The sequence below is a fragment of the Talpa europaea genome, assembly GCF_964194135.1.
Source record: "Talpa europaea genome assembly, chromosome: 7".
Lineage (NCBI taxonomy): Eukaryota > Metazoa > Chordata > Mammalia > Eulipotyphla > Talpidae > Talpa > Talpa europaea.
Window position 1 is genome coordinate 40,340,987 of NC_140074.1, and position 144,179 is coordinate 40,485,165.

Here is a 144,179-nt window from a genome sequence, read left to right on the forward strand (position 1 = left end):
TCTTCCTTATACTGTTATGAAGATAAATAGGCTCTATAAAACCATATACCATAAATATAAGCTTCTAACACAATATTGATTATTTCAACTATTTCTAAAGAGCTGTAGGAATTCTATAAAAAGAAAAATGAAACTCTGGTAGATGCATAGAGAAGTCAAACAATTGCATCGATTTTAAGGCAGCAATTTCCCACAAACATGTCAGAACAGTATAAATATCTGGGGAAGAAAAAACTGTTCAGCTTCAATAGTAGTCAAAGAAATGCAAATTAGCATGATAAACATTTTCACCCATCAAACTAGCATTCTTTTCTTAGGCTTAGTAGTGAAGGTTGGTGTGTGTGTAAGGAATTAGACATCGTCATGCTCTGATGGTGGGATTGTAACTTGCTGTTTCTTTTCTGGTTGTCATTTTAACAATGTATGACAGCATTGTGTATTCCCTGTTTTCACTGGTCTCTAGGGTCATTGGGTGCAGAGACTGTATTTACAGACCCAGGTTTCCTAGTATCTATTTTTTTTTATTTAGTTTATTTATTTATGCGTACAAGAGCTGGGTTTTAGGCCAGAGGTGTGGGGAGTGAGGATTCACCAGAGACAGAGTGAGGAGCAGAACAGGTGGACTGACTGAAATACACGGCTGAGGGGAGCAGCAGGTGAGACAGGAGAGGTCTGCTGCACGATGTGGGTAGCTTCCTGACTGGGGATCTAACTCATGCTAGAGTGGCTGCTGATAGCTTCATAGTGCTGAGATTTAACCCCTTGCACCACCTGGTACCTAAAGCACTGACTACGTATGTGTTGAATTAATAAACAGATGTTTATAGTCTTTAACCTGGCATTAAAGTCTCTAGGAATATATATGAAACAAATAAGAGTTATATACCAAGAGTTAATCTATAAAGGTGCTAATATACAAATAATGTGAACTGTTATTCTGTTAGGAAAGGAATATGGCTGATTCTTTTTTATTGTAATGAATAGCCTCAATAAGAAAAAAGTGATGTTTATAGGGGATTAATAGGGGATTAATATAATAAATGTTAGTACATTCAAATAATAACAGTTAATAAAAACTTGCAGATTATTTAATAACATTTGAAAGTGTTTATAAAAGTATATTATCAAATCAAGAAAGATTTCAAAATAGCATGATCTCTTTTATTAAAAACATGGATATGTGTAAGTGCTTAGAAAAATGTATACAAAATATAATGGAGATATGTGGGAAATATACAAATAATGTGAACTGTTATTCTGTTAGGAAAGGAATATGGCTGATTCTTTTTTATGATTTTTATATTTAACATGTATTGCTTTAATAATTATGGAGAAAACAAATGTTCTTTTGTTCAAGTGAATGATCTGAGGAAAAAATCTTTTTCCTCCTTACTACTCCTAATCAGATGTCATTATTTTCTTTTTCTAAAGATGACTTGATAAAGATAATATACTTTATCAACCAAACTAAGCATAAAGAACTAATTAGTGGTGTTTTTGTGACAGATTGTGGGATGTTTTCCCACTGTGATCTCTGCAGCAAAGACAGGCTTTTAAGTGATATTTTGAAGATCAAAAAGAGTCACAGCTTTCTGTGTATACTGTGGAACTACATATTTTAGATTTGACCCTCAAAATTCAATCTCTTGAATTTGAAATTAAGCTCGCTTCAATCTTGTATATCGCATAAACAAGAACATCAACTTCATGTTTTAAAAAGCTGCTTGTGCACTTCTGTCTCTCTCTGCCAGTGCTATTTAAAGAGTGGTGTGAGCACACTTATCAATAGGATGTGTGAGTCATATCAATAATTATGAGCAACAGCAATACTTTACTCAAAGATGTAGAGCATTTTAAAAAATTCTAAGCAAAATACCGTCTTTGCAGCTGAATGCAACTGAAAGATAAGGGCTATGCAAAGCAATGGGGTTCTTTGTTGTTTTTGATCAATTGATATTTTTGTAGGTGAAAAACAAGTGATCCAGTGAACATAAAACATGGCATTTTTTAACATCCACTTGATATATCTATATTTGCATGTAAACCCACTGCCCCGAAGACATGATTCACAATCTCCTGCATGTTTTATGAGGCCCTCCATGTTTATCATCAGCCTCCAGGTAGCTCCCTGGGTTTTCCATGGTGGATATTCATTCTTTTCCTCTTTTATTAAGTCTATGTTTCTGTCTCCTGCCCCTTTACACTTGGCCTCAACACTAGCATTATTCAGAAAATAGAAGGCACCAGGCAGAAAATGACTCTTCTTTGCTCCCCTGAATGTCAACCTTAGCTAGCTTAGCAATCTATGCTCCTTTCTGTGGTTAACTCCTTTCTTTGCTTTGCTCTCATCTTCCTCTGCCTCTGAAAAACTATTCTCCACAAATTAACCCCATCTCCTCTACTTTCAACCATAGGCATCTCAAAATCCTCTTGAGTAAATTATAAATAACATTAAAAAATGGAAATTCACATTTATTAAGCATTTAGTTTATCCCTGCATGGGACTAAAGGCTTTGAAATATATTAACGTATTTCTTTCAATCTCTTTTTAAGGTTGATGTTGTTTCCCATATTATGCAGATTAGGAAACTGAAGCTCAGAAAGGTAAGTACCATCTTAGATTATGCAATATGTATGTGGCAAAACAGGGATTTAAACAAAACTCTGTCTGATTGCAAGAGTCTATCTTAACCATTTTGCTATTCTGCCCTTGTTTGTCTCTGAAAAGCCCCTTCTTGGACCCAATCTGTTTCTCTCTGACTCACAATAGACACATTTCCTGAAACATTTGTATTCACTTACTCTCCACTTCTCACACCTCAGTCCTCTGCAGCTTGGCATAAGCCCCACCAGTGATCACTGAAATCACTTGGAGCAACAGCACCAGTTGCCCTATTTGATTTGTCTCTATTGACAGTTTTCTCTTTGGAGTGTTCTTTTCCACGCACTTTCATAAAATGCCCGTTTTGCAAGTTTTCTCGTCTACCTAATCAGTCTTTGGGTCATGATGGCTTATTTTTCTCTGTCTATCCCTTAGGTGTTCAGATTCCTCAGATCTTTCTTAGGCCATCTCTTTTTGTTACAAATACTGTGCTGGCAGCTTCATCCATCCCCATAGGTTTACTCTTGTTTGCTAATAAATCCACATTTCTATCTAGAGCCCAGGTCTCTATTCTGACTTTGAGACCTGCTGTCTCCTGCCTCTTTGATATCTGACTTTACACGCCCCACAGATGCCAAGGACTGGGAATATATTTTCTAGAGCAGAACACTTGGCTGGAATCCCAGTGTGACCACCTAGAACCATGTATTTCTGGGTATGTATCTCCCTCTATTTCTCATCTCACTTGTATATGTGTGCACACACACACATGCACACATACATATATACACTCACACACATTTTTTTCTCTTTTTAAGGAAAAACATCTTTTACAAATAAAGATACTACTATATAATTGCAGGTTACATTTTCATAATCATTATGCTGGTCACCTGCTATTCCTGCATTAAGTGAGCAAATGTTCTGCTCTATTTATTATAGATCCCTATTTATTATGGGTCAGAAGCCAAAAAGGAAAGGGAGACTGGAGGGAAGAAGAGTGGGAAGTAGAAATGACTGAAATTTTTAAAAAAGAAAAGAAAACCTGAGTTTTTACATAATTTTACACAAATTGCTTTCCATTAATGACATCATTCAAGGTAATCAGTGAACATTATTAACTAAGAGGGACTGGTTGCATCCAGAGATTAATACTCAGTGAACAATTATGAAGTCATATTTTCAAATCTGATGATCATCAGGGTCATTGTAAAAAAATTTTCAATGCATGTATGTGAATTCTACCCAGACTTGCTGAATCGGTACCTCAGGGCATGGGAGCCAGAAGAAATTCATATTTTAAAGCTCTCAGTTGATTCTGATAATCAGTCTTACTTGTAAACTATGGACAAACAGGCTTTTACACCTGCAATATAACAAAATTGCCATTACCTCCTTTGAACAAATGAAAACTATTTTTAGTGTGATCTGCTATTTGTTTTTAAAACTGGGATAATTTGAGAGGACTCCCAAGACTCTTCTTCGATACCTGTGACTTAAAGACTGCATTTATCAGTCTTTCTGATGACATGTGACTGTGTGGCTAAGTTCTGTCAATTGCATGGGAGTGGAAATAGCATTTACCAATTAGGGTTTTGCCTGTTAAGTGGTGATTTCTTGTATATGGTGGTGATTTCTCATATATAAGTGATTTCTTGTATATTCTTAATAGTTTCATACCCTTTTGCCATCCATAAGAAGCCTAAGGACTTCTTTTTAAAATAATATTTTTATGTGCATAAAGGAAGCTACTTTTAATGACAAAGGAGACCAATCATATGACACAGTGTTATCAAAATATTAAAAGAATAAGTTTGTGATACAGTGATGTAGATGTTTATCAGTACATCCAACAAGATTTAATATCAGTGGCAGAATTACGAACATGAAGGCAGCTTGAAGTGAAGGTAGGTGAGATATTTTAGAGTGGGGTAATGTTATAAATTCAGAGCACTTTGGTTTCTGTGGCTTCTTTGATTGAATTGACTCTATTTTTATGTTTCCAAAACCCTAATAACTTCTAGCTTTGTCCTCATCCTGCCCAAAGTCCTGATCTTCAACGGTTACTTTGAGGAAAAGTATAAATAAGTTGTTTCCATAGCTTGGCTATTACAAAAGTGCTACAATATATCTCTTCAAATTACTGTTTTGCATTGTTTGGAAAAATACCAAGGAGTAAAATTGTTGGATCACAGGATAGATTTATTTTTAATATTATGATGAATTTTCATATTGTTTACCATAGGGGCTGGATTACCCACCAACAATGTAGGAGTGTTCTTTTTTTTCTACACCTTTGTCAATATATGCTGTATGTGGTTGTTTTGATATAAGCCATTTTCACTGGAGTGAGATGGCATCTCATTGTGGTTTTGATTTGCATTTCCCTGATGATAAGTGATGTTGAACTTTTTTTTATATGTCTGGCGGCCATCTGTATGTCTTCTTGAAAAATTGTCTATTTAGCTTTTCCGCAGTTTTTGATTGGGTTCTTTGTTTTCTTTTTGTTGAGTTGTGTGAGTTCTTTGTAGATCTTGGATATTAGTATCTTGTCGAATGAATGATATGCAGATATTTTCTCCCATTTGGTAGGATGTGTTTTCATTTTAATGATAGGTTCTTTTGCTGTGCAGAGATTTTTCTAGTTTGATGTAATCTCATTTGTTTATTTTTACTTTTGTTTCCTTGCCATTGGAGTCAAGTCTTCAAATACATCACTGAAGCTAATGTCATGGAGTGTTTTGTGTGTGTTTTCTTCTAAGTATTTTATGGCTTCAGGTCTCACTTCCAAGTCTTCAATCTATTTTGAATTCATTGTTATATGTGGTGTGAGAAACTAGCCTGATCTGTATAAAACTACTTTACACTTTTTTATATTTAATGTGCTGTTTAACTTGGAGGAGAAATTATATCCATTTTTTAAAAAAATTAGCATGTGAACCTGGTTGAGTCAAAACCAATTTTTAAATTTATTTCACTTGTGAGAAAATAAATACCTTCTGAAATGAAGAACAAAAAAAGATATGGATGTATATCTTCCCTGGGAGAATCTACAGTATGTCTGTAGGTTTAGTGGTTCTTTTCCTTTAGGTTAATCCTTGAACATTCTCTCAGGTTATCTTCTTACATCATCATTTTAAGGATCGGATGAAATAATATATGAAACTGGATCATGTAAGCTCTGTTGTTCCTATTCTATGCAAAAATAAGGTGTTTTCACTGTCAATGGATGGCTTGGGAAGTCACTTCTCCATGAGACTATAATCCATTCATTAGGGAGGACTTTGAATTCTATCTCAATCCTATCAACTATTTTGTTGGGTGGTTTTCACTTGAGTCAAAGACTTCCACATCTTTTTTTTTTTTTTTTGTTAAGTAAATGGTTTACTGGATTCCGTTACTAGTTACCAACATCCTTACAAGAAGGAGTTTGTGATAAATGGAAAATAATTTCAACTCAGAAGAAGATATTGAAGATGTTTAAATGCAAGTAAAGAAATAATTAGAATTACATGGCTGCTACTTTACCTGCCTGTTACCACCTTATAGTCCTTGAGGTATTAATAAAGCAATGTCTATAACTGAGCGGCAAATGTGTGCATTCATCATTCTGTGATCTCTAAAGTAAGAGGTTAAAATACTGAGTGGTAGGAAGTGGTAGGGTGGGAGGATGTTGGATGGCTTTCTTACCATTCTGAAAAATTTGCTTTACATTGACAGCCTCTTTGTTAATTGTATTAGCAATAATAATAAATTTAAAATAATGATTATCATTTTGTAACATTTATGTGCTACACATATTAAAAAAACTAGCAACAACAAATGTTGGTGAGGGTGTGGAGAAAAAGGAACTCTTCTGCACTGTTGGTGGGAGTGCAAACTGGTCCAACCACTGTGGAAAGCTGTATGGAGATTTCTGGACCTACTAAACATAGAGCTTCCATATGATCCAGCAATTCCACTCCTAGGTATTTACCCAAAGGACACAGAAACATCAATTCCAAAGAACACCTGCACCCCTATGTTTATAGCAGCACTGTTTACAATAGCTAAGCTTTGGAAACAACCCAAATGCCCAAAAATAGATGACTGGATCAAGAAGATGTGGTACATATATACCATGGAATATTACTCAGCATTCAAAAAAGATAAACACATGCAATTTGCAGCAACATGGATGGCGCTGGAAGGGATCATGCTCAGTGAAATAAGCCAAAAAGAAAAAGAAAAATACCGGATGGTCTCACTCATAGCAGGAATCTAGAAAACTTAAATAAGGGACCAGGAAAATGAATAACTATAAGAAAGTGAAAATCAAAATCAACAAAAAACTATGAACCAGAGACACTTTTAGGGGGGCGGGGGCGGGAGGGGAGGAATTGGGGTCAGAATGGGGGGGCTGCAATTGTATGGGGAATATAATAATAAAATTTATTATCTAAAAAAAAACATTTATGTGCTACATATTTTTGTATCTATTACCTTCATTATAAGAATAGAAGATAGATGTTATTATTCACTTTCCAATGCTGATGTGTGTGTATGTGTCATATAATAAGAATATAATGTTAACATAATGAGAGTGGATTAATTATTTGCATTAGGATTTTGGCAACTCCTTGTAGGAGTTTTTTTTTTTAACCAAATTTCAAGCCAGCTCTAAATCCCCATAGGAGTCCTGTGAGACCAGCTGACAGCCAGCATCTTTATATAGGCAGTGCTTCAGCCTCAAGCAGCCTAGCACCTAGATTATTTTTAGCAAGTAATACATGCTAATAAAAATAAAATAGTGAACAACAGTACAATCAAAAAATACAAATACACCTCTCGGATAATATATTTTCTTTTTGGAGTTCCTTGTAAGGTGTCTAAATATATGCTCGCCTGGCAATGAGGAATGAAATGAAATTACTCCAATGTTTGCTTTCTTTTGATTAAAAAATTATTAAAGGTTTCAACAGACTAGGCCAGCAGCCTCTTTGTGAGTAAACCAGGGAGTAAGCAAGGCACAACTGGAGTCTCCACGGACTGCTCTGCTCCTGCTGGCCTGCTGGCCATGCCACTGGGCTGTTCTCCTGCTCTACCTCCAGAATCTTGGGCCTCTTCCCTACCCCTGTGCTTCCAGACCAGATTGGATGTTGGCGTATTGGATGAAGTCAGGGAGTCACTGAAGGAAGATGACTAGTTGGGACCACTCAGGACTCATGGCATAACTGAATGCATTTTTCACATCCCATACTCTAGTCTTCAGTCTTATAGCTCCACAGATATGAATTTTCTAGAGTCTGAGAGTTTCCCAGATGGGGGACAAATTCATGCTTACCTAATTCCTAACAGACTCCATGTAAAAACCAAAATGGTAAAATATTTGACATAAGAAATTCTAACTGCCAGAAAGAATCTGTGCTAGTAAATTTTATATGAGAAATTAAATGGTAATCAGAAGTTTGCTTTGGTAAACATGAGAGTAGAGTAGAGAAGGGATTAGTAGAATACATTGAAGAGTTAAAGGCCCATCTTCTATCAGCCTGGTTCTAGGAATCTGGTTACCAACAAGATGGAAAAGGCAAATTATTGAGCCAGAGTATTTCCTTTCCTGAAAATGCCCTTCCCTGGAAATGACTTGTGCCTGCTGGACATTGTTAGATGACACTGGAAATATTTCTTCTGACCCATGGGGGCTCCCACAGTACACTGCATTGAGCAGCACTAAGAGAAATATAAACAACAAATCCCCAAATACATAGACATAGAACACCCTTATGCTAATACTACATTCACATTAGGAAATGGTTATCTTTCTGACATAATATCCTAAGAAGTTTACTTTTATTTATTATTGAGAGAATAAAGGTGGTGGTGTTAAAATAAACCCAAAAAGGAGTGAACAATGTGTGTGTGTGTGTGTGTTTGGGAGAGGTCTTGAGGGGTACAAATCCCATATAGATATCAATTCAATGCCATTTATTATTTATGTAGATAAGAACTATTTTTAAAAAACAAATACTCGGCCTCCCTGGTGGCACAGTGGTTGAGCACTGGGTTGAGAAGCTGCCCCCAGCCTCCGCATCGCGGGTTCGATCCCCAGCCACCTGGTGAGGGTCCCACATGGCGCGCAGACCTCTCCTGCCGCCTGCTGTTCCCCTTAGCAGTGTACTTCGTCAGTCTGCCTGTTCTGCTCCCTGCTCTGGCTCTGGTGAATTCTCTTACCCTCCCACACTTCTGACTGTACCCAGTGCTTGTATAAATAAATAAAATAAATCTAAAAAAAAAAAAGCAACAAATACTCCCAGGAGGTTGAAACATATCGAATATTTATAACCTAGTGCACTTATAAATTTCTAGTAAGGTCTAATTGTTGACTTATAGAAAATGAATATTAAGAACTTTTTTTTTTAATTAAATAATAAATTTTATTTTTATATTCCCCCATACAACTGCACATGCCCCATTCTGACCCCAATCCCTCCCCTCCCGGCCCCCACCCCCCAAAAAGTGTCTCTGGTTCATAGTTTTTGTTGGTTTTGATTTTCACTTAATTATAGTTATTCTTTTTCCTGATCCCTTATTTAAGTTTTCTAGATTCCTGCTATGAGTGAGACCATCCGGTATTTTTCTTTTTCTTTTTGGCTTATTTCGCTGAGCATGATCCCTTCCAGCGCCATCCATGTTGCTGCAAATTGCATGTGTTTATCTTTTTTGAATGCTGAGTAATATTCCATGGTATATATGTACCACATCTTCTTGATCCAGTCATCTATTTTTGGGCATTAGGGAGAACTTTTATATAAAAAGAAGCTGAGACCTACAGAGCTGGTTAAAGGCAGAGTGAAAATTTGTATTTTCTTTTACTAACTCTCAGTCTATAATTTTTGCACAATTAAGTGCACCTTATTTTTCTCCTTCCACCCAGTTGATATGAACCAGATGAGGAAAGGGAATTTTGAGTTGGGGTTGGGTGGGGAAGGGATGCTTTTTTGAGAAAGAGACACTGGTAGGGCGAAATGGATCCAAGTAGAGCCCTGAAGGGAGGCTGTAGGGTACAGAGATGACCATGATGGGCCTCTCCATTTCTGCAATTTTCCTAGAACTGGTTGGTGACTCTTGTGCCAGCTTTTTTCAGTAGATTTTTATTCTGCCACTTCAACTATATTGGCTTTGTAAAACACAAAACAGTCATCATCAGGTACGTGAGGGAAAAACAGCTGTGGGGAGAGGCTGACACTAAGACCTGGAGATGCTGGTGAGCGGATAATTTAGGAGAAAGTAGCAATCTACTTTCATTTCAATCTACTTTTTCATTCTACATTTCTTGAGCACCTGTGAGACAGGCACTGGGTGTAATCCACAGGGCACAGAGATGAATCGCACGTGTTCCTTGCCCTAAAGAACCCACAGTACAATAGAAGCGGCCTCCACTTAAGCAACTCGTGTGCTGCATAATATACCCAATGATCCAAGGGTGTGTAAGGCATGGTGATAATATCGAGATAGAATTCTGTTGGGAGGGGCAAGAAGAGATTTTCAGGGCCTCCCGGTGGCGCAGCGGTTGAGTGCTGGGCTGCGAAGCTGCCCACAGCCTCCGCAGCACCAGTTCGATCCCCAGCCACTGTGGGAGGGTCCCACATGGTGCGCAGATCTCTCCTGCTGTGCCAGCTGCTCCCCTCAGCAGTGTACTTCGTCAGTCTGCCTGTTCTACTCCCCGTTCTGGCTCTGGTGAATTCTCTCACCCTCCTGCGCTTCTGACTGTACCCAGTGCTTGTATAAATAAATAAATCTAAATTTAAAAAAAATGAAAGGCTTTAAAAAAAAAAAAGAAGAAGGGATTTTTCAGAGGTGACTTATGACCTAAATTGTGAGTAATGAATGGGACAGTATAATTTATTTTAAACACTGAGTCTTCCAAACCTACTACCATATAACACAGGCTATTGCTGATAACAGTGTTTCTTAAATTGTGTCTATATGTTGAGTCTAAATTCTTGAGTTTCCATTCATTCTCTAATATAGTATCTTTACTTACATATCTACGATGTGACTATGTGCTTCTTGATAGAGATAAAAGGCAAGTTAGAGAGGATATTTGCCCTGGGGAAACTGTTTAGTGTGGTGATTCTCAACTCTAGCTATAGTTTAGAATCAGTGGGAGAACTTAATATATGAGTACCTGAGTGCTGCTTTCAACTTCTAGCTGAAGTTGAAAACCACTGATATGATGAGACAGACATAAATGTGAGCAGATGACTAGATTTAGTTTTATAGGATGAAGTTTCCTGGAGAGTGATGGGAATAGCATGGCAGGTGCCCCATCCAGCCTGAGCCTGAGGAGAGAATCGGTCTATGCTTTGCTGTGAACGTGGTTCCTGTTTGTACTGAGTTATGAAGGGCAAGCAGGTCTTAATTAGGCAAATGGTATGGGGGAAATGTTCCAGATGGATAAAAATACCTGAGCAAACACTCAAATTTCCAGTTTTTTTAGCTGTCAACCTTCCCACCTCCCATCCCCACTGATAACTGTGGTCTTAAGCTGCATCCTGCATCCCTCTGCACTCCTGGCTTTGTAAAACTACCTACTTGCTGGGTTTTTTTTTTTTTTTTTTAGACACTGGAACATTCTATCCCCCTTCCTTTGTTTCTCCAATTACATTTACTGAGGTAAAGTTGATTTATATCATTGTATGGCATCATTGTATTTGCTTTAGGGGTTATAGGTTCAAATCCCTACAAATGTATGTTTTTACACCATGCCCATCACCCAAGCCCCAATAATCCTCCTTGATGCTCCATTGGGTCCCTCGCTCCCCTTGCCGTGCATTTTCTCTTTATAGCAATGCCCTTCCTCTGTTACTCATCCTTCAAGGCCTACCCCTAGTGGCATCCTCTAAGCTAGAAATAAAAAAACTATGGCCTATGAGTTAGAACCAGCCCACCACCACTTTTCGTAAATGAAGTTTTATTGGCCCACAGCCACCCTCATTCATTTAAGTATCATCTGTGGCTGCTTTTGTGTTAAAACAGAGAATTAAGTCGTCATTTCAGAGACGTATGACTTTCTAAGCTGTGTGTCCTTGAGATGACTGTTACTTAACACTTCTGGGCTTCACTTTCCTTATGAGTAACGAGGCAATAATAAAAGCTGCAGCATGTTTTTATTAAGATTAAATAAGAATCCCTGCATATGGTGGATTCTGTGATATGCCACCCTGCTCCCCCTTCAGAATGAAGGTTGATTTCCCCAATTGTCAAAACATAGCACTTAGCTGTCAGCCTTCTGCTGAGTTGGAAGAAAACTTCCCTTCAGGTCAAGACTCTTCTGGGGAAGGCCTCATCTAATGATTTATTCTGTGGGTGGTATGAAGACCTGGTCCCTTGGCCCCAGCTCATATCTGCTGAGAAACCGTCTCAGCACCAGCACTGCCCATGGATCATGGGAATTCAACCTTCTCTATGTGTGTGCCCAGTCCTGCTTCCTTCCCTATTCTGCCATAGGTGTTGGTCCCAATAGTACACCCCAAGCTCCTTCTCAGGGTCTGAGATCTGGGTCCAGTGATTTCAACCTACGATAGTAGGAATTACGATTGGTCTGAGAATGCACAGTTGGATGGGATTTTGGTCTGAGCACTATCTGCAGGCTGCCTGTGAGGATGCTGTTGTTGGTAGGTAGAAAATACATAACGAAGGCTGCCATACCATTGTTAATACTTTCACCTATCAAGACCTGAGTGTGCAGCAGTGGAAAGGGATTGTCGAGCCAGTACCAAGTATCAGGCGTTTGAGAAATAAGAGGTAAATAGTGACCATGAGGACAGTGAATTGCCTGGCTGTTCTTAAACCTTTCTCTCAGGGAGAAGGTAACAAAAAGCTGAGATTTATCAATAGTAATCAATAGTAATTAAATGCTAAATGTGAAGACCAGAGGGCCTCCTCTCTAGAAACATACAAAAGAAACTCTTATCTCTTAAACTGGGAGGGGAGAGATTTGAATATCTGAGCCAAAACCCAGAGTAGCTGAGGCAGGTCTGCTGTGTCAAGATTAGGAAAAGTGGGTACCTCTGTGTTTTGTGTTTCCCCCCCACCTTGAATATTGAATCTCCATATTAGTCTGAACCCACCAAACCTGCACAACTGGCCCAATCCTCCTCTCTGTTAAGGGCTTGAAACATGCACACCCTTCCTTCCTTACTCAAATCTAAGGCACTGGCCTCATTTCTGCACTCTCTTCAGGATCTCCCCATCTCTCCTCACAAACTGTCATCCACTTTTAACACTCGCCAACTGGGAGGATGTACATTGATTTGGATTCTGAGGGTGCCGACCAAGATGGGTGGAAGATAAATTTGGATATAGAAGAGTTTACCAATATGAAAGGCATCTCCTACAATGCAAGATATAATACCCTAGTAAGGACCTGAGAGACAGTGTGAACATATAATAGGACAGCTACTAGAAGCATGGAAAAAGCAATGAGCCCCTAGTAAGTGAGGTGGAAATGAAGAATTGCTGTCATAGACAGTGTTACACTGTCTAAGGGGAAAGAACATGTTTGGTACCTCTTCTTCTTTGCCCACCTTGACAGTAGATGATGTATGCAATAATCTTGGCATATTTTTATTATTGGTATATCACTCTGAAGATCTCCAAATCAATCAAGAGGATACAGATTGGTATCATGACTAGTACTCCAAAAATGTCCCATAAGATCCAGTGGTCAACATACCAAGTGACTCCCTTGCCATTGAAAGTTCTTCTGAACCCACTAGTTACAGTTCCTGAAGTTTCTTCACCTCTCATCACCCTATCCACAATCAGATCAATATCCCTGTTCCTGAACTAGTTGCCCAGCTTTGTGATTCTGGCTTACCAGGCAGCTCTGCACCTGACTATGAGATGGGTCCAAACTTTTTTTTTTTAAAGATTCGTTTTTAATTTATTTATGCATACAAGTGCTGGGGTATAGGCCAGAAGTGTGGAGGGTGAGAGGATTCACCAGAGCCAGAGTGGGGAGGAAAACAAGAAGATCTATTGAAATACACTGCTGAGGGGGCAGTGGGTGAGACAGGAGAGGTCTGTTGTGCCATGTGGGTAAGCTCCCTGGCCAGGGATTGAACTTATGCTACAGGGGCTGTACAGTGCTGAGACTTTAACCCCTGCACCACCACGAAGGCCTGGTGCAGGGGGGCTTAATTTTCAAAAACAAATTATAACAGAGGAAGAAAACCAGGCCCTAAATACCCCTTATGCAATCATCAATTTCAGGAGAACTATTCTTTTCTGAAAACAAGAAACAATTTTTGCTTAGGATGTGTCTCTGAGCTTTTGCTTTTCTGGCCTCAATCTATGCTATCTATTAATTTGCAGATTCCAGCATATCAGCTATTTCACCCAAATTCTTTTCTGTTTTAAAAATTAGCAAGATGTTGGGCCTCCCCTGGTGGCGCAGGCAGTAGAGCACCATGCTGTGAAGCTGTCCGCTGCCTCTGCAGCTCCGGTTCTATCCTGGCCAGCCGGGTGAGGGTCCCACATGGCGCTGCAGACCTCTCCTGTCACGCATGCTGCTCCCCTCAGCAGTGTATTTTTTTTTTATAAATTTTATTGTTATATTCCCCATACAATTGCAGCCCCCCCCATTCTGACCCCAATCCCTCCCCTCCCGCCCCCGCCCCCCTAAAAGTGTCTCTGGTTCATAGTTTTTTGTTGATTTTGATTTTCACTTTCTTATAGTTATTCATTTTCCTGGTCCCTTATTTAAGTTTTCTAGATTCCTGCTATGAGTGAGACCATCCGGTATTTTTCTTTTTCTTTTTGGCTTATTTCACTGAGCATGATCCCTTCCAGCGCCATCCATGTTGCTGCAAATTGCATGTGTTTATCTTTTTTGAATGCTGAGTAATATTCCATGGTATATATGTACCACATCTTCTTGATCCAGTCATCTATTTTTGGGTATTTGGGTTGTTTCCAAAGCTTAGCTATTGTAAACAGTGCTGCTATAAACATAGGGGTGCAGGTGTTCTTTGGAATTGATGTTTCTGTGTCCTTTGGGTAAATACCTAGGAGTGGAATTGCTGGATCATATGGAAGCTCTATGTTTAGTAGGTCCAGAAATCTCCACACAGCTCTCCACAGTGGTTGGACCAGTTTGCACTCCCACCAACAGTGCAGAAGAGTTCCTTTTTCTCCACACCCTCGCCAGCATTTGTTGTTGCTAGTTTTTTTAATATGTGCCATTCTCACTGGTGTAAGATGGTATCTCATGGTAGTTTTGATTTGCATTTCCCTGATGGCAAGTGATGTTGAACATTTTTTCATATGCCTGTTGGCCATTTGCATTTCCTCTTCAGAGAAGTTTCTTTTTAGCTCTTCTGCCCATTTTTTGACTGGATTATTTTCTTTGTTGTTGTTGAGACTCATCAGCTCTTTGCAGATTTTTGTGATCAGTCCTTTATCATTAGTGTTGGGTGCAAAAATGTTCTCCCAGTTGGTGGGGTTTCTCTTTGTTTTTGTTATTGTCTCTTTTGCTGTGCAAAAGCTCTTTAATTTGATATAGTCCCAGCTGTTTATCTTTGCCTTCACTATCACTGCTTTGGGTGATGTGTCTGTAAAGATGTCTTTGATGTGCAAATCACGTAGTGTTTCGCCTATATTTCCTTCTATATATTTTATGGTTTCAGGTCTTATGTCTAGTTCTTTAATCCATTTTGAGTTGATTTTTGTGTATGGTGTGAGGTAGTGGTCAAGCTTCATTCTTTTGCATGTAGCGACCCAGTTTTCCCAGCACCATTTATTGAACAAACTTTCTTTGCTCCAATGCATAGTCTTTGCTCCTTTGTCAAAGATTAGTTGACCATAAATCTGTGGGTTTATTTCTGGATTTTCTATTTGATTCCATTGGTCTGTATGTCTGTTCTTGTTCCAATACCATGCAGTTTTGATGATTATGGCTTTGTAGTATAGTTTGAAGTCTGGGAGTGTAATGCCTCCATTCCCTTCTTTTTTTTTCAGGAGAGCTTTGGCTATTCGGGGTTTTTTGTGATTCCATATGAATTTCATCAATAATTGTTCTATTTCTTTGAAGAATGACATTGAAATTTTGATTGGAATAGCATTGAATCTGTATATTGCTTTTGGAAGGATGGCCATTTTAATAATGTTTATTCTTCCAATCCACGAGCAGGGGATGTCTCTCCATTTCTTTGTGTCTTCTTCTATTTCTTTTAACAGTGTTTTATAGTTTTCTTTGTATAGGTCCTTTACCTCTTTTGTTAGATTTATTCCCAAATATTTGATTTTTTTTGTTTCAATAACAAAAGGGATGGTTTTTTTGATTTCTTCTTCTTCAGATTTATTGTTTGTGTATAGGAAGGCTACTGACTTTTGCGTGTTGATTTTGTATCCTGCCACTTTACTGAACTGATTGATGAGTTGAATTAGCTTTTCTGTGGAGTTTTTGGGGTTCTCTATGTATAATATCATATCGTCTGCAAATAGTGATAGTTTGACTTCTTCTTTTCCTATTTGGATTCCTTGGATGTCTTTCTCTTGTCTTATTGCCCTGGCTAGGACTTCCAGTATTATATTGAAAAGCAGTGGTGAGAGTGGACATCCTTGTCTTGTTCCAGATCTTAATGGAATTGCTTTCAGCTTTTCACCATTGAGAATGATACTGGCTGTTGGCTTGTCATAGATGGCCTTTATGATGTTGAGGTATGTTACTTGTATCCCAAGAATTTCAAGGGCTTTTATCATGAATGGGTGTTGCACTTTGTCGAAAGCTTTCTCAGCATCTATTGATATTATCATATGGTTTTTATATTTCTTTTTGTTGATGTGTTGGATAACGTTGATTGATTTTCGGATGTTAAACCATCCTTGTGCCCCTGGAATGAATCCTACTTGGTCGTGGTGAATTATCTTATGGATACATTGTTGGATTCTGATGGCTAAAATTTTATTGAGGATTTTTGCATCAGTGTTCATTAGGGAGATTGGCCTGTAGTTTTCCTTTTTTGTGTTGTCCTTGTTCGGTTTTGGTATTAGTGTAATGTTGGCTTCATAGAACGTGTTTGGTTTTGTCCCTTCCTTCTCAATTTTTTGGAAGAGTTTGTGAAGGATAGGCACTAATTCATCTCTGAATGTTTGGTAGAATTCATTTGTAAATCCATCAGGTCCTGGGCTTTTGTTTTTGGGGAGGTTTTTGATTACCATTTCAATTTCGCTAATTGTAATTGGTCTGTTTAGATGTTCTATTTCTTCTTTATCTAGCTTTGGGTGATTGTAGAGTTGTAGGAATTTGTCCATCTCCTCTAGATTATTAAACTTGTTTCCATATAACTGTTCATAGTAGTTACTGATTATTCTTTTGATTTCTGCTGTGTCCGTTGTGATTTCTCCTCTTTCATTGATGATCCTGTTTATTTGTGCTTTCTCCATTTTTTCCTTTGTGAGCCTGGCTAGGGGTTTGTCTATTTTATTGATTTTTTCAAAGAACCAGCTCTTGGTTTCATTGATCTTTTGGATTGTTTTTTTAGTTTCAATTTCATTTATTTCTGCTTTGGTTTTTATTATTTCTTTTCTTCTACTGGTTTTGGGGTTTTTTGGTTGTTCTTTTTCTAGATCTTTGAGCTTCGAGATTAGGTTGTTTCTTTGAGTTCTTTCTTGTTTCTTGATGTGAGCTTCTATTGCTATATATTTTCCTCTTATTACTCTCAGCAGTGTATTTTGTCAGTCTGTCTGTTCTGTTCTACACTCTGTCTCTGGTAAATCCTCTCACCCTCCCGCACATCTGGACTGTACCCCGGTTCTTGTATAAATAAATAAATCTTTAAAAAAATTAGCAAGATGTATACTTTGGATGCTACTTGGATATTCCTTCTGTGCATGAACATTGCTCTTTGGGAATGCCAAATTGAGAACGCTTGTATGCTTTTAGATTAGCCAGGTGATCCTAGCCTATATGGAAATTATGCCCTGCATATTTGTTTTTAAACACCATGGACTTTCATCATCTTGATTTTCCATAGTTAAAATTTAAGGAAAATTAGGAAAGCACCTTTGTTTCTTCTTATACTGACTAGCTTTCTAAAAATATTCTCCCAAAATAGTGCTAAAAAGTCCATTATAATAAAACACTGCCCTCACTCTATGAATGGGTCCAAAATAGTCAGTCTGTATATATGCAAAGTTCAAGCTATAAATACAAAGTTCAAGCTATAAATGCAAAGTAAATACTTTCATGCAAAGTATTTACAAATGCATACATTTCATGCAAAGTTCAAGCTATAAACCTTGGGGGCTGGCCATGAGGTCTGAACTCAATCCCCAAACCCATTATACTGGAATCTGAGCAAACACAGAAATGCATTGTCATCAAATTTCACTCAATGTTTAATAATCTGGTCCTTTGAGTTACATATTGAAATCTCTCTGTGTTTCTCCCTTATTATATGAAAACCTATCCAATTGTCTCTTTACTCCCTGTCTCTCTAGTGGAAACCATTAATATATGCCCAAATATGGACAGGCATGTTTTTGGCTGAAATACTTTGCTCAAATAAAAGAATAAATCAGGTGATGAAAAGAAAATTGAACTAATTGTCAAATATCTGAGATCTTACAAAAACAGTGTTGTGATATTGATTGTAGTAAATAATGTTTGCTCATCTCAAATCCTTCATCGTGAAGTGCAACGTACTATGTCTGATCTGTGAGACCCAAACTCATTATTTGGAGACATTCTGTGAAAAACACTGTGTTCTAGGAAGGCACTTGGTTGCTGTTATGGGTTTATAGGGATGCATAAATTCTGCCACAAAATCTATTGGGAAAGAAGTTTGCTACAAAAGAGTACATAGAACTGAATAAATATTTGAGATATATCAAGAAGTAGAGGAGCTTCTGCTTAACAATTCTGCCTAGTAGTAATTCTGTTGCTACTGCTACACAGTTAAGAACTCCCAGTCAATCAGACTTCTTTGCATATACTGTGGCACCAGCAAAGAAGGTAGTTATTGTATCTGCCAATGAAATGCACTTTGTTTTTCTCTGTTGATTATTTCCTTGTTGAGCAATACTTCTTGGGAAATACAAGATTCTACAGTTTATGGAAGATAATATCAGCTAAATATAGATTTCCTGCTCTATTCATTTTGTTTTTCTCCTACGTCAGTTTCCACAATAATATGGGTGTAATCAACCCATTTTAAATTCTCTTTGAGTAAATACATTCTTACCTGATGAAGAAATAAGGTGTGGTTCTGGACATCATGGACTACTTTTTTTTCTTTATGTTTTCAGTTTCAATCAATGAAAGAAATTACATGATCAAATAATTAAAATGGCAATAACATTTGTGTACTTTTTTAGATTCCAACTACCATGCTAAGAATTATATCTATATTGTTTCACTTAATTCTAATGGAGAATAATAGTGAAACTGGGGATGTGTATTTGTATTTTTATTTTTAAAAAGTGAGATTTAAGTGATGGCACGTATATGAGTGTATCGTCATAAGGAGAGTGTGTAGAAATAGGTAAATGATGTGTAATGTGGACAATTCAGAAATGATTAATGCACCCATATCAAAATGTCTCCACAAAATTGGTCAAGACCAAGCTGGAGTGAGATTTTAGGAATGTTCCATTGGGCTCTGTCTTGAGCCCTGTCCTATTTGTAGTTTTTCACTCATTGATTTGTTTGGTATATACATCTATGAATGGCATATGACTTTGAGAAATAACAGACTCATTGGATTGAAAACAAACAAGATGATCATCAGTAAAGATAATGTAGAGCCTTAAATTTAGGTTTAGGAAGTTAATTACATTTGTATAGAATTGATATTAATAGCACATTAGAAAAGATTTGCGTACACTATGCATTAATAACATGACATGGCTGCCAATGGAGCAGCTGTAAACTTAGGCTGCATAATAGATGCACCCTGTTCAAATCCAGGCAGATAAGTTTCAAAATACTCAACACTGGTTGCACTTTTAAAAAATATTGCAACAGTTCCAGGTGTCTTCCTTCAAACTTCCAGGTAATGAGAGTCAACAGAGGACCTGCTATGTAACAGATTATGTGTCAGGCATCATCCAATCTCACAACACACCTGGGAGACATTTAAAGAAAACTGCAGCAACTGAACCTCAGAGAGGCTGGTTTGTAGTGAAGTTGAGATTTGATCTCAGATTGGTGTAATTTCAAAGCTCGTATTAGCCCTACTACATCAGGTTCCTAGAGGGCGCGAAACACTGAAGGGAATGACTTGGGGGTGGAAATGAAAAGTGTTAGAATAGAAATGAATTAACATTAACTGAGCATTTAGTGTTTTCCAGCCATGCATATTATAGTATTATATACATTATGGTAATTTTAATGTTCCAGGGAAGAGAAATAGGTGAGTCTACATTTGTGTTTTAATGTAGATTATGTCACATTAATTTATCTAATATTTACTGAGCCCCTATTATCAATACATATCATTGCACAAGTAATTCTGAAAAACACACACCAAATGTATAAAAAGCACAACAAAGATTGCATCTTTTAAGTGTCTTTTCCCATTCCATAGGAGCGAGATTTTTATTACAAATATAATTAGTGGCTTTTGCATCTCCTTTGGAAAGTTCCTTTTTATTTATACAAAATAGTGATAGGTTCCTTAGTTTATACATAGTATTAAAAATTATCACTTTTAGAAAAGTGCAGAGAAGGAATTTTTTACATTCACTTATAATTTTCTAAATAAGTGTAATTTTATATATTCAAATAATACTATAAGAATTTCTCAGAATTTTTTCTTTAAAAACATATTTTGTCATTTTTTGTTTTGTTTTTTAATATATTTTTTATTTTTTTATATCATTGTTCATTATTAAACAATATTTGCTTCTCCCCACCCCCTCAGGTGTAGTCCCCATAGAGTTTCCTTCACCAGTGCACCCGTGCACCATCACCTCAGTCTCCTATATTCCTGCTATAAGTGAAACCATCGATATTTTTCTTTTTCCTTTTGGCTTATTTCACTGAGCATAATTCCTTCTAGTTCCATCCACGTTGCTGCAAATGGCATGAGTTTATCTTTTTTGATTGCTGAATAATATTCCATTGTGTATATATGCCACCTCTTCTTGATCCAGTCATCTATTTTTTTGGCATTTGGGTTTTTTCCAGGTTTTGCCTATTGTAAATGGTGCTGCAATAAACATAGTGGTACAGGTGTTCTTTTGAATCCATGTTTTTGTGTCCTTTGGGTAGATCCCTAATAGTGGAATTGCCGGGTCATATGGTAGCTCCATTTTTGTAGACTGAGGAACCTTCAGACAGCTTTCCATAATGGTTGGACCAGTTTGCACTCCCACCAGCAATGTAGGAGAGTTCCTTTTTCACCACACCCTGGCCAACATTTGTTGTTACTTGTTTTTTTGATAAGTGCCATTCTTACTGGTATAAGGTGGTATCTTATCTCAGTGTGGGTTTTTTTGTTTTGTTTTGTTTTTCAATGTGGTTTTAATTTGCATTTCCCTGAATAAAAGGGATGTTGAATATTTTTTCATATGTCCATTGGCCATTTGCATTTCCTCTTTGGAGAAATGTCTTTTAAGTTCTTCTGCCCATTTCTTGACTGGATTGCAAAAACATATTTTGTCATTTATCTTGAGTTTCAGTTAATCTTTAATATCCATAGGAATTGTACACCTCTTCAAAGGGGTACTAATTGTAATTTCTCTACTGATACTATTTACCTACTAGGATACTAAGATGAAATTATTTGCCTCTGCTAAGATAGAGCTCAAATGTGCATGGCTTCTAGGAGCATGAACTTTACATGCATGGGATTGACCTCAGCATAGAGGCTATCATGTCATCAGCTGGGCTGAGCATCTTCTCAACTTTGGAACAACTGTCAGCTCAAGCCACTTGAGCTGTGCATTGATATCCTGGAGGAAAACCAATCCTTCTCCATGATCTTAAGAATTAGCACCTAAATAGGATCCATTTCATCCTCTAGGTTTCAGTTGTTCATGTGGCACATATCTAAATTCTTCTAGTTCATGACTGAGAAATTAACAACTAGTTCCCACAAACATGTGACTTCATGTAGATTTATTGTCCTACTTCGGTTTTTATCAACCTAGAGTCCCAGAATGCTTAGGATTTTTCAACACATTCAAAATTTAAACTATTTCTAACATTTCATAAAGCCTAACAGAATTTGTCCAGCTAGAGATAGATTGCATAAAATGTTAGCTCTGCTTTTGGTTTAAATTATGTTAATTTATAATTATAGTAATTATGTTAATTCAACATTATACCGACATTTCATGTTACTCAGAAATTCTAATTGGTTATTAATTTGGTCTTTAGGGGAAAGCTGGGAAGTAATCCATTCAATAACTATTTCTATTGAATATCTATCTTGTCTTCTTGATGGATAAAATGTTTCAAAAGTTAGGACTTAGTGGGAAAAATAAGAAAATGAGTTATTGAGAGTAAAGATGGATAGAACCAGTGTTAATATGTAACCTCTCATTTTGCAGATGAAGAAACTGAAGTGAAAAGAATTGGAATGACTGCCAAACAATCACTAACTAGTGGCTGAGCAGGAATAGTGACATATAGATACTCTTTTGCTTATCACTTGATAGAAAATGCCAGATCTTTATAATACATGTCAGGGCAGACATGTAGACAAAGTAAAACCAGTCTAGAGTATTTGCTTTGAGCTTGTCATCATGGTAGGGAGTGGCATCAGCTAACCTCTGCTAAGACACCACCTGATTCTAAGGAAAACAGTATGAGTAGATGATGTAGCCAGCTACTCCCATGATACTGAAAGCTTCCTAACCAGGAAAAAAAGAAAAATGCTGCACTTTCCTGGTATAAAGCCTAACTCAAAGGAAACTCAACCCTGCTGTCTTGAAAATTTTCTTTCTTCATTAAACTTCAGAAAAAAAATCTATGACTTCCTCCCATATATCCCCAAATTTGATTGCTATTCTATAACATAGAGGTAGCTTTTCTTTAGCTTATTTTTCCCTTCTCCAAGCCTCTAGGCTATCTATTAGCTTAGTCTTTTCCATATGTTGACTTTTCTAAGAAAACCTCAAGGTGCTAGTGATAATGATATATCTGGATAATGAGATAGGTATATTTTTTAACAGTTAAATTTTTTAAACAAAACTATGTATCAATTTTGCAAAAGTAATAAAATTGCTACTTAGAAATAACAGACTTTTATAAAACAAATAATGTTAAGAAAATTGTATACATCTGCATTGTTATCAATGTGTCATTTCAAATTCAGTCTTAGTACTTTTAACTGTATTCCTAGCATTTAAAATTTGATATGTAGCATAGCGATAATACTCTGTTTGCCAGTCATGCTAAGGAATTCTTATGGTAACACTATGAAAACTGTTCATTCCTGCTACTAGAGATGATGGAAAGATGAGTAGTGTTAGTTGCATATGGGCACAGCAACAAGTTTCATAAATTGTCATAACCACTGTGTTTAGCATGGTGTCTAGCATAATATCAATTCCCAATAAATATTTGCTGAATGAATAAACAGCAAAAAATACATAGGGACTAGCCCTGTATTCTCATAAAAATCAGCAAAACAAGAATTGAGCCATATCTCTGTTGCCAGTACACGCAGAAGTGAAATACTAGCAGACATAGCTGCTGCTACACAGATAAAGTAGTGTGGGTGTGAGGGCCAACGGTGTTTCTTTGATGGGTATGCAAACCTGTGTTCTCACTTAAAAACTGGAAAATTGAGATCATTATGCTTTTCTGTCCATCAAGACATCCCACTCAGAAGAACACATTTTTAAAAGGAATGCATTTATCCCATCTCGGATTTTTGGTGTGCTTTTTTTTTTTTTTTTTCTTAAAGCATAACGAGCTTGTCAGAGTTTCCATGGTGAACATGGGGCACCATGGAAACTGATGGATTTAGCTACACGAAAAGAATAAATAAAATAGGCTGGCATTTATTTCACTGTGCAATGACAACTTCTCTCCTGGATAGGAGAGGAAAGTGGCTTCTCATGTAACCTGCCTGTCCTTCACGCTCTGCCTGGTGAAAACAAGAGTTGTTCTCACTGGTTCATTTTCCTGACCTATGCTGATTGGATTGTTCTCTCCCCTAGATCTGTTATTCTCACTTTGGTTTCACTTTGATAGTAGACCTGTGTGTCACTAGCAACTGTGGAAAACCATGTACAATGAGAAAATTGTAGATGACAACCCACAATGCAGTGATCAAGTGAGTCATGGCAATATTGAATGGAAAATTCTTTGAAGTTGCTGTGCTGAGATGCACATCACGGTGTGTGAGAACAACTGGATTCACCACTCAGGTCCATCTTCTACTAACTGGATAGGCAAGCCAACCCTCTGGACCTCAGGAGCCCCCTCTGTGGAATGGTTAAATACTCCTACCTTATAGGGTTGTTGTGAGACTCAAAATGAGATAATAGAAGGGAAAATCTTTTTATATATTTAAATTCTCTCTCTAGCAGGAAGGATTGACTAGTTGTAGGTGCAATCATACTAACAAGATGATGGAAATGGCAAAACTGATCATGCTATTAATGGTCCCATTCTTTGCAATGAGAGGTCCCACCTCTGTCAATGAGAGGTCCCGCCCAGTAGTTGGGGAGTTTTGAGACAATTTGACTCCATCTACAGTAGGGAGCAATGTGATCTTAAGAAATGAAACTTTTCGATTTCTCAGTGTCTTTGAAACATTTCATAGTTAAGTGTTGGAAAACAAAATAAGCAGAGTAAAGCTCTGTTTTCAGTTTTACTTCCAATGAATTGCTCACCATTAGCTCGTAGCACTCTTATTTTTATCACTGAAATACAGTCAATAGAGCCATCTCTTGAAATTTAGCATTCATATCAGGCTGTTAAGCACCTCCTATCAGGCAATCTCTGTGTGAAAGGAAGACAAGGGAAAAGGACATGATCTTTAAGAAGACCACAACCTCTTGGGTGAAATTGACTAATAAAGGAACAATTAAGCATCCCACATACTCAGAAGGAGCTCTTAAGAGAAAGAGGCTGTGTAAAGATTTCATGGATGGGAGTAGGAGTGGGCAATTAAACTGAAGGATTTAGCCAGGGGAGAGTGGATTGTAACATGAGGTAAGCAGAGTAATGACAGAAGGCACCATAGGCAGAGAGAAAATCATGCGCAAAGCAAACACACAGGATATGGGAGACTGAAGGGAAGAGAGCCAGAAGAATCCCGTGGGGCCCCGCAAGCATCTCTACTAAGGAGAATCTCTTTTCTTCTGGAGGTTACATGTGAACAGTAGGGCACTCAAAACAGTAGTGCGTACCATTGCTGGATTTCCTTTGGAGAAGTGACTTGGGAAGGATTGAAATGCACCTTTACTGAAGGGGCTTGGGGGGTAGGGGGGTGGGAGGGTGGGGGGGTAGGGCTACCAGAGAATAGCAATGAAATGCACATGGAATAATATCTCTAAGACTTTTGCAGTTCTAATATTGCATGAACTTAAACAAAGGCTATGGAAAGAGCTGAAGAATAAGAGCTGTTATTTCCTTGAGAATTTGGAGGCACATAAATACCATTTGTTGCTTACTTTACCCCAGTCAGAGTAACTATATTAATCATAAACTGCCTTGTGATGTGCTTGGGCTATGTTTCAAAGGTGAATATAAAAGCTCAGCACACCTTTCTTCCTCTAGACCTCAGTAGCCTTCAGAACATTTCCCTGGGCATACCAGGATGGGAAACAAAAGTGCAGGAGAGCCAGCAATTTAAAGGAGTCACCAAGTCTGAGGGTGGAGAATAGATGAAAACAATTGGAAATCTAGGAGTTCCTCATGGGTGACTGAAGTGAATGCATTTATGCAACTTGGCACAGCAGAACTGTGCACTGCTCCAAAGAGCTCTTACCTGGGGAGTGCTAATACCATGTCACCCGGGGGCCCATGACCCTTTCTTCTTTAAGGAGATTAGCTTTGTTTAAAGCTATCTAGTGATTACTCATGTCATAAACCACATAAACCAAATTCCCTAACAATCCCATTATGTCAGTAGAGTCATACCCCTGTTTGGTATACTTTTTCAATTCTAGCTCATAAACCTATAGACTTTTCATGATTTTAACCATAGTATAAATGCACTTTAAAAAACCTAAAATTTTATTATATGTCTCAGTGGTTACATATTTCCACATTGTTTTTAATACTTGTAAAGTATTCTACTGAGTAGATACATTCTAATTCACTAAACTAGTAGATGCATTCTAATTCTCAATTGTTGGAAATTTAGATTGCTTTCATTAAATAAATGAACACATCTTTTAGAAACACTTAATTGACTCATCTTTTTAAAAGTCAGGTATTTCCTTCATCTTTCTTTCTGAAGTTTGTGTGTATACAAGCCCAGGTCAAGAGGATGTTTTCAGTGTGCTGGCTGTTGGAACTGCAAGGAGGGATTTGATCTGCAGAATCAGGAGAAAATGAGAGGGAGAAAGTGCTAGCGTCTCCATGAGGCAGTTACAATGCTGTCAGTGTTAGGGCTTCCTATCCCAAGTCCTTGGTAAGTGGCCAACCACTTCTGTATATCTGGGACTGAAGAGCTTCCTGAGTCCTGAGATTTGCAGTGTTAAAACATGGAAAGTCCTCCATAAACTGGAATGAATTGGTCACCACAGATAACGATACAGGGAGTTGAAGAAACTGAGAAGGGAATGAATGAATCATTGATATAAAGTAGCCCTGTGCCATAAAAGCAGCAACTCAGAGAAAGCCTGCTTATGCACTGCAGTGAAACTCACATCCATTATGTAGGAACCCAAATAGATATTTTTACCAGGTTATTGTATAAATATTTCTATATCCAGAAAAACCATCAATTCATTTATTCAGTTTATATATATATAGAACAACAGGCACTTTCCTAGGCATCAGACCACTGGTCTTGTGGTATTTACATCACTGTGTGTATATGTGTGCATGTGTGTGGGGGGAGGGAAGCAGAAATAAATGGGAAGAAAATGAGGATGAATATGACAAATGCAATGGCATAATTAAGACACATTCTTGGAATAGAAGCTTTGTGTGGCTGGGGGAAAGTTACTCTGAAAAGTGTACATTTGATATCAATGAGAAGTGTGAGCCATGTGAAGGTCCACAGGAGACAGTACGGGCAGGAGGAACTGCATGACAAAGGCCCTGAATGGAAACTGAGTAAAGAACTTTGCAGGTATAGCGGAAGGAAAAAATGCTGACCTAACTTAAGTCCTAGCAGCCACCCAGTCCTAATTTCATTTTCACAGCTGAGGATGATCAGGATGTTGAGCACAGTCTCCTTATCCCTAATCCAGCATGCTTTCCAACAAGCCATGCCACACTGCCATTCCTAGGGAACTGACTTGAGGACTTAATTTTCTCCCCTATATAGTTGGAAGTAAATAGAAGAGATTTGTTTAAGTACGAGAAAAATCAAAATTGGCATTACATTGTGTATGAAGGTACACAAGGGCCAAAACATTGGCCTCAAGATGAAGAGAGGGACTTTGGCATTTAAATTAACCTCCAGGGCCTCCCCTGGTGGCGCAGTGGTTGAGCGCTGGGCTGCGAAGCTCCCCGCAGCCTCTGCAGCACGGGTTCGATCCCCAGCTGCCAGCGAGGGTCCCACATGGCGAGACAGACCTCTCCTGCCGCCCGCTGCTCCCCTCAGCAGTGTATTTCATCAGTCTGCCTGTTCTGCTCCCCGCTCTGGCTCTGGTGAATTCTCTCACCCTCCCGTGCTTCTGACTGTACCCAGTGCTTGTATAAATAAATAAATAAATCTTAAAAAAATAAATTAATTAACCTCCAACGGTGAGGCCTCCAGTAATTCTGTAATACACACCAGGTCATGACAAATTCTGCAGCCGGCAGAAATTGAAAGTGAAACTGGTAGCATCTTATCTGACCTTTCACCCATCTGTACCTTGTGCCAGTTAAGACCGTGTGGGTGCTACGGGTTGCAGAGATCCAGGGCTTGGCCACGAATAGCCCCTACGAATTTAGCAAGCGGGGAAAGCTGACAGACTCAACTCTAGGTGTGCCAGCTAAAGAAAGTTGGAGGAGGCTGGGGGACAGGAAACACGCAAATTTAGTCACCAATAAAAGGTACCAGACTCTTGAATTCTCCAGCTCTTTCCTTTCTCTCCCGCCCCCCTGGGTGGGTGACTCAGCTACCACGGGTTAAAGGAACTGCAACGTGAGCGCAGATTAGGGAAACTCAAAGAGTTAACACATCAAAAAACTAACGCAGGGGAGGAGAGAGAGACCACACCTCACTGGAGTGCGGAGCTTACTCCCAGGAGAAAAATCCTATTGGCATCGAGGAGGCAACGAGCCGGCCCCTGGGCGCGGCCTGCAGGGGGCAGGCGATTGCCCGGGGAAGCGGGGGCAGGACAAGACCAGAGCGGTGTCCGCTCGCAGCCACCGGCAGCCGCGGGAAACCCAGGCGCGTCTCTGCCCGGTGTGCCCTTCTCGGTGCGCGGACCCCACGTTGCGCTCGGCCGCTGACATGTGTGCCGCCCGGATGCCGCCCCTGGCGCACATCTTCCGAGGGACTTTCGTCCACTCCACCTGGACCTGTCCCATGGAGGTGCTGCGGGATCACCTTCTCGGCGTGAGCGACAGCGGCAAAGTAAGCGGGCCGGGGTCTGGCGCACCCCGACGGGAGGGCCGTCAGGTGGAAGGAGCCAGGCACCGTGCGTGGCGGAGCGCGCACCGTGGCTGCGGAGTTGAACTTGGGTGTTTGGCTCTTGGAAACGAGACAGCCCCGGCGCTAGGTTCGTGGGCTGGCCAGGGAGTAACGTGTTCCCAGAACCCGGAGTAGTGGAGTACTCACACCCACGGCTGGTTCGACAGCCGTCCAAGCAGCCGTGGAAGGGAGGGGGGTAGCGACAGGCGAGACACTGCTTCCCCCTCCTTTGCAATTCTTAAGAGATCGTTAATAAACCAGGACTTTTTTCATTCATCTTTATGTCTCCGGTGCTTAGCACAGAGCCTGGCACAGAAGGAGCTCCGTAAATTTGATTGAATCTATTGTGAAAGAAATAACAGAGGAGGGGATCGATGTTATTTAGTCCTTTTCGATATATCGAACAAGCAAAGAACTGATTTCATTCACCTGATTATCCAATAGAGAAAATAGACTAATGAAACAGGCGAGACAACTTGTAATACTAGTTAGGATAATCCAAGAGAAATTATTCTCCCCTAACCATTCCCTCCACACTCATAGCCATTTACATCAAAGCAAACTGTTCCATTTTAAGGTTCAAAATGTCTTCTATCAGTGTATTTTCTACACTTCCTTTTCCAGAATCAGAATTTCTACTAATAACATGGGTAGCTTGATGGCTAATATTCACTGTTCTGGTGGTAACTGCATCAACAGTGGCCTGGCTAGGTGAATAAATGAAAACCTTTCTGTTTTGAGAATGAAAAATACAGGGATGGGATATTTTTGTGCTGTTCCCCAACTACCAGTTTGGTTAGCAAAAGTATTTGTGACTTGTCAGCTTGAAGATACTATTCCTGACTAGAGAAGCTTCCGAGTCAGTGACAGTTTTGAATCGTGACTTACATTTGTGGATAACTCAGGCTTGTTTTCTTATAGTGCTTAAAAAATATTCCCTCTGTGCATATTCAGAAAACCTGCTGTTGTTTCCAAGGTGATTGGGTTCTCAGAGCTCTCCCCAATGGGGAGACTCCAGTAAACCCTGAGACTGATGAATCATGGTTCTGTGTTCCTGACCTTCAAGTCTCAGGGAATCCTTAGGCTTGGGGCAAGCCCCCAGAAGCACAGGGACACAGATTACTAAGCTGGGGAAAGATGAGAGGTGTTTGCCTAATGACAAAAAGCTGTTTGCTCTTAGGTTCTTTCTTTCTTTTTATATTTATTTCTCATTCAAACATTTTAATTAGTAGAGTAGTAGGCAAGGCAGTGAGTTCAAGGACTGACTTTAACCGGGGAAGAGGATTGGGATAAGAAAAGGAAATATTTTATCCAAAAAATTACCTTTTTTGGAGATTGTATAGAAGAAAAATAAGGGTGTCCCAAATGTGCAATTAATTAGTAGTTGACTCAGGGTGTATTCCTAGCTAAGGAACATACTAAGGGTTATAAATTTAGAAAACACACTGTTCCCCCATAAGATACAATTATCTATCTAATAATTGTTCATTGCTCCCTCCTTGGTGAGGAAGGTTGATTCCTGACTCTGAAAAAGGAGAGCATATCATAAATATATATATATGTAATTTATGTTTATGAATTTATATATATATTATTTCTTCCATTTTGAAAGTGGGATTGTATCACATTTGTGGGATAAATATTTTAAAAATTCCAAATTTCTAAAAATAAAATTACATCCCCATGGAATAAATAAATATGTTAAATCATCATGATCTTCCAATTTTTATTGAGCTCCTACAACTGTTCTCAAATCCTAGAAACCAGAAACTTCTAGGGGTCCTTATTAAGATGCTGGTTCTTGGGCATCATCCTTAGAGAATCTGAATCCTCAGACCTGAAGTGGAGTGGCCTTGGCAAGTGTAGTTCCAAAAAGGTTCCAGGAGATTGGCCCACAGGTAGATTACACTGGGCAGCCACCGTATGTAGGCTGTGCAATGGAGCCAGTTGTGTATGGTCAAGGAGTGCAGTTCTCCATCAAGCCCAAGTCTGGGGTAACATCCTCTGTCCTTTTCCTTTTCCCTTCTAGACTTTCCTCCTCATTCCATGAAATTTCATTTAGACTTGGAGAATGGTCATGACTACTTTAATTCATTATCTAAAACTCATTCAAAATTAAATTAAAGTAATTAAAATTTTTTCTAGTCTTGGGCATTTTGAATTCAGTGTTAGTTTTTCAATTCAAGTGGCATGTAGGTTTTTATTTATTTTTTATTTTTTAAAGATTTATTTATTTATGCATATAAGAGCTGGGGTGTAGGCCAGAGCTGCCAGGAGGGGGTTAGGGGGAGAGTGAGAGGATTCACCAGAGACAGAGTGGAAAGCAGAACAGGCAGATGGACTGAAATACACTGCTGAGGGGAGCAGCGGGCCAGACAGGAGAGGTCTGCTGCACCATGTGGGTCACTTCCCTGGCCAGGGATTAAACTTGTGCTGCAGTGGCTGCCAAAAGCTTCATAGTGCTGAGACTTAACCCCTTGTGCCACCAAGGAGGCCCGGCATGTAGCTTTTTAAAAGAAAGACTTCAAATAATTCATTTGCAGATATGTGATTAATCTTGAGACACTATATGCACAAACATTACTAAATTACCTAAATCTTTCTATATGCAAGAGAGTCAGGTTGACTTTCAAGATACAGAAAGATGCCTTTGATCTTTCACTGCCTGTACCCAGGAGCAAGTGCAAGGAAGAGAATCATTTTTGAGGTAGTGCCTTGGTGGGACAGGAGCAAGTCCAATGGAGAAACTGAGATCTAGTTTCAAGTTCAAGTCAGGTCTCCATTACTTACTTGTTCTGAGACCAGAGACAAGACACTCAACCTCTCTGAGCCTCTATACCCTCATTTATAGAATCAGATTTCCTTTTGCTAAGTATTAAATGAGATAATGTATAAAAACATTTGGCACATAGTGGATACTTAACACATACGTTGTTCCCTTTCTTCTCTCTGTCCCTAACAAATCCTTAACCTCTCAATCACTGCAACATCAGGGCATATTTACACATGGTGGCATCCATGCCAACCCATCAATGAAGGAAGCTATAGCCTGAGATGAACTGTGTGAAAAGGGTGGGAGGTCACTGGACATCAGCTGTCATGGCCTGCTGGGAAACAAGGATGCATCTGAAAAGAAAGATCTAAAGAGCATTTCCAGGGCCTCCCCGGTGGCGCAGCGGTTGAGCAATGGGTTGCAAAGCTGCCCGCGCCTCCGCGGCGCCGGTTCAATCCCTGGCTGCTCCCCGGCCACCAGAGGAGGGTCCCACATGGCGCGCAGACCTCTCCTGCCACCCGCTGCTCCCCTCAGCAGTGTACTTCGGTCCTTCTGCCTGCTCTGCTCCCTGCTCTGGCTCTGGTGAATTCTCTCACCCTCCCACGCTTCTGACTGTACCCAGTGCATGTATAAACAAAAACAAACAAACAAACAAATAAATAAATAAAGCATGCCTCTATTTTAAAAAAAAAATAAATAAAGAGCATTTCCAGTCAACTTCACTAGCACATCATTTTCAGAACCTCTTTTAGTCATCACCATGTCTTTATTCCCACTTACAGAAGGGGAAATTGAGTCGTGAGAAATACCAGATACAGTAGTGTAGCTGTATTTTGAATTAGCATGGATCACAGTTCATGTTCTGTTCATTAGAATAGGCCTGAGACATAGTTGTTGACCTCAGAGAACTTGCACTTTTAGCAAGGGGGCTAAGATGTGTACCTATAACAAAAGTGGACTGAATTTTGAGCCCAAAATTTGCTTATTACTAGAAATATACTAATACATTGATGAAGAAAACATTCAATTTCTGCTCTGCTCTCATGAAATTGATAATCTAGTGATACATTAACAGAATCTGCTAAGGCTTATCAGAATTTGAACTAATTAAGGGCTGGAAAGAAGGTTTTTCTGAGTATAAAATGACCTTTAAACTGTGATCCAGGAACTCCCCTGGTGGCGCAGCTGTTGAGCGCTGGGCTCTGAAGCTGCCTGCAGCCTCAGCAGCACCGGTTCGATCCCTGGCCACCGGGCGAGGGTCCCACATGGCATGCAGACCCCTCCTGCTACACCCACTGCTCTCCTCAGCAGTGTTCTTCGTCGTTCTGCCTGTTCTGTTCCCCACTCTCGCTCTGGTGAATTCTCTCACCCTCCCGTGCTTCTGACTGTACCCAGTGCTTGTATTAAAAAAACAAAACAAAACAAAACAAAACAAAACAAAACAAAACAAAACTGTGATCCTAAGGATAAGAAGTTAAGTGAAAGGGTTGGCACGGTAAAAAAAAGGAAAGCCAGTCTAAATTTCTCACAGCCAAAGGTTTATTGCGCCCCAGCGAAGTTCACTGATCCCCACAGAGGTCAGAGAAGTCGCGCCCTTCAGGGTATGAGGGTAATCTTTTATAGGCCGGGGCCTGGCCTTGATGGGAGGTGGAGTGAAGTTGCTTTTCAAAGAAGTTGTTCTCTCTTGGAGCTTATTGTTCTTTCATGACTGCTTATCAGCCAGCTCCCAGGATGCAGGTGGCCAGGATGCAGGTGGCCGCAGTTTCAAGTTCCTTCCTCTGCTTCGTCCCTGCCCTGGCCTCAACCTCACATTAAGTAGGTAAGACAGTCAGGACTGAAGGTAGAGAACATTCTCGGTAGAGGGAATAGCCTGTGCAAAGGTCCTCAGGTAGAAAAAAGTCAAGGCATTTAGAGTCCAAAGTTCTAGGAGAAGGATGACGCAAGGTAAGGCAGGAGAGGCATTGTAGTCTATCAATTAAGAGAGGAACTCTTTTTTTTAAAATTTACTTTTTAATTTTCTTATGTCATTGTTCATTTTTGTACAATATTTGATTTCTCCCCTCAGGTGTAGCCGCCATGTTTCTCCCACCACCACAGCACCTATGATCCATTGTCCCTTGTGCTCTTGCCGCGCCTTTTTTGACTTCTCTCCTTCCCCCTTCCCTGCTGTGTGCCTCAGACCTATAGTTTCCCAAGACAGGAACTCTTAAGAATGCCTCTATCACTTACCACTTGTTGTGAATTTGATCAAATTATTTAATGTTTCTAATTCCAAGTTTCCTCATGTATAAAATAATCACCAGTCTGCTTCAAAGAATTATTGAAAGGAATTAATGAATTAATAATTGTAAAGGGCATAGACTATTAAACCTTTCATGTAGCCCATGACCAATAAACATCATTAGTTTATTATCAGCAAGGAGATGGAGAGAGGTGAATGGAATTGGTAGGTCAAGTCAACTGGATTTGACGATAGGATTAGCAAGATGTTTATAAATGTATTAAATAATATGGTGGGATACTACTTGGTGACAAGGAAGCTGAAATTGAGTTGGACATTAAAGAACACACAGGACTTGAGAATGCAGAAAATTAATAGCCGTGGTGAAGGGAGTGAGTCAATGTTCAATTCCCAAGGATCAGAAGAGTTGGGAGGAGCAAAAGTTCTATTTCCCCTGAGAGTGTATCATCATCTTGCTTTGCTAGGAGTTCTCACAGTCTGAATCACAGTGGTCCTGTATCATCCCCTCCTTCTGTTCAGGAGAGTAAAGACCTATCTTCCTGCCGAGCTCTGGACCTCAGAATATGCTATCATGAAGAGGAAATTTGGCTTAAGTTATCCATTATGAGGCTGCCAAATCAGAGATTGGTTTTCATCAAAAACATGCCTTCCTGCCTAAGTATCACATTACTATTTTGTAAATCCCCATTTTCTGGAAGACAGATAGCTTTGTTCAAAGTGCTCATGAAGACAAGAGCATTGGTACCCCACTCAATAGCCAGAACCCTTTCTTCCTTATTAACATATCTTGAATTTGATCAGTCTGTAATGTACCAGGCTCACACATATCATGGGATAAAGCCAGTCATGGTGTTATAGGGCAGCCCCGATACAAAACGGGGTGCCTGACTGGGGGTCCTCACCCGCGTACTTAAAAGGACTTATCAATGCTCTACTGCAGGCACACGCGAAAGGTTAACAAAAGGTTTATTTACAAGGAAAGGGGAAATGAGGAAATGTACAACTTAGGGAGAAAAGTGGGAGACAAAGTTTTAAATGAGTCCTACCTGATCCACCGATCAGGAATCCCAAATGGCACTCTGAGAGCTGGCCGCCAGCCAGGAGCTGTGAAGCCAGGAGGGGAGCGAGAGAGCAACCCCCACAAGGCTCACGTGTCTGGTTTTTATCCCAACCTGGCTGCTTAACCCCACCCTCAGGTCCCAGCCACCTTCCCTTTGGTGGTGACTGGATTTGTCTTTCCCAATGTCCTGATGGCTTTGGTCTGGAGTGGGGGTGGGGGCCACAAAGCCTGCATGGAATTAGCTCAGGATATCCTTTCCCCCTAACAATGGTAATCATATTCCTATTTCCCAGATATGTATTTTCCAGCTGCCTGGTAGCTCATGGTGACCAGTGAGAACATTCTGGCAAGCAGGAAATCTACTCAGAGGGTTCTGGGGAATATTTTCCTCCCCAATAAATAAACATTGATCTGGGAAGAGAAATCCTCCCTTTTTTGGATACTGTCATCTGAGGAGTAGAGTTACTGCTGACACTGAGACTATGAGGAAAAAATCAAAAGGATTGCAGAGGCACAAACCCAGTTCCTCTCTAACATCACTGCACATATACATGAATAACATCACTGAATAGTTAACTGACCCTGGAACTGCTACTACCTTCAGGGCTCTTTTGTGAGACAGTGAAACATCTTTATTGACTACACCTCTGTTAATGGCAGCCAAGCGTGAGTCTATTACATGGCTTTTCCCAAAGTACCATGATTTTTCAAAGGACAGTTAGCTGCCTTCTCCTTTTCCTATTTCTACTTTATTACTGTTGACCAAAAATACCAGTGTCTTTTTAACCACCTGTATCAGAAGTCAAGCCCACCATTTTTCCTCTGAGATTTCTTTGTGCACACCCTTTCTATTGCCACTGGCCTGACTCAGCCCTCCATCGTCTCTTGCCTAAAATATTGCAGGAGCCTCTTAATTGGCTTTCCTTTACCATCCGAATATATTTTCCACATTTATGACAGTTACTTCCTTGGAGCTTGGGGTAGTATCAGGTATCTCCTCTTTTTCAATAATCTGTGGCTCTCAAGTTCCTCCGAGGTCCAACTACCCTTGCAAGACATGGTAATTACGACAGTATTTCAACCCAGCCTGTTTTCCTAATACTTCCTCTTCCTCCATCCTTCTCTTTGACAAATGGGAGGAGGATTACCATGACTGGTTCATACCAGCATGTGCCCATGCATCTATCCCTGCAGATTTCTTATTATTTTATAGCATGTCGTTTCCTTTTATGCCTCCACTTTGTGGGTGCCAGTCTCTCAGTCTGGAATCATTCTGCTTTTTTCAGACCCCTCTTTCTACTTCACTTTTGTCAAAACAAAATTGTGCTCTTCCCTCAAGATTCATTTCTGATATCTCCTTCATCCCAAAGGCTCCCCTCACCACCATTTCCAGTTGAAATAAATGACTCCTTGTCCTCCCATAAAATTTTGCAAATATATGTTCAAAGTAGTGTTTTCCTGATGAAGAACATGGCTTCTGGAGTTAGGCTATGTGAATTCAAACCCCAACTCTGTTCAAGGAAGTACTTGAACAAATTTTCTAACATATCTGAGCCTCATTTATACAATGTGGAAAATAATAGCCCCCTGAAGGAGTTCTGAGGCAGATGAGATAATGTGCCTGAAGCCCTTAACATGGAAATTTCTCAATAAATATTGGCCATTGTTAATATTTTTCTCTCCCTAAAATAATTATTTCTTTTTTGCCTTTGATTATACTTAGTCTTATAGAAAGTTCTCACTCACTGAATTCATTTGAAGTTCTATGACAAATGGGAGGTGAACTGGAGGGGAGATAGCATTTATTAAGTCATACTACATGTCAGACACTGCCAAATACATCAACAATCCTGACATGAACCAACATTGTAATTATCACCTGCATCATCATCCAGCTTTACAAATAAGGAAATGGAGGTGCAGAGAGTTATGAGTTGATGGCAGTCACACCCATGCCTTTCTAATTCCCAAGATCTATGTTCCTCTTGTCATGAAGATGACTGACACTGTTGTCCTTAAGGCCCCTCAACATTGTCCTATTATTTTAACACAAAGTAGGTTGTTAGTAAATTGTTTTGAGTGTAATCTGTAATGCCAAGACATTTATGTATGATGTGGATTCACCAGAGACAGAGTGGGGAGCAGAACAGGCAGACTGACTAAAATACATTGCTGAGGGGAGTAGTGGGTGAGACAGGAGAGGTCTGCTGTGCCATTTGAGTTAGCAACCTGGCTGGGGATCAAACTTGTGCTGCAGGGGCTGACAATAGCTTCATAGTGCTGAGATTTAGCCCCTTGCACCACCAGACAGGCCGCCAGAGAGATTTTTGAAAAGCATGGTTTGACTTATTCTTTGAGTCTCTAAGGTAACACTGCAGGGCCTGCTTGGAGTTGCCTCCTCTAGTTGTGTCAAGTTGTCTTGGGAATGAATTCTGGGAATTTCTTGGCAGTCCTGATCGGTTTGGTGCTACAACTGTGGGGCAGTGTAGGTGTGGTGTATCTGACCTTTACTGACTGCCCTGAGGTTCTGAAAGATGCAGAAATGTTGGGTGGTATCTCTTGCAAGTCAGTGGCATACCATTCACCTAACAGGCATTGATCTCATTTAGAGATAAAGACCAGGTGGAATTCCCTTACTTGCAAGAAGAGGAATCCTATCAGTCTTGTGTTTACAACTCACCCTTCTATAGAAGGTATCTAAGGCAGCTTTGGAGGGCATAGGCCAACAGTGATGCCTTTATACATTTAAGGAAAGAAGAAAGAATCAGTTGTTGACATAAAACAATGCTGAAGCTAGGAATTAAATTTAAAATGCTTCTTGAACTGACCTACACTCTTACTGGCCTCTAACATGCTTATGAGTGTGCTGAGAAAGGGATTCATGTTATCTAGTTGGAATTATCTGTACTGAAAGCAATTGCGCAAGAGGAGCACATTATTCTTGATGCTGAATCAGACCAGAATTTCTCCTAGATAGACGTTTTATCTTATAATTATGCTTAACAATTCCTGCTCGTCAGTTTGCCTTCCATGAGCACCTTTGACTTGATCAGAAGATGTGACAAAAAGGGTCAGTAAAACTATTTGATTAGGCCAAGGCTATGGAGCAGGTCATTGAGAGGTAATCCGGTACTCAGATCTTGGCCATTTGAAATGACTTGTAGATAGATTTCAGAATATAAGAATAGTGACAGGACCGCATGTCCTCCAGTTACACCTTTTAAGAGTGGGCCTTTCCAATGAGTTTTTCGTGAACACCAACAGGCAGGATTCTGAATAGTTCTTGTCAGCAAAAGCCTAGAGTGTAACTGATTTGTGGCAGCAGTAAATGGTAACTACTTGCTTTTGCTGATTATACAACTTTGTGGACATTGAAGAACCTAACAGGAGCCTTTTTGATCATTTCAAATCCATTTCAATGGTGAGAAATACTCTTCTCAGGTGTTTGGCTATTTGTTTTCCATTTTATGTTCAAGCCCACATCAAGTACCATCTCCAAAATATTTCCCCATTTTCTATCCTAGAGTGATCTCTCCAGCCTATAAATGTCTCTTTTGTTATCTATTCTTTATATAGAGTACTTATCCACATTTGCTGACCAAGTACCTTATTTGTATATATTTCATTCAAATTGGTTATAAGTTCCTATTCATATTACTTAAGAAAATAAGTAAAAATATTAGCTACTTCTTAGTAAGCCCGGATATTGCAAAGAGTATGGGGATTGGTAAATGTTAAAAGACTGAATGATCTTGAAAAATTATACTTATGTACAATTTGTTTGCCTTAGAAGATACAATGTTGCAAGTAACAATCTTGTTTCAAGAACGATTTTTATTATACAAACTATATAGTGGAGAATTGAGTATCTGGGGAATTTTTACTTTTCACATTCAAACTTTCTGTATTGTTATTTTTTTATTTTGCTTTTTTAATTTTACATAAAATTCACCATTTTAAGATATACAATTTGGTGGTGTTATTATATTCACAATGTTGTGCAATAATCACCACTATCAAGTTCTGGAATATGTTCATCACTCCAAAAGGAAACCCATTAACAAAGGACATGTTTTGGTCATGCTGTGTTGAGATTCCCTTTCGACATCCAAGTGGAGATGTCAGGTGTGTTGGCTTGCAGGTCTGGAGCTTGGAGAAAACATCGGAGCAGGAATTATAAAACACGGAATGAGGGTTGAGAAGAGAACAGAGAAGCTGACATTCCCTCTTCTTCTTTTAACCCACAACAACCACTGACTTATTCTTTTCCCTTCCTTTCTTTGCTTTTATCTTTTAATAGAGAGACAAATAGTTTATTAGATAACCAGCTGAGGATTTGAACCCAGGAAACAGCGCAATGGATTTTACTCTTAGAGAGCTGTTCCCCACTGATTTGTTCTCTATCTATATGCACTTGTCTATTCTGACATTTCATATTAATGGACACATGCAATATGTGACATTTTGTAGCTGATTTTTCCACTTAGCATATTGTTTTCATGGTTTTCTATGTTGTGATTTGTTTCAAAACTCCAATTTTGTGACTGAGTAATAATCCATTAAATCCATATACTCCATTTTGTTTACCCATTCATTTGTGGATGGGCAGTTGAATTGTTTCCACTTTTTGCCTAAGGCCAACAGTGCTGCTATGAAAATTTGTGTGCAAGTTGAAATTAATTTATTTAAAATTTTTTTTTCATGGCTTCCTATTGCTTAACAATGGAATAAATCTAGGTCTGGCCTTGCTGACCGTTGCCCAATCTTTTATATTGTTTATGCTTTTGAATATTGCTAAAACTGCTTAGCTCCTTTGTTCATAGGCAGAGTTAACCCCTGGCTCCTTCATGACATCTGTTTACAACTATTACTTAATCTTATGAGTCTCCACCTAACCTTGAAGGCAGCAATGATGACTTTACTACTTTCGTATTCACATTCCTAGCCTGTAGTGGACACTCAGATCAATACTTGTTGGGTAAATGGTACTTGAATATTTTCACTGGAAGAAAACTAGGTTGGAAAAGTTCATTTTAGAAGTCAGCAAAATGTACAGCCAACTAAAAATATCTCCTATAGCCAATTGTTTGAATAAGAACTCTGGGTGTTTCTAATCTGGATGCTTGGTACAACGAATTTGGCCACTGGGAACTGTAATTAGTTTCATGTCCTACTGAATAATTAAGAACCCTGGAAGAGTAGGTTTTAATTGGGACTCTGAGACCTCATAAAGTTCTCAAATGCCTTTAACTTGGACTATGTTAAGAATCTGGAATAATGTAGATTATATAGGCTGCTTACTCCCTTTGGTTTTATATTGTGGTTTGTTAAGTGTTCACTTCTTCACAAAATGGTAATTTATTGAAATGTTTCCTGTAAATTGCCAGTTACAATTTACAGTCCTAGAACATGGTAGACCCTCCATAAATAATGACTCTTATTATCCATCTCCTGTCACTCATAGTGTTTTACTGTGTGCTTTAGCACAAAATTGGTATTCAGTAGGTGCTTTGGAATGAAGGGATGCATAGAATGGATGTCTATCCTCTGTATGCTATTCCTTTTGTTGTACAGATAGTCCTGGAGGAGTAGACAGGACATAGTTAACCAAAATTCTCAGTTTGGTTATAACCAATATAAATGAGGGTACAGCACAGGAAGTTATGTAAACATGTGTTTATTAACTATTTGCAAATATTTGAGTAGATGCCAAAACATTGGCAAATATATATGTGCCAGAGCTTCATTGCAACCTTCTTAATAAAATTTTACTATCTTATTTCAGAAATACAATTTATAATTTCAGTATCCCTAGAAATATTGGCATTCACCAGTATTTTTGCTTTAAATTGTTGATTGTTAGTAGTGAAATTCTTTACATTTCATTAAAATAAAACAGGTTAACTTTTCATGGTGAACATAATATAGTATATACAGATGTTGATTTGTATTGTTGTATATCTGAAACCTATATAATGTTATAAACAAGTATTATTTCAATAAAAAAAGCAATAAATAACAGGTAAAGCATCATCTTTCCATAAGGTTGAGATTATTTGAAATTTAAACAAACAAATAAAACCAGGTAAGACAATAGAATTAGAAGTCTTCTCTACTTAACAATGCAATTTGGTCCTAGGAGAACATTTTTGGGCTCTGCCTCCTTTAAGGTAATTGAGAAAATGCACCCCCTCCCTCATTCCGTTCCTCCAGGGTAGATGACTATACAAGAAAGATTTAATCCAGCTAAGAAAGACAACATATAAATGACTCATATTAGGAAGGAAAACTACAACCATTATATGTATGAATGGAGGCCTGTACAATCATTCATTTTTTTTTTTGTTTCTTTCTCTGTCTAGATAATCAAGTAGGAAGGAGGAGAAAAACAAGAAGACTTTGCTAGACTTACCCCAATTGCAATTAGAATAAGGAAAACTAATTATGTAATCTAGACAGGATGGGATGCTTCAAAAATGCCAGATCATTGGGCAGATAGAGTGAGCAAATAGTAAGAGGAAAAGACATGGAGAGGAAACTGTGTGACAATTATGACTAAAAACAAACACATCAGTGTTTGGACTTCCCAGTCTTTTTGCCCACATCATGAATGCCACTCACCCTTCCCTACTACACTTTATCCATCCCCTCTTCCAAATCATCTTGATTATTCTAGTGTTCACAGTTTTCTCTGGAGTTTTCCTGTTTCCATCTATAATGCCATTTTGGCTTTTAAAAATATACCACCGCGAATTGTTCTAGTTTCTTGTATGCATATAAAGTAAATGCTCTTGAAAGGCAAGGATTATTTTTTTATACACTTGTCTGAATCCCTAGCAGTTTTATGAGTATGTGATGTACATTTAAGCAATATGTATTCCCTTGATTTATCGGTTGAAATACTGCATTATCAGACATGACAAAAAAGTAGGCCAAGAAGTACATTTGAAGCAGCTTCCTGCCAAAACATGGCACTTCTTCTCCTTTGCATGCAATGATTTGATTGACATGTACCCCATTACAGGCCCTTGATGTGCACAGGTGTGGCTTTCAAAGATGAAACAAGAAGGCATTCATAATGTTGTTGAGGTATATGTTTGATTGGAAATTGCACATTGGTGCATTGTCATTATCACTTAACTGGCCTGTGAACCTAGCTGGCCTGTCAGCATTGCAATTTCTAGTTCTTGTTGTGTTTGCACTAACTCTCACAAAGTAGTTGAAAACAACCAAAATGCATCGTTTTTTTAAAAGATTTATTTATTTATTTATTTATACAAGCACTGGGTACAGTTAGAAGAGTGGGGGAGTGAGAGAATTCACCAGAGCCAGAGCCAGGAACAGAACAGGCAGACTGACAAAATGCACTGTTGAGGGGAGCAGCGGGCGCGGCAGGAGAGTTCAGTGCTCCATGTGGGACCCTCGCCAGCGGCTAGGGATCGAACCAGCGCTGCAGAGGCTGCGGGCAGCTTCACAGCCTGGCGCTCAACCGCTGCACCACCAGGGGAGGCCCCAAAATGCAGCATTTTTATGAAATGTTACAGTGTTCTTCAGAAAGTTGAGCAAATAAAGATGTTTCACTAACAAAGCAGTTTCTTTTTACTAGCATTGCTATTGCCATGGATGATAAACTCCTTGATGACAGGAATTGTCTTGCTCATATCCTGTCCTCTGGGCACCTGTAGATCAAATGGCTCAGAGTATTTAAGGAATGGGTAAGAAAATGATTATTTTTGATAAATGTAAAAGACTGTATAGCACTTCTCATGGGCCAAGCACTGCTCTAGTCTTTTACATTTATTAACGCTTTTAATTGCAGCAACTCTGAATTCAGGACCATTTTCTCTTCATTTTGCAGCTCAGGAAGCTGAGTCACCAATGGTTTGAGTGTCTTGTTCAAGGTTATTATGTTGGCAATTGATATAGTTAGGATTTAAATCTGTATGATTTTGATTCTAAAATCTGTACTTTTAACATCTCTACTATGGAATAAAGCACATGCTGTGCTGGTATTCAAGTGTTTATTGGGTAGACATTATTGGCAACAATCTCTGTTACAAAATTTTGTTTGTTTTGACTTTTTTTCTTGTCAAGATAACTCCTAAGGCATTCTGGCAATTTGTCAGTAAGCCACATAAAGTTATTGTGTGGCCTTTCGAAGGCCGCCAATTTGCTAATTCTTTTTTTTTTTAAGATTTATTTATTAATGCATACAAGAGCTGGGGTGTAGGCCAGCGGTGCTGGGGTGAGAGGATTCACCAGAAACAGAGTAGGGAACAGAACAGACGGAATGACTGAAATACACTGCTGAGGGGAGCAGTGGGCGAGACAGGAGAGGTCTGCTGCGCCATGTGGGTTAGCTCCTTGGCAGGGGATGGAAGTCATGTTGCAGTGGCTGGCATAGCTTGATAGCCTGTGTCTTTAACCCCCTGCACCTTAATGAGATTTTTAATAACACTGTTAGATTGTTACAAATCAGAGCTTTAGAACCAGGCAGGTAGACATTGGCTATTGGGGTGGGGAAAAATAAGCTAGTATCAGTGTGTTTCCAGCATCTTCACATTGCAGAGGGATTTGCAAGGCCAGTAGCTGGACTTGTTCTGAATTTCTTTAAGTGTTAGGAGTTGAGTTTGTTGAACTAAGCAGTCAATGCAATGAAGCTCATACTATGTTGGCCATGTGTAACCTAATTTAGAGCCAGATCAAATAGAATATAGACAAACAAGAAGGAAGAGAGTATTAAGTTACATGAATATTCCTTGTTGGACTCAGGTTTTATTTTTTAGATCCACACTTCTAGAAAGGAGCCACAATTGGACCTGATTTAGCTACTCTGAATGCATGCTTTCTACAGGGTCTCTGTACATGTTCATGTTAAAAGTTGGCTGTGTAAGTCAGATCTTGGAGTCACTGTCGTGATGTGACTTCTTTAAAGAGGTCCCCAATGGTAAGTGTCAAGAATTGGGAGTTCTGTTTGGCAGAATAAAACAGGATTAAAATGTTGTCACTTAACATCCTATCTGTAGTCAATCTGATTTTAAAAAGAAAAGAAAAAAAAATCTAGTAAGCTCCATTAGAATTTTAAATTTTAAAACATTTGGTTTTCTAGGGGAAGTGAGAAATGCTTTGTAATCAATGTGACAGGAAACACTGAAACAAAGATGTTTTCAATTTCATCATATATGATAGGAAAAATTGTAATTTAAACACGCACCCTCCAGCTGTGAAAGCCTTTAAGGTCTCCAAAGTCTGAGCCTCCAGGAGGACATGCTGTGTTCCAGGGAGCTGTGTCACAGTGACCAAGTGGGAGGAAGAAAGATGAAGTGGATATTAAACAAACAGAATGAAATTAAATATTTTCCCCTTTAACGTCAGGGACATCAAATCTCATTCTCTTATAAAGTGTAAGAAAATTGGATCAGTGCTGCAAGTTTGACTAATGAATGCTGTGCTCATGAAAACACATAATTACAGCTGAGCTTTTGGAATTGACCAATTGCAGTAGCTTTGGGGGTCAGGAGGCTGATGGCATCTGTACATATTAATTTAATTTTTTAAATTTATTTTTTAAAGATTTATTTTTATTTATTTATGTGTACAAGAACTGGGGTGTAGGCCAGACGTGCAGGGGCTGAGGGGATTCGCTAGAGACAGCGTGGGGAGCAGAACAGGCAGATCTACCAAAATACACTGCTGAGGGCAGCAGCAGGCAAGAGAGAGGTCTGCTGTGTCTTGTGTGGGTTAGCTCCCTGGCCAACCAGGGATCAAACTCATGCCGCAGGGGCTGGCAATAGCTTGATAACACTGAGACTTTTACCCCTTCCCACCAGGGAGGCCCCATATTAATTTTAAAGACAATTCTGGTTGGCAAAAATGATCATCCTGGTACTATATAAAGGATACAGCAAGAAACTAGGAATGGATATAAAGACCAAGAGAAAAATCAAGTTCATGGCCATTTTCATACCAGTACAGATCTTTCTTAGAACTTAATAACGATTTTTGTGAATTGTTATTAAAGAAGATTTCATAAGTTAAATAATAAAAGAAAATATATTGGGGTGGAAGTTGGGATACGTGAGCTAGAGAAGGGATTCTATTACTCAAAGGATTGTATGTGATCATGAAGTAGTCAGTGTTCTTGATGTGTCCTCCTCGTCTGTGGATGATTTCTGTTCTTTCCTGTTGGGGAATGGGGGACATTGGGAGCCACTACGCATTTTGTCTGCACTTACTGCTCACTGTACCTCTTTCAGCCTAGAGTGTCTTTAAAACAAATCCCATGGTACTTTCCTGTGTCTTGTAAGGGCTACCAAAAAAGTTTTATGCAGCACGCAGTTATTTTGTAATTGGAGGACCTTCAAAGTATTTTGCTCACCATATTCCGGAAAGTAGAAATCGCCAATTTTATTGAATGTTTGTTTTACTCCAGGCATTCTTCTGAGCACACTTGTGTTATCTCATAACACTCACTACAACTTTGGGAGATAGTATTTTTTTTCTCACTTTATGGGTGAGAAAATTGAGGTCCAATGAGATTAAATGAGTCGCTAATATTACACAGTTGATAAATGCCAGAACTTGGATTTTAAAAACATAATAAAAAAGAAATGCATGCATGTGATTTTCGTCAAAGTGCATGAAAGATAGGAACTCCCTTTCCTGTTCCCTACTTACGGTGTTGTCCCTTCCAGTAGGCATCCATGGTACCAGTTTCTTATGCATTTTTCTAGAGATACTGACACCAGGTGTCTCAGACCCCCTTATCACCAGTGAGGGTTCCTGGACTTTTTGCAAAGGATAGAAATCAAACTTGAGCCACAGGCAAAGTGACAGCAGGAAACAACTTACCAGAGGAAAAAATTAAGCAGGACACGCCATAGAGAGAGCAGCCCAGGTTTTTGGTTTTTGTTTGTTCTTTCCTGCTCTTGCTCTTAAGCTGTTTCTCAAATAAGGGGGTGGACTATTCATGGTGTTTCTAAGAAAAGGAGGTCCCAGTGTGGAGACTTCCCAGAACCTGACTGAGGTGCCTTTTCTGTCCTAATTTGGAAGTCCTTGGAATTGTCGTGGTGCAGGTAGGTGTGTCACTTACCTTGTTAATGCATAATACTGAGCTTGCAGGTTAGGTGAGAAAGACTGAAAAGGAAGGTGAGAAGCCACCCAACCACCAGATGCTGAGGGAAAGACCTGTGGCGACAATAACGCAAGGCATCCTATTAAGACTATAGAGGCGGGTTGCTGCAGACCCTCTTGTATGGATGGCAGAGAGAGACCCTGCCAGTTTTCCTGTCAATAGTGTACAAAACATACAAGTGAATATATTTTCTCATTATTAAAATGTTTATATATTTTATCTATTTTTTCCACAAATGGTAGTACATGAAATGCAAATGCATTGTGTAATGCTTTGCTTTGAAAATTATATGTATTTTTATTTAAAAAATTAAAATTAGGGGCCTCCCCAGTGGCACAGCAGGTTGAGCGCAGCGCTGTGAAGCTGTCTGCAGCCTCTGCAGCGTGAGTTCGATTCCTGGCCGGCCAGGGAAATTCCCACATGGCATGGCAGACCTCTCCTGTTGTGCCCGCTGCTCTCCTCAGCAATGTATTTTGGTCGTCTGTTCTGCTTCCTGCTCTGTCTCTGGTGAATCCACTCACCTTCCCACGCCACTGGCCTGTACCCCAGCTCTTGTATAAAAATAAAAATATCTCTTAAAAAATAAAATTAAAAAGTAAACTTTAAAATTAAAAAAATATTTAAAAACATGTATGATTTATGTTAGCCATCCCTTCATATCAGTCCATAAAGATTTGTCTTATTTTCTCACTCTTCCGTAATTATCCCAGCTGATGAGTATGTGCATGAGTCAAACTATATTGCTGTTACAAACTGCGCAGTGCTAGGAAGTGAACTCGTGGACTCTGACTCCTGTTTGCTTCTTCTTTGCCAACTTTCTCTTTTGCTTTCTGCTGAGCAGTTTTCTGTGTATTCTGGAAGTGAAGTGTAGATAGAGACTTTTTAAAGAAGTGAGTGACATGTTACCAGTGCTCTATTGTTGCAAGATGAATTGGTTGCTGCAGGGAGGAGAGTTTAGATAGAGATGAATTTGGAAGCAAAGCCGTTCTTTTTTCAACAATTAACACTAATTCCCAGTTCCTTCTTTAGCATGGAGACAGTATGATACCATCATTCTTCCTCCTGCCCAACTCCAGCTAGCTCCATTCTCTCTCCACTGCAGCTACCAGCATGACCTCCCCTGGAACCTTCACTGCACTGACAGGGACCTGACCCTTGCCATTGTCCCGAGCCTCAGTTTCCGAGCTTCCTGTTTGCTTTGGTTTTCATAGAAAAATAGAAATCATAAAACCAGAAAGAACATGTCTTGAATCTTTACTCCATGCTTGGTACTTGTCATTCATCACGTCATTTAATCCAAAGAATAATTTATTTTACAGCCTTAGAAAAGTTAAATAACCAGTCCAAAGATTTTCAGATAGTAAAAAGCAGAGCTAGAATGCAAGTCTAGGTCTTCAGACTTCCCAAGCTGTGATCTGTGCTCTCAAATAATGCTTCCGTTGGCTTTTGGGAAGGGTCAACACCCACAACTCCCTATATTGGATTAGGGTGAGGGTTAGGCTTAGGCTGGAGTTAAGGTTCATCTTGGATCTCCCCTCTCCCCTGGTGGTATGCTCCAGTTTGTTTTGGGATTGCAGCAGGTTAGGAGGTTGGAGCATGGAGCTCGGCCCAGCCCAGGTTCTCTGCATTCTTATTACCAGTACATGTTTCCAACTGTTCTCATCTTTGTAGACTCTAAATCAGTCATAGTCCCCAGACTTTTGTCAGCAACACCCTCTATTTTGAAATTTCCTTTCTCTCTTTTTTCTGTTTACGATTCTTTTCCCATCCTTTCTGCAAACGTTTATTTGATTGCTTTTGTGTGTTTAGCACTGTTTGGTATCAGAAATACCAAGGTCCAAGAGCATCACTGTCTTCTGAGGAGGATATACTTCAGTAAGCAGAGACAGAAACCCTAGCTCCAAATTCTCATGCAGTCAATTAAGTACTTGTATTAACACACCATGACTATTATACCAAATTACCGCAACTGTGATGACTTAGAACAATACACATTGTTTCGCTTACATTTTTGGAGGTCAAAAATGAGCAAAAATCAAGGTATTGACAGAGTCCTAGTCCTTCTGGAATGTCTAAGGGAGACTCTTCTTTCTTGTTTTTTCGAGTTTCTAAGCTTCTATTCTTTGTCTACTGGTTCCTAAACCCCCCCTTCCATCTTCAAGTTCAGCAGGACAGTGTCTTGGGTCAGTAGTCACATCGCTTTCTGTTTTTGTATCAAATCTTCTGTCTCTTTCTACTAAGAACACTGTGATTGCATTTAGAGGTCACACTGGTATTCTAGAATAATCTCCCAATATCAACACCTTTAATTTACTTACATCTGCAAACTCTTGCTCCCTCACATCATTTCTCTTCCACTCCTTCAAACCACTCTCATTTGACTTCCATAGTTCTATCTTTTTTTTTTTTTAATTTTTTTTTTTTAAGATTTATTGATTGATTGATTGATTGATACATACATGCATACAAGCACTGGGTACAGTCAGAAGCACGGGAGGGTGAGCGAATTCACCAGAGCCAGAGCGGGGAGCAGAGCAGGCAGAAGGACCGAAGTACACTGCTGAGGGGAGCAGCGGGCGGCAGGAGAGGTCTGCGCGCCATGTGGGACCCTCCTCCGGTGGCCAGGGAGCAGCAGGGGATCGAACCGGCGCTGCAGAGGCTGCGGGCAGCCTCGCAACCCAGCGCTCAACCGCTGCGCCACCGGGGAGGCCCCATAGTTCTATCTTTTTATCCTCATTCTCTCATTCAAACACTTAGTATGTGTATGTATTCACACACACACACACACACACACACACACAGAGTTGTTCCTTCAGGCATGAAGGGTGGATGAGCCCAGCCCTCATTAATCTTTTAGAGCAGATTGAAATCTCTCACAATTATTTTCCCAATGATTTCATTGGGAAATCACTTGCTTTCAATGATTGGAGCTAGTTTTTATGTCTTGAGTCTATTAAAAGGAAAGTAGCAAAAATAAAGAAAAGCTCTGTAAGCACGATTCTTAAGACTGCAGTGTACCTCAGTGTTCAGATCAAAGTGGATTCCATTTGTTAGCTGTTGCCACGTAATAAGTTACCCCAAAACTTAGTGCTTAACACAGGAATTTATTATCTGTAAAGTCCCTGTGTATCCAGGATTTAGGAACAGTTTTATTGAGTGGCTCACCCACCGGATCTCTTACAAGGCTCTATAAATCAAGATGTTGGCCAACACTGTAGTCATCTGAAATCTTGATTGGAGCTGAACCACTTTCAAAGTCCAAGTCCATTCATATGACTAAGTGGGTGCTTACAGTTATTGGTAGCCATTTTTGTTTCTCGACACAGGAACTTTTCTTAGGACTGCTTGAATATCTTCATCACATGACTGGAAGCTTCCCCCAGAATTATAATCCAAGAGCAATAGAGCCAAGTGGAAGCTATCTTTTTTGTGAACTAGCCTTAGAAGGCACATAGTATTATGAACCCTTTATTCCAAGCACGTCACTAAGTTTGGCCCACCTCAATCTTGGAAGAAGGAGCTAGAATCTACCTTTCAAAGAGAGAAATATTGAAGAATTTGTGGACATGATTTACAGCCCCCACATGAATGTTTGGGATATGAGCTGTGGATGGAGTCTCTCCTCTCACCCTGTGAAGAAATTAACTTCTGCTGCAGTGTCCCTGACAGATGGTCAGCCAGCTTCTGCTTGGCTCTGCCAGGGGGTTCACTATGGCACTATGTGCACTTGGCACTATGAGGAGTTCACTTGGTGTGAGTCAGTGAATTCCATTTATATCCACTTTTAATTGTTAGACGCTTCTTCTATTCATGAAATTGAAGCGATTAGCCAAATATTCCATTACTGAAACTAGTTCTGCTGTGCTAGAATGGCATTTGTAGGTGACATCTTTCCCATTATTTCCAACAATGGTAATCATCTTGACATCTTTCTTCTTCAAAGGAAATACTGTCAATTCCATTCAGAATTCCCTCTTATGTTTTGATTTTGGAGCTTTCCCACATTTGGTCATCTTCCTATAAAAACATTTCAATTCAGTTCATCCCTCCACAGCTGAAAATCAGCTCCTAGTTCTGTACTCTAAGCCTGAAAGGGCATGTAGGCAGTCCTCACTTTGTACAATAGTCTAGGACTGACAGTTAATGACCATGAAAGCTGAAATCATGCCAAGTGATCTTAATAATCAATGCAAAATATTATGATTATTCTGAGACATTTAAAAGCTCTTATTACAAAACAGGCTGCTGAGAATCACATGTATTAAAAAGACCAGCAACAGCAAGTGCTAGAAAGGATGTGGAGAAAGAAGAGCCCTATTATATTGTTGGCGATAGGACATAAACTTGTACAGTCTCCATGGAATGCAATCTGGATTTGCTGTTAAAAAAAACCACACAACTAAAAATATGTAGTCACTCATAGTTAAATATGTAGTCACTGTAAAATATGTAGTCACTCATAGTTAATAGACCAGGGTAGCTGGTATTAGAACCAATGTGCTGGGGGACTGGCATTTTTTTAACTAAATCACAGTATCTGAAGTGTATGTGAATAAGAACCATGCAGAGCAAGGAATGCCTATATTTCTACAAATTTGAACTTAGTTAGAATGCAATTGTATGGATTCTGTGACTGTTCTCCATACTGCTTATTTTGAGCTCAAGGTCCTTGCTCTTATCAAGTCTCATACATCTTCACCTTGGGCATTTGAGTTTTTCTTACATTTTTATTAAGCTTCATCTTGCCGGTCTTAGCTTATAGCTCACTTTTAAAAACTTGTTGTGCTATCTAGGGAACAAGCTGTCCCTTGCAAATTGTTATCCTTTTCACAGCTAAGCCATTGGTAAGAACATGGGACAGATCAGTGATATGTCTGGAGCTCTCCAAACATACTTCCTTCATCCTGTCAATCAGCTGTTTCTGCAGTCGGAATCTACAACCAGATGTGAATTTCTCCAACTCTGCTGTCATCATCCTGCCTTTTCCAAGTTTGGGCAACAAAGTTAACTGTCTGGTGCCATCACATGCCCACCATCTCAGTACCTATCTGATGCAGCCCTCCTAAGATGCCCCTGTGTTTCACTGTATCACAAATTAGCACTACTGATAACACCTTAGGTTTATGGAGAACATATACAGTTCATGGAGTGTTTTACATATCTGCATTTTTAAACCTCTATAGGGTTGAAAGGAGAGGTGGTAGATAATATTACCATATTATCAAAAGCTCGGAAAATTTAAGGCATTTGCCCTTGTTCACAGGGCTAGTAAATAGCAGATTTTTTTATTCTTGTATAAGTCTTGTGTATTTTTTTACCACCCAAACTTTCAAAATGAGATGCCTATAGAAAATACCAAAAAAAAAAAAAAAAAAAAAAAAAAAAGAGGACTTCTGCATTGCTTTCTTTTGTTGATTTATTAAACTAATCTTATAGTGTTGCCTCCTTTCTGGCCTTATATTAGTTTGCTAGGACTGTTATAACAAAGCATCACAATCAAAATGGCTTAAGCAACAGACCTTAATTGTTTCCCAGTTCTGGAGTTTCGGCGTCGGAGATCCAGAACGAATCTTCAGCAGGGATGATTCTTTCTGAGGACTGTGAGGGAAGGATCTGTTCCAGGTTTCTCTCTGTGGCATGTTGATGACTGTATTCTCAGTGGCTTTTTATACAATCTTCCCATGCTGTGTCTCTCTGTCTGAATTTCCCCCTTTTATAAGGACATTGGTCATATTGGATTAGAGCCCACACTAATGACCTCTTTAACTTGATGACCTTTGTAAAGACCTTATCTCTAAATATGGTCAAATTTAGAGGTACTGGAAGTTGAGAACTTGAACATATGAATTTTTTTTAAAGATTTATTTATTTATGCATGCAAGAGCTAGGGTACTGGCCAGAGATGCAGGGGGCAGGGGGTGAGAGGATTCACCAGAGACCATGGGGAACAGAACAGGCAGATTGACTGAAGTACACTGCTGAGGGGAGTAGTGGGCGAGTCAGGAGAGGTCTGCTGCGCCATGTGGGTTGCTCCCTGGCTGGCCGTGGATCGAACTCGTGCTGCAAAGTCTCCGGTGCTTCATAGTGCAGTGCTTAAGCCATTGCACCACCAGGGAGGCCCTTGAACATATGAATTTGGGGAGACACAATTCATCCTACACTGGTCCCTAAGACAGATTTCATGTAAAAGGAAAAAAGACCAAATCAACTTGTATAGCCAGCACTATCACTCCTGACGCCTACCTGTCTCTGTCTCTTTAGAAGAAACTTTGTGGTCAGTTGATATCATCTTTCAGTTTACAAAATTCATTCTAAATTCCTTTTCCTAAATTCATTCTCAGTTGACCACTTGCAGAATTTAGTCTCTAAAAATGTCTTTAGTTAGGCAGCTGCTGAAATTATTACCCTGTTTAATGATTGCAATATTCCAATATGTCAGTTAACTTTGGCTCTGAGATTTGTAGTGAATTTGACTCAGTGCTTAGAGGTAATTATATACTCACCTAAGCAGTTTCTTTATTCCATAAAGTAGTTACGGCAAAAGGGATTCTGAACTTAGGAAACAACAATTTGTATCCCGAAGGCATTCATGAACTATCAGGAGCATGCAAGGGCTATGTATGGCTTCATTTGAGATGATCACTGGTATTGGGGTGCTATAATCTTTAGTCTGTACCCTTCTGTTTTCTCATTACCTTTACCTTATTACCAATGTAATCACTTCATATGATATGGATTTTGATGTTTTTTTAAGACAACATTTATTGAGAGCAGATAATTTGCTTTTGTTTTGCTCATTTATTTTTTCATATGAAAAAAGATTAGCTACAATGTCTGTGTAGTGTTTAATGAAGACAGAACAGAATGTTGGTTATTTCTCAAGTCCCCTGTAGCTCTTTCCCAACCCACTTCCTTCCCTTCTCACTCTGAAGGACCCATTATCCTAAATTTTATGTTTATTATGTCCTTGCTTTTCCTTATACTTTACCAAATAGCAATACTCACGAACAAGTAAACAATTTAAATGTTGTAGTTAAAAAAATGTTTTGTCTCTTGTTCATTTTTGAAAATTTTTATTTTGAAATCACTGCAAAATTATTAATAAGGTACAACATTAGCACAAATAATTTTCACATCACCTTTACTCAGGTTCCCCTTAGTTAATGTTTTACCACTTTTGCTTCATTGCTCTCCACTCTCTTTACTCTCCATGTGTAGATATGTAGATTTAAATAGGTAAATACACACACAGTTTTTTTTAACAAATTGGGAGTAAGTGATATACCTGATGTTCCAGTCTAAATACTTCAATGTGTATTTCCTAAAAAAATCAAGGATGCTGTCTTATATAATCACATCCAATATTCTAGAGCAGGAATTTAACATAGGTATGACTCTATCACCTCATCCATAAATCTAGTTAAACTCTTTCCATTGACTCAATAATATCCTTTAAAAAAAAGATTTACTTATTTATGCGTACAAGAACTGGGGCCAGAGGTGCAGGGGAGAGGGTGGGATGGTGAGAGGATTCACCAGAGACAGAGGGGGAGCAGAACAGGCAGATCTACTGAAATACACTGCTGAGGGGACCAGTGGGCGAGACCAGAGAGGTCAGCTGCGCCATGTGGGTCAGCTCCCTGGCCAGGGATTGAACTTGTGCTGCAGTGGCTGCCCATAGCTTCATAGTGCTGAGACTTAACCCCTCGCACCACCATGGAGGCCCCCTACCCAATAATATTCTTGAGAGTCTTGCCCCAACTCCGTTCAAGAGCCCCACCAGAACCCCAAGATGCATTTATGTGTCATGTTTCTTTAGCTGCTTTCCATTTGGAACAAGTCTTAGATCTTTCTTTGTCTTTCATATCCTGGATAATAACATGGGACAAATTAATAAATGAATAACTAACTATATAATATGTTTCCTCCTTCTTAATGTTTTCTCATGATTAGACTCAGATCGTGCAGTTTTTGATGCTATGTTCTGGTCAGTATATCGTATCAGGAATCACATGATTTTGGATCTTGATGTTAACCTTGATCACTTGGCTAAGAATGCACCAAGTCCTTAAATATAGTTACTATTTTTCTCTGTAAGATAAATGTTGTGAGGAGATACTTTGAAATGATATAAATAACCTGTTCCTCAACAAATTTTCACCCACTAGTTTTAACATTCACTGGTTATTTTTATATGCATCATTTATTATAATGATGGTTGCCAAATGTTCATTTTCTAATTCTATCATTCCTTCCACATATATTAGCTAGTATTCTCCTGTAAGAAAGAACTCTCTCTTATTCATTCTTTCATACATTCATTCATTTATTTCATATAGTCATCATTCATTTATTTATTCATTCATTTATTCATGGAGTCCTCTTTTATTCATTACAGTTATCATTTATTTTGATATCAAATTAGCCTATAGTTGGCTAGCAGAAACTTCTCAAGATGGTGCCTGTGTGTTTTTTTTTACCACTTCCCAACTATATTTTTAGTTGTTTCTTACATTTTGATCCAAAATTTTATTCCAGATTTATCTTGTACTTTCTTTGCTCAGGCTCTGGAGTTATTCTCCTAGTGAAGAATGATATATAGAAACCAAGATCTGAGCAATAGGACACTGATTATCTATATCTATACATAAAATGTTCTCTATATATACACACATCAGAATAAATTTGACATCAAAATAAATTATATATTCTATATAGATACATATGGACATATGTACACATTATATAATATATATATCCATATCCATGAGTTTGATATCAGTACCTCCTGTTCCTTCTAACCTTTCCCCTTTCCATATTTATAACTCCCCTCTGAGAAATCTGGCTCCCATCCACAATATATTTATGCATTTGCTTATCATGCCTATATAGAATCAGTCTCCTGGCCCTGGTGGCTGTCTGTTTGGTTATCTTACTGCCCACTCACTCTGTCTCTACCTCTCCAGTCCCAGTTACGCAGCCCTTTCAGCCTTCTCGGCCTTGACCATGTCTTTGGCCCCAGATGCCTCTGAGTTCCTGACCCCACAAGGACCATCAACCTGGACTGTATTATAGGAAAGAAAGAAAAAATATAAAGAAGAAAGGGAAGGGGTGGGATGTTTTCTTTATCTTTGTATATGAAAGGCTATTAAAAAAATGTATAGCATAACATTGAATAGCCCTCCTTCTGGAGATTGACAGTGATTCAGAACTGGATGTACCGCCTACCACCTGTGTAATTAATCTCAGGCAAGCTATTTAACATCCCTGTGCCTCAGTTTTCCCATTTGTAAAATGGGGCTCATACTTGTACCTACCTTATAAGGTTCTTTTAAGGTTTAAGTGAGTTAATACATTTGAAGAGCGGGGGACAGTGTCTGGCACATAGTAAGAACATTTAAATCTGAGTATTATTATTATTATATCCCATCATTTTGGGACATGCTGCTTTATTTTTTTAATAAAAAATCCTAAATACCACTGAGTCATTAGTGATGTCTTTTGTAGGGAACAGAAGGATTACTGAAGTTATTTTTATCTACCCATAGGCATATGTTTTCTATAGACAAATGGATCTTTGTAAGGCAGGTGGAATCTATACTTTTCTAAGAGTATTTTATCAGGCCCTGGAGTTAAAGGAAACATTGTTTAAAATTATTATCAATTAAAACCAATTAGGGACTCCCTGGTGGTGCAGGCGGTTGAGCGCAGCGCTGTGAAGCTGTCCACAGGCTCTGCAGTGCCGGTTCGATCCCAGCCGGCCGTGGAGATACCCACATGGCAAGCAGACCTCCCCTGTCTTGCCTGCTGCTTCTCTAAGCAGTGTATTTCAGTCAGTCTGCCTGTTCTGTTCCCCACTCTGCTTTGGTGAGTCCTCTTACCCTCCCACACATCTGGCCTGTACCCTGGTTCTTATATAAATAAATAAATCTTAAAAAAAAACAAACAACAATTATAAGTTGAGGTAAAGCTTCCTGGAAATGCTAGTGTAAGCCACTGGGATGATTTTTGAATCTTAATTCATGTAATTAAGATAATTCATGACATAATTTCATGACAATGAAAATTATATAAAATGCAAATTTTTATTTTAGGTAAATAAAATTTTATTGGAAAATAACTATGCCTATTTGTTTATAGATTGTTTATGACTGCTTTTACTCTACAATGTCAGGGTTGAGGAGTGCTCCAGAGACAATATGTTCTGTAAAATCTAAAATATTTTCTACATGATCCTTTATAGAGAGTTTGCTGACTCTTGGTTTGTATGATTAGAGAAGTCATAGGATTCTGGAGGAATTTCTGGGAAGAGGGATCAAGTCCAGCAGACACTCTTGTCCTGCAACCTTGGATAAGTCATCTAATCGTATCCATTTCCTCATCTATGAAATGAGAATAAAGGATGTGAAGATTTAAGTCCCTCATGCTTCCCTTTGGAGCCTCTGCAACATGAATTAAAATTCACTCAATTCTACCTTCATGGGCTGACAGTTCTTTTTTTTTTTTAAGCACTCCCATCTTTCTTATCTTTTCCATTAATCTGTTTGCTGTGAATTGTACGAATATGACAGTTTTCTTCTCTGTCCAACACACTCCACACTTTATCTAATCCATATACCTGTCCATTGGCTTATACTAGTATTTTCAAGAAGTTTCAAAATCTTTAAGCTTTCATATTTCTTTTTTGATTTATTTATTTATGCATACAAGAGCTGGTGTATAGGCCAGAGATGCAGGGGGTGAGAGGATTCACCAGAGACAGAGTGGGGAACAAAACAGGCAGACCTACCGAAACACACTGCTGATGGGAGCAGCGGGCGAGACAGGAGAGGTCTGCTGTACCATGTGGGTTTGCTCCCTGGCTGACTGGGGATTGAACTCATGCTGCAGAGGCTGTGGATTGTTTCATAGTGTGGTGCTTAACCCCTTGCGTCACCAGGGAGGCCCGACCCTTCATATTTTTACCTGGGTTTGTCTCCACTTGGTACCTAAGAGTGGATTTTGGGTAATGGGTCATGATGCATGTTACCTGGTTCTTTTGGATGGTGGAGCTATTTCACAACGGCCCAAAGAGCAGTTTACTTTGTTCCATAGCAACAAACCTCTTGCCCAAATTTGCCATCTGGTGTTTGAATCCTCTATTTTGTGGAGATTTTTTTTTCATTAGCTGACAGTCATTACTCATTTGCTTTTGGCTTTAATATTCCTGACATTTTCATTATTGCTCATCCTATATAGTCCCAGTCTCAAGTAAGAAAGCACTTGGAGTTGTTTGCTTAGCAGAAGGGATGTTATTTCATCTGGAAAATAAGGGGGTCGGATGAGAAGGTTCCTGCTAGCTGGCACCATCTCTGAATTTGTGATTTCATGAAATTGGGGCTTAATTGACTTCTGTTTGTGCTTGAAAGCCCACTGAGACTCTAGCCTGTGAAGAAGGAGGTGGTGGACTGTAACACATAGTACTCATTAGGTGGTGAATGATTGACTAAGTGAATGTCTGTGCACATAAGCTAAGGTAACCTCAGGATGGAAGAGCCGTTGCCCCACAAAGAACACATCAATGTATTTTGTAATTTCACCACTGTTGTCTCCCAAAATATTTTCAGAGATTTCCTAAAAATGAATCTCAAAGCTGAACCATGACCTGCAAAGCCCCTGGATTTATTTTTTCCAGTGCCTGAAATAGTGTTTGTCACATGGGGTAGGAAGGGGAGGTAGTAATTATTGAGTGAATACACAAATAAGAGCAAGAAAATAATCTACTGAATACTTGATTTGTGAATTAAAGTTCTCTCTAGCTCAGTATCCCAAAGTTATTTAAAGTTTACTATTTAACACATTGTGTAGCTTTTTTACTTTTTGCCTCTGCTTCTGTTATTATTTATCATTTCCATTCCTTTCCCTCCAACCCTGCAATGTACCAAATTCTATGCATTATGTCAGAATTCTGTCTTTTCTTTAAAACCTTCTCTGACTGTGCCCATTGTCTCTCCATGTGAACCACAAGGTCATCATGCCCTCCTGGTCTCATTCATTTTTTTTTTTTTAAGAAATTTTCTTTTTCTTTTCTTTTCTTTTCTTTTCTTTTCTTTTCTTTTTTTTTTATTTATACAAGCACTGGGTACAGTCAGAAGCGCTGGAGGGTGAGAGAATTCACCAGCGCCAGAGCGGAGAGCAGAGTGGGCAGACTGACGAAGTACACTGCTGAGGGGAGCAGCGGGCGGCAGGAGAGGTCTGCGCGCCATGTGGGACCCTTGCTTGGTGGCCAGGCATGTAACCGGTGCTGCAGAGGCTGCGGGCAGCTTCGCAACCCAGAGCTCAACCGCTGTGCCACCGGGGAGGCCCTGGTCTCATTCATTATTGATTTTTGTGTCTTAACTTCCCAACCATAGGCTGAGTACAGATTATATTTATATATTTTTTCTTTCCATTTTCACATGCATTTTAAATGGAATTAACTTTTCAGTTTTTGTTAAAAGAAAACATTTTAGCAAATTTGAACTGAACAAGTGAAAGAAGTGAAAAAATACCCACAAATCCACCAAGAAGAGATAATAACCATTGTCAAAAAATAGACACACCACCACTAACATAACCCCCAACACACACACACACACCCCATTTTTCTTTTTTAAAAAAGATTGTATCATACATATGGTAATCTGCATTAAAAAAATTAAGATTGTATCAAGTATAATTTCCCTTTAGTATATCTAAGTTGTCACTGACACTTAATTGCCACAGTGTTTAGTTGTGTTGACCAAATCCCTTACTGACTGATTTTGAAATTGGTTGCAATTTTTCAGTAATGCAAATGTTACATAATGTACATCTGGGGGGTAAGTCCTGTGAGCATGTTGAAAGAGGATAGGTTTAAAATCATTGTGGTGGACTGGAACGTGAGTTGACTAGGGAAATGCTCTTCACATTTTTGTACTGATGTGTCCCTACAAAAACTTCTGAAAAATTTTATTTGCTTTTAAAACTTTATAGGTGTAATTTTTATTATTTTCAAATATATCTAAATCTCAAAGTTTCTGGCAAATTGTAAGTATATCCTTATTAAAATTAAGCTTCAACATCACTGAAAATTTATCTGATGAAATCAAAACATACTGACTTGATATCCACTTAAATTTTATTCTTTAAAAATCATGAACTAGCTCCCTTAATGATCTGAAATGTTAGTCGTTTTCTTCTTGAACTGCTGATTTCATTTTACTTCACTTACATTTGTGCTAATGCAATTAAATTCATACTGTCTTTTAGGTATAAAGCATTTAAAAGTCTTTTATTGATCAACCATTCCAATAAAATTTATATAAAAATGTAAATATTTAAAATTTCCTGGGATCATAAGAAAATTAAAAAATGTATATCATACCGTTTGAGAGAAAATTTGTTTAATATAAAATAAAAGGCTTATTTTCCCTCCAGTTAGATAACATACCTATGGATACGTGTTGCTCATTGCTAGAATGAAAGTAAGGGCAACATTATTTTTTTCTTATTATCCAATTTTATAGATGTAAATGCTGAGAAAGACTTCATGTAAATCAAGTAGATGGGAATGGGAAGAGTTTTCTTATAGCAGCATTTCTCAATTCTTTGAACTATGAGTTATTTGATAAAACTGAAATAGTACTCTATTACCAAAAATATTTATAATGACCTGTCAGCAGAAAGCAATTAGGTTGTCTGTCAGCTTTATTGATAGTTACCACCACAGTACTAGAAAAATGCATTTGGGGGTCAGCCACAGGCATTAGTGAGAACACATTTGAGTTTGATAGTTATAGATATACCATCTGTCATGTTTTGAGCTTTGCTCCAATGCTACTTAACTCCTCAGGTGGAGTAGCTAGAGTGGTAAACAGGAAAAAGAGGAAATTTTAGTCAAATGTGTGATTCAGTGGTTTGGGAAGTGAAGTAGTTACAGGTCAAAAACATGTCCAAGATATGGCCATGCTGTGAAGTTGATGAACTTCGTTTGTTCATGAACAAATCACTGCAGATGAGTTTACAGAAATAGGGGGCCATCTTGCTTTTATGATGGGCATTATATTGCTATTTTTTAAATATTTTATTTTATATAATTCTTATATCATTTTTCATTTTTGCACAATGTATGCATGTTCATTTTGGTTATATTCCCCATACAATTGCACCCCCCCTTATTTTGACCCTAGTCCTTCCTCTTCCCGCCACTCCCCCCATAGTATGTCTCTGGTTTATAGTTGCTGGTTGATTTTGATTTTCACTTTGTATTAATTAGTCTTTTTCCTGGTCCCTTATTTAGGTTTTCTAAATTCCTTCTATGAGTGAGACCATCTTTTTCTTTTTCTTTTTTTTTTTATTTTATTTTTATATTCCCCATACAATTGCAACCCCCTTATTTTGACCCAATCCCTCTTTTCCACACCCCACCCCCATAGTGTGTCTCTGGTTCATAGTTGTTTGTTGATTTTGATATTTTCTTTCTTATAGTTATTCTTTTTCCTGGTCCCTTATTTAGGCTTTCTAGATTCCTGCTATGAGTGAGACCATCCGGTATTTTTCTTTTTCTTTCTGGCTTATTTCGCTGAGCATGATCCCTTCCAGCTCCATCCATGTTGCTGCAAATTGCATGTGTTTATCAACCCAAATGCCCAAAAATAGATGACTGGATCAAGAGATGAGGTACATATACACAATGGAATATTACTCAGCAGTCAACAAAGTATTTTTCTTTTTCTTTCTTATTTCGCTGAGCATGATCCTTTCTAGCTCCATCCATGTTGCTGTAAACTGATTGTTTGATGGCACATTTTTGAGCCATGAACTTCACTAAAGAGTTGCTAAGACTTTAGTTAGTCCTAGAATCATTGGCTTATTGGGTTTTCCTACTGCTCCAGAATAAATCTTGATGATTTTTATTTTCCTCAAAAAACATTTATTCCAAATACATTATCAAATGTGTGAATATAATTCTTTACATATCAGTTATTTATCTATTTGTGACTTTGATGGTAAATCAGTTTCTGAGATATATTGATAAATTGTTTTGATGTTTTTATTTAATTTTGTGTCTACTCTGAGATTTATTGATTTGAATATATTTTTAGAACCATCAAATCACTTTTCCATATATGTAGGAATTACATTTTCCTCTTCTTTTCTGATAAAAATTCCAATACTTGAAAAAAAGTATATATCAATGAATAAAACAGTCAAAATTTGTTTTATTTTCAGTTCTGTAAATTATTTTTTCCCACAGTACATTGCCTTGCTTCTAAAAATTAGATATGTTTATTTTTCTAGGTTTTCCTTTTCACTGTATCATATTCCATGTAGTATTTATTTTCATAATATTCCACTTAAAAATAAAACAGGATGTTTTATGCACGTAGATTTCATTTGCCTCATCTTTTCTTGCTTTGCAATCCATTTTTTATGAAGGAAGCAATCAAACTGCACTTAAAAAAGAATCAACAATAGATATAAAATATTTAGCATTTAACATATTCCAAGATTTGCCAATTTCTTCACCCAAATGATATTTAATCCCCCATATAGCCCTGTGAGATATGTGCTGGTGTTACCCCAGTTTGCTGATGGGGAGACTTCACTGATAGAGACTGAGAGACCTATCCCAAGTTTCCCAGCTGTTGTCCACAGGGTTCAGACCTCACAAGTCCTTGATGCAAGAAATCACACTGTTAGTGTCTTAAACACACTATTAGAAGAATAGAGAAGAAATTTTTAAAGCAGAACATCAACATAGTTAATGCTAAGATTTAATTGTTGGGCAAGTATTATGCAGTTATTTTCATTGTTAATAAAATTGCCCAAGATAGGGGCCTCCCTAGTGGTGCAAGGGGTTAAGTACCGCACTATGAAGTAATACGCAGCCTCTGCAGCACAAGTTTGATCCCCGGCTGGCCAGGGAGCAACATACATGCCTCAGCAGACCTCTTCTGACTCGCCCGCTGCTCCCCTCAGCAGTGTACTTCGGTCAATCTGCCTGTTCTGTTCCCTACTCTGTCTCTGGTGAATCCTCTCACCCGCCCCGCCCTGCATCTCTGGCCTGTACCCCAGCTCTTGTATGCATAAATAGATAAATCTTTTTTAAAAATTGCCCAAGATATTCTACTACTGTACTCTGGACTCGAGTTTTTTGTAATAGTCTAAGAAAAATCTTTTATTCATCTACAGTGAGATGTACTTTCTGTAAATAATTGTTTCCTTTAATCATTTCCAAAGTGGGGGTAAAATAGATATCGATTAGCCATTTTTCATACCCTGTATCTTCAAATTAGAAATTTGATGTCTTACTTGTAGCTATAGAATGGCAGAAAAGGAGACATTTCATAAGGTTTACTTCTTTGGGCAACCAAAGGCAAATCCCTGTCTTTTTGCCTCTAACCTCAATCCCATTTAGTAATAAATAGCTTTTAAAATGAACACAACCACAATTTTATAGTCACTTGTAAAATGATGAAGGTATTTAATAACAGCAAATGACTATGGTTCATTAATTTGTGATTCTTTTCTTTCTTTCTTTTAAAGATAGTGTTTTTAGAAGAAGCTTCTCAACAAGAAAAGCTGGCCAAAGAATGGTGCTTCAAACCATGTCAGATAAGAGAACTGAGCAACCAGTAAGTCATAACCAACTTCTCCCCTTTTGCGAGATGCCATTGACTAGCCTCAAATGCCAGAAAACCTGCCTTGAAGGACAGAAGAGATATTACATGATCAGTGTTGTTATTGTTATTATTCATTATTATTATTAATAATAAGAGGTGAGGAGGGAAGGAGAAGACAAATAAGAACAGAAAGTTGAAGGATGGAAACTTTGAGAACTAGAGCTGTCATCTTTCATTTATTTCCTTTGTTCAAGAAGTAGGATCTGGAGGTGAACCCACAAGGGCTTTCAGCCCAGGGGAACACAGGGTGTAGGTAAGTGTACAGATAACTAACCAGGACAGTGAGAGATGTGTTACCTCCGTAAAGGAGTTAAAGAGGGACCGTGATAGAGATAAACTGTAGCAGGGGAGCAAAGGGGCATTCCGGGACCGATTCCTGACAGCATGGTTAGATTGTCCTGTCTCCAAAAGTACACTTGAGCTGTGATTTAATGTTCCAACTACTTGTCATAATATTTTTAAAAAGACTTTATTTATTTATTTTTGTGTTGAAGAATGGGTGTAGACCAGAGGTGTGGGGAGTGAGAGGATTCACCAGAGACAGAGTGGGGAACAGAACAGGAAGATTTACTGAAGAACACTGCTGAGGGGAGCAGTGGGCGAGATAGGAGAGGTCTGCTGTGCTCTATGTCGGTTAGCTCCCTGGTGGGGGATCAAACTTAGGCCCTAGAGGTGATAGCACTGAGACTTACCCCTAGGCCACCAGGGAGGCCCATTATCACAATTTTTAATAATTGTACAAAGTGTGTTTGTTTCCTGCGATTGTCCACTCATCATAGTCTAGTTAACATGTCTTATAGAAATGGTAATACTTTTTTAAAAAATGAAAAAATTTATCTAGGTTCAGGCCAAGTATGTTTCCAAAGTAAAAAAAAATAATTTTAATTCTAAAAACTTTTATTACTTTTTATAACTTGTAGTAAGAATACTGAACTAGGAGTTTGAGCCCTTGCCCTGAACCCTCGCTGCAGCTTTGAGACGGTCAGGTGTAAAGCAGGCCACTTCTTTCTGTGGCTTGTCTCCTAGGCTGTAGCAGAAGGAATGTCCTGGGTGATCGTGGACGCCCCATCTCCTGCAGCAGATCTGCAAACTAGGTCACCCCTAGGCTCTTAGTCAGAAGAGCTATCCACAGTCCAGAGAGGGGATGACTGGTTATGAGGCTGCACTTGCATTTATATTCCTATCTCTTGCTTCTTGCCCTCTCCCTGCTGCTTTTTCTATAGACTTGGAAGACTGTGGGCAATGAGCACATTTATTTCTATAGATAAATCCAAAGAATATGGAGATAATTCCAGGTACTTCTGCTGTTATTGTCTGCCCTGTCTTTGTAGGTTTTCATGGGAATAGATGTTGAGAAACAGTCACCTGCTTGTGCGCCTTGATGAAGGGGGATTAGAAGGTTTGGAAGGGGGTGAGAGGAGGATGGAATGTTGGGTGGAAGCTGCTTTTGGAGTTAAATCCATCAGTCACAAGAGATTCCAAGGGACCTGTGGCACTACAAAGGGAAAGTGGTTAGCAAAAGATATAAAGGAGACTTTGGTGGAAGACTGAAGCATTTGAAGAAAAATTGTCTAAATCATATTTAGATGCAGTTGAATTTCTCTAAGTCAGAATTAAAATATCACAGAAGATGCTATTTCTGACAGTCTGTTTAACAGACTTAGTACATCTCCAGGTCTAGCTCAGCATGGTGTGAATTTTTTTGGAAAATGAAATTTACAACTGGTGCCCTCTGAGTGGTGCTTAGGTAGGAGTGGATCAGAGTGTGAGATTATGGACCACAGACAGATTGACAGGGCCAGCACGATGGGGAGGAAAAAGCACTCATACCATCATATCTTTTGCAGGGTAGTGGGATGGGGGTTGACAAGGCATGCTGACAGATTGAGCAACGCAGGCCTTTGTATTAGTCATGTGTTTTGATGGTAGAGCTTTTATTAACGTTGTCCATTTAGTTAAAAGGTGGGTGGATGTTTTAATAAGTGTACCTATGGACATACTGTTCTTCCTGAGGTGCTGTTGTAGTCTGCAGGCTTGGAATATGAAAGCGATGGCTTTTATTTAGGGAAAGTTGAGGTTTTCTAAGGCAATTATGAAAGTGAGTAAAATGAAAAGAAGAAAGCTAAAAAGCAGGAGCAAGGAGAGCTTCTTCACCTTCTTCTGCCTCTAAGCCCCATTTCTGAAGTGTCTGCAGCTTGACTTTTGATGGTTATACCTTGAGTGAGTGAGATCTTGAGTGAAGAACTCAGTTCTAATCCTGACTGGGCCACTAGTGAATTCCCTGTCTGAAAATCAGGCTGAATTTCCTGAGCTCCCTCACATTGTCAGTAAAATGAGTTGTTGGGCACACTAACCTCTAATCTATATGCAGCTTGCACAGTCTACATTCTGTAATAAATCCTGGAGTATAACCTTGATTACATGACTATTTCTGGTAATAAACATTTCACAGTGCCTCCTTTTTTTTCTTTTTTTTTAAGATTTATTCATTTATTTATACAAGCACTGGGTACAGTCAGAAGCATGGGAGGGTGAGAGTATTCACCAGAGCCAGAGCGGGGAGCAGAACAGGCAGACCGATGAAGTACACTGCTGAGGGGAGCAGAGGTCTGTGCGCCATGTGGGACCCTCCGCCGGTGGCGGATCGAACAGACGCTGCAGAGGCTACAGGCAGCTTCGCAACCCAGTGCTCAACCCCTGCGCCACCAGGGAGACCCTCACAATACCTCCTCTTGCCTAGGAAGGATGGCTAGTTTTTCTGGAGAAAAGTTGCACTTGAGATGCAATTAATCTTTGCTCCTCCGTTTCCTTTGCAAACTTTGTTCGGTCAATTATCTCCTTAACTTCTTTCACCTCTGCTACCTTAAGAACTTGTTGAGGATTCTCCATGGAAAATAAAATTGACTTTCACTTTATCTTTACATTACCATTCTAACTTTCACTACCAAAGAATGCCAAAGGGAGCTCTCTGTCTGCTCAGGGTTTTCTCTACCACCTGTCTTTCGTGTCTATGACTCCTCGGCAGCACCTAGGACAGTAACTAAATGTACTAGAGAATCTCTCAGTACTTACATAACGAAGGACTGAGTACATGTGGAATTGGGTGCCTTCCCAACTATTGCTTAAAAGTAAGAGCTCACAGGAGCCTTTGAGACCATTCATTTCAGCCTTGACCCTTAAAATTTCTGACACTGATTACTCCTGCCCTCCATTATAAAACCCTCCCTACACTGCTGTCCTCAAACCCTGAAGGCCTCCCCCCCCATGTCCCAAGCCTCCTGACAATGACACTGCCTAGACCTTCTCCAGTCTTACTCCCTGAGTAGAGGTCTTTATTCACAGAAATCTCTGGCACCCCCAACTTTTAGGGTTACCTATACAGGGAGACACTCTGATCCAAATCCTATCTTTAACTCTTGTGATATCTCACGTTTCCAGTTGCTTTTTTGAACACTTTGACTCCAGGTTTCCTGTGACATTAGCCCTCCCTCCAAAGGGACTTTTCTTCTAAATTCTCTGTGCTTATATTTACAGCCTTACATGCTCAAAAATTCACTGTGACTTGTTCCTTTCTTGTGTTCCCTAGTGTGGACTTTTAGTGAGTCCTGACCCGCGACGGTGAAGGAAATCAGACATGGGGGACTGTCATGTCCAACATGCAGCAAATCTTTATTTTTTTAGTGTTCATTATATACTATTTTAATTGCAGCAGGTGTAACATCAAAGCATACCACATAATGGCAACATGTATGAATGATTAGTTTATTTTCTTACTATTATCTATTACTTCAGACAGTAGGGTACCGGGCGGTTAGTTCTCACACACATAATCTTATCGCCTCCTAGCCTGAGCCTGGGAAGTTCGCTCATTATTTTGTTGTTGTCAATCTGTGGAGATGTACGCAGTTCACTTCCAGGCTCTCAACACCAAGTCCTGTCACCCAGAGGTTTTCCTCCGAGACACATGTGTTTTCACATGCCTTAGGGACTCAGGTCAAGGCCCTTCTGCTTACTGCGCAGGATCTCTCCATTTTGTTATTCTCAGACTGTGGAGATGTAGAAGCCCGACTCCACACAGGTCACTTTCCAGGCTCTCAACACCAAGTCCTGTCACTCAGAGGTTTTCCTCCGAGACACATGTGTTTTCACATGCCTTAGGGACTCGGGTCAAGGCCCTTCTGCTTACTACGCAGGGTGGCCGCCTCCAACACCCTAGAGCTAATAGATGATCAAATTCTTTCTCTTGTATTTATCTTTGCCCTTTCTGTCCCCATAACCAACATTTTTATTCAGAAATCTCATGGTTGGGAGGTAGAAGGAGTCTCTCAACACATGCCCTTCACCACCAGATACATCTTTCTAAACCTGATTTATATGTCATAGTTCTGCCAAAGAAAATTAAAAAAAAAAACTAATATCCTCATGATCCCCTTCCTCTTGGCTACAGAATAACGAATGCATCTAAATTGAGTAGTTGATTCTGTTAAAAACACTTTTTTGTTATTATTTTTTAGAAAACATTTTTATATAGCAAAATACACAAATCTTTGGTATATAATTTGTTAAATGTACAATCACTCACACACACACACACACACACACACACACACACACACCCCTATGGACCCAACATACAAATCAAGATATAAAACATTCTTATCAAACTAGAAAGTTCCCTCATACCACCTGTCTTTCTCTCGGCACTCCTCTTCAGGGTACTCCCTAGTCCCTCATAGGCAGTCACTGTCTGATTTCTATCACATAGGTTACTTTCACCTGTATTTGAATGTTACATAAATGGAATAATTCATATGTATATATTTTTTTTGTCTGGATTCTTCCATTCAACCCTAAGTTTTTGAGATTCATCCACACTGTTGTCTTTATCAGGAGTTTATTCTTTTTTGTTGCCAAATAGTATTTCATTTTATCAATATTCCACAGTTTAATCCTTTTGCCTTTGGTGAATATTTGGTATGTTTCTATTTGAGACTAGTATGAATAAAGCTTCAGTGACAATTGGTTACAATTTTTTTTAATGAAGTCTTTTTTTTTTTTAAAGATTTATTTATTTAATAATACAAGCGCTGGGTACAGTCAGAAGCACAGGAGGGTGAGAGAATTCACCAGAGCCAGAGCGGGGAACAGAGCAGGCAGACTGACGAAACACACTGCTGGGGGAGCAGCTGGCATGGCAGGAGAGGTCTGCGCACCATGTGGGACCCCTGCTGGCAGCCGGGGATCGAATGGGCACCGAAGAGGCAGCCTCACAGCCCAGTGCCCAACCGCTGCGCCACCAGGGGAGGCCCTACAATTCTTTTTAAAACACGTTTCATTGCACTTAGGTAAATTAACAGGAGTCAATTTGCTAGTTGAGACCTTTATTAATTTGACCAATCTACACCCTTTTCCTCAATCTCTCTCTCTCTCTCTCTCTCTCTCTCTCTCTCTCTCTATTTCTCTCTCTCTCTCTTTCTCTCTCTCTCTCTCTCTCTCTCTCACACACACACACACACACACACACACACACACACACACTCCTCACTCCTAATCTCAATTAGACAATAACCTCTGAGGATGAGAATGTTCAACTTCTCTTTGGACTTCCCACAAGGCATAGTAGAGTACCTTAAACATAATAGATACTTGAGAAATAGTACCTAATTGAACAATTGAAACTACAAATTCAATTAGGTGAAGAAGTCACACTGCCATTTCATCTTATGGTGAAGGAGATAGTAAGAGCTCCAAGAGTAAAGAGTCCTGGAAAGGCCAGTGTCTAGTACCTAAGAAGAATTTGTTTTTCATCCTTCCTCTCTGCCTGCCCTTACGTTGTTGCCTTTTCTTTAGGTTGCCTAATTTACAGGTCCTCACTGTTCTTTATTTACAGTGTGATTTAGCAGTTCTATGACAAGGAGGGTAGAGACCAAAGGTATTGAGTCTACAGTTAAACTGCCTGAGTCTGAATCCCAGCGTTGACTATTTGAATGACAGTTTTTTAAAATCTGTGAAAATTTCCTGAACCTCATTTTTCTCTTATGTAAATGAAACTAACAACACTGCTTGTTAGGCTTGTTGTGAATATTGAATCATCATAACAACTAATGTGTTTTTAGTGCTTTCCACTATCTTGGCACTGTTTTTCTACAGGCTGGCTCAATCCTCACAACAGCTTTATTGTGCTAGTATTATCTCCATTTTACATAAGGGGAAACTGAGTCATGGTAGGGTTATATAACATGTTGAATGCCCCACAGCTGGCGTTGGGTGGGGCCTGAATTCTATCAGGAAATCTGAGTTTAGAATATATCGCTATCCCCTGTTATAAACTACATCCCACAAATAAGAAGTTGCACATGGCATGCTGTGCCCAGTGCCCACCCATGCACATCTTGAGTAAACATTACCTGCTCTCAACATCATCATTATCATCATCACCACCATTCCTCATTCTCATTTTTTAAAAAAGATTTATTTTATTTATTTATGCATACAAGTACTGGGGTGTAGGTGCCGGGGTGAGAGGATTCACCAGAGACAGAGTGGGGCACAGAACAGGCAGATCTTTTTCTCTGCAGCACTGGTTCGATCCCTGGCTGCTCCCCGGCCATTGGAGGAGGGTCCCACATGGCGCGCAGACCTCTCCTGCCGCCCGCTGCTCCCCTCAGCAGTGTACTTCAGTCCTTCTGCTGTTCTGCTCCCTGCTCTGGCTCTGGTGAATTCTCTCACCCTCCTGTGCTTCTGACTGTACCCAGTGCTTGTATGAATAAATAAATAAATCTTTAAAAAAAAAAAAAGAACAGGCAGATCTACTGAAATACACTGCTGAGGGGAGCATCAGGTGAGACAGGAGAGGTCTGCTGCACCATGTGGGTCAGCTCACTGGCTGGGGTAACTCATGCCGCAGTGGCTGGTGATAGCTTGATAGCAGTGAGATTAAACCCCTGTGCCACCAGAGAGGCCACTCATTCTCATTTTTAAAAAGTAAGACATTTATAGATACTCACAGTTTCGTTTTTCCTCCATGTAAGTGGTATACATTTGAATTGGTAACACAAGGGACACTTTATTATACCAAGTTTTGAGTTCACATTCCTTATGCATATAAAAATAGACTTAATATTAACTCAGGGAGATGGAGGTAGCAGTGCATATTATCCTTTAACACATATATGTTTGGATAAGATTAAATACTAGACAGCAGTGAACTGAATTAGTTCTTTAGAATAATTTGCAAACAGCCAAGGTCCAGATGACCATTGCTTCTAAAATTGCAGCCTCTCTGTTTCTCATCTGCCATCAATAGTGACAAGTGTATAATTGTTCAGCCCACCTCTAGGAGTTTGAAGATCTCCCTTCCCATCTTTTTCCCTGTCCTCACTGGTGAGAACAATGTCAGAGGATAAAATCATGTCTTCACTCATCTCTTGTGCAAAAACCACTTTGCTTCTTCTCAGTGCTGTGCTTTCATCATCTTAGGTTAGCCTCACACTGACCATTCAAACTTAGGAGCTGTATCTTTCCAGTAGAGCTTTATTCGTGTTTGTTTCCTGATCTCTAAATAATAAAAGTTACAGTCATCTGATTGCATCAGCTCTAAACCTGTGTGGGGTGAATAATTAAATCATTGTCAAGAGAAAATGTGATTTAAAGATATGGCAAATTTAATGTTACTAAATTCTTTTCTTCTTATTTAATTTCCAGTGAGTTCTTCATGCCCGGGCTGGTTGATACTCACATCCATGCCTCTCAATATTTCTTTGCTGGGAGTAATGTGGATCTGCCGCTTTTGGAGTGGCTGAACAAGTACACGTTTCCCACAGAACACAGATTTCAAAAACTCGACTTTGCGGAAGAAGTATATACAAGAGTTGTTGTAAGTATCCGCTGTGAGTGTTGGGGCCTTATATCCTGTCATCTATAGGAACATCTACTTCTTTGGGCAGAGTTAAACTGTAAAATATAGGCAGTTAAGCTTAGGATGGACTACAGAGATTTCTTTTTTTCCCCACTTCTTTATAACCCAGTGAATTTGTGACCACCTCACCTAGCATAGTTTGTTGCTAGCGAAGGGAGAATCCATTACTCTTTATTTTACTTGTGTTTTATTTTACTGAATGTCAGTTCAATGCACATATGTATTCTCCTACTTCTGTCAATCCATATGCTGTTCTGGCGATGATATGGAGTAGCTGAAAACCATGTGGAAAGTTTCTTAATGCATGTTACCCATCTATTAAAAAAAAATCCACAGCAGATAGTATCAACTTCATAGGATCGTTATGATAATTAAGCAAATAAATATTTGTGAAGTTCTTAGAATAGTGCCTGACAGATGGTAAAATATCTCTGTGTTTTCTTGAAAAACTATCCAGGAAAATTTAAAATAAAAATTTCAAATTGCAGTCAGAAGGATATCACATTGTTTTTGGTAACTTTACAAGGAAGGACAATAGGTTGACCCATATTGCAGGGCATGTGGAACTGTGAAGAGCACGATCACCACTAGAGGGAGCTATGGAGCTAGCTCAGTGAACCCTGGCTATGGTTTGTGCCAACTATATATTACCAAGAAATACTCTGAAAATGTCTTTCCACTCTTTCAAGAAAATAAATTCTTTCTGCACTAAACCTATGCCCGATCCACTCAGCAGCCAGAAACAACTTTTTGTAGTTAAGTATTAAAGCTGAAAATACTTTATCTGACTACTTCATTTGTCACTCAACACACTTGCCTGCAGTTGGCCTTGGTGGTAGATTTTCTGCGAAGGTGTTGGCTGTGTGTAGTGGTGACAATGTAACAGGCGTCAAAGTGTGATCTAGCCATTCTGCCATTTACATTGGTCTTGCATCATTTAGCCTTAAAGAGTAAAAGCAAGTGCTAACATTTATTCACTTGCCTCAATTATAAATTCAGTGTAATTGTGGATGTTACATATTTAGCATGCATCCACATGACACCAGAAAAACTGAGGACTAAAGCTGTGTATGAAGTTGCTGGTGCATTGTGTTAATGAATTGTGTTAACTACACCAAAAACCTTTTTATTCTTAAAATTTATTTATATCTCTCATTATTCCAAAAAGAGTCTGATATTTCTTAAAATTACATAGTATACAGCAGAAGAAAATGAGTCAGGAACTCATGGCAAAGGAACAAAAGGGGGCAGGAAAAAATAAAATAAAACTGAAAGGTGAATGTTTGTATTAGTTCATGTGCTTGTTAGTTTGCTGCAAAATTGGCTTAAAGTTTCTAGCAATCGACCCAGAAATGGAAATCATTTCTGTAATTTACACTGTGTGTGTGATTAAAAAGACCCAAGACACCTTGTTAAGATAAAGCATATCTTTCCCAATACTGATTTTCTTTTAAAAAAAATCCCAACAATACTTAATATATAGATACTATATTATCAGAATATAGATTATCAAGGTGCTATAGTATCAAAAATTCCAGATATCAATATTTTATATTTAGAGAGTTAAATATCAAGAACTATATATCCTTCAAGCAGTACTCCATAAATATTATTTCTTATACCAGAGGGCTTGATTATTGACAAGTATTTGTGTGCATACATCCTTTGCATCTCTGATTATGAACATACCAAATACCTTACCAGCTGGACAAGTCAAGGATATGGTTGAGACCTCTTTAAGAAAGTTGAAAGGAATATAGACTGGTCCAGCCTCACTGGTTTCACAAAACAGTGAAAATAGATATACCATGTAATCCAGCAATCCTGCTCCTAGGTATCTAGCCAAAGAAAGCAAAAATAGTAATAAGAAAGGATACATTAACTTCTTTGTTCATTGCAGTACTATTTACAATAGCCATGTTTTAGAAACAACCTAAGTACCCAAAGTCAGATGAGTAGATAAGGAAAAGTTGGTATATATACATGGTGGGACACTACTCAGCTATTTAAAAAAAAAAGGGTTGGGGGAAGGTGAAATCCTGACATTTGCAACAACATAGATAGAACTGGAGGGCATTGTACTCTGTGAAATAAGTCAGAGGAGAAAGAGAAATAGTGAATGATCTCACTTATTTTAGAATATAAAGAAACAAAACAAAAAAACAGGTAAAACTAAACAAAAACAAACCCTAGAAATATGACTGTAGAATTGAGGCTACCAAAGAGGGAGGATGGAGAGTGGGGACTAAAGTGAGGAGAGAACCAGGGGAATGTGATGGAGGATTCTGGGTGCTTTGGGTGGTGGGTGTGGTGAGGTAACAAATACCTGAAGAGGTGTGAATCTATACCCCTAAATCTCTACTCCTGAAGTTCTCTCGATAAAAAAAAGATAAAATTTAAAAAATTAGAAAGTTGAGATTTGCTAACTACAATCTGTCCCTGAACTCAAGACATCCCATGGCAATGAAGGAGATGCTCAGGCAGCTACTTATGAGTAGAATCTATAGGATAGCATCTGAGGTTAGATTCCCAAATCCATTTATGAAATTTTTACTTTTGGAGAGCTCTTATTCTCTGATTTTTGTAACATTTTGTTCTTACTTTGTGGGTGCAATATCTTATTTCTCTGAGAATGTTAATTTTAGAATTATTTATTGTTTTATTTTTTATTAATTAATATTTTTTACTTCTTTGTAGTCCCCATAGTTTTCCCACTACCATATCACCCATAAACTATCACAATATTCCCTTGTGTTCATCCCACCCCTGTTTTACCCCTCTCTCCCTGCCTTTGCTGTATACCTCAATTCTATGGTCAGCTTGCTAATTTTGACTTTTTCTTGACCTTTTGTTTGGTTTCTCTATATTCTACAGATAAGTGAGAACACCCAGTATTTATCTTTTTTCTTCTGACTAATTTTGGCTAGCATAATCCCTTTTTTTTAAAAAAAATTTATTTATTTATACAAGCACTGGGTACAGTCAGAAGCGTGGGAGGGTGAGAGAATCCACCAAAGAGGGAGGAGCAGAGAAGGCAGACTGGCGAAGTACACTGCTGAGGGGAGCAGCGGGCAGAAGGAAAGATCTGCGCTCCATGTGGGACCCCTGCCAGGTGGCTGGGGATCAAACCGGCGCTGCAGAGGCTGCGGGCAGCTTCGCAACCCAGCGCTCAACTGCTGCGCCACCGGAGAGGCCCTAGCATAATCCCTTCTAATCCCACCCATGTTGCCACAAATGGCATGAGTTTGTCTTTTTTGATCACTGAATAATATTCCATTGTATAAATAAACCACAGCTTTTTGATGCATTCATCTATTTTGGGACATTTGGGTTATTTCCATATCTTGGCTATTGTAAATAGTGCAGCAATAACCATAGAAGTGTAAGTTTCCTTTCAAATTAGTGTTTTTGTGTCCTTCAGGTAGATTCCTAGGAGTGAAATCACTGAATAATCATAGTGTTATTTTTTTTATCAATCATGCTTAATTTTACTCTGAATACAGTATTAAACTAGAAATGCTGGATTTAACACTGAATTTAATACCAAGGTAGGAATTTTAAAGTAGATTAGTCGTAGCGTTATTTTTTTAAATCAAGCTTCCTTCAGACTCTATAGATTGCTTGTTTCCTTCAAGATTTTTTTCAGATTCTTTCTCTTGCCCTCTACTTGATAGAAGCTCTGCTCCAGAGTCTGTCAAACCTTGCACACGTACATTCATATTGATGAGCGTTGCTCTCAGATATTGACTGGAAGCTCTGGGCTGGGGTTGGACTTATTAGCTAATGAACAGTATTAAAGATGAACAGTGAGGCAGGGGACAGCCTTTTAAGTGGATCCTAAGTGTCACTGTGAGCACATCATTCTTCTAGAGCCATTCATCTTCTAGAAGCAAGTGCTTCAGTCCTGCCAGCAGTGGTGGATGTAGTATATGTGACATTCTGGGCAAGATGGCTAAGGATGCCAGGGGGCAGTCAGATTTTCTTTTTTCTTTTCAGTCTATGCCTCACTTGTCCTTTTGGTGTATACCCTCAAAATGTTATTTGATTTCTACAAAGGTTGACTCTCTTCTTCAAAGGGCAAGTTAAGGGTAGTTGGTTTATTCCAACAGGGAGGAAAAGGATACAACCACAGTTTAACCATCTATACGCAGACTTTCAACCAATTCCTTGTTAACAACCACTTGGTTCTCTTTTTTCAAGTTGATTCCAGGTTCTCATCCAAGAAGATGTTGAAATGTTTCCTCTGCTCTTGTCTCCTCTCATGTTCTTCTCGTGGGTTAATAGATTTTGTGTTCCTTTACTGTTATTTTAGTAGAAATTTTCTAAGGAAGGTGGATATATGAGACCAGTCTGCCAGGTTGAACTTTAAGCCTGGCTGACTAAATTTACCTTGTAAGAGGTAGAAAGATCTCATTTATTTTTTCCAGATGCAATAAAGTTTGGACATCCTTAAATAATTCTAAAAATAAGGATGAATTAGCATCACATTTTATGAGTTCTGTAACACAGAACTGTGTGAATCTAGGAAATCAAAAGTATCCACTTCTCCTCCAGTAAATGTTTTTGAGGATATAAATAGTTTTGCCATTTACCTTAACTGTATTTCATATCAAGATGGCATAACTTTAAATAAAAACATTTTAAAATTAAAAATGAGTTTTCTATTTTCATCTTTATTTGCCATGTGACTTTTCTGGGCACACACGATTCATGGTTTTTGTGATTTATTTTTAGAGGAGAACGCTAAAGAATGGAACAACCACAGCTTGCTACTTTGGAACAATTCACACTGACTCATCTCTGCTCCTTGCGGAAATTACAGGTGAGGAGATGAAAGCCTGATTTCTGGGCACATCAAGCAAAGAACACCAGACTGTGCCTGGCCATGACTTACACTTATGAGCAGTCCTACCTTTCATTTGCTAGAATTTGAGTGTTGCATTTCCCGCAAGTAACTAGGTGTCTGTGTATCTCAGTGGCCCTTGAATGCTTTCTGTTGAAGTGATTTGAGTCCTTACTTAAGGTTTTTGGTTTCAGAATGATGTGTGTGGGTTTGAATTTTGTAAATTAATGTAGGACTTTTGGGAGCAGCTAATTTTAGTTGTGGGAACAATTTATTATAATCAACAGACATCTTTGGTATTGACTAGACCCAGGGCACTGTGCTAGATGCTGAGAACACAATGAAACAGAACATAGTCCCTGCCCTTGAGGAGGTAGACAGAATCAACTGATTTACTAACTACATGCATTGATTAATAACTTTAGGGGCAAAAAAAAATAACTTTTTAAAAAAGATTTATGTATTTATGCATGCAAGAGCTGAGGTATAGGCCAGAGGTGTGGGGGGTGAAAGGATTAACCAGAGACAGAGTGGAGAGCAGAACAGGCAGATCTACTGAAATACACTGCTGAGGGGAGCAGCGGGCGAGACAGGAGAGGTCTGCTGCATCATGTGGGTTAGTTCCCTGGCCAGGGATTGAACTCATGCTGCAGTGGCTGGTGCTAGCTTGATAGCACTGAGACTTTACCCCTATGCCACCAGGGAGGCCCCAAAAGGGCAGTTCTTACTAGATGCCTGGCATTGTGCAAAGAGCTATACCCGGATTATCACTTGTCTGCAAACTGCCTTCAGGAGTGATTAATCATATCCTCATATTATATAGGGGTAAACTGATACTCATAGAGTCTACATAATATGGCCAAATCACACAACTAATTAACAGAGCTGGGATTATATTTAAATTGATGAGTCCAAAACTTGCACCCAGCACAGTGCCTGCAACATAGCTGGTACTCAGTAAATATATCAGCTGATGTTGGTTTGCTGGCCAAGATAAGTTATGCCAAATGTCTAAAGGATGACACTGAAAATAAATATTTCTGCTTTGAGAGGAGACAGACAGAAGCCAGAAATGGACCTATGTGAACAATTCATGGAAGGGGCCTTGTAACTGGGTTTTGAAGGGAAGATAAAATGTTGAGAAAGAAAAATGTCATTGAAATAGGAAAAATGGGGCCTCCCCGGTGGCGCAGCGGTTGAGCGCTGGGTTGCGAAGCTGCCCGCGGCCTCTGCAGCGCCGGTTCGATCCCCGGCTGCTCCCCGGCCACCGGAGGAGGGTCCCACATGGCGTGCAGACCTCTCCTGCCGCCCGCTGCTCCCCTCAGCAGTGTACTTCGGTCCTTCTGCCTGCTCTGCTCCCCGCTCTGGCTCTGGTGAATTCTCTCACCCTCTCATGCTTCTGACTGTACCCAGTGCATGTATAAACCAACCAACCAAACAAATAATAAATAAATAAATAAATAAATAAGACATGCCTCTAGAAAATTAAAAAAAAAATATTAAAAAAAAAAAAAAAAAGAAATAGGAAAAATGACATGTGCACAGCTATGAGGACAAACATATCCACAGTAGATACAAGAAGCAGAGAACATTGTAGCTGAGCTAAAAGACAGAATTCATTGCATGGTGAGGGAGGAGGCCAGACTGATGGGATCGATCAGCCTGGAGAGATCTGATGTGCATTAAAGACTGAAAGAAGGTTTTGAACTAGGTGAGTTTTGTGCCATGATGCTTTAAGGAAAAATAATTTGATGCCCAGGTGAAATACATTACAGGAGGAGGGCGGGACTTCTGAAAGACTCTTAGGGCAGAGGTGGAGATGTAAAAAAATTGCATTTCCCATGTCTTCACTTTTCTGGGCTAATTTCCTTTAGCACTGCGAGTAAAGATGAGGTTCTTTAGTGCTGAGAACTGCTATTAGGACTTAGTAAAATTCTCAATATAATACTACTGCAGTTAAGAATAACAGCAGGGCCTCTCTGGAGGCCTAGAGATTAAGTCTTGGTGCTATCACTACTGTGGCCTGAGTTCAATCCCCAGGCAGGGAGCTAACCCACATAGGGCGCAGCAGACCTCTCCTGTCTAGCCTGCTGCTCCCCTTAACATTGTCTTTCAGTAAATCCACCTGTTCTGCTCCCCACTCTATCTCTGGTGAGTCCTCTCACACCCTGCACCTCTAGCCTATGCCCCAGTTCTTCTACCCAAAAAAATAAATTAAAAAGCATATTTTAAAAAAGAATACCAGCAGTGTATTCTCTAAATCATATGAGCCAAGCACTTTTTATCATTATTGAATACATTCCTTGCAACTCTGCTCATAGCATTGGACACTGGGCACATATGAGTTTAAAGTATAAACAGGTAACACCCATTGTCCTGGGAGTAATCAGAGGAATAGGGAATCAATGGAAAAAATTTTACATTTACAGAATTTAGAGGGGTCCTGTTGGTGCTTTTGTTCTTAAAAGGTGTAATGAGCTTTTACATTCTTGTGTTTTCATTATGGCTTTATTTAAAAATGTTAAGAGGTTGCACCACAACTTGAATAGTTAGATATCAACATCATCTTCCATTTAACATTTAGCATAGCCAAGGCATAGAAAGACTGAGCAACTCCAAAGCCACAAAAAAAAAAAAAAAAAATGTAAGAGGTTAAGACACAACCTATGAAGCTATCCAGAGCCACTGTAGCACGAGTTCGATCCTTGGCCAGGGAGCTACCCACGTGGCGCAGCAGACCTCTCCTTTCTTGCCCGCTGCTCCCCTCAGCAGTGTATTTCAGTCGATCTGCCTGTTCTGTTCCCTGCTCTGTCTCTGGTGAATCCTCTTACCCTCCCGCACAGCTGGCCTATACCCCAGTTCTTGTATGCATTGATAAATAAATATTTTTTTAAAAGGCTTGAGAAAGTATAGTTTGGGTAAGAAACATGACTTCAGATGCTTTTTGTTTGTGCCTCACAGATAAGTTTGGGCAACGGGCATTTGTGGGCAAAGTCTGCATGGATTTGAATGACACTGTTCCAGAATACAAGGAAACCACTGAGGAATCAATCAAGGAGACTGAGAGGTATGTTCATTTATATTTGTCTTTTGAACATTCCTGCCACACTGAAGGGGGTGGGGGTTCGAGATGGAGACAGGAAATCTTTCTAAACAAGGTAGGATGTCACTGTGTAGTTTTGCCCAACTTTGTATGATTAGTGTGGTTCTAAAATAAACACTGTACATCAATACAATTTGTATATACCAAATTACCTTTAAAATCCTCTGGCAAGTTATTATAGGAGCCAGAGGGTACAATCTCTTGTAAAAGGAAGGATTCTTTTTTTAAAGGCAATGATTTACTCTCTACCTATTCTTTAGTAAAGATCTTGGCTTCTCCTGTAGATTGATTTGCCTTAAGTGTGTGGCCTGCCCATTAAATTATTTTTGATTATAGGTCATACGATTTCCTGAGATCATGAGCTTTTGTTATATTCTTTGTATGTAATGTTGAGATGTTCTAGTGAACAAGTATATCATTTTTCTACATTTCTTTAATGGTTTATCATGGTACCATGAGATCTGATGAGGAATTCATTCACATCTAAGAGCTATAGAAGAAAATTCTTTCGGTTTAAATATTCTCCAAGACCTAACCTATTCTGATGCAATTTTTGGAAGTCCAGCTTCTCTCCATTCTCCAGGCCTCCTTCCACCTGTGTGTTCTCTAAAAAAGGGGGGGCAGAGTTGAGGAAGCACACATGTTCCCTCTAACATGGATCACATGCTCAACTTTTTCATCAGTCTGTGTTTGTGCTCGTAGTCAAACTTACTTCTCATTTTGTTTTGAAACAAAGGAACACTATGGCTAGGCAGGAGACTATAGAAAGCAGGAAGCGATAGCTAGTTAATATTGGGTTGTTAGAAAAGTCATGACACATTTTTGCATAGAAAACATAGAAAAAGGGCCTCCCTGTTGGCGCAAGGGGTTGAGACGCAACCTGTGAAGCTATCTGCAGTCACTACAGCACAAGTTCGATCCCCAGCCAGGGAGATACCCACATGGCATAGCAGACCTCTCCTGACTCACCCGCTGCTCCCCTTAGCAGTGTATTTCAGTCAATCTGCCTGTTCTATTTTCCACTCTGTCTCTGGTGAATCCTTTTACCCTGCACACCTCTGGCCTGTACCCCAGCTCTTGTATACATAAATAAATCTTTAAAAAAAACAAAACATAGAAAAAATACATCATGACTTTTCCAACAACCCAATAGTTTCAACTGAGGCAGAAATATCCATGTCAGAGACTCTCCAGAGACCACCATCCCTGTAGATGTAATTGTGCAGATCACTGCCGTCATCACCATGCATTTCGCAACCACTTCTGGTCTGTTTCTTTTGCCTTACTCCAATATTCATGCCCTGTAGGATTCTGCCATTAGATATAATCATATTGTGTGAATGAGTAGCTTCCACTTTGGGAAATTAGGAGTAGAGGGCCCCATGGCTTCTCAATGCCTCTAGATGAGTGCACGCTCATGGCTGTAATATCCACAGAGCATGATTTATGGCATTATTTCCTCAAACAGAGCTTAAGCCAGTGCAGTGGCTTGAGTACTGTGGGAATACACGTGAACAGCGCAGCTGATGTTGCATGACAAAATTGCCTTTCCCTGTGATTTTGCACTCCATCTCTCTGGCTGCAAATGAGAAAGCAGAGTAATTACTACTTGTTAATCTTTAATTAGCAGTGGTGAAACATGTGCTGTGTTTGAGATGTTTGCAGGGAAATTAGAACATATAAGGATCATGTTTTCACCCTTTTAAAAAATTGTTTGAAAATGTCTAAATTTTCTAACTTCCCATGTGTTGCTTTATTTCAGATTTGTGTCAGAAATGCTTCAAAAGAATGTAAGTGAATGTGCGCAGCTTGGTTTTGGATTGCGTTCATTGTAGGATTGGCTACTAAATTGTTTGTAGAGATTAGTCTGTGTACATTTGACTTTTTCTAGTATGAAATATTTTCCTTGAACCTTAAATTATTTTCACAGTGGACCCATCAACTCAGTTCATTGAGGTCAGGCATTTTTTGCTTTCTCAGTGGTTTTCCCTCTCACTGCTTTGGAAGCTTTAATTTCACAGAACTAGTCTCTGGGAAGAGGGCTTTGTGGCTGTAGACAAATTGGTAGCAGCTGGAGATTGTGGCCTGGTTTGGTGTGGCCTCTGGCCCTTAGTCTGGTCTGAAACACAGGTGGTGCCCAGCCTTGATGCCCCAGCACCTGTGGCCTTGGTCCACAAATGTGTGGCACATCACATGGCCTGCAAGCACCCAGCTCAGCATCCCCTTTGCACTGCCTCAGCTCCAGGGAGCCTTTGGAAGCAGTGTTGTTTCCTGTCCCCACCCTCAGCAGGCTGGTTCATGGCTCCACTGTGCGAGCTCATAGATTGGCAAGCAAGATCTTTGCCTTGTCATCTTTTGAGTTCAGATTGGAAACCATAGGAAAGCCAGAATTTCTATCAATCCCATCTTGGGAAAACTATGTGGGACTTAATGGAGCTTGTGTATACCTTTATGAGTCTTCTTCCTCCTTGGTCCCTCACCTCAGGTGATATCAGCACCAATCCCACATCTAAGCAGCCCTCAGGGAGCCCATGACCAGCATACCTCCCAGGGTGGATAAAGGCGAATAGGCTACCATCTCACTTTTAGTCTCCCCAACTCTTTTCTTGAAAGCTACTCTTTATGACTCCCAATTTTTTTCATAAACCCATCCAGTATAGGACTAGTCTGAGCTTTCATATAGATGTAGGAGAGGCGATGTCTATCATTTGGGACAAATCGTCTGTTGAACTTACTGTTATGCAATAGACTCTTCTTTGTTTTCAGCCATGAGCCATTTCCATAAAACCCAACACTTCATCCCACTCTGAGAATGAAGCTTTGTCCCCCTAAATGAAGGCATATCATCTTGTCATATGATAGGCATTTGGGGGTATGCTACGCAATCATGATACCCATTGTCTCCTTGTCCATTTTTTTTTTAATGATTTCCAGTATTCTAGAGTGAAGCCCATCGTGACACCACGATTTAGCCTTTCCTGTTCTGAGACTTTGATGGGTGAACTTGGAAACATTGCAAAGACCCACGATTTGCATGTTCAGGTGGGTATTGTTCTCTTGTACCTCGTCCAGATCTCCAGGACTAAAATCCAGCAAGCTCTAGTCCTTCTAATAAGATCTCATCCAGGAATAGCATCAGAGGATAGGACAGACATCACCTAAACCTAATTCTTTTCTTTTTCAGGTAAGACACTGAGTTTCCTTTGAAGGTTTTCCACCCATCTTCCTTGATCAGGTTTGGTAAGATGAAGACATCATAAGTAATAAAGCAAGATCAATGACAGACTGGTTACCTATTTTCTGTAGGATACATTTAATGTGTTTCGTTCCTACTTGTCTTTGATTCGATATTTTCTCGGTGTTCTAGTCCTTCGTTTTTGGAGAAACCACCTATTATTTGAAAAGCAAGGAAAAGCAAAATGAACCTAATTTCCACCTTACAAAAATGCATTTAAAAGCCCTTTTGTTCTGAGTTTCTTAAATTAAAATCAGGAACAAAAAAGTATATTTTACTTTGTCATTAAGTTGTTGCCATTTAGGAATAAAACACTTTTTAAAGCTTCCAGCTGGGTTAAAATTGGGAGTTGGAGTGCCACTTCCCCCATTCAAGCTTCATTACACACTGCACTAAAATTTTCCCTATTGAGAGTTGACTGTCTTATAAAAGAGAACAATTTAGGAGAAAGGCAAAACATTGATTCTTTATCGTTTTGTACAGTGGGGGGTATTTGTGGTTTTTTAAGATTTTTATTCTTAGGGCTTATTAAATATTTCTATCACTGCCAATTTTATTATTGTTGGTGGTGGTGGTCTGTGATATTTGAATTTTTGACTCACTCTCACACAAATGTAGGGGAAGGACCTGTGAGTCCCTGATTGAGTCTGAAAATAAAACTGACTAAGACTAATAAGAGAAAAGCATATAAATTTAGTATAAGTTTTACATGAAGACCTAAAGAAAAAAATTGAGCACTTCTATGCAGGTTTAATAGCAAATGCTCACTTGTGGAGGAATATGATAGATTAAGGAGTATGAGGTAAATGGAGAAAGCTGGTAGAAATTTAGTAATCCACCAACAAGACACAAAGATTTCCTTTTCTCCATATCCTGGCCAACACATATCTTAGAGTACAGTTTTTTTTTAATTCATTCTTATTTAGTTTGGAATTTGAAAAGACTTGGTTGAAGAGCAAACATGTTCATGATGTGCATAGATTTTTGGTAATGCATATGTTACAGTGTATATGATATAGGTTGCAAATAAAGCATGCATATATTCTTTGTTGTCTTTCTATATGGTTCCTTAGGTAGGAAAGTGGATACCATCCACACCATTTTGTGATAGGAAGCATAATTTGTAATAGTATTTTACATTAAAATTTTGAATTTTTTTTTTCTTGTAGAGCCATATAAGTGAAAATCGTGATGAGGTTGAAGCCGTGAAAAATTTATTCCCTAGTTATAAAAACTACACAGATGTGTATGATAAAAATAATCTTCTGACAAATAAGGTAAATTGTATATCATGACATAATTTATATAAAGTAGGGTATACTGGGCCTCCCTGGTGGTGCAAGGGATTAAATCTCACCACTATCAAGTTATTGCCAGCCACTGCAGCATGAGTTCAATCCCCAGCCAAGGAACTAACCCACATGGCATAGCAGACCTCTCCTGTCTTGCCTACTGCTCCCCTCAGCAGTGTATTTCAGTCAATCCTCCTGTTCTGCTCTCCATTCTGTCTCTGGTGAATCCTCTCACCAGAGGCCTGTACCCCCATTCTTGTATGCATCAATAAATAAAATAAATTTTTAAATAAAAATTTAAGTAGGGTATACTTTATAAACAGACTTCTGTGGCATGTGGGTATTTCCAAACTAGAGTAAAGCTCAGAGTGTGGGTGTGCATGTGGGGGGGGGGGTGTTTGTGTGTGTGTGTGTGTGTAGAGTTAAAAATGAGACTGAAGTTTCATCCCAGCCCATAAATTTGAAGACTTCTTTGCTTCATTGAGGGTGGGAATGTCATTTGGTCCAAGGACATTTTGTCAGTAGCCATTAAAATAATGGATTATATGCCTTCCTTTGAGTTAGCAGATGCATTTCTAAAGATCTATTCTGAAAGGAATATGAATGGGAATGTTAATTGCATATGAAAGTTAAAAAATGTCTGTCAGCAGGGGATTGTTTAAATTATAGAACTCATATCATTAGAATTTTATTCAACAGTCACACAAAATGAAGTACACAGGCTTACAAGTAAGAATGTTTGCAAAACGTTGTTTGATGTATGTGTGTCTGTTTATGGGTATGCTGACTTAGCAAAAATTGGGAGATATACAATGAATATTAAAAGATATACATTGAATATTAAAAGTAACTTCCTGAGGGGGCATGCACAACTTTTTACTTTTAAACACTTGAGATTGCTTTGGGGAAAAAATGTGCATTACTTTTATAATTGAACAATTTTAAGTTAATGAAAGTTACTATGAGGAGGGGCCTCATTACAACCATATGCCCATTGGCCTTGACCTTCCATGAAATATACCAACTGTATGGAGAGTTTAACTACTGCAGCAAATAACTTTGTAGGGACTAGATGAATGGAGATCTGGATATAAATAATTTGAAATGCATATGCAGCATACATCTTGTAAATGCTACACTGAAATTTGTCTTCACATATATCTCCATATGATTTACAAATTAATCTTCAATTCACATGTTAATTTTATTTGCACAGGGGAGAGTATAATTTCATCTTAATGATAATATTGTGGTCACTAAATTTGCCTCCCAAAGGAAAAGGCTATTTACATACTGGTTTTGTACAGATAGACAAAGAAGTTTAAAAGAGTAAAGTCATATAGGGAAAATCCATAAATATTTCCAAGACTAAAATTAAGAGAAGTCTTACATCTCCTCAGTCTTCTTAGATCAATTTTACCTTCTATATTAGTGCTTATATAAGTTTTCATAATTTCTAATTTTTATGACGTTGTATAGGAGAGTTAAAGTTTATTTGGTTACTGGCATCAAGACCACCAGTGCCATTGTTTAACAGGAGCAGAAATACGGAATAGCTTGTTTCAGGTTGCTCCAACAGCTTCCGTGGACTAAGAAAGGAAAGCTTACTTCTAGAAAGTTCTCATTAGAATAGGAACAATTGCACCTGTTGCTCACCATGTAGAGAAGAAAGTAACTTGACAAAATTTTCTAAACTGGAGATGATAAAATCATATCTTTGAACGGATCAATTTCCTATGCTGTAGATCACCTGGACCAATCATTATTTCATAGCTCAAAAAGTTAAAAAGATAAGATTCACAAATTTGAAGAAACTTATAATCAATGTTTTTACAGGTCTCTTGTGAGGCATAACTTGTACACAGTGATTTTATACATAGAGATCATCATAAATGTACTTGTGAAGATTATTAACGCCATGTCACAGCTTCTATCTGTACTTCTGTCTGTACCTGTAATATCTGCTGGGACTGCAGACTAACTTAAGCAGTTAGAAGTGGTAAACTCCACATAAAACACTCTTCTCTCTAGACAGTGATGGCACATGGCTGCTACCTCTCAGCAGAAGAACTGAACACTTTCAGAGAACGAGGAGCATCCATCTCGCATTGTCCCAACTCTAACTTATCGTAAGTAGGCAGTAACTGGTAGATGATGGATGTGTGGGTGGCAAATCAGCAGCCAAATATTGTTTTCTTGGTCATTCCTCCATTATCTTTTTCCTGTGCTTATGTCTGGTTGGTTCAGGAACTACATAGATGGATGCTGAGCATGTTGAGGTGAGGGGAAAGTGGGCCCTTTTTTGCAGAATATCTTAAAAATTTCTGAGTTGCACAAAACAGGACATAGGAATACAACAGAAAGAGTTCAAGGCCAATAGCATTCAAAATATACAACAAAGGACTGAAAGAGCACTATGCCAGCCACTATGCTCACTATGTAGAGAGCTCACTGTTTGAGAGAGGGCACTCACCGCCCATTACTTTGTGCTGTGCAAAGTAAAGGAGATGCACGACCGCTAAGAAGGAGGTTGTGCTGCTAGAACTAAGGACCCTACACAATAGGATGCCAGATCACAGCAGACCTTGTCCTAGTTTAAGTCCCCAATATACAAAAATTTTTTTTGTTACTGGTTCTTAACCTTTTGAAAAGTCATAGTTGCATCAGGGAAATCAGAGGAAAACTATGGCTGGTATCTTCAGAAAAAAGCTAACCTATGAAAAATTGGCATCTTATTTCGAGTAATACATTGACCCCATGGTTCTCATTCATGGGTGGTGCTGGGTTAAGGATCCATGCTTCAGAATTAAGAAAGGACCTCTCATTTCTGGTGCTAATTAACCAGAACAGAAGGTCTCACCCTTAGAGGCAGGTTGGGGTAAATCATTCATAGAGTCATTCAACATATTTATGTAGTTTCTGCTAGATTTTTTTTTTTTGATGGTTACTCTATACTGTCTTATTTGGGGGTTTTGAAGAAGCAGATGGAGAGACAGGGTTTGAGGATTTGCATCCAACTAGTTTATTTAGGAGGTGATCTTAGGAAGCATCACTAAGGGTCATTTTACCCAACAGCCATCAGTCATTGGTGGAGGGCTGGTGTGTAAAAGTGAGGGGCTTTAACTCCCTTGAATGTCTGACCTTTCCCAAATAAGGGCACAGTAGCCTCTAATAGCCAAAGAGAGTCCCTGGCAAAGAGTTGGAAGTGCTGGCAGTTAGAAATCTAGGGACTTTTGGGCCTCTCCGGTGGCACAGCGGTTGAACACTGGGCTGCGAAGCTGCCTGCAGCCTCTGCAGTGCTGGTTCGATCCGTGGCTGCCTGGCGAGGGTCCCACATGGTGCATAGACCTCTCCTGCTGCCCGCTGCTCCCCTCAGCAGTGTACTTTGTCAGTCTGCCTGCTCTGCTCTCCGCTCTGGCTCTGGTGAATTCTCTCCCCCTCCCGCGCTTCTGACTGTACCCAGTGCTTGTATAAATAAATAAAAAAATCTTAAAAAAAAAAGAAATCTAGGGACTTTTTATGTCAGTGGCAGTCTGGGAAAGGCATGAGAATCACACTGGAGTGTTTTGAGAGGTTCCAGAAGCTTCTAGTTTTCAGACATAAAGTAATCACAGATGTCAGGCAATCTTGCTATGTACAGAATAGCCATAATTATAGTCTAGTGACCAGATAGGGGAAGGATTTAATATCCCTTACATTAGTTAAACTACATCTAAATTAAAATATGATCCAGCTTTGCAAATGAGATTTGAAATTAGATTTCTTTTTGGGTACATTTCTGTTTAAATGATCAGTTCTATTCATTCTCCAAAAGCTTTGAGAAATGAATCACTTGTGCTCAGGGACTTTGTAAATTATGGCTGTGTACATTTTTTAACACAACACCTTGGACTTTTGCATCTTCTCAGACTTTTAAGAATTGATTTAGTTTTCCTTTGTTTCTTCAGAAAGACTGCACATCTAGTAACTTCAAGGTCACAAGGTAGATAATTCAGCCCAGGAGCCATCTCTCTAGTTGCTGCTGTCCTCAGAGGCAGCATTTGTACTGTCAGGTCCTGACTCACCAGCATGCACCTCCTTTCCCACAAGTACTCCCTTTAGTTGATCTTACAATTCACTGTTCCTTTGAGGTAACAATCCAGACAGAGAAGAAAGGCATTGCTTTATAATACCTACCTCCTAACATAGAAGGATGGGTAAAGTAGTTATTAAAGCCTGGTAAGATGTTGGAACTAAGTGCAAGACTGAATTTCTCCATTTATTTTTCATTGCCAAAGATCCCCTCATTTCCCTTCTGGCTCTTGCTACTTTGCACCTGAGATTACCTTTGACCCAAGGATTCAAGCTCCTTATTATCATTTTATTCCAAGACTCTGAGGGTCTAACTTGACTAATATGTTTGTGTCAGCATTGGAGCTGGGAAACACAAATTTCAGTGATATCACCATCATGATTGTTAGTGGAATTTTCTTTTGTTGGAGCCATAGGGATCTCCTAATTCTGACTGTCTCCTCTCTCTCTCCAGACTGAGCAGCGGCTTTCTCAATGTGCAAGAAGTCCTGAAACACCAAGTGAAGATCGGACTGGGTACAGGTTAGTAGGTCGTCATTTAGAACTATGTACAGTGGTCCATTAAATGCATAACTTTCTATTGGAATAACATCCAGGTAACAATACTGTGTTTAAAAAAACAGCAGTTCTGTTATCTGGGTAGTAATATCCTGAGCTACTAAAATAATGAGTTTGGAAGCAGTAAGAAAAATGAATACAAAGGAAGAAGTTTTAATCACCCTAACCTCCTGGAAGCCATTGACCATGTTTTCAGATCAGAGATTGGACTATAAAAGATTAATCCTTCTAAGTTCTTTTTAAATTTTTTTCTCCCCTTTTTGATTTGTTCTTTAGTTATGTTCTAATGATTTGGATTTGTGTGTTTTTAAAAAAGTTGTCAATAACTGTCATCACAAAAACTGTCTTAAAAGAAAATTATTTGCCCTAGCCTCCGTCTATGCCAGTATTGAGAACATGAGCTATGTTAAGAACTAGTTTTGCTTTTAAGTGGTATTTAACAAAATGAGATCCCAATCCCCACAGGCAGTCTGATGTTTGCTAGAGTGGAGGCCATTCTGGGTGGCTGATGAATCAGTGGTCTCATCTCCTTTTGTTCACAGCACATTTTCTTGTTTTTCAAGAGTGCGTGCAGTGCTGCTCACTTTGAAAGGGAGAGTCAAGCCCAAATGTCTCGGCAACACTGTGAATCTTCTTTTATATTATACCGTCTGTGAATGAACCAAAATTTTGTAAGCAAAAGTGCATGTGGGCCATAAATATTTATTTTCCATTCTTGATACATTTGTCTTCCTGATATTTAAGAGCATCAGAATACTTACATGTGGACAATGATGGTTTTATTTATTTTCTGTAATAACTCAAGTATTCATTATTTTGATACTAAGCAATTAATTGGTAAAACATAAAAAAATGCGAAGAAATAAATATTTTTGAAGAGGTAGGCTAGGCTAGTTTTCCCCAATTTTGCATGAATCGAAGGAATTAAAGTTTTTTTTAAAAAAAACTAGTATCAGCCTTGAATCATTGAGATTGTGGTAATACCTGATCTAGTCACAGGTGTTAAGGCAAGAAACCAGTTATTTTGCCATCACAGAAAAGCTTTAATCGATAAGAAAAAAACAGTTTTTGTTACACACTACGGCCAATTAATGAAAACTTTAGCAGACATGCAAAAATCAGGTAGCTATTGCTTCCAAATTTTCTGTGGTTTTAGTCTCCATGATTTAAAGTCATCACATGATTTCTGGTTCTTGAGCTTGGGTTTATTTACTAATGGCCTAAAATATTCTGGTAAAGTTCTGACACTTACTAGCTGTAAGACTTTAAGCAAATCATTTTAATTTTCAAAGACCTTGTTTCCTAATTTCAAGGACCTTGTTTCCTTGTTTCCAATGGCATGCCTAGGTGGTTAGCATGTGCCTTGTACATCCCCACTTTGGGGAACTGTTAGTCAATAAAGATGAGCTTGAAAAGGAAAAAGCAATTTTGTTGTATGAACCAAATGTATGATTAAATATGATGCATTTTATGACTAACTGAGAGACCATTGTTGCATTTTACATAATCTCTGTTGCAATAGCTAAGCTATCCTCCGCTATTTCCAAAACAGTCTTTATGCATCAGCTTACCCTTTACCTGTGGACATAAGAGGATTATTTAACCTTACACCAAGGACAGGGAGCAGGTCCAAGAGTGGTTCATTTACCCTGTCACCAACAAGTGTAGGCAGGTCTGGACTTGCTCCAGTACTAGTTAGGGGAAACCCACATGAAGCTTAGCAAAAAATATTGCAAAATAAGAGAAAACGTTATCAAGAAAGAAAAAGTGAGCCTATCTATGAAAACAATCTACTTCAGAAGAAAATTGCCGACATCTTTTCCCGGGACTATAAGAAGACATGGTGCTATGAAAATGCCCCAAGTCGTGAAGGAAAAGGACATTTTTAAAATGAAAAAGAAAACTTAAAAAAAATTAGAATAAGCATATAGACTTTTCACACACTATAAGAGGGAAGGCAAATAGTACAACTCTTTTGGAGAACTGTTTGACAGTTTCTTATGAAATTAAATATTCATCTACATGCAACTCAGTAATTCCCCTTGGGACTATCTACCCATTTGGGTAGAGAAATGAACACATGTAGTTGCAGAAAGAGTAGTATAAGAATGTTTATACCAGCTTTATACATAGTAGACAAAACTGGAAATAATCCAAACGTCTGCCAACAGGAATATAGATTGCAATTTGTGGCATAGTTATATAATGGAATAATATTCAGCATCAAAAATAAAAATAAAAAAGAACAATATGCAAAACATGAATTTATCTGAAAAACAGTGTTAAGTGAAAAAGACAGCACAAAAAAAAACCATAATATATGAATAAAATCAGAAAGTGGTCATGAAGAATTGAGAGTGGGCTAGGGATAGGAATTGACTAGAAAGGGCCACAAGGGAACTTGGTATGGTGGTGGAAATGTTTACTCTCTTGTTTTATTTTATTTTATTTTTTTTGAAAATGACAATATACAATTATTAACATTCATCAAAGTAGACACCTAAGTTCTGTGCATTTTATACTATTTTAATTATACTGCAAGAAAAACAACAAGGAGTATAAGAATCTGTGAGAAATACAGCTTTTGTGCAGAAAGTTAAATCACTGCTATGGAGAACAAAGTTGACAAAAGGTCAAAGGATATGTTTGAGAATGATCTACATGGAGAGCAGAAAGCACAGCGGAAAACATGGGATCTTCCACAGGGAAGAGCCAGAATAACTGGCACAGAAGTAATAATCAGAGCTTTGAAGGGTAAACCTTTTCTGAATTTGAGAAAGAACTGTATATATTAATGAAAGAATATACCCTGTTTTAACTAAATCATAACTGAACATATTGTGACAAAATATTTGAATTATGAAGAAAAAGAGAAAAAGTTCTAAAATATTGAGGCAAGGGGTTGGGGAAGTCAGTTATCATTAAGACAAAAACCAGGCGATTTGCTGCCCCACAAAATACCAAGAGCAGGAAAAGATTTGGAGATATAGTGGTTTTACTCAAGAATGTTGTATTAGACCAAAATCTTCTTCGTGTGTGAATACAACAAAATTGTCAGACATACAAAGACCTAGAAAATAGTCTCCCCATGAGCCCATGAGCCCTTTGAATAAATTACTTGGAAATGTACACCAATCAGTGACTAATGAGGCAACATAAAGTATATCACATAGGGAAGTAATGGTATAATAGGATGACAAAGAAAGATAAAATCAGTTATAAAATAGTAATAAGATCAAAGAATTTTGAAGGAGTTGAAAAATAAAAGCAGAACTCAAAGTGTATCTCTGAAGAGAACATGTACTATGTAAAAAGTAATATCTTTTTTTTAAAAGGTCATAGAGCTTAAACTGCCACCAAAACATAAACTCTTAATAAGCAGCAACAACCAGCATATAAATATTAAAAAAATAAAAATGACAGCATAAATAAGGAAGATGTTTCCCTGTAGTTGGGAAGAAGTTCCTGGGACCTGAATATATGATACTTTTGAAAATGTTAGAGCCTTGAGTTTTAGTGTTATATATTCCTTATGTAATTTTAACATCTTCAATGTTTACCATAAATTAATACACATATATATGTTTTGCAAGAAAGGGCTTCTCAAATACTAAAGAATTATCCTACTTTATGATTTTGTTAACAAAAAACCAAGAAGTTGTAGTATTATGTATGAGATGTGGAGGAAGATGTATTTGGCAAATGGTACCAAAATTATAAGGAATCATAAAATTCCTTGCCTCAGAAAAAAAGGGAATTGCACATTGTATTTCACTTTTGACTTTGTAATAGGAAAATATTAATGGTAAATACTTGCAGAATTTTAAAAATAAGACAACTATCAAAATGTGAAAAAAGCAAAGACACAAAGAAAATGTAGAAAATAACCAAAAATCAGTAATCAGAAGGAAAAACCTAAAAGTGTGATATGTGTTTAAATAAACAAAACCTATGAATTCAACAAACAACATACATGGAGAAAGCATCTCACTTTCTAGGCTCATTTCCTTGCTTCCATTAGTCCCAAAGCGGCAGTTCTTTAATTAGCTTGTAGACTCTAATCCAGTGATTCCATGCTTTCTTAAAATCCATTATTTCCTTCCTTGTTTAACCACTTTAGATGTCAGAGTACATCACTATAATCATTCCCTTGGAAACTTCCTTGTTTCTCTTGCCTCTCTCCTTTTCTTTGCACTCACATTGCAAAAACCCAGCTCTTGATTATCTTGGTGCCTCTTCCTCTATTACTCTTAGTGCCTATACCTGAGCAGCTGGAGGTTGCTGGGAAAAATCCTTTAGAGGGGTTTCATTTAAATTTTTGCTCTCAAATCTCAAAATAGCCATAACCATTTTGATGATAGATAATGAATAATTATGTTTCTCTGATAAGCATATGTCCCCATTTTAGCATGACCAAGAGGCACCCAAACTGTTATGGGGTTTATGCTCTGAAAGGAATTTGGCCCTCTGGTTACAAAAAAGCAAAGGAAGCAGACTCTTAGTGTGAAAGATTAAAAAAAAAAAAAAAAAAGATTTATTTCTGCATGCAAGAACTGGGGTGTAGTCCAGAGGTGCAGAGGGTGAGAGGATTCACTAGAGGCAGAGTGGGGAACAGAACAGGCAGCATACACTGCTGAGGGGAGCAGGGGGTGAGACAGGAGAGGTTTGCTGCTCCATGTGGGTAGCTCCCTGGCCAGGGATCAATCTCATGCTGCAGTGGCTAGTGATAGCTTGTTAGCACTGAGACTTTAACCCCTGCCCGTTCAGGGAGGCCCATAGTGTGAAAGATTTTTAATAGACTCAGTGAGCATAGAAAAAGAAAAAAAATGGAATTCAAATAACGGTTTCCCCATAAAATTCCCATTTTTACCCATCCCCATGTGGGCAAAAACCCAAACAGGGTTTGATGTTCATAGGTATACTAAGTAACCTACCAAAGATTAACAAAGCAAAAAAAGTTCCAGCTCCACAATTTAAAACTAGATATATAAAATGTGAAAGTTAATTCTCTTTCCATCCCACCATACTACTTATTGTTCTATAATAAAGTAGAGAGTAGGGTTCTGCCTGCATTAAATGTGTTGCAGAGAGAGGAGGAAGTCACCAGGCAATTAAGGGTTAAGAAGTTACTATCACAATGGAAATCCCATTAACAATTAACTTTAAGGGGCCTCCCTAGTGGCGCAAGTTAAGACACAACCTAAGAAGCTATCTGCAACCTCTGCAGCACGAGTTTGATCCCTGGCCAGGGAGCAACTCAGATGGTGCAACAGACCTCTCCTGACTTGCCTGCTGCTCCCCTCAGCAGTGTATTTCAGTCAGTCTGCCTGTTCTGTTCCCTACTCTGTCTCTGATGAATCCTCTCACCCCCCCACACCTCTGGCCTGTACCCCAGTTCTTGTATGCATAAATAATCTAAAAAAAAAAAGAATTAACTTTAAGAAAAGCTTATCTCTTACACAAATGATTCTGAGGAAATACCATGAGCTGTGTCGTCCTGGGTTCATTCTTTGTTTCACTTAGTATTGTATTTTGTTGGACGTGCCCCATTAATATCACAACCAGAAGACTATAGGATGATTAAATCTTCTGATAAGTCAGCAACATAATGAGACAGTTCTCAAAATTTTCTCAATAAATTGCCTAACTTTTTTTTCCTAATCTATCCCTAATCTTTCTGTATGGATAGTTTTGATTGGATATGGAGAAAAAAACTAATTTTTGTCATATTTTGTAAAACCTGTTTATATAACTCCAAGTATTTAAATCTCCTATAGTGTATATTTATATATAGTATGTATTTATACTGTGATTTCATTTTTTTCATGTTTCCTTCCAGTTTATATTCACATTTTTTGAAATATAAATTTAATCTTTACGTGTTTCTATACAGTGTAGTAACAACATTTTTATTCTGCCTTTACATTTAAAGTTGTCTTTCTATAGCAATATTAAGGAAGTGGTACTCAAAATGTTTCAAAGCTTAATGTGCCTTATTCCTAAATTATATTTATTTTCTTAGTTTGACGCTATGGTAAGATAAAATTTTAATAGATGGTTACTATATGTTAAAATGGACCAATAACTTTAGTAGATGAATAAAACTTGTCAAGGAAATTGATTATTCTCTGACAATACTGTTCTGGTTAAAGAACATTTTCTAAAACAATTTTTTTCATACAATTTTATCTTAGGAAATGGAAGATAGTTGAACACAAAGTTGAATAGCAATCTAAGATTATCACTTCATAGACTATTTTGTTCTTTGCAGTCTATGTAGGTATTAGCAATTATATATACATATAAATGTATATGTGCTGTATAAATATATATGACTAGAAATGAAAGAAGGAACCCTTGAAATATAAGGTGTATTTTGTTAGCTAAAGATGTATTTTCCTCTAATAAAACATGCTATCTTATCTGACATTTCTTTATCCAAGCTTATTTAATAACCATTATCAATATTCATGCTTGTCAAAAGTAGTATTTCAATTTAATTATGATTAGGAACTTTATTTAAATGTCTTAAAACCTCATTCCTCATTTAATGATGCTAACAATATATAAAGCTGTCTATATCACCATTGCCCATTTATTACCCTAATTTTTCAGAATATATAATTCATTCTAAAAGCATTTCCTGAAAAATGATCATAAAGAAGTGGCTCTTTGACTTCTCAAAGTTCTTATGTGATTGCAGTAGATTTACAAGTTTTTAGAGCATAAAACTGTGAGCCGCTTTCAGTTTTGAAGGAGAGTGAGTGAAGTATGTGCACAAATGGAAGTGAGAAAATTATAGATATGTAAATGACAAATTAATTAATTAAAATAAATGATGTTATTTAAAATGTCATGTTATCTAAATTATCTTTACAACATTTGAACAATTTTTGTGAGAGTTCAGAGAATATTCAAAAATACGAATTACTTCCCTTCACTTTGTTAGCCATTTGGATTTTGTTACTGTGTTGAATTATGTCCCCTAGTGTCTTACCCCAAAAAATGTCTACTCAGAATCTATAAATGTGACCTTACTTGTAATAAAGTACTTCATGGGTGTAATTAGGGCAAGGATCTCAAGATGATATTCTGAATTAGGGTGGGCCCAAAATTCAGTAATGAATGACCTTTTAATGGCAAAAGAGAGGCACATGAAAACCCAGGGAAGAAGGCATTTGAAGAAGGAGGCAGAGCTTAAGAGTTATGTGGCTACACTGCCAAGAATGCCAAGAGAAGCTAAAAGAAGCAAGGGGAGATTTTTCATTCTTCGGGATCATGACTTTGCCAATACTTTGATATCAGACTTCAGTTCTCCCAAACTGTGAGGGAATAAATTTCTGCTGTTTTTAACCACCAAATTTGTGGCAATTTATTGCAGTGACCCCAGGAAACTACCAATAATACAGGAATACACTTGATATGAATTGAAGGTTTTGAATGTTAGTCTATATCTATTCTGTATTTATAGATAAGATTTTGTCTTTTAGGTATATAAAGACTGATTATCTGTCACTAGAAACAAACAAAGAAAGGTAACAGCCTTACGTACCTAGTATTCCATTTTTCTCTGAGGCTTTATTTTATCTACCATAGATGTGGCCGGTGGTTATTCATCTTCCATGCTTGATGCAATCAGAAGAGCAGTGATGGTTTCCAATATCCTTTTAATTAATAAAGTAAATGAGAAAAGCCTCACTCTCAAGGAATTCTTCAGACTAGCTACTCTCGGAGGCAGCCAAGGTAATGACGGTTTGAGTTCTCTCTCCTACCTTCTTGCCAGGTTGTGTTCTTGGACACTGTTCCTTGAAGGCACATGATGGTGGCTTCAGCAGCCATCCAGTATTCCTAACTGTTACAGGGCACGTCGCATTGCCCAGACTTAACAACTAAAGGATCTGTTCAGGCATGTGGTGGAGGCATCATTACTTCATCTAGTTCACTGTCTTTGGCAGAAAAGCTGTTTCATACACAATTGCTTTAATGGATAATTGTATGGGTCGCTTGTATGTGAGTTCTTTGAAGTAATCAGTTTTTTCTGTTCAGTCAGGTAACAGGCTCTTTATTGGCCTGAGTGGTAATTATAATGATAATGATAACAATAATTCCTGCCAAAACTTACTGAGTTCTGACTGTGTGAAATGCATTATAGGACATGTTTGTGTACGTTGTTATTTCATCCTCACAGCCACTTTATTATTTCCTTTAAACCAGCAAGTTACCTGAGTGAGGCTTACAAAACTCAAGCTGCAGCATGCTGTGATTTGAATACAGAAAATCTGATACCAGTACATCAGGCTCTTACCACCTTCCCCTGAATTATCTTCCTGCACAAATCCCCACTTAGACTATGCATTTCATTTGTTTATGCATACTAACTACCCAAACCTTTTGAGAAGTAGTAAGAGGTAAAAATATACTTGGTCAATATGCAAATATTGTTTATCAGCTTTGCCCAGTTCACACATGTAACCATAATTTTATTGGCAAAATAGAAATTGACAATTACTTTCAGTAACTTAAGAGTACAATCTGCATGAATGATAATGAATATAGGGTGTAACTTAAGGTAACTAGTAGGAAATGAATATAAAGATACATGTACAGAACATTTCAAGAAAAACATGTAGAAGTCATGCACTTTGCATGCCCTGAGTCCTGGGATTTCAAAAAGTTCCATGTTTTAAATCACCCAAGCTTTTAACAAGTGAGACACTGCCCACCCCCACCTGCGTTGTGTTTGAGCATCTGAGTTTGAGTGATTGCCCTGCCACTCTTATTTTCATGGTGCAAACAAGTTGTATTTAAATAGTGCTTTTTTTATTCTTAGCTTTCTGTGAGTTGCTTCATCAGGATCCTGTGTCTGATCAAGCCAGCATGGGGTGCTTACCATATCATTTCTACCTTGTTGTAGAGCTTTTAAATCTATTTTCTGGGTCACTGGGCTTTCTTTATAGAATTTTTACTGCATAGAGTGTGTCTCTAAGAGAATCTAAGTGGAATGAGGTGAAAGGATCCCTGCTTAAAGTGTGGCACCTTTCCAATTTGCCATAGCCTTTCCATTCACCCTCAAGATTAAGATGTGCACAAATCACTTTCAGAGTTAACATTTGCTCCAAAGACAGCAAAAATGCATTTCCTAAAATGCATTTGAGTTGCTTACCAACCCAGCTGGTCCTCTTTGCAATAATTTGAATTTAGATCAACTTATAAATTCACTGAAAGCAATTGCCTTTGTAAGTTCATGCTTGGACTCTTCAAATTCTAACAAATAGCCCTGTTAGTTCAAATATATCATCAACTATTGGTAAACGTATCTGGTTATATGCCCATTAAACACACACAATTTTCTGTTGAATGCAGTCATTAAAAACTCATATTTCTTGTTAAGAACAAATAAAAAAGTAGAATAAAATTGGTGAAGGAGAAGAGAATTTCCAGTGATTTTCTACTGCATTCAGTTCCTCCCTTTGTGATTAGTAGAAACTACTTAACTGCTTTTAACATTTCTAATTATTTTTGCACCCATCTTCCTACAAGAATTCTTTAGCTAAACTATCTTTTTCTTTTCTGAGAATAAAAGAGTTGCCCTTTCAATAATCTTTAAAGACCAAGTAGGATTTCTAAGTAGTGCTTAGAGTATTGCCAAGCATCTTCTGAATATCTATAACAGAAGTATAATGCACCAGATAATGTCTGACAGGGACACATGACCCAGTAGTTTCACATGGGAATGTGTCCCTGGGAGAATACAATAAGCACATGGAATAATTCAAGTAAATAAAGCTGCGCTCCCATTGACTTGCCTCCTCTGCATGCTTCCATTTGGTACTTCCTTGTGCCATTTGTTCAGATTACAGGCTTTCAGGTGCTTTAGATTCAATATCTTCATTTTTTAAAAATATTTATTTATTTGTGCATGCAAGAACTGGATTATAGGCCAGTGGTGCAGGGGTGGGGGTGAGAGGATTCACCAGAGACAGAGTGGGGAGCAGAACAGGCAGATCTACTGAAATACACTGCTGAGGAGCAGCGGACAAGACAGGAGAGGTCTGCTGTGCCATGTGGGTCAGCAACCTGGTCGGGGATGGAACTCCTGCTGTAGTGACTGCTGATAGCTTCATAGTGCTAAGACCTAATCCCTTGCACCACAAAGGAGGCCCTCGATATCTTCATTGACCAAGAATTCCAATACCCCCTTATTCTGAAACTAAATCATAAAAATGAGAGATGTTCTTCCTCAAAGTCCAATATTCATGGAACATGAATCCTAACTATGAGATGGATTGAGTAGATAAACATTGACCTAGGTCTTATTTTAGAAACCCATTTTTCTCTGGCAATCAGAAATTCTTTGCAGTTATACAAAAACTTGTCACCTTTCAGAGGTATTAGAACTCTTGAGTTATGAAGATCTTTTTCCTTTCAGAAGTGATTTTTTTTCTATTCATTGTACTTAAGGAATTTATGATAAATGTGCCTACATTGGCAAATATGCAAAAGGAAAATTATTTTTATTTTTTCCAGGCTCATTTCACTACCATGAAAATAGATCTTATCAGCTATTTCATAGAACAAAAGGAGTAAAAAGGGCAAGGAAAGGAGTTGGAGTGTTGGGGGGAGATTAGGAGGGAAAAAAAGAAAGATATGTCAGTCTTTATGTTTCTTAGAGGGATGAATAAAAATCATAGACCAGCTGGACTGCGAAGTATACTGACAGCTGAAATAGAGAAACGCCATCAGAATTATGATCACAGTGATGATGGCAACTGTTTTTATTCTCAGATTTTTGCTTTCTCTGTGCTTACTCTGCTTTCTTTAAGTAGAAGTCTGTCACCTATTGGAATGAGAGAGCTTTTCTACTTCACTATTAAGATACTAATTTTTTTCTAGTGGCATGTTGGCAGATTCTGTCCTTGCAAACTGGGGTATTCGTATGGCCTGATGGCTCAAAATACTGACTGTTTCTTAATTCATTCCATCTTGTAGCCTTGGGGCTGGACAAAGAGATTGGAAACTTTGAAGTGGGCAAGGAATTTGATGCCCTCCTGATCAACCCCAAAGCATCCGACTCTCCCATTGATCTGTTTTATGGGGACGTTGGTGGTGATATTTCTGAGGCAAGTGAAAAAGTTAAAAGGCGTTTATTTCCAGAAACAATCATAGGAGCATCCCTGTAGGAAAAAAAGAATGGAAACATTTTAATGGAATGCAGAAGAATCTTAGAAGGGAAGCACTGTCCTTTCGAGTTACCATAATTTCCATGCCACTGATGTTGGACAAAATGGTATTAACAAGATATTTGTATTTTAAATATTTTTGTATATTTGAATGTATGGCTATAAGAAGCCATAGTATAGTCAGCACTTACTGAACACAGTATGTGCTAGGTGGCATAGGACGAAGTGTTTTCATACATCATTTTGTTTAAGCATCGAGAACACTCTTATGAGAGATAGGTGCTATTAATATTGCCATGTTGTTTATAGGGGCAGAGAGGCAAAAGGGAGGTTAAATGATTTACCTAAGGACATATGGTTAGTAATTAGTAATTAGTACACAGAATTTGGATTCAAGCCCAGGACTTTCTGACTTCCAGAGTCTGGGCTTTTGACTACAGTGCTATATTGATTTTGTAATGATAAAAAAATGAGTTCATTACTTTGATCTTCTTATTATAAAATGTTTTCCTATATATAAAGCAAATGGGTTCTTCTCACTTCAGCAATAATGCTACACAAAATATTGAGCTTTTCAAAAAAAAAAACTGTTACCATTTATAGATTGATTTACGATGAGAGTAAATGTGATACTAAATATACCATATTGAGGTTTTTAGAAGAAAGGTGCTAGATTATGGATTGTGAAGCCACACTTTATTATTTTCATGTTGCTTATTCTTGCACTACTTTATTAGAGTGAATTTCTGATAAAAGGCTTAGTCCCAGTCTTTAAGTCATTTCTCTATATTAGACACCTTTAATTTTTTGAGCAATTTTATTGAATTAATTTAACTTATGTAACACTTTTCCTCTGAAGATTTCAAGCTTATATACCAAGAACTTTCAGGCAATGGAGATATTTGCTAATTAGAAGTAATTTTTTTAAAGGTTTATTTATTTATTTACACAAGAACTGGAGTACAGGCCAGAGGTGTGGGAGGGTGAGAGAATTCACCAGAGACAGAGCAGGGAGCAGAACAGGCAGAACCACCAAAAACACTGCAGAGGGGAGCAGCAGGTGACACAGGAGAGGTCTGCCCCGCCATGTGGGTTTCTCCCTGGCCAGCTGGGAATTGAACCTGCGCTGCAGAGGCCGTGGACAGCTTCACAGGGCTGCCCTCAACCCACTGCACCACCAGAGAGGCCCAATTACCAGTAATTTTTAATCAAAAGACCATATTTTTATTAATAAAAATAGTTTTTGCATTGTGAAATAAATTTATACATCTGGACTTTGTCAACTACAATTGACTGTAAATTTACTTTTCTAGAAGTAGAAAATAGTATTTCTGAATATTACTTTTATTTTCCATTTTAGGCTGTTATCCAGAAGTTCCTCTATCTAGGTAGGTAGAGATATATCTCTATGCTAAAAATCTTTCTTTGTCTCTTTCTTAGTTATGACTCGGTATTTAATTGTGGAACCTTATGTGTGGAAATTTGCTTTTTTCATTCTTTCTTGTTCATTCTTGGACAATAAGCCCATTTAAATTACAATATGTAAAGAAACTATTTGACTTGAGCTTACTCCCCAAGAATACACAGTCATAGATTTATCCTAAACTCCAGAATGGCAGAACGAAAAGAAAAGGTGGTCTGTCTTGCCGAGCACCTGTTCAATTCTGTTCACTTGAGAGAAACAAATGGTGCAGAGATTCGACTCGGCCATGCACTAACGTTCGATGAGCCCGGCGTCCTGAGTGACTCAGAGATTGGAGAGACACGGGTGGTATTTCTTGGGGAGCTTAGTTCTTCCAGTTCATCTCCCTCAGCAAAATATGATTGGGAGCGTGAAGATGAGTCTCTCCTTTATGATTGGACTGGAAAGGCAAGCCACTCCCTTCAGTCCAAAATCATTATGAACGATCTTATTCTTAGGTGGAAAATTCAGAACCCAATCCTCAAATCAGATACAGTATCTTCTATTGATCATCATGTCTCCCTGTCCTGACAATAAACCACCTGAGAGAAAGAAGGCAGCTTTTCGTATTCTCTCTCTCTCTCTCTCTCTCTCTCTCTCCCCCCCTCCCACTTTCTGGTGACAATCAAAATCTTACTGACACACATGCACTTTATAAATGATTCCCTGCTTCTTTTTTCAGGAGATGATCGAAATATTGAGGAGGTTTATGTGGGCGGAAAGCAGGTGGTGCCCTTTTCCAGCTCGGTGTAAAGCCCTCGGCATCCACAGGTCTCCGGGATGGCATCGCTCTGCGTTTCCCTTGTGCCCAGGCGGAGTTAGAAAGTCAAAAAATAGTACCTTGTTCTTGGGACGACTATCTCTTTCTGTGTCTAGTTACAGTATTCACGTGACAAATCGCTTGAAGAAAGTTGCACTAATTCTCAACTCTCGAGAGGATTCAAAATTTCTCCTTTTTGAGCTCTTCAGTAGGCTCAAACATAAGGGAGGGTCACTGATGGTGTTCTTACGAGATTTCAGTAAAATTGATTTCCTGTTCGGAAGGGGAAAGAAAGGATATTGCGATAAGGGTAGATATTTTGAGCTAATAAATGTGAAAAACCAGAAAACTGAAAATGAACCAGTGAATATATTTTTATGAAGGAGAAAGAGACTATGAATAAATGTTGGAAAAATCACTTCAGATTGTCTTTCAAAATTGTATACTGAGCATACTAATTTAAAAAGAGAACTTGTTGAATTTTAAAACTGTGTTTCTAGATTGACCTTGTATTCTGGAAATTTGCACTTAATGGGGTTTGCATTTCAGAGATGTGTTATTGTTGTGCTTTGCCTTTCGGGGGGATGAAATGTCAGAAATGGAATGCCACATGCTTTCTTAATATAGTTCTGTGCTTCACAGTGTTTGACAGAAGTTGGGTATTAAAGATTTAAAGTCTCTTAGGAATATTGTTCATATAACTACATGGTATAACTAGTTGTATTTTGTGTACCTTAAGATTTATAACTGTGCAGTGTTATTGTTGCTTCGGTTTTATTAGGAGAGAAATAAATTCCACCTCCACTGTTGCTAGAGTGGAGTCTTCATAAATCAGGATAAGTTCTGGACATCCAGGAGCTGTCAATACTAAAAGGAATGTTTTATTGCTATGATCTATTCTCCCCAAGAACTATGTCATACACTATAACTATTCCAACACTATATTTGCTGGAAATTTCTTACTCAGACATCAATCTGTTAGAATTTTAAAATGAAAGCCAAATCCTATTAAAGAATTATTAAAAATCCTTATGTCCTACCTATTGAAAACATTCTATTTTTCAATTTTATTCTATTGTCTTTCTAATGGCTAATGATTTTCAGGACGTTCCAGTGTTAAGATAGTGGAAAAAATATAGCTGTCCCACTTAATGTTTATGTTAATACTAGACATGTAGCTTCCTTATACAAAGCAGAGTATTTTTATGCTTCCTAACTAATATAGTGTGCTTTTCCATAATCTAGAATTAAAATCAAATTAGGAATTTATGATAAATCCTTAAACAGTATTGACATGAACATTATTTAAATCCTATATTTTTTCATTTAATTCTAAAAACTATAAACCAATAAGGAAAATGAATAGATTTTTAAAAACACAACATAATTCTTATAACTAGGACTTAAATGTGACTCCTTAATATTGCCTGATAGTAAAGACTTTATGTAATATAGCTAAAACCATACTTACAGAACTGAGAACACAATTTCCCCTCCTGTACTAGATATTTCATTTTCACATAGTCATGCTCATTTAGCAGTCATTTGACCAGTGTTTTCCCCTCTGAATTGGAAATACTTTTAGATTTGTGTATATATCATGCCTAAAGATAAAACAAATGTTTGATCCTCTTTAAAGAAAAACAACCAAGTTTTTATTGTGGGATGCTAAGTAACTCAGTTAAATTCAATTGTCAGTCTAGTTTAGTCTATGTATTGCCAGTATTTCTACTTCCTGAGCCATATCAAAGATACATTGCCAAATGCTCCCCATTTCTCTACAGTGATGGTAAGTCTTCTCTGCTCTATCACCCAATCTCCACTGAAGGAACTTGGTTACCTGGTAGCTAACACAAAGGAGAGTCTAATCCAAATGACAAATTTGGATGAGATGTATAAGATCCACTAATAGGTAGCAGCTGTTCCCAGAATTTGCAAGAGCCTACACTTTTATCTCCCTTAAGAGTGCACATTTTGATGTTGAACATCAATTTTCATCTAGATTTAGGATTCATCTGCAGTAAATATATGTAAGTTTAGCATCAGAAGCAGAAAGAATGGCCATTTACAATCTGTCAACCATTAGATTTAGCCCTGATAGTATGTTAAGACCAAACTGTATTTTCTATAAAAATAGAATGTGTTGAAAAGTTTACATGTACTTTGATCTCCCTGCATCACTTATAACCTATGTGTTTTATTTATCCAAATGCAGTGTTCCTGAATGGTGCATATGCTTTTTGCAGTATACAGGTATTAGCCATATATGTGGCCAGATGTTCTGCACTTTGAAATATTGCCTTTGCCTAATGTGGGTTGACTTTCAGAATTGTGGAAAGCAGTATTCCAAGCCGTCATATTTGTCTCTTTATGTTCCAATATTTTGCTCTCTGATAGGAAACAAATAATTAAAACTTATCAGTCCTCTCACTCCCCTCTATTCTGCACTACTATCTGCCTTGAGTTTCATCATCAATTCTGCCTTGTGCTATACACAAGAGACATCCAGAACTGGATGGTTCTGTAGCCCACTGGACCTCTTTTCATTGTCTTCTTTAAAATTGATGATGCTGGAAACATGTGTAGTATTCTTATGCTTAAAGGTGGACTAGGAAAAGTGTCATGGGCAATGTTTTGAAATAATTTTCCAACTGTGTGGAGTGCTGGAATTTAAACTTCTTTTTTTAAGCCTTAAAGGAAGTGTTGACCTAGTCACTTTAGCATGACTTGGACCCTGACGTTTTTAATGTCACAAAAGGAAAAAGCAGGGGGGAAAGTGCACAAATGAGTAGACGCCATTTGAAAACCCTAGCGTGGCTCTCCAAGCTTGTTTTCACACCCACCCTTTCCTCCCTCCCCCTCCCTGCCCCCTGAGTGTGAGTGATCAAGAGTTGAGAGGTTAGTTTCTGGCCCCAAAATAGTGAAATGCAAAAGCCAATGTAAAAGCCAATCCAAAAGCGAATGATGATACCCAATGTAACTTCTAAGATGACTTTCACAGTCCACGGGTTTGGGTTCAAGTGACCTGAGTAACATGTTCTGTGGCACTGATTTACCTGTCCATTTCCTGTTCAAAAGCCTGTCAGAAAGCATTCTCTATGGAAAACCACCTTACATTGTTAAACTCCTGACCAATACTCTTAAAAATATGTATGTATTCATTGGGACATTTTTTCTAAATATTTGTATGATTTGCTTACTGTTTTTGTGCTGAGTGAGGTCCTTTGTGCTTCAGACAAAAAATAAATGAGATGTTGTGTCTATGTTATTTTTTTGTTGTGACTTCCTCAAACTGACAGATCTTTTTCTCCTTCTAACATGAATTTTAAAACAATAGAATGTTTAGCTGTGGCCAACATGTGCCTCCATTCTATGTTTGTCACAATACATAGCTTTTAAAAATTAAGCCATAATAAATGTTTTCAATAATAATATGTTCATTATTTTAAAATTTATGACAGGAAGCAATAGAAGATTTGGTCTATAACAGCATCCTCCAGGGTCTGAGCAACTATGGAGCACTTTTGTTTCTTCTAAAGAGAAATTTTGTCAAAATATTGAGAAGGGAATTTCCACTTGCATGGTCTAGACTTATTGTGTGCCTAACCAGCACACTTCTATCCCAGCCTGGGTACACAATTTGGACACACATACAAGCACATTATTACATGGTCCAAATTCAGGATTTACATATAATAAGGTTTAGACATAAAATAACTATTTTCCAGAAGTAAAATAGACCAATGATAGGGTTTTTAAGATTCCATGGAGAAGTGACTCAGTTAAAGAAGTGGGAATCATTAGTTGTCACTTATTCCACCTTTAAATGGAATAAGGGAAGTGGTCTCTGTTTCTTAAAGGGATAGAGTTTTACTTTAAATTGTAATTTTTCTCACTAGTTCAAACTCTTTCCTTCTTACCACCAACTGTGCCTAAATCATCATTGTAAAACCACATAGATTTTGTCATATTTGAGTTTTTCATGCTTCTGTAATAGTTGAATCTTGTTGGGATTCAGGTAGGCAGGATAAAGAAGCGTGGCAAAACTTTTGTTGGGAAATTCTTTGGTGGTAGCTTAGAAAAAAATAAAACATTTGGCCTCAAGGTAAAAAGTGATAAAGAAAATATGAACAGATGATGTGGAATTTCCCAAGTCACCTGGGCCTTTCTCAAATGCCTAGATTCTGTACGCCCCAGAGGAAACTGAATCTCCATCTATAGAAAGAGAACATAAAGTCCTAAGAGTTAAAATAAGAAAAAGGCCCTAGAAAGACTATCACATAGATGATGAGGATTTTATATACTCACTTGAAAACTGAAATTTGTAGCTTCACTGTGAAATTAATTTCTGTCTTTTCATCTTGGGGTTTCTCCACTTTGGACTTTTGCTTCACCAATGTCAGAAGAGAAAAAAAAAAAAAGCCACAGCCCATAAATGAACAGCCCAAGGAAGCATTTTACTTTTGCTTTTTTCATTTCTAAATTTGTTTCCTGGAGCACTTGAGAGACTTGAAAAACCTTTGGCATTTTGTTTTTCTCTTTCTCTCTTGCAAAAGCTGATTCCACCCCTACCTCAGCTTGGGAACAAAGGCAGGGATGGCTTTGTGCTTGTAAAGTACTTTGAAAACCTTGACTATGAAGCACATAAACAGATAAAGGGATGAGAAGCTTTTTGTTATTTCAAAGGATAAATTATGAGGCTCAGAAAAAAACAGCACACTAACTTCTTTCAATTTCTGAGCACTTTCTTCCTGGCAGCACCATGAAAGATGAATCAGGCTTGGCAAATTATGTATTCTGGATTAATTTATATAACCACAACAAACCCTGAAGCATCATAAACATGTCCTGGCACAATGAAATGCATGCTATGTATCCAGTAAAAAAAATGGAAGTGATTTAGAAGTTTAGGTGCAAAAGAAAAGCTAGGGCATTTAGGTTGCTTGTGGTCATTGTTGTTGTTTTAAGCTGAGTGATAGATTTTTTTGATATCCAGGATAATTGTGTAATCACTTGCTAGTGGATTATTAATTACAATTTATGGGGGAAACCCCCTCATGTAGAAACTTCACAAAATTTTCATGTTCCCTTAAAATCATCTCCCAGTTAAATATCAGCATCGATGCATATAAGATCTTCATTTAATGTTATCTGTGGTTACTGTAAGACCATTTAGCATGGTGAAATTGAGTCCAAAACAAATCATAATTAATCAGTTAGTTTGCCTTGAAATGTACATGGCTGTTCTCTTATGCTTTTCAATTATTGGTAAAATTAAATACTTAAAATAGTTAATCGATATTTGCAGGAAGCATAAGAATGTTACTATGAAGTAACATTTAATTTAACAACCTGGTAAGTTTGAAACCATACTCATTCAAGTGATTTCTGAGTAAGTGCACACTAGGCTGGAAACACAGACCAGTTTTGAGAAACTCATGGTCTGGGGGGTGTTTGTGAGGGGAGTATGAAGACAAGTCAGTATATTCAGTTCAGGACAGATGAAAAGAGACCTAAACATGCTTGGGGGGCGAGGGGGAGCTGCAGTGTGTTGTGTGGCAGGAGTAAAAAACAGAGGGCAAAGGCTAGTGAGTGCTGAGTGTCTCCCTGAGAAAGTGACACCTGTGCTGGGAAGAGGAATAGGGATATATTTTTCCTGTGAAGACTTTTAAAGGGATATGCCAAGCAGAGCATTCCGCATGAGCAGCAGCAGTCCTTATAGAGAACTGGGCCTCTGGCGAAAGTAAGAGTAGGATCATATTCCATGGACCGTAACAGCCACATGTGGTGCTGATACAAAATGATGGTTTCCAGGTCCTTAGAGACTCTGTTTAAAGGTCAGGACTGGGGCTCATGAATATGTATTAGGAACAAATACCTTGGTAGTGTGATGAGAACACCCTGGTGACGCAGGTCAGGTGGATCACAGGAGTGAAGTGCTGAACAGAGAAGATGTAAGGCTTGCTGGGTTCCGAAACCAGGAGTTTCATGTGCAACAGGTTATTTTCCTGTTCATCAGGAAGGTGTCTTGTTAACAAACCTTACAAGGCTGCACCCGGGCTGGTAGGAAAGAGATGCCAGCAGCTGTGCTCTTGCCCAAGGAGAAATCTGAGAGAGTGAACCCTGCCGGTTAACACCCAGAGGCTCTTCCTAACTGGGACTTAGGCGAGATGGAGGAGCACTGGGGTGCAGTTACTCCCTGATCCCAGTGGCGATCCCAGAGCTCTCTGCCATCTTGCAGGTGACCTCAATATCCTCTGTTGGCCCCAGAGACTTACACTTTGTTTCTGTCACTAGCAAATTATAGAGCACAGACTAAAATCTTTTCTAGTCTCTTTTCTTACCCCTGCTATGGCTAAATTCCTTAGAAATAGGTTATAAACTTTGAAGTGGCTGTTTTCTTCTTTAGTGAATGAATGATAAGCAACTATCACTTCTTAAGGCATTTGGCAGCCTCTCCCTGAGCCTGTCCAGAGATTGTCCACTTCACTGCAGGGGTAACTGGCTTGAACTCAGTGCCCAGGATTCTGGGCCAGCCTCCACTCATGGGGTCTCCTGTTTCCCTCAGGTAAAAGTACTGGGGTTGCTTGTAGCACAATCATGGGTGAGATTCCAGGAGAGTGAGATGTTTACAAATGGTGGCTGATTCAGTGAAAGCAAAGACCTGTGCCCTCTGGAGAGGCACCCACAGTCTGTGACTCTCTGGACTGGAGGCCAATTGCCTTGGATGCCTTGATCTTTAGATGGTAAGTCACAAGACAAGCAGCATGGGTCAGAGTCACCACTGAAGAGTCGCCCAATCCAGTAATACCCGGATTGAAAGGGTACAAACTAGTGCCACAGAAAGCCCATGAACTGTTAAGACAGTGCCATCTTGATACTGAAATCCAGAGCTGCAAGTTAATACTATTTAGAGGCCCTTCAGTGCTCTGTCCCTCCCAACAAACCAGGGCGAGCCTCCAGGAGAGGGAGAGCCAGGCAACCTTTGTGGCTGGATCAGGCTTCCCTGCTATCAAAGGAACCTTGAACTCAGGAGAATGAGCCTCACCTAGGGTGTAGGCACAGCTCCTCTATTACTGTGCCCTATCTTTATGCCCTGATCTGCTCATGGGCAGAAAATGGGGAGGTGCTTTGATGGTGGTTTCCTGCAAAGCCAGGCCAAGACCAGAGTGGTCAGAGCTCACGGCTGGCCTGTTGCTGCAGTCAGCATTTTCCACTTGCCCATTGCAGTAGACAAACAGCATCACCTTCTGTGTGTATGGGGAGCTTCGTCTTTAGACTGCACTGCATTACAGTACCTGCCCACAGCACACTGACACATGTCCCATTTGCCACTCACTTGCTGGTTTAGAAGGGGTTCTGGGGGTCAGCTGTGGCCCATGGGATAGTGGCAACCAGAGACACAGTGTGGCCCCTCTGGAGTCATGGGGGACCAATGCTGGCAACAAAAATATCTGGAGGTGCTAGTCACTTCTCTGGTGGTGTATGAACATTGAGCCCAAGTCTGGGTCTTTCTAGGCGGTACTGACATAGGCTGCCCAGATAGAAGAAAGAGCTAGCATTGCTCTGAGAGAAAAAGAGCAAGTAAAATATTTTCTGCTCAGGTTGAGAAATACTATAAAGTTGGGCCTTCCTGGTGGGGCAAGGGGTTAAGTGTCAGCACTAGGAAACAATATGCAGCTATTGCAGCACAAGTTTGATCCCAGGCTAGGGAGGTGACCCACATGGAACACCAGACCTTGTCTCACCCGCTGCTCCCCTCAGCAGTGTATTTCAGTAGATCCGCCTGTTCTGCTCCCCACTTGGTCTCTGGTGAATCCTCTTGATGCCGGAATTGTCAGGTCTAGTCTCCCAGCCAGGAACGGATTCCAGGCTGCAGGGCAGCGCTGAGCCCCAGCCGCTAGACCCCCCACGGGTTGGTGTCTCACGAAGCGAAGCCGCAGCAGGAACTTCACAGACGCTCAGGCAAGCAAGCGAGAAGTGCAGGTTTGTTTAGAAGAAAAAGTTTATTGAGGAGAAAAAAGAACAGAAATAAAGTGGGAATCCCAGGCCAGGGAACCAGGCCTGGGAGGGGCAAGGAAGCCAAAGTAGAGTCGTGTCTCAGGGAATATATACCTTTTTTCCCTCATTATTCTAAAGCTCCACCAGTCTCTCTGTGATTGGTTAGTTCTCGGCTGTCTCACTTAATTTGCAACTGAGTAGGGATCTTCATATTCCTTATCTAACAGCTTTCTCTTTCCTCATTTGTTGCATCTTTAAATTTATGGCCTAGTCTTCTGGATGGGCATCCCTGCATTGAAGTTAAACAGCTGCCCTTCTAATGTGACCATAAATTAAACCACTCTCCATTTCTCCAATCTCCGCCTCCCTTTACCACCTGAAGGAAACCAGGACCAGCATTAACAATGTTGTCCTTGGTCCTGGCATGTTTGTTTTTCCTAATGGAATGGGTTACTTTCCCTTGCTTGTCCTTATCTCTGAAGCCTCCCTAAATTTTTCAGAGGTCCCCTCCTGCACTATCCCTAAAACTGCCTAATAACCCTAGCTTGCTCTGTCTCACTCTCTCCGCACCCCCCACTGCCTGTACCCCAGTTCTTGTATGCATAAATAAATCTTAAAAAAAAAGAAATATCATGAAGTTACTTAATATTTACGTCAATGAGTTCAACTGATTTTTATTTTTATTTTTTTTTTTTAAGATTTTTTTTTTTTAATAGAGGCATGTTTTTCTTTATTTGTTTGCTTGTTTGTTTTTGTTTTGTTTACACATGCACTGGGTACAGTCAGAGGCGCGGGAGGGTGAGAGAATTCACCAGAGCCAGAGCGGGGAGCAGAGCAGGCAGAAGGACCGAAGTACACTGCTGAGGGGAGCAGCGGGCGGCAGGAGAGGTCTGCGCACCATGTGGGACCCTCCTCCGGTGGCCGAGGAGCAGCCGGGGATTGAACCGGCGCCGCAGAGGCCGCGGGCAGCTTCGCAACCCAGCGCTCTACCGCTGCGCCACCGGGGAGGCCCTCAACTGATTTTTAAACAATGCAAAAAAAAACACCCCCTAAATAATAGCACCCCCCCAATTAAACTTAGTAATATTTTATTAGTTTAATCCTAAATTATTTGGTTATTTTAGGGGAGTTGACATTTTACAATCATTTCTTCCTTTTGTAATTTTTTTTCTTAGCCTTAATTATTCTGAAGAGAATAATTAAAGGCTGTTAAAGCATTTCTAAATTTTATGCAGCAAAAAAACTTTACACTTATAGGCAAAAAATTGCATGTCCTCTACTGCAAGTAGGCAGTAATTGTTTCTGTGGCCCTCATAACAGCTGAGTTGCTGCACTGACAACATGCACCGGGAGTTGTGGAGCAGGCTGTACTATGCAGGATGGTACTGAAAGAGCAAGCTCCTGGCCTTGGCCTTTTATTGATAAAATAATAATACAGCATCAATTATGCAGAGTAGGAGAACAAAGAAAAAAAGGAAAGGTAAAACTAAAAAATGTGCATATGTGTCTAGGATTTCCAGGGGGAAGGTGAGTTTGCTGACATCTTCTTGTTAACTTGGTATTGAGATGGAAACCATTCCCCAGAGCTGTTCCAATCTTATTGACAAGGCTATCTGCTGAACAGTCTCTGGGAGGGCAGGGTCATGCATCAGTCAATGTGCCCCAGGCATTCCCGTTCATACCTCCTGATGCATACCCATTGTTCCAGAATGATCAAGCATCCTGCTCTTGTTAAATGTGAAAGGAGCCTTGTAACTAATTGACTTGTCTGCAGAACTGCATTCAAATATAACCAAGATGGTGGCTAAGCAGGCCATTTAAGTCTAACAGCCCCACACTGAGTCATTTTCTCCACACAGGAAGTTGCACCTTGATGATACCGTAATGTTAGGTTTTCAGGTCTAGTCTCCCAGCCAGGAATGGATCCCAGGCTGTAGTGGCAGCGCTGAGTCCCAGCCACTAGACCACCACAGGTGGTGTCTCACGAAGCCACAGCAGGAACTTGGTTGACACTCAGGCAAGTAAGCAAAAAGAGGCAGATTTGTTTAGAGAAAGAAAAAAGTTTATTGAGGAGAAAAGGAACAGAAATAATGTGGGACTCCCAGGCTGGTGGAATCAGGTTAGGGAGGGGCAAGGAAGCCGGAGTAGAGTCTGCCTTAGGGAATACATGCCTTCTTTCCCTAATTATTCTACATCTCCACCAGTCTCTTTGTGATTAGTTGGTTCTCGGTGGTCTCACTCACTGCCTAAATGTCTCTATGCCCAGAGCTTAGTCTCTGTGTCCCAGCTCTTATCTTAGAATCTTTTTTCTTTATCATCCTTGTCCAGGAATGTCATGTTCCCCCTTTTCCCCCTAGTCTTGGGGTGTTTGATTAGTCCCCTTTGGAATTTGTTGCCCTTATCTCTGGAGCCCTCCTTATTCCTCTGAGGCCTTTCCTATTCTATTCTGATCCTAAGGGCTCTCTGCTTGCCCTGTGACTCATTGACATCCCAACCCCCCACCACTGGCCATGGGTGGGAACTTGATCTGGGCTAGACCAATTCAATGGTCTCTTCTTTGAATTCAGGTTCAGGATCCAAATAATCCAGGTGGGTTTGCTCGGGGCACAGGATCCATAATGGCCTTTGTGTTCAGGCGCTGAGTGTATGTTCCCACTTGGGTGTAGCTGTTTGGAGCCATCAGTGGGCCAGATGAGTAAACTGATTCAACCTGCGGAGAGAAGTAGAACCAGGCAGAGAGGAACTTGGCCCCAAAGAAGGAAAGAAACCGAGTTGGCCCCTTGATAGCTTCTTTAATTTTCTGTTGGATGAAGGCTCCCAAGTGGCACGTGTATGCTTCCTCTCTTGAATCCGGTAAGATTTATATTAAATCCTCTTCTACCCACACTAGTTTGGTAATCATAAGACCTTACCCACCTTTGAGATGTAATGCTGTGATTCTGCCTCAGAGAGCTATGCCCTGACAAACAGGCAGCTGATTATTTATGGGATTGGGGCAAGGTGGAATAGTTTGCATGCCTTTTGCCATTTTGACAACACAAGTTAAAGTTCTTCATTGTGAGGGTAAATAAGCTCTGTCACACACACAATCAGGTGGTCTGACTTCCTGATTACTGTTTCTTATGAAATACTCCTCTTCATTTAAATAGCTTATGCAGAACTACATGGTCCTGGACAGTGGTCCTGCTCAGTGCCCCAGAGGTAAACACCCCAGCCAGGTGCACCCCCCACTCTGAAGAAGAGCAGGATTTCTTGAGTCCTCTCCTACTTTTCTTAAAAAAAAAAAAAAAAAAAAAGTAAAACAAATATTGAGATAATAACAATTGGTACGTGCTAAAGTAGTCTAAACATTGTCCCAAGAAATTTCTTGAATCAACTCATTTAATCTTCACAGAAACCTAATGGCAAGTGGCCAGCCATCATCTTAATCTCACAAAAGTGGAAACAGACTCACAGAAGTAACTGGGTAGGACTCAAGGGCCAATGAATTGGCAATATTGAAATAAAAATGGTAGATTAAATCTGAGGTCTGGGGGCCTCCGGGTGGTGCAAGGGGTTAAGATGCAGACCTGTGAAGCTGTCCACAGCCTCTGCAGCACTGAGTTTGATCCCTGGCTGGCCGGCTGACTCTCCTGACTCGCCTGCTGCTCCCCTCAGCAGTGTATTTCTGTAGATCTGCCTGTTCTGCTCCACTCTCTATCTCTGGCGAGTCCTCTCACCACCCCCGCATCTCTGGCCTGTACCCCAGCTCTTGTATGCATAAATAAAAAAAATCTTTTTAAAAAAATTGCCCAAGGAGGTGTTATAGGACAGGGAGAGGGGCAGCCCAAACCCCACAAACCTGCCTATTGTCTATTCTAAATGGGTTCTGCCATCCGCCGCGTCAACACAAAACATATGACACTTTAATGGGAAGGAACTTTAATAAAAACTAGGAAACAATACAGGTAAGGCAAAGAGTCTAGTTTCTAAATGAAGCACCCAAAGTTACCCGTCCCCTCGTGGGTAAAACTCCATCCATATGGGATCGGCCCAGAGCAAGGCCCCAAAGCCTGCCACAAGTCTAAAGCATCTTCCAGTGGGGACCCACAGAAAAGAGTCAAAAACAACCAAACAAGCCCGGAAGGAAAAGAGCAAAATCAACATCAAGATAAAAGCTGCCATTGTCACCTCCCCATGGGTCTCACCCACATCTGTGTCACCCCATCCACGACCAAAAGACAAGCGCAGCTTCTTCACGTGTCTCTAGGCTCCATGTGCCTCCTCCAGGTCTCCTGGATCCATCCTGCTTCCTTCCTCAGTCTCTTCTGCAGCTTCTTCTCTCCCTGCTCAGCTCCACCCTCCCTTGGGTGGGGCAGGGAACCTCCCCCTTTCCTGGGGACCACCCTGTTACAGAGGTAAGGAGGGATTACGGGCAGTAAGGAGGGTCAAAATAAGGGGGGTGGGAATTGCATGGGGACTATAACCAAGATGAAAAAGTATACATTGTGCAAAAATGAAAAATGATGTAAAAAAGATATAAAATAAAATATAAAAAAATTATAAAAAGAAATGAAAAATAAAAGAATGTTCTTGTTTTCTGAAAATATATGTGAAACTATTTAGAGATAAAGAATCATCTGGTTTTCAACTTGTTTCTGCCTAGTGGTTATCCAGCTGTGCCTGCTTGCCTCTGTTGATGAGAAACTCATTTTAAACAGCTCATTTCATTCTAGACAACATAAACCAATTAGAAAATTATTTATCAGCTCGAAAGACAATATAGTTCCGTGTGAGTCAAATGCTAAGATATGTATAATTATTTCAAAGTTAGTAAAACTTGCCTTTTGCTACAACATATAAAATTGGCACTTTTGAATTAATAGGTGAGATGATAGCAAAATCTGAGGTGGAGCTAATGTTTAACCAGTGCACCACCTAGTGGCCAAATCTTGAACAGACAACCCTGTGAAAACAACCCTGTTTCCTCCAAAAGGTCAAATTGCTGTGGAAAAAGAGGCTAAATTTTCATCTTGATAGCGCAAGTAGAAGTTAATGATTATAATAAAAATCTAAAACAATACAGGAACATTTGGACGATTGTATTTCTAGCGGGAAACTGGACATTTTTTTCCCCCCAGTTCAAGGAAATTAATAATTTCTTACATTGAACCCAGACTCTGTAACAGACTGGGCATAAAGAAAATTATGTTCTTGGCAGCTCTCCTGCCCACCTGTGACTATGCAGATGCCTATCTTTTTCTTTCTACCTTTCCTAATAAATAAATTTTAAAATGTAAAAGAAAAATTATATTCTCACTACAAATAAATATCTTAATGAGGACAACTTCACAAGGAAAAAAAATGAAACAAAATTATGAAATTCCAAGGGGCTTGCTTGAGTCACGTCAATTCCTAAAAGATAAAAGGCAGGGCCTCCTCTGGTGGCACAGTGGTTGAGCGCTGGGCTGCGAAGCTGCCTGCAGCCTCTGCAGCGCTGGTTCGATCCCGGCTGCCAGCGAAGGTCCCACATGGTATGACAGACCTCTCCTGCTGCCCGCTGCTCCCCTCAGCAGTGTACTTCGTCAGTTTGCCTGTTCTGTTCCCCTCTCTGGCTCTGGTGAATTCTCTCACCCTCCTGTGCTTCTGACTGTACCCAGTGCTTGTATAAATCAATCAATCAATCAATCAATCTTTAAAAAAAAAGATAAAAGGCAAAGACATGTCTCTCAGAAAGGAATCTGAGATATGTCTGTCAGAAAGAGAAGGGGCAAATATCAACTCCTTAATTGTGGAACAATATTTCTTAATTGTGTTCTCCAGGATGCAGATTCTGGGAGATGCTTCATAGAAAAAAAGTTTTCTATATAAGATATGGATGATTTGGTATGTTCTGTAATGAACATCCTATATCAGGTCATAAAAGCAAAAATCTATAGAAATGTGCATCAGTGACAAACCAAAGAGAGGCCTTAACATTTTGGATGAGTTTGAGGTCAAATCAATGGGTCACTGCAGCCAACCAGTAGTTCAAACAATAAAGCATATAAAGTAAAATTCAGTACCCTTCCTGTAGATCACGTATGTGAGCTATATAAATATATATATACACACACACACACATATATATATATATATATATTCTTCCACAAATGTCTCTGGTGTTGTGTTCCCCTGGAAAGAAGGAACAGTTGAAACTAGTGTCTTTTTGCCCTCCACCCCCAAAAGTAGGCCACAGTTTAAAAGTTTGAAATTCAACTGTCCAAATTGAATGTGATTTATTTTTGCCCTTTCAGTCAAATGGTTGAGCTGATAACAAATGTGACTAAAGTTCCCCTAGCTAAGAGATGACTGACAGAGTCACAACACTAAATAATGATGTGAAGAAGGCAAAATTGAAAAATGTGTTTGGGGGCCTCCCTGGTGGCGCAAGGGGTTAAACACAGCACTCTGAAGCTATCCACAGCCTCTGCAGCACCAGTTTGATCCCCAGTCTGCCAGGGAGCCACCCACATGGCGCAGCAGACTTGTCGTGTCTCGCCTGCTGCTCCCCTCATCAGTGTATTTCAGTCAGTCTGCCTGTTCTGTTCCCCACTCTGTCTCTGGTGAATCCTCTCACCCCCTGTACCTCTGGCCTTTACCCCAGTTCTTATATGCATAAATAAATAAATCTTTAAAAAAAAGTCCAAAAAAATGTGTTTGGGCAAAAAGGCAAATTAGAGCACATTTGGTTATCTGAGGGGTAACTAAATGCTACTCCAAAAGTGAACACAGTCCATTAAATTGATTTGTCTACAAATTTTAGATTGTGTGACTTGATTTGTACATATCTGAAGAGTCATTAATAGCGCCAGTCAATTCAATTACATGAATTTTGCAGGCATCTTGCTGTGACCATAATGGTAAACAATGTCAACTATTTTACTTTTCTAAAATGAATGTATTTTCAGGCCAGTAGAAATGTTTTCACATCTTCTAATTCATGGAATTTTTTTGTCCATCAAGAGAAGAGTTTGATAATATGTGCTTATTATAACAGAAATTATTCATTACATTTCAAGGATTCATACTCCTTGAGAAGAATTTATCTTTGGTGGGCAGCAAAATGCATTGATCTATTCAGGGTGACCCCGGGAGGCAAGAGTGAAGGAACTTGGAGCTAGAAGGCTGCCAGGAGCACTGTGGGCTCAGGTCTGCTGGGAACACTGAAAAGCAAGTCAGTTCTGTGGCTCAGAAATTGGGGAGCAGTTTGGCTGTGTAGTTCTGGTTCCTGGCTTTTCATAAGATTGCCATTAGATATTCATGAGGGTTCCATTCAGCAAAAAGCTTATCTAGAGCTGGAGGATCCTCCTCCAAAGTGACTCACTCACAGGCCTGACAAGTGAGTGCTGGCAGTTGGCATTAGGTCTCAACTCTGAATGCCAGCTTCTCAATAGGGCTGCTTGAGTGTCCCCTCAGCATGGTATTTGGCAAAAGATCCAAGAAGCCAGAATGGAATGTGTGATGCATTTCATGATGTCACCTTGAAAATGGTCTCTTCTCCATATGCTGCTTGTCCCATAGAACAGCCCTGATTCTATGTAGAAGAATGTGAATTCCAGGAAGAGAGGATTATTGGGGGTCATCTTAGAGGCTGGATTCTACTTAGCCTCATTTTCCTTATTAACAGGAATAATCATAAAACTAATAGAGTCGTTGAAAGATTAAATCTGACAATACATTCTTAATACATTGCCTCATATAGAAAATGCTCAATAAATTTTAGTGATTGCTATACTTTTGAGCCTCTTTCTTTTCTTTTCCTTCTATTCCATGGGAGACCATCTTCACAGCAGCCCTGCACTAATTCACAATCATTACTGGCCATGTTACCAAAAGAGCTTAAGATTGCTCTCTCTGAATTGAATATTCTGATTCAAAGTTTAAATTTTTGAAGTTACCTGAAATCTTGAGAGCTCTCTCAGCTTGGAAGTTGGGAATCATTATCAATGCTTTGTGTCATGACTATCATAGCTCTGTGTCTGACTCATGCCAACCCTGCCCTCCCCTGGCACCACCTGGTCATACTACAAACTCACCTGTGTCCATCATACTGGGAGGGGTGGGAGGGCATCTTTCTCACTCCCCGCCCCAAACTCCTAACTGCTACCCAGCTTCTTGGGAATTTGAATAATAGCCTGCTGATTTCTTTGACTTGATTCTTATTCTTGAAGGGCAGTTTTTGCTATTTCTTGTCCCCAAAAGCTGCTCAAATCTCACGGGCTCAAATTTTAATGTATTCTCCTTTGCTCACAGCAAAGCAGTGATGTATGAATTAAAAAACAAAGAGAAAATAAATCTTTGTGCAATTGCTAGAGGTACAAATACCCCCTTTATCCTGTTGTATTTTGGGGGATAACCAGATACTTCCTGTTGCTTATTTGTTGCTTTTCTCACCCCCCACCCTCCACCCCCACTGCCACCCCCACCCCCACCTTCATCACCACTTGCTGTGCAGGATTGCATTTGCTTTCCTGTTACTTAACCACAACCATGCTGGTTTCAGCATCCAGTAAAACCTGTGAACTTCAGGCTTTGCCTGTTAATTAGAATTGCCTGAGAGCTTTTCAATATCCCCACACCTTGACTGCACACCAGACCAATTATATAAGCTCACTGGGCATGGAACCCTGATATCACTATTCTTTTCAAGTTTCCTAGGTAAATTCCAATGTGCGGCAAAAGTTGAAAGCAATAATTCTTACACATTTTAACCTTAGAACCTCATCACTCTTCAAAATGATTATGGACCCCAAAGAGTATTTGTTGATGCGGATTATATCTATAGATATTTATCTCATCAGAAATTAAAAGAAGAAAATTAATTCTTTATTAATTAATTCAAAAGTAACAGTAATCAGTGTATTCTTATATATTATATAACTTTTTAATAAAAATAGCTATTTTTTCAAAAATTTAAGTTATCAGAGTGGCACTGTTTTACATATATTTGCAAATCTCTTTAATGTCTGGCGTATCAGAAGAGAGTTGGAGTCTCATTCTCATATATGTTTTTTTATTCAATCTGTTGTGACTTCTGCAGGTCATGTGGCTTCTGGAAGTCTCAGTGTTAGGGGGAAAAGGATGTCCCAAAGCAAATTCTTTAATATCGGGGTTGCTCTATAACATCAGTATGTACGTGCAAAAATGACAGTAAAACAGGCAAATTTTTGCATTATTTTGAAAATACTTTTGACTTCTGGGCCTCAGGGGACCCCCGCACCAGGATTTAAGAAGTGCTCACCTAAAGGTTATGGAGTACATGGCTACTAGTTGGCTCAGTTAACTGCGCGCCACCATTTTACCCTTTCCGCTCACTTTCAATTACCTCTTTGTACTTCCTGTCTTTCTTACTGTTGACCTCTAGAGGGCGCGCAAGGTACTTGACTCTAAAACCAGCTGGCATGAGATTGCTGATTTAAGATTAAGTACACCGTGTAACATCAGGGCAGGGAGATACTGGGCTATTCCAAGAAGAGAAAATAAAGCTTTGCCATCTATCAGAATCTCTCTGCCTCTGTCTCTTAGAATTCCTGCAGCATCTTACCTTTCACTTTGTAAGCTTCCCTGTCACTCCCTGTCCCTTGGTACAATAAAGAACAAGATAACTGGAGATCAGGATAAGGCCAAGAACAATGGTTCTCAGCCATCATGTTCATCAGCATCACTTAGACAATTTGTTTAAAATGCAGCTTCTGGGCCTCCCTGGTAGCGCAAAGTGTTAAGCACAGCACTGTGAAGCTATCTTGTGGCCACTGCAGCATGAATTTGATCCCCAGCCAGGGAGGTGACCCACATGGCACAGTCCCACCCACCATGGGACTAAAAAAAGGTTCCATTTTGTTCATTTATAAGTCAAGAATTCCAGGTTCTAAAGGAATTTCACTGACGCTGTGAATGATTCCACTTCACACTATCCTTAACAGTCTGAGCTGTGTTTGGAAACACAGCTGTTTCATCCACTGCTCCCCTCAGCAGTGTATTTCAGTCAGTCTGCCTGTTCTGCTCCCCACACTGTCTCTGGTGAATCCTCTCACTCCCCGCTCCCCCACCACACATCTCTGGCCTGTACCCCAGTTCTCGTATGCATAAATAAATAAATCTTTTTTTAAAATTAAAATAAAAATAAATAAAATGCAGCTTCCTGCCACAAATATATTGATTTCACAGGCCAAAGGTGAGATTCATGAGTCAGCATTTTAAACAAGCACCCCAGTTGGTTTTAATCCAGGTGTGTGTGTACTTTGCTATGAGAAATGGAGATGTGAGAGAAGAGGCAACCTGGGCCAATGTTTGAGGCAGTAGTTGTCTAAGGCAAATAGTACTTATTGAGAGCTTAGGGTGGGAATCCAGCTAATGGTTGTCCTTGTTTAATGCTACTATGGTCATGTTGCTGTAAGGGCTCTCACACAGCATCACTGTAGCCTCTGGAAAATTTGACAAAGACCAGGATCCATCTTTAAGTGTCTGAAGGAGTGTAGACTTGTTTTAAATGACTCTAATGGTAAAATCCAGAGATTGGTTGGAACCTTGGAGACAAATGATTTGATTCATGCTATAGAATTTTCTGAAATCAGAGATGCCCAAAGTTGAAATAGACTCTCTTAGAAAGAGGTGAGTTTACCATCACTGGAAATTTCTAAACACAGCTCAGACTGTTAAGGATAGTGTGAAGTGGAATCAGTCACAGAGTCAGTGAAATTCCTTTAGAACCTGGAATTCTTGACTTGTAAATGAACAAAATGGCCTGCTTATTTGATTGTGAATGTCTCCAGGCAAGGGACATACAAAATCAAGCCAAACTATGTGTTTCATTCATGGTACACTTGTGGTTTGAGTTGTGGGCAGTGACTTCCCTCCCCTCTGCCCTGAGAGTTCATGCCTCCCTTTCGCACGCTGCGCTATTGTCTGTCCCTACCCTTGCAGAGTCTTTAGGTGTTTGTGCTCAGAGTGTGACCCCAGTACCAACAACAGTGACACCACCCAGGTGCTTCCTGGAAATGCATAATCTCAGGGCTTATCTAGATCTGCTGAATCAGGCTCTGCAATTTAAACTCCATTGTTGAATTTAGAAGCAAATACAGAAAGTAGTCTATAAATGGAAGGCTCTGTTAGGAGAGAAATAGAGGTTGATCCAGCTTTGAAGGCCTTGCACATTGCAAACTTCCACTGTACGTTGATTTCAGGTGGTGTGTAAAACTAGATAGAGTGGAGGGGCAGCGGTGCAGACAGAGAAGACAAGCTGAGCCGTCACCCTGGGGTCTTGCAGAAGTTCTAAAGCAATAGGAAGATGCTAAAGAGAGCTTTGGAAATAATTTGCTTCTTGGTTTTGTCTTGAGCACATCATTGTCTCCACTCAACAGGACGCTCGAACTGGCTGTCTCCCAGGTCCTGGGGATAAGGTCATTTTAGCAGCTTGTCTGGAGTGAAGTGTATCAATAGGCACCATGTGACAGGCTCAGGACCTGCTCCATCTGCCCAGTGGCATCTCTCCAGCACCCAGAACCCTTTCTTACCCTGGATTAGTTAGCTGTTGCTGCATAACTACCTCACACTTTAGTGGCCTAAAATAGTAATTATTATCTCACAAACATTCTATGGATCAGGACTCCAAGAACACCTTAGCTGAGTAATTTTGGTTTGGGGTCTCTTCAAACTGTCTGGCAGGAATATCATTTTATTGACTGGGGCCAGAGAATCGACTTTCTTTTCTTTTTTTATTGAAATAGCATTTCATTATTACATTATATGTTTCAGGTGTGCATTACGAAAAGTCAACATTTGTATGTATTACATTAAGTTTACCACTGATGTCTAGTTTTAGCCTTCACCCTATAAGTGATCCCTTTGCTCTATTTACCCACTCCCCTTCCCTCTGGTAACCACTAACTAGTGTCATGGTCCAAAATTTTCTTCCTGTTTGTTTTTTTTTTTTAGTACATCTATTTGTTTGGTGTCTCTGTATACCACATATAAGTGAAACCATATGGTGTTTTTCCTTCTCTATCTGACTAATTTGACTAAGCATAATACCCTCTAGGTCAATCTATGTAGCTGCAAATGGCAGGATTTTGTCCTTTATTAAAATAGTCATAGCACAGAATGTTGCATTGTATAGATGCATCTTGTTTCTTTATCTAATTATCTGTTGATGAACCCTTATGTTGTTTCCAGTTCTTGCCTATTGTAAATGAGAACATCCACTTTTTTTTTTTTTTTTAAGTTTCTTCTTTTAAATTTATGTATGTAGGCCAGAGATGCAGGGGGTGAGAGGCCAGAGGTGCAGGGGGTGAAAGGATACACCAGAGACAGAGTGGGGAGCAGAACAGGCAGATCTACTGAAATACACTGCTGAGGGGAGCAGCGGGCGAGACAGAAGAGGTCTGCTGTGCCATGTGAGTTAGCTCTCTGGCTGGAGATAGAACTCAGGCTGCAGAGACTGGCTATAGATTGGTAGTGCTGAGGCTTTAATGCCATGCCACCAATGAGGCCCAAGAACATTCACGTTCAAGAGCTCACTCACATGACTGTTGACAGAAAGCCTCATTTCCTTGCCGCGGGGCATTTCTCTAAGGGTGCTTGAGTGTCTTCATGATAAAGTGAATGTTTTTCTCAGAGCAAGAGATCCAAGAGGGAGTGTAAAACTATCTGGTATTTATCTTTCTCCCTCTAGTTGATTCCACTTAGAATATTCCCTTTCAGTTCCATCTGTGTTGCTGGGAATGGCATGAGTATCTTTTTTGATTGCTGTGTAGTACTCCACAGTGTATATATACATCTTCTTGATCCACTCTTCTGGGGCATTTGGGTTGTTTCCATATCTTGGCTATTATGAATAGTGCTGCTATAAACACATAAACATAGGAGTGTTGTGTACCTTTCAAATTAGTGGTTTTTTTGTTCTTTGGGTAGATTCCTAGGAGTGGAATTGCTGGGTCTTCTGGCAAATTCACTTTTAGTCTTTGAGGAACCTCTACACTTCTTTCCATAGGGCCTGGATTAGACAGCACTCCCACCAACAGTGTAAGAGGTGTAAGAGGGTCGAGGTTTCCTTTTTCTCCACACCCTCACCAGGACTTGTTGCTTTTGTTTTTCATTTTTTTAAATATGTGCCATTCTCTCAGGTGTCAAGTGGTATCTCATTGTGGTTTTGATTTGTAGTTCCCTGATGATAAGTGATGATGAACCATTTTTCATCCTTTTTCCATTTCCATGGTTATGTACCCTTTTCACAAATCAATTGGCCCTAAGTGTAAGAGTTTGTATCTGGATTCTCTATTCCAGTAGCTAAGACTTTTATATGAATTAAACTATAGAAAGTAATGCCTTCTTATCAATACTACATTTTTCAATGTGAACATGTTAAATTATTTCTATGTATTTTATCATTCTGGGTACTATTGCTAATGGAATTATTTTCTTAGTTTCTTTTCCAGATTGTTTATTGCTAGTACATAGAATTACAACTGCATTTGCATACTTGTCTTCTATTGTGAAACCTTGATGAATTGCTTGACTTTTTCTAACAGCATTTTGTGTGTGTTTATCCTTTAGGATTTTTTTTATATGAGATTATGCCTTCTGCAAATCAAGATATTTTTCCCTCTCCTTTCTTTCTAACATGGGTGAATGCATTTTATTTCTTTTTCTTGCCCAATTGCCCAGAAATGAAAACATCTAATCCTCTTTAAGATAGTATGATTAAATTTAAAGAATAGGTGACATTTGAGTTGGGTCGTAAGAGTTTTCAAGGAAATTGTCAGCTAAGGGATAGGGTAAGGAAAGGATACTTTTCAATTTTTATGCTACTGTGCTTTCTAAGTTATATTTTTAAATTTTCAAGAAGCAAATTATTTTTATTTACCTTTAAAATATCCTCATAAATAACTGATGAATGAAATCCCTTTGTCTGGGATGGGATTTTATATACTCGGAAATCTCAGCAGTGTTCTTATGCCTGATCTCTGGCTTTTATGAACAGAGTATGCGATTGAAACAAATCTTAACAGGCAGCAAGACCTATAATTGTTGGTGTCTTTAAATGATAGTAAAATCTTCTGGGTGTCAGATTGGCCTTTTAATATAACTATGTAGTTTTTTCCAACTTTATTTCTGGATGTCTTTTCACCACTACCCCAGCAGAGGGCATACCTATAAAATTAATTTCCTTCACAAGATCCCATATCATTATTACTTTTGGATCACGGACTTTAATCTTTGTGTGTTAAACACTACTGTAATTTGCTTTGGGTATAGGCAATTATTTAAAATATGGTTAATCTTTTAATCATAAACAATAAGAAGTCAGAGAATGTTTCTCCCAACGGAATGAAAATAGGTGGTAATGAGCACTTAGCTTTCAGAAACCAGCAACAAATTTGTTGAAGCACACAAGTTAAAATGAAGAAGGGGCAACTATCCATAAAGCTGTTAGCAAAAAAAAAAAAAAAAAATGCTTTTTGAAGCATTTTTGGAGTATGTATGTTCAGTTGAAGGTGCTTTGACTAAGTACAAATAATTATTTAAATATGTAGTTTTTGCATTTAGACCTCTTTCCTTTGATAAACAACTAACGGGCAGTCTATTAAATCTGACTCCATGCATGCGTCATGATCCGGCTAAGTAGGCCATTAGACAAGGACTCAGGGGATACAGCTATTATTTTTATCTCCCCCTTACTAGTCTTTAATCACTTCCCTTCTCCAGGTCTCCTTTTTCTCAAACACAAAATGGAGATAGTATCATTTGCTTACCTCACTATGTTACAGAGCTAATCAAGTGAGATAACACATACAAAAGATTCTTTTTTAAAAATTAAGCTGCATGCATGTAAGATTTTTAAAACAAGAAATGTTTGGTCTTTCAACTCTCCTGCTGATGGGAGGCCATATACCCAAAGGCCACAAGTCTGTGAATTTCATAGTCTCTCCTTTGGAGGCAGACCGGCTTACTGTAAAACTTTAATGTAAAAACCTTAACCATTGAGGCACAGGGTCTTACACTAACAAAGGACTTTTTCTCAGTGGAGCAAAAAAGGCCAAAAATAAAAATGGGCCTCACTAGTGCTTTTCTTAAGGTAAATCTTCTGTGGAAACTGGCCTCTAAATTACAGCAATAATCTAGTTGTACATGTCAACACATTTTATTCAACAAATATTTATTGAGAACTTGCTCTGTGCCAGGTACTGGGTTTAAACACAGGATATGTAAATAAAAAAGACAAAAAAATGAATTAAATATACAGAATCTCTGCATGCTGGAGTCTCCAGTTTTGTGAGGGATAGTAGTTAAGAGAGGTATTTTTTTGTTTGTTTCCATAATAGGATGTAGTAACACTCTAAGGAAGTTTACATTTTCTCCGCTTATGTATTTACCTAGAAATGATGAGCAAATTTCTGGGTCCTTAAGTAAAAATATTGATTTTATTTTTATTTCATCTCACTCTTGGGGGAAATTTCATTAAGAATTCAGCTTCATCAATGATCAAAACTATTTATTCAGCACCCATCCCAGACAGAGAGTCTAACATGTAGACAGTAAATACTTAAAGTGGTTTCTTGTTTAGTCTGTGTCTTCATCATTTTTCCTATTTACATTTCTCTTTTCCTGAAAGTTCTTACCTATTTCCTTCTTACAGAGACTTAAGAGTGAATGACCTTGCAATAATAACCAGTATTTTTACTGTGCTCTTAATTTACCATTTTTTACTAATTTCTCTTGAGACAACCAGCATCCCTTCCATAAATGCTATTTTCACTTTACATTGGAGGAAATTATGATTCAGAGACAGAAGGTAACTGATATACTGTAGAAAAAGCACTGATTGTTCCTTAAAATGAAAAAAAAAAATTAGCAAGCTGTGTTCCAAAATTCTAGGAATGGCCAACTTTAGGAAAAAGCATGAGTTAGGTTAGAATGTAGGCAGACCTGGGCATGCATCGACCACGGGGGCTGTGCCATTGGGGAAGTAACTCATATTTGCTATTCGGAGTGATTGTGTTTTATCTAACATTGATGGCCACCTAAGCAATGCCCACGGTGGACGTTGGCTGGTCATCCAGTCTGCAAGGAGAAAATTAGACCACAGGAAGCACATAAAAGAATAGAAAGAAGAAAGAAAACAGGAAGCTCTGGTTTGGTGGTACACCTGGCACACACAGGCCCCCATTTATGCCATGGCTTCCTAGCCCTTTCTGTCAGTATCTTATTTGCAGCTTGGGTCCCCCACAAACCTTTGCGTGCCCTGGGGCAGTAATACAAATGAGACCCATATGCATACCCTATGTCTAAACATTTAAAATGATAAATCAAGCAGACAACCAATAAATAGTTCTGACAGACGTACATTTATAATGACCATAATTTTTTTAAAAGATTACTTACGTACACAAGAACTGGGGTGTAGAACACAGGTGCCAGGGGTGAGAGATTCACCAGAGAGAGTGGGGAGCAGAACAGGTAGATTGACAGAAATACATTGCTGAGGGGAGCAGCGGGCATGACAGGAGAGGTCTGCTGCACCATGTGGGTAGCTCCCTGGCCAGCGGAGGATTGAACTTGTGCTGCAGTGGCTAGCAATAGCTTGATAGTGCTGCCTTTAACCCCTGTACCACCAGGGAGGCCCAATATAATGACCTTAATTTGAACTTGGAATCATCAGAATCCCCAAAGTTTCATGTTGGAACATGAAGACATTAGAAGAACTGAGTCCTGATACTCACCCACCCCTCCCAACTCAGCACCCATATCTCTTCATACCAGGCTCTGTCCTAAACACTGAAGGCTTTACACAGGTGCAATAGACACCCCAGATTGCTGCAGATGTGCCTTCCCTGTCCACACAATGCAAGCAGCAGGTCATCTGTAGCCCTGTGACAATGGCAATTCATATCAGGAGCCTCTCCAAAGGCTAGCCTGGGGGACAAGGCCTGGTACATGGTCTCCAGATATTTGGTCAAGGTGGAGAGGAGCGTGCTGGATTCCAGGTGGGCACGTCTTTGGGCACCATGGATTCCTTGCTGCATGAGGAGGGATGTTATTTGTGTAAAGCCACATCAGGACTGCCAGATTATGTGTCCAGGAGAGTGTCCCTCTTGTCTGGATCTAAAACTGAATTCTGCCCTGTGCCCGCTCAAATTTTCTAATCATGCAAAAAGCACAGAATGTTCTCTTTGAAATAGCCTTAAAGGCAGAAGTTGATGTGTTGCCTCCCCAAAAGTGCAACCATGTATGGCCCATCTTGGTGTTTCAGGTACACAAGCTAATAAAGCATTGCATAAATAAAACCCAGTTCCCAGCCTTCTGTATGATCAGACATCACAAAACTATACTGTTTCATTGTCATTATTATTATTTGATTTTTCTTGCTTGAGTGTTTAAACTCAAGAACCACGAAGTCTTTTTTCCCCCCAAAGATTTATTTATTTATGTATACAAGAACTGGGGTACAGGCCAGAGATATGCGGGGTGAGTAAGATTTACCAGAGATGGAGGGGGAAACAGAACAGGCAGACTGACTGAAGTACACTACTGAGGGGAGCAGTGGGTGAGTCAGGAGAGGTCTGCTGCGCCATTTGGGTAGCTCCCTAGCTGGGGATCGAACTCGTGCAGCAGAGGCTGTGGATAGCTTCATAGGTGCGTCTTAACCCCTTGCACCAACAGGGAGGCCCTAAGTCTTAATTCGTTTCCATCTGTCATGACTGCTTTTCTTTCTCCTCTCTTATTTTTGACCCTTTGTACTAGCTTCACCATTGGGTTCATGTTAAATGAATAGGAGTTTCTTGTTTGCTTTGGTAACATGTAGCTTGTTAGCTACATGTTTTTAAACACTTTCAGGTTATAATTATATAAAAAAACACTGAGAAACGTCAGAATATTTCTATTCTCATTAAGAGTTTGGAACAGGAATTAGAACAAAGATACTAACTCCCATCAGCCCTCAGACAACTGGTGAGGTTTTGGTTGATTGGAACCCCACAGTAGTGGCTCTGTTTTCTGGAAGTCTTATTCATTTATCCCAATATACTATCAAATCTTTCCATTTTCTACATCTTTCCTGAAGTTAAAGAGGTTAGGAAACTTTGTAGAAGTAGTTTTGCTTTGACTGTATCTGGGAATACGTATGTGTTAGGGTCACTCTAAATTACTAATCTAAACAATGTGGGTATTTCCTCCCATTTAGAGCTTATTTGCTCACCTCAATCCTCTGAAATGGGTTAGCTTGCTTCTCTCAAGTTCTCCTGGTTACTTACCCTTCCATGCCACCTGATTTTATTCACTCATCAAGCGGTAAGGAAGCCCCTACATGCCAGGTATTTCACCCACCTTGAAGGGGTCTTTGACCTCACTGATGGCCCTGGGTTCTCCCTCTCTCTTTTCAGAGCTCATAGATTATTCTGTTTCCATTTGCTCACAACACCTTGTTATTTCAGCTATGTGTTGATATACACAGAAACAGCCTTCCCAAACCTGATGATAGGTCCTCAGAAAAAACCTACTTTCTATAAAGTTTTGTACTTCTCATTCAACCAACTGAGAGGCATTTAATCACTGTATAAAACGATGAGTTCAGCTGAGGGCATTGTCTTTGTGAGTCAGACTGACCTGATCCAGATCCTGGCAGGGGGATTGTTAACTGTCTTCTGGTGTTACTAACTTACCTGTTTCCTCATCTGTAAAATCAGGCTCAGAATGGCACCTCCCTCATGGGGTTGGTTGAAATTAAGTGAAATAATAGCTGAAAGAAATACCTAGAAGAATTAGCATTCAGAGAATATTAGATGACAATGATAATAGTCATAATATCCCAAGCATGGGGATGAATCCCTTACGTGTATTATGGATTAAACTCTTATTACAATCCCATGAGACAAGAATTATTATTACATCTATTTTATAGATAGGTAAACAGAGGCTTACAGAAGCTATGTATCCAGACTAAGGTCACAGAACATGATTTAAGTCAGGTTCTATTCCTGTGAGCTCACCTGAACCACTGAGAACACTGTCATGAACTAATACCACTGTCGCCTTCAAGGAACCTGTCAAAGAAACATGCTTATAAACTCAAATAGAGATTCACATTTGTCTAAGCATATGACCAGCCTGGAGTGGATCGGGTAGGGTGTGAAGTATGCGGGTTACCAGACATCGACGTCAATGAGGTTTTGGCTGACTCTGGAATGGGGAGGGGTGGCATGCCCTTGTTGAGAGAAAAGGGTAGGGAACAGAGCATGGCATTTGGTACTATACTGTCTGAACCCTTTAGGGCATGAGGCTGCAGACAGATGATGAAACAGCTGTTTCAGGGAAAACACTGAAACACACAGGTACAAGTAGTTTGGTTAGAGGTCCAGTGACAGTCTGTGACAGAGAGTGACAGGTGGTGTTCTCACTGTACAGGCCTGGCTGCTGTGCAGGCTGCAAAGGGCACTGTACTGCTGGGCATACTTGGCTCTAGGCAGGTGCCCTGGGCACAGACATCAGTGTTCTCACTGAGGGTTTAGACCAGACTATGGTGGAGAGGGACCCCCAAAGTAGCTTCCTGGGCAGAGCAAGAGTGGAAGGACTCCGAGATTGTGAGCACCTGTTAGATATCATTGGGGATTCATTTTGATCTGTGGTCCTGCATTTTGCAGATAAATGCAAAACAGGGAAATCTAGGTTGTTATCTCTTATGGTTTGAATTATATGTCCCCCCAAATTCACACATTCAAGTTCAACTCCCATTACCCTAGGATTTGAGGGTAAGGCCTTTCAAGAGGTGACGGAAGTAAAATGAAACTGTTAAGGTGGACCCAGTCAAACATGATTGTCCTTACAAAAAGAGGGGTTCACGTGCACAAAGGGCCAGTCATGTGAAGAGATAGCAAGAAGACAGCCATCTGCAAGCCAAGGAGTGTGACCTCAGAGGAAACCACCCCTGCGGGTACCTTGATCATGGACTTCCAGCCTCCAAAACTGTGAGAAAACACATTTCTATTGTTGAAACTGCCCAGACTGTAGTGTGCTGTTCTGGCAGCCCTAGCAGACTACTACACTGTTCCTTGGAAAATCAGCCTCGGGCTCCCAGACCTATGAGGCCTGGGCAACTTTGGGTAGACCTGCATTCTTATTGTGTGAGTTTTTGGTTGTCTCATTTACTTTACAGAGATCCAGAGAAGGTAAATAGCCTACCCAAGGGGAGGTAACTTCTGAGCGATGAAGCATGGACTCAAATCCAGATCATTGTGACTCCCTAACTCACACTGAGAGTGATGCTGCCTTTTTCCTCCCTTACTATCAATAGTACTATGTTTTACCTACATGCTAATTGTAGGGTAAAGAAAATGTCAGGCTTTTCTGCCCTTCCGCCATCAGGATAGATGATGGATCCTTGTCCTGAATGCATGCCTGATGGCGGGCACCTGGAATAGGGTGTGGGCATAGGTAGATGGGATTCAGCTGAGTTAAGACTGTGCTTTTAAGGGCAGCATCACGGGGGGACGCCAGCAGCACCAGTAGCAGCAGTAAAAGCCAAAGCCGAAGCTGAAAGAAAAGCCGAGAAGCAGCAGAACCAACGCCAGAGAGCCCAAATAGAGTGAAGACTTGCTGGGGGCTGGGAGGCCTGCCAGCCTCCCAGCCCCCCAGCCAGCACCCCTGCCTGCCATATGCCTGGTGAACTCCCAATAAAAAACCTGCAAAACTACTGAGGACTCTGACTCCTCCTTTACCCGGTCTGCATGGGATCAGAAAACCTGCACTGTGCCCAGTCCTGCCCTTACACTAATTCTTAAGAGATTGACAATCTTCTGTTGTCTAATAATATGAGGAAAACTGGTTCTTTATTTATGAACTTATAGTTGACTGAGCAGTAACGTAATCTAAAGCATGTGGTAACAAAGGCCTATTTGATATCTTAAAAACATTTTAAAAATTCCTAAATATTTGTTGCTCATTGATGTAAAATGATCTTGAAACGTGGGTCCCACAGCATGAACTACAAGGCAAGACTGACATTTTCCCATCCCGACCGCAGCAGCATGAGCCACTGGAAAATAACGCATGATTTTCCTCCCCTACGCCTAAAGTTGCTACCTGTGGGCAACCCTTTCCTCCAGCGCCAGGCGGGTCAAAGTGGTCCAATCAGTCGCTTGGAATTGAAAATGGTCCAATCAGGCAGGTGTGCACTAGGGTGGGACACTAGGAAGAGGCTCTAAGGCAGGGCAGGAGCCATCTTGGGATTCCCAGACTCCTCCCACTCTGTGTCAGGCCTCTGAAGAAGAAAGGAAAAAGAAGAAACAAGAAGCCTCCAGCAACCAACCTCCAAAAAGAGAAGCCAAAGAGCTTTGCAGTGAGTGGGAGGCTGCACCTGCCTCGGATCCTGCCATTGCCACTGCCTCAGGCCCCAGGCCCGGTGTCTTAAAGAGCTGGTGGCGTGGCTGTATCTGATTGTCGGGCACTATGTTCTGCCTCCCATGCTGTCTGGTGCTGTCCTTCCCGACCTTCAGACTGTGCTGCAGCTTCACTTCAGCTGCCCTGCCTGTGATCGCCTCCAGCTGCGGTGAGTTGGATCCTGGCCCTCAGTGCATCTACAAGCTCCAGGCCCTTGTTGACTTTATAAACTGGTTCAGGAACCGGAAGCTTCCCACCTAGCAGTCAGAAAGGTTTTGTAAGGGGTTGTGCAAAACGGATACTTCTATAGCGAGAAAGTGGGTGAGGCAAGGTTATTAACAAGAGAAAACAAAGATTATTTCAGGTACAGCCTCCTGTCCTCAGTAGAAAGTAGGGGGGTGGGGGATCTTATGCAGATACCTCACCAGCTTGACCAGGAAACTCCAGAAGGTTGGTTTAAATTTTCAATGTTGGGAGAGGCTGAAACTGCAATTAGGTTAGCTATTAAGTCTGGGTGAAACCCAGCAGGAGGGATTCCATTTTGGGCCCTTTTTTTTTTTTCCTCTACTTTTAATAGTCCTCATCATTGTTATCTCCCTGAGGGTCATACAACTTTTAGGATACCGTGAACTTTTGATGTATTGCTTGTTGATTGACTTACTGAACAAACAAATGAATTCAGTCCTCTAAGGAGGACTAAAGAGAAGAAAAAAATCTTAGGCCTCATCAGTGACCTAAATTTGTCAAAGTATTCTGGGTTTTTTCTCATTTACTTTGTTTCATTTAATCAAACAGAAAAGGAAGTAACGATTGGATTGAAGAATTAAGCCATAACCAAAGTAGGACAAAAAAGGGATTCTTGCCTGTGTATTTGAATAATATTAATAAAAATGTGTCTGTTTGTCACCCTTTATTGCCATCATAGAAATCAGCTTCACCCCACTGCCTTAGCTAAGCTCGGAATGTATTTGTCTCAGACAGGTGCTCTTGGTCTACAATCAGGGATACCAGTGACTCAAAAGATGGATGGAATACAACAGGTAAATATTGGCCAAAGTCACCCAAATCTTGTGGGCCGGATCAAATTTTTTCAGGCTGATTATTTTTAAGAGCTATCTTCAGAACGCATGTTAGTTTAATTATGCTAAAAGTAATTACCTAATAGAGCATAGAGGATTTTTAGGGCAGCAAAACTTTTCTGTACGATACTGTAATGGTTGATACACATCAATATACGTTTGTTTAAACCCACACAATGCACAGCAAGAGCGACCCAAATGTAAACTGAAACTTTAGATAGTTATGGTGTGTTAATGGAGGTTCTTTAGTTGCATGAATGTAGCACTCTGGTGTGGGATGTTGGTAATGGGGAGGTTATGCAAGTGTGGGTGCAGGGGTATATGGTAAATCTCCGTACCTCCTTCTCAATTTTGCTGTGAACTTAAAACTTTTCTAAAAAATATAAGGTCTATTAAAAAATGTCTACTTAACAATAAGCAAAAATTCCCTCTTCCACCACAGACAGAAATAGTGGCTAACCGTATTATGAACAAGGCAAAACAAAGCGATAATCCTTGCAGATTTGAGGTGCCTTTCTAAAAGCAACACTTTACACTAGTATCCTTTATTATAAGAAAATGTAAAATTTCTGAGCATTTTATTCTGATTTTGAAAAAGTGTTGCGGGAAAAGCGATGTGTTTTCTCATACTACCTTGGCATTTCTTAGTGATTACTTACCTTTTAGTATGAAGAATATAATAAATTAGGGTTATTTCCCTTATGTTGATATCGCTTGGTGTTTCCTTGGGGATAGAGAGGGTTGTAACAGCTGAATAATTTTAGCAAATAATTTTCCTTTTCTTTTTCTAGTAATCTCATCGAGTTATTATTAATTTCTTACTCTATCGGGGGACATTTTGATTGACTTTCAATTACAATGTTTCTATTTAACTAGCAAATGAAAGATCCCTCCATTCTACTATCTGCTATTATTGTAAACACAGCTTGCAGTCTGAGCAATCCAATGCTGATTAGGGGTTTTCAGCATTAAGCATTGGTCTCATTTCTAAAGTTTAACAAATACCACAATACATAATTCTCTGGCACGTCCAGTCTTTTCATGTCATGCAGTTGAAGATTCCTCTACTCACGTAACAAGCAACAGCGTGCATACTATAATCAACCGAGCAGGCTGTGATTAACTTTGCACAGAGCTGTCCCCAAACTGCCTACAAACTCCATAGCGGTTGTTAAATAAAAAATATGGCAAGGCATATTTCTCTAATGAAGAGAAAATTCCCAATTAAGAGCAACTGATGTTTCTTACTTTTAAGCTGATTATGAATTGAATTAACTAAGGGCCCAGCTACCATTGTTTATTTTCACTTGCTTCTGCTACACAAAACCAGTCATTTCTGAGGTGCTGACCATTATGTTCATGAGTTAATTGAGCAATTATGCAGAAAGCCCATTCCTGTTACCCTGAAATGGGGCATGTTCAAGCCATGTTGGTAAAATCAATAGATGCAGCAGATATTTCTGTTTCCTAAGTACTGCACATAGTCCTAAGAATGGGAGAAGGAATTTGGATTTTTCCCCTTTTTGGGGGGACAGTACTTAGTACAGCATAACTTTACTTTTGAGATTCACAGAATATTCTTGATAGGACAGGATTCTTAGATTCTTGGGAGATAGTTTCATCATTTCCTTCTTGTTGTGGGCAAAGAAAGACCTCACTTAACTGTTCTGTGTTCCTACCTGAGCATTAATAATGCACTTGAAAATATGTTATGAAATTTGGAACTGGTAGCTAATAGCTGTTACTCTCTTCTTGACACAGCTGTTTAAGTTGCAAATATAGCAGGTCCTCAAAAAACATTATTTCGTTCAATGTATTTTCATTAGAACACCAATGAGGAAAAAACTAATGCGGCCAGGGACTCTCTGTGTGGAGTCGGCACATTTTCCCCAGGTCTGTGTGGATTTTCCCTGGTACTCCAGCTTCCTCCCACAATCCAAGGCACTTCAGAGTTAGAACTGCTTGAGAAGACTCTTACTAGCAGATAATGTTATGGTCAACCCAGTGTAGGAGTAGCATGAGCTATAGTTAGTTAGGGACACTCTGCCCTTTAAAATCTAGAGGAGATAATCTCCATCCTCCACCCCATGACTTATGAAGAGACCAGAGTATTCCTTGATAATTCAGTGGGTGTTCAGAGACCTTACACTCTCATGGCCAGCCTGGATTCCTAGCTATATCGGCTGTATTTGTTGAATTTTGGGTTTTTCCCCCCAATCACCTCCTGTTTTTCTAATTCTATTCCATGTCAATACAATGTAGAACCCAGTCTATACCTTGCTCTCAACAATACCCCCACCACCACCATTCATGGAGGATATCATGTATAGTCAACTTGTGTTTTGGGAAGATGAAAGTTATATTATTATGCAAAAAACCATGAATATAATATTTGTCATCCTTGAACTTAAAGAACAAGTCTTTCCTCCTTTTCTGCCATAATGCACATTCCAGTCTCTTTCTCTTCATTTTCCCTTCCGCTTAGTCCCCACTCTCATTTACAAGAAGAAGATATTCCCTTCATTCTGCCATAGAGAATAATTTAGCCCTGGGCACTTATTAGACAATTTGAACTGCATGTGGTAGAAAACCCAAATCAAACTGGTTCACACTAGAGAATCCTTAAATTTTATAACTTAGAAGTTGAGGCCTAGATCTGATTTCAGGCATGGGTGGATATGGAGTTCTGTCTTATCTTTAGATCAGTTTTCATTCTTCAGGTCTTTCTGCTTGTCACTGGCTCCTTCTGAGATGCCTTTTGCTTGCTGTTGTGAATTAGTTGTGGCGGGGGAATGCATCATGCTTATTGTGTTAGACCTAGTTCTCACCATCCATCCCTGGAGCTCTGGGGGTGGGATTATTCTGACTCCAACAATAAGGCGTTTGTGACTTCTGAGAGGGAAACCAGTATGTGTGCTGCCACAGAACGGTGAAATATTAGATAGAATATCTAGTATATACTTGATATTACTTAGCACCCCATACTTAGCACCTTCCTTTGCACATGTAAGGATTTCCTGAAGGACAAAATGATTGCTTGTCCTATCCACCCAGTTCAGTCTGTAGAAAAAGGCCATCATTCTACCCATTAACAGTTTAGAGTGGGGAAAGATCATTTTTATAGATACTCTAAAATGCCCTGAAGTTACCAGAAATGTTTCCTATCTTACAATAGTAGACATGAGTGTATGTATATGTAAAAGTTCATTAAACTATACACTTAAAGTATATGTATTTTACTGTATATGTGTTATTATATTTTCATTAATTTTATTTTTTATTTCCTGAAGATGGCTGTCAAATGTCTATGTGATATTGAGTGCAATAATCAAGACTATTAATCAAGATATATTATCTTCAGTCTGCTTTTATTATTTTTAAAGATTTACTTATTTATTCATACAAGAGCTGGGGTACAGGCCAGAGGTGCAGGGGATGAGAGGATTCACCAGAGACAGAGTGGGGAACAGAACAGGCCTACTAACTGAAACACACTGCTGAGGGGAGCAGCGGGAGAGACAGGAGAGGTCTGCTGCACCATGTGGGTTGCTCCCTGGCCCTCTGGGGATCAAATTTGAGGCTGCAGATTGCTTCACAATGCTGTGCTTAACCCCTTAGTGCTGTGCTTAACCAGGGAGGCCCTCCTCAGTCTGCTTTTATACTAAGCTTTATTCACCCAGAGGTGAGGATATAATAACCTAAGTGAGGTCATCAGGCTAGGAAACCCAAAATGAGTTTGGGGTCAAATTCTAATTGGTATGAATAAGGGTAGTTTGCCTGGTATCTCTCTATAACTCAGAAACTTAGCATATTGATATAACATTTAGAGACTAGGCATAACCTGCATTTCATTGTCTATCATTAAATATTCTAAATCCTCCCCTAAATTGTTCAGGTGAACATTTTGAATGCAGAGAGATTGTTTACCTTCTATCATAAAAATAGTACTAATCACAGTTAATTCATTCTTGGTAAAACAGCTGCATTTGATGTTTCTTCAGAGCATCTCTGCTGGACTCAGAATTATCATGTTCATTGCCTGGACTCCTCCTTTGCTGTGTGCAATAATCAAGACTATTTATCAAGATATGTTATCTTCAGTCTGCTCTGTGACTTTGAGCAAGCCACTGCACTGAGCCTGAGTTTCAGTTCCACATCTCTAAAATCATGATAATTCAGGAGTTTTCCCTCTTTCAGTGCCACTGTGAGAAACAGAAATGACATGCACAAAAGGTCTTTGTACAACCTCATTATTATTCTGGTTCCCCCTGCCCATTGCCTTTGATAGGATTAACCACATTTTTTTTTCATTGCCTCTTTTGAACTTATCTTCTTAGGCATTGTCTGGAATGGATTTTTCTTTTCACGATTACTTCTCAGGTTAAGTGATTTTCAGGAGTTGGTCATGCAGCACCTTCCATTTTGCCAACACATCAGAATACTTTGTGTGAATTTCATCTCACATATCTCAGATGCTGAACCCAAAGAACTGCTTCTTGGGGCCTCCCTGGTAGCGCAACGGGTTAAGCACTGCACTATGATGCAATCTGCAGCCTCTGCAGCATGAGTTCAATGCCTGGCCAGGGAGCAATTCACATGGTGCAGCAGACCTCTCCTGTCTCGCCCGCTGTTCCCCTCAGCAGTGTACTTCAGTCAGTGTGCCTGCTCTGTTCCCTGCTCTGGCTCTGGTAAATCCTCTCACCCCCCACACTTGTATGCATAAATAAATAGATCTTTAAAAAAAAACAGAAACAAGCAAAAACAAACAAACAAAAAAAAAAAAACCAGAGAGCTGGTACTTGTAATTCAGCATTTTTTGCAGTTCATTCTTCTAAGGACTCAGCTTATAATAATAAGCAGGCTCCTATTTGAAATCTTATCATCAGCTGTGGCCAACATGAGTAAGGACAGAGTTTCTTGATTTTTGTTGTTCTGTTCCAATTATTGGAACAGCATACTTCTTTGGCTACACAAGTAAGATGAACAAGGAATAATTATTGATGATACAGAGAAAGTAGCAATTTTCTTTTTGAGAGGTGGTATTATTCTTATACGAGGAAAAGTTTGTTTTTCATAACCTGGAGAGGATGATGAGAGAGGAGATGTAATGAGAGTTGTTAGAATACTTGAGAGATTAGCTAATGATCTTAAGTCTATGTATAGAGAAGCTACATGGTTGAAGGCATTGTTTTGTTGGGTACTTATATTTTTTATTTAATTTAATCTTTATCATCATTCTGATAATTAGCTGTTTTTTCTTTTTATGCAAGTTGAAACTAAAATTATCTCACCTATTTATTTCATCAGTCTGCCTATTCTGTTCCCCGCTCTGTCTCTGGTGAATCCTCTCATAATTCCACGCATCTGGCCGGTACCCTGGTTCTTGTATAAATAAATAAATAAATCTTTTTTAAAAAAAATAATAAAGTTAGCTCACCTAAATTTACACAGTAGGATGAAAGAGGACAGAGATGCATCTAAATCCAAAGATGTGCTTTTTCCAAATGATGTTCTTCAGTTGCTCTTATCTTGTACTGTCTGCTAGATCGCCAATCAGGTAAAGATAAAAGATTAACTTTGGTATAGAATACTCACTTGCTAGCCACATGACATGTCTAGGATCTATATATTTCCTTTTAACTAGAGTGCAAATCAGGAAGGAAGGAACAAAGGAAGAGAAATGGTCATTTTTCTCTGCTTCTATAGAGAAATGCTCAAGAATAATACCTTTTAAAATACCACTCTTTCATTAATTTATTACAATTCTATTGTTCTTAAGGAGACTATCCCAGAAAATGGGTTATTTGGTGTAGGGTAGTCCACCAAACAATTAATAGAATTAACCTTGATGACAACTATAATGCCTAAGCTTCTCCTAAGGCCATAATTGCTACTTTCTAAGTCAATAGGGATCTGGACTTAAAAGTCTTTTGGGAAACTATAATTTTATAATGCAATTACTTCTTTTAATATTAATTAAAATGTATTCAAGTGAAAACTTTGAAAAGGCCATCTAAATTATGTTCTTATAGGGACACATCTGTTTTATAAGTTTACAAACCCAAATTGCTACATGGCATAGTTATCAATGTTTAAATACATTAACATGAACATGATTAATATTATTGTTGAACTATACACAGGTAATTGTCTATTAAATTAGCATATCACTAGGAAAAAAATAATCAAAAGTAGATAAGAGGGTGTTTCATCTTCATTCTTTTGGAAAAGTAGACATTGTTATTCACTCTAATTTGCTGTAAATTCACAGATGATCCTTTTCCTAGACTTCAGGGGAGTATAGCTATGACAGGGAGTGACTCAGATTGATGGTCCAAACAAGTTCCTCTTCTTAGTGGCTCTGTGCATCAGCTTTCATGTCCCTGTTGCTAATCATTTTTGGGACCTTTTTTACCATACAGCTCTAGGATCTTTTTTTTAGCCCCTCTTACTTATGCCTCCCTAGATCCATTGCTCAAGATTAACAAAATATAACGCACAAAGATCAAAGGTCAGTTTGGAAATATAAAAGCATTATGTCTGTATGTTAAGAACAAGGTCAGCAATAGATCATGTTGGAAAGACGCAGAATGTCATAAACACAAGACAAGTGGTTATAAATCATAATTCACAGTGTGGAGCGCCACTCGTCTAAGAAAATTAACCAAAAGCAAAACAACAACAAATAATGTAGGTCAGAGGACTGAGGTTTGGAATGAAAAGGTCAAAAGTTTTCATAGGGTTCAGAGGAAAATGCAAAGGGCAAATGTTACAAGCTTAGACAGACTAGCTATCATAGCAGTGTTTACTTGCTTATTTACTTGTTTTTATCTTGGTAAGTGTCATACTTACAATAACTAGACATTTTGTTTGTTTGGTTCCTGAAAGTCACTTTAGGAAATGTGATATCAGGTGGCTAGAGGACCCTAAGAATAAAATCTCAGACATTCTATTAAAGATACCTCTAATATTTTAGGGGCAAAATACTAAAAATCTAAAAGTAGAACAAGACATTGGTTTCTTCTGGGATTGCATGGCAATGCAAACTCATCTAGACTTTTTCAATATGATAGCAAATCATTGACACAAAAACTAAGGCTAACTTTTTCTATGTTGGAGAAAAGCTATCAATACTACCACAAATCTAAATGTTTTTCATTTGACCAGCCTTCTGGGTCAACCACAAAGTTAATGGTTTAAAACTACTAATGACTGAGCATCTTATTTTTCTTGCAATGAAATATAACTACAATGTTACTATTTATGATTCACATTGAATTTCTCAGATGAGTGAAATGATAAGCAAGTAAATAAATATGACACAAAATAAGTAATTACACAAGCAATTAATTTCTCTCAAACTGTGGATTGTAAATTGGAAAGCATTAATTGCTCTGTAGGGCCTAGGTCCACAGACAGTATGGAAAAGTGATGCTGTTTAGAATGAAATCAGATCCTTGCTGAACTGACTTCGAGACCAAGTGAGACAAAGAAGAAAATAAGATTACAATCTGCCTACATTTTTCTACATATTATTGGAGGCCATCTGAATACACAGTGTCAGTTCAATATAGTTGATTTAAGGATGTGAACAAGTAAGCTGATATGATCTTCTTCTATTATATGTTTATTTGTAGTCAGTGCATGAAAATGATTTTCAACTAGATTTAAAATATTTAATGGCCAGTATAGTGAGAAACATTTGAGGGTTAACTCGTTCTTTGACTCACATTCAGATGAGTTGTAATTGTTAAGTACTGCAAATATCCAAATGTGATTATGGAAAACTTGATTTGTCTAATTTTTTTAAGGTATAATATTTTCATCTTTTGTAAATAGAAAGGAAAATAGAAAAGGGGAGCAGGAAATCATATTTCTAGTGAAATGTTTCTAATCCACAGTTGTGGAAACTCAAGATTCCAGGATTATTTTGGAAAATTAAAGAAGGCAGAAATCCAATTTGCCATAAGCTTTTGGGAATATCATTGTCTTACTTCTCCTCTATTCAGCAATTCTTTGGAGACTTATCTGTAACGATTAAGAGTTGGGGAACTTTTCTTTTTTCTCACTTGACTGCTTTAATACGACATAAAATACCCCCAAATTGCCCTGAATCAAAAAGGTTTTTCTTTGTAGTTCTTCACAAAAATAACTGCACAGATATTATTCAAATCCAAATGAGCTTTGAATCTGGGCCGAGATTAAACATTAAAAATTCAAGCCTATATTATTGGCTTCTATCTTCGGTATCTTCTGAATTTTCTATAATGGGCATATATCACTTTTATAATTAAAAATATTCACAGAAAGAAATTTAGTTGGGTCCAAAAATTGGCTCAGGGCCAACAGAAAAGAGCGGTTATTGGGCCTCCCTTGTGGCGCAGGGGTAAAAGTTTCAGCCCTGTCAAGTTATCCCCAGCCACTGTGGCATGAGTTTGATCCCTGGCTAGGGAGCTAACCCACATGGCGCAGCAGACCTCTCCTGTCTCACCCGCTGTTTCCCCTCAGCATGTATTTCAGTAGATCTGCCTGTTCTGCTCCTTTCTCTGTCTCTGGTGAATCCTCTCAACTCCCGCACCTCTGGCCTACACCCCAGATCTTGTATACATAAATAAATAAAAAATAAATCTTTTTTTTTAAAAAAGAAAAAAGTGCGGTCAGGCTAGAGAAGCTAGGGGAAGTTCCACCAGTGGCACTGTCTGCATTGGTGAGTGACTTTAACAAAGATTTTTTATGTTTAGTAGCAAATGTTCCAGATGATGCAAATGTGCCCTATTACTTCTTTCCCCACACCACTGATGAGCCCTGAAGGTGGTGTGCACTTACATAATTTTCCTCTGCCTGGAGGTTAAGAAATAAATTATCCAGCAGCTTTACAAACAATGTGAAGACTGCTTTAAATAAATCTGAAGCTGAGTTTGCTCTGGACAGCATTAAGCCATCTTAAGATTTTTCTTACAGGGAGCCTGTCAGGCCCATCAAAGTGAACAAGGATGAACTTCTCAACTGAAAATTATTTTCAGTATAAAGAGAGGCAACACAGTTGCAAAAAAATTTGGAGAGAGCAGAGTACCTGATAAAGGAGGTTTTCATGCTTACATGCTCTATGACCCTGGGCCACTTATTTATCCTCTCTGAGCTTGTGTTTTTAGTTATAAAATGGTAATGATATGGGCCTCCCTGGTGGCATAGGCAGTTGAGCGCAGCGCTGTGAAGCTGTCCAAAGCCTCTGCAGCACGGGTTCAATCCTGGCTGGCCAGGAAGATTCCCACATGGCGCAGCAGACCTCTCCTGTCTCGCCTGCTGCTCCCCTCAGCTGTGTGTTTCGGTCAGTCTGCCTGTTCTGTTCCCCACTGTCTGTGGTGAATCCTCTCACCCTCCTGCACATCTGGCCTATACCCCGGTTCTTGCATGCATGAATAAATAAATATTTAAAAAAATAAAATGGTAATGATAATAATTGTGCCTATTTGAGGATTAGTGAAAGGATTAAACTAGATAATTGCCTATAGGGTATTTTGCAGCACATCATTGTACTCATATGAATGTTAACTCTTAAGCCTATATAGTCTTCCCCACTTAGATGGCAGTGGTGTTAAAATGAAAAAACAGAGTCTGAATGTTTTAAAATATATTTATTACACAGCAGACTATGTTGGCTTTACCTCCTTTTCCTTTGTGTTGAGTATTATTTAGGATTTAATTCTTCAATTAGGCCTTAAAATGGTGCCACCTACATCGTGGCAGTGGAAGTTCTTGTACAAAATTGGAGAACCTGTTGGAAGTTGCTAGATGTTATTTCTAAAAGAAAAATAATGTTCTCTTGGGGGGGTGGGGGGTGGGAAATCTGCTTATACTGTGAATGGTAAACCAATCCAAGATGTTCTCTTGGAGTGAGAGACTTGCTAACAACTTCTCCATGTTGATTTTCACCACCACCTTATACTGCATGTATTGTTTTAATCTGTGGAGAAAACTGAAGCTCAGAAAGGTTAAGTAATGTGCTCACTGTCACACAATGAATAAACGTACACTAGGCACTCCACTGTCTAACCATAAATGGGAACATCCGCTTAATTGAGGAAGAAACATGTTAACCGCCCCCCCTTGTTACAATGACATGGGGAAAACTCACAGGAAGGACAGAAGAAGGAGGAGGAAAAATTATGTCAGTGATTTCCTTCTTGGGAAGTCAGAATGAAGCAAAGCCATAGCTGCTGGACACTGGAGTAAAAAGATAATCTTCCAGGGAATCTAAGGAGTAATTGTGCTTTCAAAAGGTATAAGCCTGAGAGACACTCCCTCCCACCCCAACTTGTTTGTCACTGGGAAATGAGATAGTTTTGGTTTGCAAGCTGTCGCCAGGGAGAGGAGCAAGACTTTGTGTAATAAACAAGAGCAAGTGCCAGAGTCCCCGGCGAGCCTCTCCAAGGCCAGACTGCCAAGGAAACCTGGCCTGGTGACAGCAAGGTCCATTCAGCAAGGTCCATGGTCACTGAGGAGTGACTGGGGAGGACAGCCAGGTGGGGCACCCCCAGCTTACCTTGGAGAACAGTGTAACCCCCCAATACAGGAGCTGTACAGGTTCTTAAAATTCCTCCAACCTGAGTGTTTCCGGAAATAAGTAAAGTGTGTGTGTGTGTGTGTGTGTCTGTGTGTGTATGTATGTGTTTATGAGGATATGTGCTTGTGCATGCACACAGTTTTGTAGAGAAAAGGTCCTGAGCTTTCAGCAAATTTCCAAGAGTTCATGATCCTCAAGGGAGAAACCACATTCAGGGGAAGCACATTCTCTGATCTTCCAGAAAAGAGCACCAGGCTCACCACTTTTATTTCTGGAGTAACTGAGCCCAGGCTGTCAGCCCACTTTCCTCTTACAAATCCCTGAGGCACTTAAGAGAGACCACAAGGGAAAAAAAATAACTCAACTCCTTTTTTAATCTAAACTTAATCCTCCTTAAACCTCGCCTGACCTGGGCTACCAGGAATCCTGCCAGTGCCAAATGATATGATGTTTATTCAGCTCAGGTCTTAGCCTGTTGCCCCTGAGTCACAAAATCAAAGGTGAATGGTTCAGCCACCACCTGCTGATGAATGGAGAAACAAAGGACCAGTCAAGAAAGAGGAGGACCAGTGTTTGAGGCCAATGCCTTTGTATAGCTCCAGCGCAGATAAGGACACAGCTCTTAAGGGCTAGCTGGGGAGCTGGGGTACAGCTGTTCCTCATGCACCATTTGCCTCCTCCCACCCCTCAAACCACAGTAGCAGGCCATGACACATAGCCCCCACTCTAGGAGAAGTTGGCAAAGTTACAGTTTGTCAACTGGCTAGATTTGTGTTTGTAGAGTGTTTTCCACATTACTCTCTGAGAAACCTCAGATCGTGAGGGTGTTGTGGAGCTCAGAACACATGCCCTGACCCTGTTTCACCGAAGCAGCTGTTTTGATCTGTTTTATATCTGGGGGATCTGTTCATGGCTTCCAGAGGGTGAGGGGTGGGGGGGCCGGGGGAGGGCAGGAGGAGGAGTTTTGGTGAAAAAACAATGTTTGAACCGCCTCTTATAACAGATTTGGCACATCCTTACCTGAGAGGATTTTAATGAAAAATAACTTAAAGATCCTGAGAGCCAGCAAGTTGGATCCATTCTCATTTTTCCTGTTTCCTGTCTCCTAAAACTCTATATATGTGGGTATGAAACAGTAATAATCACCATGAGAAGAATAGCTAACATTTATCTTGGGCCTGTAATTACTCCATGCTTCATGCTGGGCACGGACAGGCATTAACCCGCTGGATTCTGCTGCAGCCCTCTGGGTGGATGATCACTCTCTTGAGCCCTTAGGTGAGGACAATGAAGCAGAAACCAAAAAATGACAGCAATAGCAACAGCACCCACAACAGCTTCTTGCCTCAGTGCATTCACTGCTCTTATATTATGGACCAGACTGTAAGGTACTAAGAGCAAGTTCTCACTGTATAATGTCACCTTTAATATTTCCTGAGCAAGAGGGGTGTGCTTATATGTGTAAATGAGATGTAAATTAATTTTGGAACTCAAAAAATAAATATGCTCATTATAGAAAGTCTGAAACTAAAAATAGGAAAGAAAAAAAGCACCTGTTATTATACCATTCCTAGACCACCAATTGCTAATGTTTGGGCATATTTCCTCCCAGTATACTTTTTATGCATAATTTTTAGCTTTGCATATTTAAAACAGCTGTGATTGTATATGCACACTTTATTTTTGTTACCTAAAGTGATAATATAATGGGGTTTTCAATAACATTTCAAATTATCATTTTTACTGGCTCAGTAATAGTCTCTTTGGTGGAGCAATTCAGTTTAACAAACATTTGTTGAGCATGTAATATGTCCCAGACCCCATTCTAGGCCCTGTGAACACTCTTCTTCAAGGAAATAGCAGTCTAGTATAGGGCAGAAAAAGTAAATAGATAACTGTGTAGTTATAACAATGGTTAACACTATTGAACATACTATTCCAGGCACCATTCACATGAATAAACTCACTGGTTTCTCATAGCAATCTTGTTAGTGGGGATGATGACACTACTTTTTTAATAGATGTCAAGCCTGAGGTATGCCATGCTGAAAAGATGGCCTTCCCAGCTGTGATAGGTAGAATAACAGTTCCCCAAAGATGTCCAACCCCTGATTTCCAGGACTTTTGAATAATATTCTTTGTGGAAATTGCCTCTAAGGTAGAAATGGTAAAGTTACCTTAGTGAACTGTTACCTTAGTGGAGAAAGGGACTTTGCAGATGTAATTAAGATACGAATCTTGAGGTGGGTGATTATCTTGGATTATCTGTGTGTGTCCAGTATCATTACCAGGATTTTCCTAAGATCAGAGGAGGTGACTGTGGAATCAGAGTGTGTGTGTGTGTGTGAGAGAGAGAGAGAGAGAGAGAGAAAGAGAGGGAGAGAGAGAGAATCTATGCTGTGGGCCTTAAAGATTGAGGAAAGTGTCAAAAACAGGGATGCAGAAGGTCTCTAGAAGATAAAAAGTAAAGGGAACATAG

At 39.2% G+C, this 144,179-nt stretch overlaps 1 protein-coding gene across 1 annotated transcript; it reads left to right on the forward strand.

Moving 5' to 3' along the window:
* Positions 1 to 28,170: 28,170 nt before the first annotated feature.
* Positions 28,171 to 100,659, forward strand: GDA (guanine deaminase; the record flags this gene model as incomplete). The annotated part of the gene is made up of 14 exons (XM_084237171.1): positions 28,171 to 28,293; positions 62,108 to 62,196; positions 69,949 to 70,120; positions 74,897 to 74,984; positions 77,967 to 78,072; positions 79,871 to 79,898; positions 81,043 to 81,150; positions 82,513 to 82,620; positions 84,667 to 84,764; positions 87,161 to 87,228; positions 94,861 to 95,007; positions 98,254 to 98,384; positions 99,805 to 99,832; positions 100,589 to 100,659. 14 exons carry the CDS (start codon positions 28,171 to 28,173, stop codon positions 100,657 to 100,659), a joined length of 1,365 nt encoding a protein of 454 aa, XP_084093297.1.
* Between the last annotated feature and the right edge of the window lie 43,520 nt (positions 100,660 to 144,179).